Below are 124,009 nucleotides of genomic sequence, written 5' to 3' on the forward strand. Positions count from 1 at the left end.
ATAGCGGGAGCCGTCAGAGACGTGCCTGTAGCTGGAGCCGTTCGAAGACGTGCTTGTAGTCTCTGGTGATGGAAAGAAGCAGGATACCAGACGGGATACTAGGAGGAATGCTTGACGCGTTTCTCAGCCTCAATCCTGGGGCTGTTTCATCAGAAGTACCGCCTCCAGATCCTTGGGCATTTTTATACTCATAGCCTCACTAATCATTGATACAGCTGTCTATAAACAATTAAGCAATTAAAAACTGATATAATGAGTGTTCGCAAGCTTCTATTCATATAGCAAGACAATCTAGAAAAATATAAATAATAAAAGGTTTTTATACCTCGCCATTTAAATCATTATACAATATTTAGAATAAATAAAACTAGACAGTGAGGCAGGAGAATTATAACAAAACAATTCTTAAAATTTAATTAACATATAAATACACAAATATACCTATAGATGTCTCATAGCCAAATAATTACCATATATTTGTTCTATTAGAATGGTAGTGTCAATAGTCATTATAATAATAAAGAATATATATATGTATATTCCTGATAATATAAATTCTAAAACTTAGACACACTCTCAAAGGCCAATAGGCTCCTCTAACAATTCTTTAAGGATTTTTTAAAACTTCAGGAAAAACAGCAAAGTAGAAAAACATGATTGCATTGATTTTTCAAGAACCCTTAGATATAAATATCCAATTAAATCATATCACGCCTATATGTAAACATATGTATATAGTATCATAAATTTTTTATTTTATATTTTTTATTTTTTCTTGAAAAAACATATAAAGACTACACCCAATTAGAACTACTGATTAAATTGCTGCGGAGCTACCTAACCCAGTATAATGTTGGGGGGTCTAGGTGATATTTGTAGACTTCCAAACATAGTTTCGGTTCCATCTCTCCTTTTATTTTCAGGTTATAATATTTAGTAAGTTTAGAATATTGAGGAAGTTCTGAAAAGGACTGGCGAAGACCCAAATATCACCTAGACCCCCCAACATTATACTGGGTTAGGTAGCTCCGCAGTAATTTAATCAGTAGTTCTAATTGGGTGTAGTCTTTATATGTTTTTTCAAGAAAAAAGAAAAAATATAAAATAAAAAATTTATGATACTATATACATATGTTTACATATAGGCGTGATATGATTTAATTGGATATTTATATCTAAGGGTTCTTGAAAAATCAATGCAATAATGTTTTTCTACTTTGCTGTTTTTCCTGAAGTTTTAAAAAATCCTTAAAGAATTGTTAGAGGAGCCTATTGGCCTTTGAGAGTGTGTCTAAGTTTTAGAATTTATATTATCAGGAATATACATATATATATTTTTTATTATTATAATGACTATTGACACTACCATTCCAATAGAACAAATATATGGTAATTATTTGGCTATGAGACATCTATAGGTATATTTGTGTATTTATATGTTAATTAAATTTTAAGAATTGTTTTGTTATAATTCTCCTGCCTCACTGTCTAGTTTTATTTATTCTAAATATTGTATAATGATTTAAATGGCGAGGTATAAAAACCTTTTATTATTTATATTTTTCTAGATTGTCTTGCTATATGAATAGAAGCTTGCGAACACTCATTATATCAGTTTTTAATTGCTTAATTGTTTATAGACAGCTGTATCAATGATTAGTGAGGCTATGAGTATAAAAATGCCCAAGGATCTGGAGGCGGTACTTCTGATGAAACAGCCCCAGGATTGAGGCTGAGAAACGCGTCAAGCATTCCTCCTAGTATCCCGTCTGGTATCCTGCTTCTTTCCATCACCAGAGACTACAAGCACGTCTTCGAACGGCTCCAGCTACAGGCACGTCTCTGACGGCTCCCGCTATATCACTGCAAGTGAGCGGTCCTGAGCGTTCAGTTCACCAATACATTCTGCTTTATTTTCACCCCTTCGGTGCCGCAGTAAGCGGTGTGGGCAGCCGGCGCCCACCATTTCAAAGGAATTACCGAATAATTGCAATCAGCAGAGGTTGGGGTAAGCACAATACGAGACTGTCAAAATAGCGTTCCATGCTTAAATGTCATTGTGCTGTGCACGGAATTGTGCTAATTAAAACCACCTGCTAAAAGCCTTTTCCAAAATACGGAATAAGTATTGGGAGCAGATATTATAAAGTGGACAAAACAAATGTGAACTGTTTATATTCACACCACGGACGGACTTTTAAATCCATAAAATCATCTTATGAGCCTATACGTCTAATTAACCCACATGTGGAGCTCCCAGCAAGGAGCCTTTTATAATTACAAGTGCTATATTACCATCTGAAGCACAGGTGGTTATATCGTTTTAGGGGAATTTGTTAATATGTCCATCATTTGCTGCTACTGATAATTATTGATGCTTGCTATATTATATATGCTGTGTTATCAAATTAAAGGATACCAGGTTTTATTCACCAACTTGTGATTATTATATATATATATATATTTTTAATAAACTGTATAATACTTTCAATGACAGCGCTTATTTGTGTTTTTCACCATTGTCTATGATTTTTTGAGGTTCAGCACCTCAAATTGAGAAGCTGCAGTCAATGTAAAGTATATTTGTCTCATAGCCAATTTTACTAGCGCTCACTTGTTTTATTTATTTTTTCTTGTGTATTTTGGAACTTTTTGCTGATTAGTGAGCAGCTCAGTAGTTACCATGTCAGGATTGAAATGTATTTCTGAACGTCTAGAGAGACGAAGTAAATACACTGTTAATTTTGTGGATAATGTTGATAGATCTGATTTTGAAGGGAATAACGATATGTTCAAATTATTTAACAAAATGGAGTCATTGTGTTTAGCTGAAACCCGTCACTGGTGGGATCAGATCACCCTCCAAAAATATTTGGATAGGGATCTGATTCCAAGAGGTTTGAGAATATTTAAAAACTCCTCATTTAAAGATGATGAACTATTTATGGAGAAATGGAATAATGCTTTAGATGATTGCTCTAAAAACCTTATGAAATTATTAATTAAACACAGGGCGGAAAGGGTCTTAGAAATACAGAAAGAAATTGAACAAGTCCATGGAGATCTAAAGAAATTTTCACAACACCCAAGTTTTGAGATGAGAGATAATAGGATCAACTGCAGAGTGGAAGAATTTGAAAAAGAACTAATTAATAGAAAGGATGAGAAAATGTACCGAGATAAAGAAGACTATGATAGGGATCAGATTCGCACATATAATAGAAAAACAATAGAACCGAACCATGAGATGCCCCATAGGGATTTTTCTGGAACTAGAAATAACAAGAGAGGCCGTTTTAATTCCATAAATAGGGGTTACCGGAAATACAATACTAGTCCATATAGACAACAACAATATAGACAAAGAGACTCATCACAAAGAGGTCATAGACAATATAATAATAGAAGAGACCTCCCACCCAGAGAGATCTCTACACATAACAGATTTGAACCACTTAGTGATAAGATATCTCAAGCTTCTGGATCCTCTTCCTCCTTTAGAAGTGATAATAGGAAGTTTTCACCCACTCGACAACAATCACGTTTTTTAGAGAAGGGTCACTACACCAATCACCAAAGATCTCCACAATTGCGAGGAAGGGAGGACTACGAACTAAATTGGAATGGAAAAAGGGGAAGGGAGGAGGTAGAAGAAGAAAGAGAGGATGTAGAGGAGGGAGGTTCAACAAGAATTCCAAACAAGAACGCCAGGAGGAGATGAGCCCCACTGGGGTATTCAATCTTTCTGATAAACCTATATCTGTGGATGAGATGACATTACTCAAAAAGGGCCTTAAATTTGCCCCATCCGCTAAACCGGATTTGTTTGGTTTGTTTGTTGACCTCAATAGGTTTGTGAGGTCCTTGAGCCGTAAGAGGTATTTTGCCATTAAGGAATTAAATAAAAAAGAACTCACAGGGAACCCCATTGTACTAGATTCCAATGATCAAATCCCTTTGGAAATGTTAGAATCTTTGCTCTCTGAAAATGTGGAAGGTTCTGAAGTACCTCCAACATCAATAAAGATATATGATGTTAATAATAAAGGAATATCTTTTAAAAAACCATCAGAGTTCTATCCTCTCCAATATCAGGGACCATTCGTGGAAAGCTTTTACTCTTCCACCATGGAGGACTTTAGGAAATTATGCCAGAAAGTAGAGTCCAGAGGAACTAAGAGCAAATTTCGTGGGGATAATCTTACCAGGAAGGAGAGATTAGCCCTTAAAAAACTAACAGCAGATACTGATTTGGTGTTTAGACAAGCCGATAAAGGCGGAGGTCTAGTGATACAAAGTAGAAAGGATTATCTTTTTGAAGCTAATAGACAACTGAATAATATATCCTTTTATAAGAAACTATCATCTGACCCTACCTTGGGTTACCAGAAAGAGTTAAAAACCCTTTTAGATACAGCTCTTGTTGATGGCACTATATCAAAAGATACATGGCACTTTTTATTTTCTCTGCACCCGGTTATCCCCATATATTATCATTTACCCAAGATTCACAAACACATCACAACCCCACCCGGTCGACCTATAATTTCTGGTGTAGGTTCCCTAACCACTAATTTATCTTCTTTTGTTGATGCACATCTCCAAGGTTACGTAACGTCTCTTCAATCCTATCTAAGAGATTCTTCTGACTTTTTGAATAAAATAAATCAAATTGTCTGGAAAGATACTTATAAAATTATAACATGCGATGTGGAAGCACTTTACACCAATATCCCACATGAGAAGGGGATATTGGCTGTGCAACATTATTTACAAAAAGATCCGAATGTTTCTGAGTCATTATGTAATTTTTTATTATCATCTATACAATTCATATTATCACATAATTATTTTTTGTTTGAATCACAATTTTTCCAGCAGTCACTGGGGACAGCCATGGGGACCAAGTTCGCCCCGAGCTTTGCCAACCTCTACATGGGGCGTTTTGAGGAGCGCCACATTTGGGGTGGCGGACACGGGGCGAACTTGGTCTTCTTTGGGTGCTATATAGATGATTTATTTATTATTTGGGATGGGGATTTTACCACAGTCACGGATTTGGTTTAGAATCTTAATAATAATGAATTTAATTTAAAATTCACACACAATGTGAGCGATATCACTCTTAATTTTTTGGACATCACGGTGAAGGTGATTGATAATCAGCTTCATACTGTCACTTTTATTAAGGATGTGGATTGTAATAAGTATCTTCATTTTGATAGTTGCCATCACAGGAGCTGGAAGGCTAACATACCCAAGGGCCAATTTATGCGAGTTCGCAGGAATTGTTCCAATAATGCGGATTATGCTGTTCAAGCAGAGGCTATGTTTACATTCTTTTTGAAACAAGGGTACCCAAAAGAACTGCTAGAAAAAACATTTACAGAAGTCAGTTTAATGGATAGAAAAGGGCTTCTTGTGTCTAAGAAAGATAAGTCCTCCAATTCTACAACACATAGGAAAACTAATGCTAAACATCCCCTGACCTTTGTGACAAAATACAATTCATCAGCTATGGAGATTAAACGTATCATTAATAGAAATTATAGTCTTTTGAAGCTTGATAAATATTTGAAGAATGATATACAAGAATCTCGGAAAATTGTTTTTAGGAAAGCAGATAGCCTAAAACTTAAATTAGCACCAAGTATGCTGAGACCAGATTCCACTAAAGAGGCGATTACGGGGAATTGGTTGGGGTCAAACCCGAAACCAAAAGGGTTTTTCAGATGTGGCAAGCCCAGGTGCCATACATGTGATCATGCAGCACATCGATGTAATACCGTCACATCATTTAGCAATAATGAATCATATAAGTTAGAATCTTTTCTCAACTGTCAATCATGTTATGTTATTTATGTCATCTCATGTGGGTGTGGGGTTCAATATGTGGGCCGTACCACGAGAACACTTAATGTTCGGTTTCTGGAACATAGGAGGCTTCTTATTAAAGATAATAGAACACATAGTTTACCTTGTCATTTTGGATTGTGTCCTAAGGGGATTCTCAAGGACATTAAAGAACAAGCTATTGAACAGATCCCCCCATCGACCAGAGGGGGAGATAGATATAAGAAGTTGTGCCGCAAGGAGGCCTTTTGGATCTATAAACTTGGAACTATGGTTCCTGTGGGCCTGAACGATACTATCGAGCTCAACAATATTTAATTGTGTAAATAGAGGCTATAGGTAGGCATCCCTGGTGCACTGCTCTTCTCCTTCCTTTTCCACTATTTCCAGAAAAAATTCCTTATCTCTCCCCCATATTAGACTTCCAAACATAGTTTCGGTTCCATCTCTCCTTTTATTTTCAGGTTATAATATTTAGTAAGTTTAGAACATTGAGGAAGTTCTGAAAAGGACTGGCGAAGCCCCAAATATCACCTAGACCCCCCAACATTATACTGGGTTAGGTAGCTCCGCAGTAATTTAATCAGTAGTTCTAATTGGGTGTAGTCTTTATATGTTTTTTCAAGAAAAAATAAAAAATATAAAATAAAAAATTTATGATACTATATACATATGTTTACATATAGGCGTGATATGATTTAATTGGATATTTATATCTAAGGGTTCTTGAAAAATCAATGCAATAATGTTTTTCTACTTTGCTGTTTTTCCTGAAGTTTTAAAAAATCCTTAAAGAATTGTTAGAGGAGCCTATTGGCCTTTGAGAGTGTGTCTAAGTTTTAGAATTTATATTATCAGGAATATACATATATATATATTTTTTATTATTATAATGACTATTGACACTACCATTCTAATAGAACAAATATATGGTAATTATTTGGCTATGAGACATCTATAGGTATATTTGTGTATTTATATGTTAATTAAATTTTAAGAATTGTTTTGTTATAATTCTCCTGCCTCACTGTCTAGTTTTATTTATTCTAAATATTGTATAATGATTTAAATGGCGAGGTATAAAAACCTTTTATTATTTATATTTTTCTAGATTGTCTTGCTATATGAATAGAAGCTTGCGAACACTCATTATATCAGTTTTTAATTGCTTAATTGTTTATAGACAGCTGTATCAATGATTAGTGAGGCTATGAGTATAAAAATGCCCAAGGATCTGGAGGCGGTACTTCTGATGAAACAGCCCCAGGATTGAGGCTGAGAAACGCGTCAAGCATTCCTCCTAGTATCCCGTCTGGTATCCTGCTTCTTTCCATCACCAGAGACTACAAGCACGTCTTCGAACGGCTCCAGCTACAGGCACGTCTCTGACGGCTCCCGCTATATCACTGCAAGTGAGCGGTCCTGAGCGTTTAGTTCACCAATACATTCTGCTTTATTTTCACCCCTTCGGTGCCGCAGTAAGCGGTGTGGGCAGCCGGCGCCCACCATTTCAAAGGTATTACCGAATAATTGCAATCAGCAGAGGTTGGGGTAAGCACAATACGAGACTGTCAAAATAGCGTTCCGTGCTTAAATGTCATTGTGCTGTGCACGGAATTGTGCTAATTAAAACCACCTGCTAAAAGCCTTTTCCAAAATACGGAATAAGTATTGGGAGCAGATATTATAAAGTGGACAAAACAAATGTGAACTGTTTATATTCACACCACGGATGGACTTTTAAATCCATAAAATCATCTTATGAGCCTATACGTCTAATTAACCCACATGTGGAGCTCCCAGCAAGGAGCCTTTTATAATTACAAGTGCTATATTACCATCTGAAGCACAGGTGGTTATATCGTTTTAGGGGAATTTGTTAATATGTCCATCATTTGCTGCTACTGATAATTATTGATGCTTGCTATATTATATATGCTGTGTTATCAAATTACAGGATACCAGGTTTTATTCACCAACTTGTGATTATTATATATATATATATATTTTTAATAAACTGTATAATACTTTCAATGACAGCGCTTATTTGTGTTTTTCACCATTGTCTATGATTTTTTGAGGTTCAGCACCTCAAATTGAGAAGCTGCAGTCAATGTAAAGTATATTTGTCTCATAGCCAATTTTACTAGCGCTCACGTGTTTTATTTATTTATTTTTTCTTGTGTATTTTCTCAGACATGTCGACACACACGTACCGACACACCACACACACACACACACACACACACACACACACACACACACACACACACACACACACACACACACACACACACACACACGATGCTCTATTTGAAGACAGTTCCCCCACAAGGCCCTTTGGAGAGACAGAGAGAGAGTATGCCAGCACACACCCCAGCGCTATATGACCCAGGAATCACACAGTAACTTAGTGTTAACCCAGTAGCTGCTGTATATATTGTTTTTATGCCAAATTTATGTGCCCCCCCTCTCTTTTTCACCCTCTCTATCGTGCTTCTGCAGGGGAGAGCCTGGGGAGCTTCCTCTCAGCGGAGCTGTGGAGAGAAAATGGCGCTGGTGAGTGCTGAGGAAGAAGGCCCCGCCCCCTCAGCGGCGGGCTTCTGTCCCGCGATTTTGTGTCAAATTAATGGCGGGGGCTCATGCATATTACAGTGCCCAGCTGTATATATGCTGCTTTTTGCCAGGAGGTAATCAATTGCTGCCCAGGGCGCCCCCCCCCCCCTGCGCTCTGCACCCTACAGTGACCGGAGTCTTCTGCCGCCGATTTTGACGTCTTCTTGCTTCAACCCGCCAGCTTCTGTCTTCTGGCTCTGCGAGGGGGATGGCGGCGCGGCTCCGGGAACGGACGATCAAGGTTAGGTTCCTGTGTTCGATCCCTCTGGAGCTAATGGTGTCCAGTAGCCTAAGAAGCGCAACCTAGCCGCAGTTAGTAGGTTTGCTTCTCTCCCCTCAGTCCCACGTAGCAGAGAGTCTATTGCCAGCAGAAGCTCTCTGAAAATAAAAAACTTAACTAAAATACTTTCTTATTAGCAAGCTCAGGAGAGCTCACTAAAATGCACCCAGCTCTGTCCGGGCACAGATTCTAACTGAGGGCTGGAGGAGGGGCATAGAGGGAGGAGCCAGTGCACACCAGTAGTACTAAATCTTTCTTAGAGTGCCCAGTCTCCTGCAGGGCCCGTCTATTCCCCATGGTCCTTACAGAGTCCCCAGCATCCACTAGGACGTTAGAGAAATATATATATATATATAATTCGCCCCCTACGCACAGAATATAATGTGTCTTCCCCATCCCTGTAGCCTAGAATATAATGCCCCTCCCCTCTCCCTATAGTATAGAATATAATGCCCCTCCCCTCTCCCTATAGTAAAGAATATAATGCCCCTCAGTAGGTACTGTAACTTACCTGGACTCTGCTTGTCCTGCTCCTTGGGCAGCATACTTGGATCCTCCTCAACCACACCAGCAGCTTTGTGCAGTAGGGTGTCTCCAGTCCAGGCATGCTGGGTGCTGATACTCCTGACCGCCAACATTGCATCATCATGTGTGCATCATTGCTAGGGTCATCAGATGCCACCAGTCAGTTAAAAAAGGATGCCATGGCTGGGGTTTTCTCTTCAGGGGCCGCCGGGGATGGTGTTAGAAGAGTAATGGCCAGCGGCTGTGGTAGACCCCACATGGGTTGCTGGTTGCTGTGCCTCCCCAGAAAGTGGTGCCTTACGTGCCTAGTGGGAAATCTGCCACTGCGTATAGCTCCATCTGAAAGACGAAGTAAAACAATAACCCTTTATTTGTCTGTTAGGAAATTTATCAAGTAGAATTTGATCTAATTGATTACACCAGACTCCTTCATGTACAGATATTTGTATTATTATGATGGCAAACATACTTACATGCAGAGGCGTAACTAGCACGGGGCGAGTAGGGCACGTGCCCTGGGCGCCGTGGCAGGCCCAGCAGAGGGGGGCGCCACCAGCACCTGCACGGCCCGCTCGCCCCATGCGACAAGGTTTCCGCCAGCGCTACCCGCTCCACTCTCCCTGTCTTCCCGGCAGCTGTGCTTGTCACACTGTAAAGGCAGTGGCAGCTAGGAGCCTCCCCCTACTCCCCCCCTGCAGTGTCTCCATATGGTGTGCACGACCTCGGAGGTGCACGTGCGCGCGGCCTCGGAGGTGCAGGTGAGCAGGCCGCAGCAGTTTACTGTCCGGAGAGGAGGGGGGGGGGGCGGGACAGTGTGAGTGCGTGTGTGTTAATTGTGTGTGTGTGTGTGTGTGACAGTGTGAGTGTGTGTACATTTTTGCAGTCCAGTGTGTGTGGGGGAGGGGAAAGTATGAGAATGTGTGTGTAGTCTGAGTGAGTGTGTGTGGGGTTTGGGGGTGGCCAGTCTCTGTGTGTGTAATCTACAGTCTGACTGTGTGTGTGTGTGTGTGTGTGTGTGTGTGTGTGTCTGTGTGTGTGTCTGTGTGTGTGTGTGTGTGTGTGTAAGTAAGGGGGTGGGGCAGTCTGTGTGTGTGTGTTTGATATTGGCTTTACACCTATGGGGCGGGATGTATTAATGCTTACCGCCACGGTAAGCATTAGTACCATTTACCACAGAGGCCATTTACCGAAGAGGGATATGTATTAAACCACGGGCACTGAGATGCCCTTCTCACTCACCATCCAGCTGGGTGCCGAGCCAGGCGGGTGGAAAGCCAGCAGCAGGGGCAGCATGCTGGATATCAGCAGCCGAGGGTGCGGGCTGTAAGGCACATACAGAGCGGTGCGGAGCCCAAAGCCAGAGATCGGCAGCATGTTGACCGGCAACAAGTGGCTTCTGCTTCCGCATTCAACATGCTGCCGATCTCCGGCTTTGGGCTACGCAGGGTTCGGGGGATGGGTGTCCTCTTCCGGTGTACTGCAGCTCCGGGGGGTGCGGGCTCCGGAGGCTCTCAGCACTGTTGAATATCCAGCTGCCTCAAGTATGTACAGCCCGCACCCTTGGCTGCTGATATCCGGCATACTGCTGCTGCTGTTGGCTGTCCCCTCGCCCAGTTCGGCCACACAGCTGTACGGTGAGAAGGGCATCTCAGTTCCCGAAGTTTAATACATATGCCTCAGTAAATGGCCTCTGCAGTAAACGATACTAATGCTTACCGTGGCAGTAACAGTGGGGAGGACGGCGCACACCCGGAACCAACAACCTGCCCATAGCAGCGTGTGTGAATTGTGCACCTGAAAGCGGTGCCACTCTTAACCATGGTTTTCATGATGCAGCACATGTGCATCATTACATTTATGAAATGATAAAAAAAATACAATATATAGCGACAAATGTGGTGAATTCTGATACTATGGCGTTGAGTGGCACCGCAGCCAGGGGCACCTTGCACACATGCAACTTGGGGTAGGAAGATGGGTCCCCGGTTCCATCAACCTGCACCAAGTTGCATGTGTGCATTGTGCCCCTGGCTGCAGTGCCACTCAACGCCGTAGTATCAGAATGCACCACATCTGTTGCAATATATAATATATACACTTGTGAACCCCCCAAAAAATTGTGTAGATATATATCCAAACATAAGTATTTTTATAAAGATACTTTAAATATGCGGCCAACATGGCAGAACTTTTTCAAACACTATATCTGTATATTAATGTTTCTTCTAATTTTAAATATAAATATGGTGCAGTATGATATACGGTGTTTTTTGAGTGCCAGTGCTTTCAGGGGCACAATACACACATGCAGGTAGGCCCGGCTTCAGGCTCCCCGGCACCATCAACCGGACCCAAGCTGCATGTGTGCATTGTCCACCTGATAGCAGCGCCATTCAAAAAACACTGTATATCATAGTGCAGCAGATCTATCGCAGTATATACCAGGGCAGCAGGAATGTTATATATACCAACAGAAGTGGTGCATTCTGATACTGTGGTGTTGAGTGTCACCAGTGCCAGGGGTGCAATGCACACATACAGCTAGGGGCAGGAAGATGGGTCCCCGGTACTATCAACCTGTCCCTAGCAGCATGTGTGCATTGTCCGCCTGAAAGCGTTGACACTCACCGTAGTATCAGAATGCACCACATCTGTTGGTATGTATAACAAGGGCAGCAGTAAATGAGAATCACCCTACATTTGAAAGAGACTTGTGTCCTTCTCCTCTTGTCCACCCTGTGACATCAAGGAGGTCAAAATTGCGGAGAGTACAGTGGATGTGTGGCTGGCTTGGAAAGGGTAGCTGGTTTGTGGAGGAGATTGGATAGTGGGGGAAGGGTGGGTGGATGGGGGTTGACAAAAACGGGAAGGGTGGCTGGTTTGAGGAGGAGATTGGATAGTAGGGGAAGGGTGGGTGGATGGGGGTTGACAAAAACAGGAAGGGTGGCTGGTTAAATGAGGAGGTGTTTGAGGAGGATGGAAAATGGAGGAAGGGTAGTTGGATGGGGTCTGCGGTTGCGGATAACTGGAATTGTTGCTATGATGCGGAGAAGGATGGGTACTGGAGGAAGGGTAGGTTGGTGGTGAACTGAAGGTGAAAGGGAGATGAGAATCAGGTGCTTGAGGTTCTGGCCCATGAACTTTCCACTCTGGTGTCAGTTGTCCTGAGAGTGTTTGGTACAAAACCTGTGACACCAGGCACTGGCACTCTACTTGCTGCTGCGCAGAAACCTTACGCATAGTTTTGCTCACATATGATGCAAAGTCATCAAATTCATCCGGTTTCCGGAGCAGCTGTGAACGGGCCTCCAATCGTAGAGGGTCTTCTACAAATTTTGTTTTCCGTGGCCTCCTCCTGGCAGCCTGTCGCTGTGGAGAGGTTGGTTCCTCTGGTAAGGTGTTGATGAGGGCAGGGGTACGGCTGAGGTCTTCTTCATGTGTCTGTAGGTCTTGTGACTGTAGGGTACAGAAAAACATATTTAGTGAATATTCAAACATTTTTTTTTTCTTTTACAGTTTCGTACAAGCGTGGCAGAATGGCAAGCTATTGCAGAGGACTTTGACAGGTGCTGGAATTACCCAAACTGTGGTGGTGTGATAGATGGGAAAAATGTGCGCATCACCATTCACCAAACCCACCAACAGTGGGTCGGACTACTGCAATTATAAAGGCTACTTTAGCATTGTTCTCATGGCGGTGGTCAATTTTAACTATGAATTTATTTTCCTGGATGTTGGGAAAAATGGTCGTTGCTTAGATGGTGGATTGTTGAAAAATATGCACTTCTATGATAGGCTCACCACCAACTCCATTCATCTGCCGCCTGTGGAGCAAACAAAGAATGGCCTGGGATTTGTGTTCGTGGCAGATGAGGCCTTCGCACTGCACGAACACATAATAAAGCGCTACCCGCAAAGAGTCCTGAACCACGATAGGCGCATTTTTAACTACCGCCTTTCTAGGGCCCGCAGGGTTGTTGAGAATGCATTTGGCATTCTCAGCAACCGGTTCAGGATCTACCACAAACCCATTAACATGAGGCTGGACAAAATTGACTGTGTAGTAACAGTATGTTGTATACTACACAACATGCCCCGTCGCAAGGCCAAGAGGCAAATGCCTTTGCTCCAAGCAGGACCAGAAGACACCAACCAGCCAGTGGGGACAGCGCTGATTTTCTCGGTGGGACCACCTGCAGCAACTTTACGTGGCACTGCAAGGGCAAGAGAGGTCAGGGAAAAATATAATGCCTTCTTCAATGGGGAAGGAGCTGTGGCATGGCAGGAGGAATGTCGGTAGCGGGTTGTCGGTAGCGGTGGCCGTTCTGCAGTACATAGAGAGAGCTGGGAGCATGGCAGTTTGTGGAGGAGACAGCAGCAGTGGGGCCTGGTGCAGAATGAAGCAGCCGGCAGGGAGAGCATATCGGCACCGGGAGGCCGACCGCCGGCATACCGACAGCGTGGGGAGCGCAAAGGAGCCCATTTCGGGCTCGCTGCGCTCGCCACGTTGTGGGCTCGGTGGCGCACTACGCGCGCCACACTATTTAATTCTCCCTCCAGCTGTCGGTATGCCAGGTGTTGGGATTCTGGCGCCGGTATACTGTGCGCCGGGATCCCGACATTCGGCATACTGAGGACCACCCAAGGAGAGGAGGGGTGCTTGTGCTCACCAGTGACAGCCTTTCCTTCAGCTGCCAGAGCAGGGACAGCCTCCAGGCTTCCTCCATGCAGTCCCTGGCCCCAGCACTTCAGCTTCACTCCAAGACACCAGAGGTACTTTTCGTCCTGGGGAGGGGGGTTCCCTGTACAGTGTATGTGTGTGTCAGTGTGCCCCTGGTCCCTGTACACTGTGTGTATGTGTCGTCCCTGTAACGTGTGTGTGTCAGTGTGCACCTGGGAGCTGGGGAGGGAAAGCACTGGGACAGAGCTTCCTGACACTATCTCCCTGCCACCCCAGCCACCCCAGTCACCCATTATCTCCCTGTCATACCAGCCTCCTCAGTCACCCACTATCCCCATCACCTCTGCCTCCCCAGTCACACACTAACTCCCTGTACCCTTGGGGGTACTATTGTGTGGCCACATCTCTTTCTTGTGAGACCACACACCTTTCTTTTGAGACCACACCCCTTTTAAAATTTGATCAATCAAGGGGCGCCAAAGTCTAAACTCGCTGACCAAAAAAATTAAGCTCGGGCCTGCCCTGACCATAGCAGCAAATGAGTTAGCAGATGGACAAAACCATGGGGGTCATTCCGAGTTGTTCGCTCGTTGACGATTTTCGCAACGGAGCGATTAAGGCAAAAATGCGCATGCGCATGGTACGCAGTGCGCATGCAGTTAGTATTTTAGCACAAAACTTAGTAGATTTACTCATGTCCGAACGAAGAATTTTCATCGTTGAAGTGTTCGGAGTGTGATTGACATGAAGTGGGTGTTTCTGGGCGGAAACTGGCCGTTTTCTGGGAGTGTGCGGAAAAACGCAGGCGTGCCAGGATAAAACGCGGGAGTGTCTGGAGAAACGGGGGAGTGGCTGGCCGAACGCAGGGCGTGTTTGTGACGTCAAACCAGGAACGAAACGGCCTGAGCTGATCGCAATCTGTGAGTAGGTCTGGAGCTACTCAGAAACTGATAAGAATTTTCTATTCGCAATTCTGCGAATCTTTTGTTCGCAATTCTGCTAAGCTAAGATACACTCCCAGAGGGCGGTGGCCTAGCGTGTGCAATGCTGCTAAAATCTGCTAGCGAGCGAACAACTCAGAATGACCCCCCATGTGCACTGCAGGGGGGGCAGATATAACATGTGCAGAGAGAGTTAGATTTGGGTGGGTTATTTTGTTTCTGTGCAGGGTGAATACTGGCTGCTTTATTTTTACACTGCAATTTAGATTTCCGTTTGAACACACCCCACCCAAATCTAAATCTCTCTGCACATGTTATATCCCCCCCCCTCCCCCTGCAGTGCACATGGTTTTGCCCATCTGCTAACAAATATGCTGCTACGATCAACTCTGAATTAGGCCCCATGGCCCTCATTCCGAGTTGTTCGCTCGCAAGCTGCTTTTAGCAGCTTTGCACACGCTAAGCCGCCGCCTACTGGGAGTGAATCTTAGCTTCTTAAAATTGCGAACGAAAGATTCGCAATATTGCGAAAAGAGTAGACATCTCTGTGCAGTTTCTGAGTAGCTCGAGACTTACTCTGCCAGTGCGATCAGTTCAGTGCTTGTCGTTCCTGGTTTGACGTCACAAACACACCCAGCGTTCGCCCAGACACTCCTCCGTTTCTCCAGCCACTCCCGCGTTTTTTCCAGAAACGGTAGCGTTTTTTCCCACACGCCCATAAAACGACCAGTTTCCGCCCAGAAACACCCACTTCCTGTCAATCACATTACGATCACCAGAACGAAGAAAAAACTGTGAGTAAAATACCTAACTGCATAGCAAATTTACTTGGCGCAGTCGCAGTACGGACATTGCGCATGCGCACTAAGCGGAAAATCGCTGCGATGCGAAGAAATTTACAGAGCGAACAACTCGGAATGACCACCCATGTTGGAGGGTCTGTATTGCTGGAGGTGTACCTAGACATTCTGTTGCCTGAGGCAGCAACTATATGGATCCCCTCTCATACCATAAACCTTGTATATATGCTGTGTGAACTTAAAAATGAAATGTTTTATCTTTGAGCATTATTAGAGAAAGCAATGTACAATACCATACCTCCCAACATGACCCTCTGCAGCAGGGACACAATGCTCTGCTCCTGGACTTCCCTCTTAATTTATGATTGCCATCAACAGAGGTGCAGACAATCATACATTAAGAGAAAAGTCCAGAAGCAGAGCATTCAGTCCCTCCTGGAGAGCGTCATGTTGGGAGGTGTTATGTATATGTTATGGTTTTATTTAAACCAAAATTATGATCCAGAATCAGTTACAGGTTAGAGATGAGCGCCGGAAATTTTTCGGGTTTTGTGTTTTGGTTTTGGGTTCGGTTCCGCGGCCGTGTTTTGGGTTCGACCGCGTTTTGGCAAGACCTAACCGAATTTTTTTTGTCGGATTCGGGTGTGTTTTGGATTCGGGTGTTTTTTTTCCAAAAAACCTAAAAAACAGCTTAAATCATAGAATTTGGGGGTCATTTTGATCCCAAAGTATTATTAACCTCAAAAACCATCATTTCCACTCATTTTCAGTCTATTCTGAATACCTCACACCTCACAATATTATTTTTAGTCCTAAAATTTGCACCGAGGTCGCTGGATGACTAAGCTAAGCGACCCTAGTGGCCGACACAAACACCTGGCCCATCTAGGAGTGGCACTGCAGTGTCACGCAGGATGTCCCTTCCAAAAAACCCTCCCCAAACAGCACATGACGCAAAGAAAAAAAGAGGCGCAATGAGATAGCTGTGTGAGTAAGATAAGCGACCCTAGTGGCCGACACAAACACCGGGCCCATCTAGGAGTGGCACTGCAGTGTCACGCAGGATGTCCCTTCCAAAAAACCCTCCCCAAACAGCACATGACGCAAAGAAAAAAAGAGGCGCAATGAGGTAGCTGTGTGAGTAAGATAAGCGACCCTAGTGGCCGACACAAACACCGGGCCCATCTAGGAGTGGCACTGCAGTGTCACGCAGGATGTCCCTTCCAAAAAACCCTCCCCAAACAGCACATGACGCAAAGAAAAAAAGAGGCGCAATGAGGTAGCTGTGTGAGTAAGATAAGCGACCCTAGTAGCCGACACAAACACCGGGCCCATCTAGGAGTGGCACTGCAGTGTCACGCAGGATGTCCCTTCCAAAAAACCCTCCCCAAACAGCACATGACGCAAAGAAAAAAAGAGGCGCAATGAGGTAGCTGTGTGAGTAAGATAAGCGACCCTAGTGGCCGACACAAACACCGGGCCCATCTAGGAGTGGCACTGCAGTGTCACGCAGGATGGCCCTTCCAAAAAACACTCCCCAAACAGCACATGACGCAAAGAAAAATTAAAGAAAAAAGAGGTGCAAGATGGAATTGTCCTTGGGCCCTCCCACCCACCCTTATGTTGTATAAACAGGACATGCACACTTTAACCAACCCATCATTTCAGTGACAGGGTCTGCCACACGACTGTGACTGATATGACGGGTTGGTTTGGACCCCCACCAAAAAAGAAGCAATTAATCTCTCCTTGCACAAACTGGCTCTACAGAGGCAAGATGTCCACCTCATCATCATCCTCCGATATATCACCGTGTACATCCCCCTCCTCACAGATTATCAATTCGTCCCCACTGGAATCCACCATCTCAGCTCCCTGTGTACTTTGTGGAGGCAATTGCTGCTGGTCAATGTCTCCGCAGAGGAATTGATTATAATTCATTTTAATGAACATCATCTTCTCCACATTTTCTGGATGTAACCTCGTACGCCGATTGCTGACAAGGTGAGCGGCGGCACTAAACACTCTTTCGGAGTACACACTTGTGGGAGGGCAACTTAGGTAGAATAAAGCCAGTTTGTGCAAGGGCCTCCAAATTGCCTCTTTTTCCTGCCAGTATAAGTACGGACTGTGTGACGTGCCTACTTGGATGCGGTCACTCATATAATCCTCCACCATTCTTTCAATGTTGAGAGAATCATATGCAGTGACAGTAGACGACATGTCCGTAATCGTTGTCAGGTCCTTCAGTCCGGACCAGATGTCAGCATCAGCAGTCGCTCCAGACTGCCCTGCATCACCGCCAGCGGGTGGGCTCGGAATTCTGAGCCTTTTCCTCGCACCCCCAGTTGCGGGAGAATGTGAAGGAGGAGATGTTGACAGGTCGCGTTCCGCTTGACTTGACAATTTTCTCACCAGCAGGTCTTTCAACCCCAGCAGACTTGTGTCTGCCGGAAAGAGAGATCCAAGGTAGGCTTTAAATCTAGGATCGAGCACGGTGGCCAAAATGTAGTGCTCTGATTTCAACAGATTGACCACCCGTGAATCCTTGTTAAGCGAATTAAGGGCTCCATCCACAAGTCCCACATGCCTAGCAGAATCGCTCTGTGTTAGCTCCTCCTTCAATGTCTCCAGCTTCTTCTGCAAAAGCCTGATGAGGGGAATGACCTGACTCAGGCTGGCAGTGTCTGAACTGACTTCACGTGTGGCAAGTTCAAAGGGCATCAGAACCTTGCACAACGTTGAAATCATTCTCCACTGCGCTTGAGACAGGTGCATTCCACCTCCTATATCGTGCTCAATTGTATAGGCTTGAATGGCCTTTTGCTGCTCCTCCAACCTCTGAAGCATATAGAGGGTTGAATTCCACCTCGTTACCACTTCTTGCTTCAGATGATGGCAGGGCAGGTTCAGTAGTTTTTGGTGGTGCTCCAGTCTTCTGTACGTGGTGCCTGTACGCCGAAAGTGTCCCGCAATTCTTCTGGCCACCGACAGCATCTCTTGCACGCCCCTGTCGTTTTTTAAAAAATTCTGCACCACCAAATTCAAGGTATGTGCAAAACATGGGACGTGCTGGAATTTGCCCATATTTAATGCACACACAATATTGCTGGCGTTGTCCGATGCCACAAATCCACAGGAGAGTCCAATTGGGGTAAGCCATTCCGCGATGATCTTCCTCAGTTGCCGTAAGAGGTTTCCAGCTGTGTGCGTATTCTGGAAACCGGTGATACAAAGCGTAGCCTGCCTAGGAAAGAGTTGGCGTTTGCGAGATGCTGCTACTGGTGCCGCCGCTGCTGTTCTTGCGGCGGGAGTCCATACATCTACCCAGTGGGCTGTCACAGTCATATAGTCCTGACCCTGCCCTGCTCCACTTGTCCACATGTCCGTGGTTAAGTGGACATTGGGTACAGCTGCATTTTTTAAGACACTGGTGACTCTTTTTCTGAGGTCTGTGTACATTTTCGGTATCGCCTGCCTAGAGAAATGGAACCTAGATGGTATTTGGTACCGGGGACACAGTACCTCCAACAAGTCTCTAGTTGGCTCTGCAGTAATGATGGATACCGGAACCACGTTTCTCACCACCCAGGATGCCAAGGCCTCAGTTATCCGCTTTGCAGTAGGATGACTGCTGTGATATTTCATCTTCCTCGCAAAGGACTGTTGAACAGTCAATTGCTTACTGGAAGTAGTACAAGTGGGCTTACGACTTCCCCTCTGGGATGACCATCGACTCCCAGCAGCAACAACAGCAGCGCCAGCAGCAGTAGGCGTTACACGCAAGGATGCATCGGAGGAATCCCAGGCAGGAGAGGACTCGTCAGAATTGCCAGTGACATGGCCTGCAGGACTATTGGCATTCCTGGGGAAGGAGGAAATTGACACTGAGGGAGTTGGTGGGGTGGTTTGCGTGAGCTTGGTTACAAGAGGAAGGGATTTACTGGTCAGTGGACTGCTTCCGCTGTCGCCCAAAGTTTTTGAACTTGTCACTGACTTATTATGAATGCGCTGCAGGTGACGTATAAGGGAGGATGTTCCGAGGTGGTTAACGTCCTTACCCCTACTTATTACAGCTTGACAAAGGCAACACACGGCTTGACACCTGTTGTCCGCATTTCTGTTGAAATACTTCCACACCGAAGAGCAGATTTTTTTGGTATTTTCACCAGGCATGTCAGTGGCCATATTCCTCCCACGGACAACAGGTGTCTCCCCGGGTGCCTGACTTAAACAAACCACCTCACCATCAGAATCCTCCTGGTCAATTTCCTCCCCAGCGCCAGCAACACCCATATCCTCCTCATCCTAGTGTACTTCAACACTGACATCTTCAATCTGACTATCAGGAACTGGACTGCGGGTGCTCCTTCCAGCACTTGCAGGGGGCGTGCAAATGGTGGAAGGCGCATGCTCTTCACGTCCAGTGTTGGGAAGGTCAGGCATCGCAACGGACACAATTGGACTCTCCTTGTGGATTTGGGATTTCGAAGAACGCACAGTTCTTTGCGGTGCTTTTGCCAACTTGAGTCTTTTCAGTTTTCTAGTGAGAGGCTGAGTGCTTCCATCCTCATGTGAAGCTGAACCACTAGCCATGAACATAGGCCAGGGCCTCAGCCGTTCCTTGTCACTCCGTGTGGTAAATGGCATATTGGCAAGTTTACGCTTCTACTCCGACAATTTTATTTTAGGTTTTGGAGTCCTTTTTTTACTGATATTTGGTGTTTTGGATTTGACATGCTCTGTACTATGACATTGGGCATCGGCCTTGGCAGACGACGTTGCTGGCATTTCATCGTCTCGGCCATGACTAGTGGCAGCAGCTTCAGCACGAGGTGGAAGTGGATCTTGATCTTTCCCTAATTTTGGAACCTCAACATTTTTGTTCTCCATATTTTAATAGGCACAACTAAAAGGCACCTCAGGTAAACAATGGAGATGGATGGATACTAGTATACAATTATGGATGGACTGCCGAGTGCCGACACAGAGGTAGCTACAGCCGTGGACTACCGTACTGTACTGTGTCTGTTGCTAATATAGACTGGATGATAATGAGATGTAGTATGTATAAAGAAGAAAGAAAAAAAAACCCACGGGTAGGTGGTATACAATTATGGATGGACTGCCGAGTGCCGACACAGAGATAGCTACAGCCGTGGACTACCGTACTGTACTGTGTCTGCTGCTAATATAGACTGGATGATAATGAGATGTAGTATGTATAAAGAAGAAAGAAAAAAAAAACCACGGGTAGGTGGTATACAATTATGGATGGACTGCCGAGTGCCGACACAGAGATAGCTACAGCCGTGGACTACCGTACTGTACTGTGTCTGCTGCTAATATAGACTGGTTGATAATGAGATGTAGTATGTATAAAGAAGAAAGAAAAAAAAAAACACGGGTAGGTGGTATACAATTATGGATGGACTGCCGAGTGCCGACACAGAGGTAGCTACAGCCGTGAACTACCATACTGTGTCTGCTGCTAATATAGACTAGTTGATAATGAGATGTAGTATGTATAAAGAAGAAAGAAAAAAAAAACCACGGGTAGGTGGTATACAATTATGGATGGACTGCCGAGTGCCGACACAGAGATAGCTACAGCCGTGGACTACCGTACTGTACTGTGTCTGCTGCTAATATAGACTGGATGATAATGAGATGTAGTATGTATAAAGAAGAAAGAAAAAAAAAAACACGGGTAGGTGGTATACAATTATGGATGGACTGCCGAGTGCCGACACAGAGGTAGCTACAGCCATGGACTACCGTACTGTACTGTGTCTGCTGCTAATATAGACTGGTTGATAATGAGATGTAGTATGTATAAAGAAGAAAGAAAAAAAAAAACCACGGGTAGGTGGTATACAATTATGGATGGACTGCCGAGTGCCGACACAGAGGTAGCTACAGCCGTGAACTACCGTACTGTGTCTGCTGCTAATATAGACTGGTTGATAATGAGATGTAGTATGTATAAAGAAGAAAAAAAAAAAACCACGGGTAGGTGGTATACAATTATGGATGGACTGCCGAGTGCCGACACAGAGGTAGCTACAGCCGTGGACTACCGTACTGTGTCTGCTGCTAATATAGACTGGTTGATAATGAGATGTAGTATGTATAAAGAAGAAAGAAAAAAAAAACCACGGGTAGGTGGTATACAATTATGGATGGACTGCCGAGTGCCGACACAGAGGTAGCTACAGCCGTGGACTACCGTACTGTACTGTGTCTGCTGCTAATATAGACTGGTTGATAATGAGATGTAGTATGTATAAAGAAGAAAGAAAAAAAAAACCACGGGTAGGTGGTATACAATTATGGATGGACTGCCGAGTGCCGACACAGAGATAGCTACAGCCGTGGACTACCGTACTGTACTGTGTCTGCTGCTAATATAGACTTGATGATAATGAGATGTAGTATGTATAAAGAAGAAAGAAAAAAAAAACCACGGGTAGGTGGTATACAATTATGGATGGACTGCCGAGTGCCGACACAGAGGTAGCTACAGCCGTGAACTACCGTACTGTGTCTGCTGCTAATATAGACTTTTTGATAATGAGATGTAGTATGTATAAAGAAGAAAGAAAAAAAAAACCACGGGTAGGTGGTATACAATTATGGATGGACTGCCGAGTGCCGACACAGAGGTAGCTACAGCCGTGGACTACCGTACTGTGTCTGCTGCTAATATAGACTGGTTGATAATGAGATGTAGTATGTATAAAGAAGAAAGAAAAAAAAAACCACGGGTAGGTGGTATACAATTATGGATGGACTGCCGAGTGCCGACACAGAGATAGCTACAGCCGTGGACTACCGTACTGTACTGTGTCTGCTGCTAATATAGACTGGATGATAATGAGATGTAGTATGTATAAAGAAGAAAGAAAAAAAAAACCACGGGTAGGTGGTATACAATTATGGATGGACTGCCGAGTGCCGACACAGAGGTAGCTACAGCCGTGAACTACCGTACTGTGTCTGCTGCTAGTATAGACTGGATGATAAATAATGATATAAAAAATATATATATATCACTACTGCAGCCGGACAGGTATATATTATATAATGACGGACCTGCTGGACACTGTCTGTCAGCAGAATGAGTTTTTTATAGAATAAAAAAACACCACACAAGTCACACGACGAGTGTTTAACTTTTTCAGGCAGACAATCACAATATACTGGTGGTCAGTGTGGTCAGGTCACTGGTCAGTCACACTGGCAGTGGCACTCTGGCAGCAAAAGTGTGCACTGTTTAATATGTACTCCTGGCTCCTGCTATAACCTATAACTGCTCCCCAGTCTCCCCCACAATTAAGCTGTGTGAGCACAGTCAGATATTATACATAGATGATGCAGCACACTGGGCTGAGCACAGATATGGTATGTGACTGAGTCACTGTGTATCGTTTTTTTCAGGCAGAGAACGGATTATATTAAATAATAATAAAACTGCACTGGTGGTCTCACTGGTCAGTCACTAGTATAACTAACTAACTACTATCAGCAAAATTCTGCACTCTCTGAGTACTCCTCCTAAGCTCCAGTAAATGAAGTGTCTCACTCTCACTCTCCTATCTATTTCTAAACGGAGAGGACGCCAGCCACGTCCTCTCCCTATCAATCTCAATGCACGTGTGAAAATGGCGGCGACGCGCGGCTCCTTATATAGAATCCGAGTCTCGCGATAGAATCCGAGCCTCGCGAGAATCCGACAGCGTGATGATGACGTTCGGGCGCGCTCGGGTTAACCGAGCAAGGCGGGAAGATCCGAGTCGCTCGGACCCGTGTAAAAAAACATGAAGTTCGGGCGGGTTCGGATTCAGAGGAACCGAACCCGCTCATCTCTATTACAGGTACACAACCTGCAATTTATTTAACCCAAGCATATGTGAATGCAGGTTTAAGCGAAGCCCTTGTACATACCTCCCAACTTTGGGGTCTCCCAAAGAGGGACATCGTCGCGGCGTAGTCGCGCCCCGTCATAAAAAGTGGGTGTGACCTAAAGAAAGGGGGTGTGGCTACACAGGAGTGCCGCGATCGTGAGCTACGCCCCCAGTTTTCGTCACTGAGGGGGGGCCCCCTCTCCCTCTGTCTCTAGTGAATAGATGCTGTGCGCATCTATTCACCGCTGCTCCCAGCGAGTGACAGAGCCTCCCAACTTCCCCCCCCCCCCTCACTGCGAGACACTGCGGCCCGCCGGTGGGACAGTCCCAAAAAAGTGGACTGTCCAGTGAAAAACGGGACAGTTAGGAGGTATGCTTGTAGGCTGCAGAGTACACAAATGCAAAACCCAGTCAATACGAAAGTGCAGGACTACAGGAAGACTTGAAATAGAGACAGAAACACTTGGTAATAATTAACACTTGGTAATTATTTAACCCAAGCACATTTGAATGCAAGTTTAAGCGAAGCCCTTGTAGGCTGCAGAGTACACAATTGCAAAACCCAGCCATTAGGAAAGTGCAGGACTACAGGAAGTCTCCAGTGCGCTGGAATATCAAGGGTGCGCATTTATTACAGCGACCAGGTGACTTCATAACATAGGTCCCTAACATCTCTAATACTATCACATTATATAAATTCATCAAGGTCTTACCTTCCAATAGAGCCCTTATCAATGTATGATCTGAAATGCAGGAACCTTTTATGTATTAAAACACCTTAGGGTAAATGGGAGGGGTGCCAATGCCAGATGAAGCGACCGCGACCAGGTGACTTCATAATATGGGTCCCCACTATGAAGTCAACTGGTCATGGTACATGGGCACACATATTTGCGCAAATGTGTGCTAAGAACTTCACTTATACGCCATGTAAATTGTGAGGGTTTATCTAAATTATTTTTATTAACAGTGGGGGTGATTCAGATCTGATCGTAGATGTGTTAAAGTTAGCACATCTACGATCATTTACTCTGACATGCGGAGGAATGCCCAGCATAGGGCTAGTCCGCCCCGAATGTCAGGCCCTGCCCACCCCACACGGCGACGATGCTTTTGTACCTGGCGAGTAGCTCCCTGCCAGCGCAGCTCCTGGCAGGCCGCTACTCGCCACATTCTGGGTCGCGGCAACAGAACCTACTGTATATATGCGTCTGTACATGTGGTAGGGAATATAGATCACTGGGGCAGGGACTGATGTGACTGGCCCAATATACTCTGTAAAACACTACAGAAAATGTGTGCACTATATAAATAACTGATAATAAATACAATAAATAGATATATTGGTACTGTAAGTGCAGGCCATATATAATCATAATTATGGTAAGAAACAACTTCCTAACTAACCAGGACATGTAGAGTTGGATGTAATTGCAATTTGCATTTTTTTTCAACCTTTTTTTAATGTGAATATGCACAAAAAACCAATGCCGACTATGGGGGTCATTCTGAGTTGATCGCTCGCTATCAGTTTTTAGCAGCCATTAAAACGCATAGTCGCCGCCCACGGGGGAGTGTATTTTCGCTTTGCAGGAGTGAGAACGCCTGTGCAGCAGAGCGCCTGCAAACACATCTTGTGCAAAAGAAGACCAGCCCTGTAGTTACTTATACTGTGCGATGATTGCTGCGATGAGTGACATGGTAATGACGTCAGATACCCGCCCAGCAAACACCCGGCCACGCCTGCGTTTTTCAAACCACTCCCAGAAAATGGTCAGTTGACACCCATAAACACCCTGTTCCTGTCAATCTCCTTGCGTTCAGTTGTGCGATTGGAATCGTCGCTAGAACCAGTGCTAAACCACAAAGGACTTCGTACCCGTCCGACGCGCGTGCACATTGCGGTGCATACGCATGCGCAGATTAGCCGCTTTTTTCAATGATCGCTACGCAGCGAACAACGGCAGCTAGCGATCAACTCGGAATGACCCCCTATGTATCCATATCACTTCTAGCCGCTTGTGCAAAAGGAAACGGGAAAAGGTTAGCAGTGAGCATCTGAGTGCAGCCAGAGTGCTGTTTAGGTATGTTCAAGCAAAACGCATCTCATACTGACCACAGGTTCCACCCGTTTGAAAATGAATCACTTGTGAATGCTTGATCGCTTTTACAAAAAGGTTCTATTGCAAAACCAACAATTACTGACAAATATAGACGGCCAGTGGCAGAACTGGTGACTGGTCGTCCAGGTGCGACAATATAATTTGTGCCCCCAGCCCTAATCAGTGCCTCTTTGTGTGCCTAAACCATGTACCCAAAAAGGGGTATTGCCTCACCATCATATATTAGACAGCACTAGTGACCCCCATATACTACTAATGCTCCTAATAAAATGATCAGTCTTATGAAAGAAAGTGTGCATGTGTGTCATGTTATAAATTGTCATACTACTCCTAACACTCCTCACTCCAGCAGCTCCAGTGCATTTATCCACACACAGCCATTCCTCCTCCAGCATTCCATGCTCGGCCACCATCTGCAACAGTGCCGACTTTAAGGGTGTTGATTGACCTTATCACTTTTCACTTTTGCGACGCTGGTGCGACTCCACAGCTGGTACCCCTCTTGTTACTGGTCCCTTGTCCCTCTCCTGTGGCATCACTCTGACTCATTATAATGACGCTGCAAATGGGCCCCTTAATTGCAACAGGCCCTGATGCAATGCACCAGCTGTATTGCCGCTAGTTCCGCCTCTGTACAGTACTACAATTAGGGATGGTCAGTGGTGCAAGTAATATGGTAGAGGATGGTACAGGGTACCATTAAGAAATTAGTAGCTGGTACTTTGTACCCGCTACCATCTCATCGCCAGTGGGACACAGACACCACAGTGCACTGGCAGAAAGAGAAAGAGCCTAGAGTTGGAGCACTGCTAGCAGCCTGTGGGCGGCACAGTAAAGTTTGTTTGGTGCAGTCCAGATGCAATCCATATGATGTTGCACCGCCGGGCACTGCAGAGGTGCCTAGCTATCCATGGAGATGAAGCAGCAGACTCATCATGTAGCTAAGGGTAAGTGTGGGCTGGGATGGGGAGACATGGGTTTGACTGGTGATAAAGTGACACAGGGTGGGGATGGAGCTGAAGAGATTGGCTGGGGAGACAGTGGATGATGAGGCTGAGAGATACACAGGGGAGGCTGAGAGACACAGAGGGGGAGGCTGAGAGACACAGAGGGGGAAGCTGAGAGACACAGCGGAGGGGGTGTGACTGAGAGACATGGGGAGGCTGAAAAACAAAGAAGAGTAGACTGAGAGACACAGACTGTGAGGATAACAGACACAGAGGGTGAGGCTGAGATACAAAAAGGGGAGGCTGAGAGAAAGAGGGGAGGCTAAGAAACACAGAGTGGGAGGCTGAATGAAACAATAGAGGTATATAGATATATGTACTGAGGATACATTGCACACAATTGTCAGAAGGTCAAGTCTGAAGACAAACCAAAAAAGACCTTGAGAAGCCTACTTTAAGTAAGCATTATACCTAAGAGGGATCCCCATGACCATACTTGGCATGATGGTGAACGAATGACCTCCCTTACCCTTGTCCCCAATTTATAGCTTTATTACACTTTTGTGATCCCAGAATAATATGTGAAGAGCTCCCATTTTGTCTTCCTACTTGTAGCCTAAACTCACAGCAGCATATAAATATCTGTTGTTGTTTCACTTCATTGTATACTGCATATTGCTGTGGCCGTCAAGAGAGGGAGGGAGCAAGTAATGGATACACAGTGCCCAGGTCTCTGTAGGGGTACGGGATTACAGGGATGCATAGCCACTCCCCCACCTTTGGCCACGTCCCCCAGAACTCGGGCATGCCAATGGTCCTGCATATTGCTGGAACTTTCTACCTTAGCGAAACAAGCTTTTCTGCCACAAACCATTATTAGTGTGCTCTCATTTGACAATATCTTATCCTTCTTGCCAATTTTAATTTATGCAATTTAGTAGGAGGAGGTATTTGGCATTCCAGTTGTTTAAGGATAAGCCATCATAACTGAAGACCAAGGAGATTTATATAGTGTCAAATGCACTGTGTAAATCCTCACTGCGAGTGACATCGCTAAGGTACTGTACCTCGTGTGACCAGTGTGACCATGGCGCATGTGCAACTGATCGATAATCACTCAACTACAGAAATACAGGCATTGCATACAACTCTAAATTGGGCCCACTGTTTCCGCATCTAAATGTCATAGTAAAACTGTTTATAGTTTTCAGGGCCACAGAGAGTTGCTATGGGCCCAGGTACTGAGGAGACATGGCCGAATCTGGGGAGGCATGGCCACACCCCCTAAAGTGGTACTGGCAGCATAGCAGGGGACACTAACAGCCACACAGGGGGTGCCAGTGTCCGCCCGGGGGTGGTGGTGGTGGTGGGGGTGAATTTGTTGCCACAGCATCTGCTGGGCTTGGCTAATTAGTATCCATCCCATACCTCCCGCCTCCTCTTGGTGGCTCTGAAAACTACAGTATATAATGTACAGTATATAATGTGAAAAGACATTAATTCGGCTTTATGCTTTTCTGCATTTTACTGCAAGTTCTATAAAATGCCACACTTCATTTGCTTATGTTCTACAAAAGGATAATGAAACCTTTTTAGGATTAGTCTATAATTCCCTACAATAGTTTACTTTTTTTTTTCTTCCAGTAATGGTATAATGGGCAGCTCACCAAGGAACAAAAGTACAGTCTAAGGGGGTTATTCATACACAGCAAGATCTGCGTCCATCTCTTCACATGCTGGGGGTGGCCCACCACAGGGCAAGGCCGCCCAGCATGTGTGGCGCGTCGAATTAAGATGATCCTTGCTAGTGCAGCCAGATGTTTCCCCGACATTTTTTTAATCGGAGCCCCTATGTGTGACGTCATGCAGCCACCCCTAAAACGCTCTCGGTACCTGCCCATTCGGCCCGCTACACCTGCGAAACGCCGCATCGCCACCCACCCAACACCCACTGCTGTCAGTCATGTTGCGGATGCATCCTTCAGTGATGCATCTGCAACGTGAATGACCGCTCAGGCGAGATGCGATGTACGGCAAACTGCGATGCGGCCGCATTAGCGTACAGGCATGAAGTAGGCCCTAAGTAAATGTTAGCTGGTAATCAAATATACACACTGAAAGAAAAAAAACAAGAAAATGAAAAACCTGTGATGTCGTCCATTCTGTGTGTTTTCAACAAACATATGGTAATTTTTAAGAACCATTACTATTTTTGTTTAAAACAGATGTAATAAATCCCTAAAATAGACCAAAAGCCATCATGCCCTGAAGAAATATGTTGTCAGCTTTTTCTTTTTCCTCAGCTTAGTAAAAAACAAATCTGTCAGCGATTTCTCTGGGTTAAACTACATGTACACATGTGATTCTTTTAGGAAAGCTTTTAAGGACTTGTTTAATTGAGTATGCTTAAAGATTTAAGTGTCAACAAATTGCCATCTGTTGTTGTAGAAATGCTATTTATCAAATTAGATGAACTGTGCATTCTGCTTAATGTTTTACAGCAATTATGTCGCTCCTTACCTATGAATTGCCACTTACAAACTGAATGTGATAGTTGAATGTTACATTGTACCCTGATGGCACTCGCACAAAGTTTTGAAGATAACATTTTATACGGTCCTCTTAAGGTCACATTACAAACACAATATACAGTACTCCATATCCGTGGGCCCATATTTCTGGAAGTGCAGAGCTACTGTATTAGAGGAGACTAAAGTTTTCTTTTAATATTTTAGGCATAATAAATATACTGCATTATTGTCACTGACCAGGAGTAATAAGAGTAATAAGATTTACATAATTACTCCCCTTATGCCCGCTGTTCTGTGCCACTTTATACGCTGCCAGCTGCCACCCTAGTGATAGTTACTAGTGCCATGCCATGCCTTTTAGAACATAGATTAGTTTAAAAAAGAATATTTAAATCTAATAGACAATTACATTGTAAAAAATGCATACTATTTTAACTAAGCAAATACATACTTTTAAAAGAATCTAATAAAAATAAAACACAATTGCTGATCACAGCGCAATGGCACTTCTCACTTTTATAAAAAAATGTTAATAAGGGCAGACTATGCCGAAAAATGTGGTATAAATATGTCACAATGGGGATGGGTAACTGTACATACCCTGACGGGGTGCCTGTTACACCAATGTCCCAGTCCTTCCCTAAACACACTCAAGCATTGTACACCCATTTCTACCTGCCCCTCTGTGCTGAGCCATGGTGAGGATCAGAACATTCCTCCTAATAGTCTGTTATTTGTGCAAAAATCATGATTAATGTGATGGCAGGACACTCACATCAAAATGGAGACAGTTGTGAGGTATACAATGAAGAGCAGGAACCTGCACATACTCATAACAGTGTTGGACTAGGGCATGAAGGGCCTACCATGGAAAGGCAATTACAGAGGCCCACTGAGGGACATCGCCATATGCTGCTAGGCGTGTGGCCCAGCCATTATAGGTACCACCTAGCATAGGCCCTCATTCCGAGTTGATCGCTCGCTTGCTGCTTTTAGCATCAGTGCAAACGCTAAGCCGCCGCCCTCTGGGAGTGTATCTTAGCTTAGCAGAAGTGTGAACGAAAGGTTAGCAGAACTGTGCTGAAATTTTTTCAAGCAGTTTCAGAGTAGCTGCAGACCTACTCCTTCCTTGCGATCACTTCAGACTATTTAGTTCCTGTTCTGACGTCACAAACACGCCCTGCGTCCGGCCAGCCACTCCCCCGTTTCCCCAGGCACGCCTGCATTTTTATCTGACATGCCTGCGTTTTTTAGCACACTCCCGGAAAACGGTCAGTTAGCTCCCAGAAACGCCCCATTCCTGTCAATCACTCACCGATCAATAGAGCAACTGAAAAGAGTCGCTTGGCCTTGTGTGAAACTGCATACTTTTTTATGAAAGTACGTCGTGCGTGCGCACTGCGCCCCATAAGCATGCGCAGAAATGCTGATTTTTAGTCTGATCGCTGCGCTGCGAACAACGGGGAATGACCCCCATAGCACATAGAGAAAAAATATGTGCCTTTCAAATAAGCCAGTTTCACTCATACAACTATGTTAAAATAATTGCAGAGATGAAATGTGTATCAATCAATTTAAGGCGCTCATAACTTTATTGTGATTACATAAACCTTTTCTTTAAGCTAGCTTATCACTAAATTAAACCACACCACACACTGAAATAAAGACACGGACACAGTAGCTGGAGTTAAAGGTCAGACGATGTTTATTAACCGCTGACCAACTCTTTAAACTATAATTGTGATCGAATTAGAATTGATTTTGATATAGACTTAAATTTAGTTTGGAGGATGGCAAACAGAAAGTCGCTGCCACACACCAGCACCAGTCACCTAGATGAAAACCACCAAACCAAGGAGGGGAGTACACATACCCCGCCTCCTTCCCGCATAACCCGCATTGTGCTGGCCTTACCCCTCTTTCTCTGGCAAACGTTCGGTTCCCGCAGGGGAACGTCTAAATGTCCAACCGCAAGAAAAGGACACACCTGCCGTCCTTCTAAAGAGGGAGCCCCACAATGACCACTTATGCCTGTGTGACAGCTGGTTGGTAGCGACTTCCCGCCACCAAGGTTTACCAAACCGCCACCGCCATCCGCAACCGTAACCCAACTAAGAACAACTAAATAGCTCTACCGAAACAGACAAAAAATATCCTCCAGGAAAAATTGCACCCTTTCCGGAGAAAGATGAACCCCATCCTCCATGTAAAACCGCTTGTTCCTTAGCACCAGTAGAGGATGCCTGATCGCCACTTGACCTATGGCCCTAACAAAAAGAGACCCTGCCGAACTAACCTTCTTGCGTGCTTTCTCCAGCGCCGAGAAATGCACCGCAACACGCCAATGGAAACGAGGTACCATTTCCGACCAAACAATGCAGATTCCTGGCCAGTGGCAACGGACCGCCACCAAATCCGCCTTAACGGACAAACCAAATCTATGCCCTTAACTCGACCTATATCATTACCACCCCAAGGAATGACAATACAACTGGGGTGACCCCAGCGGCACTCCCGGGCAAAAAGGACCCGCAACAAATCACCCCATAACATGCCCAGAACACCTAACCATCTCACTTGCTTGGATCCCAAAAACCTCATCCGCCCTAAGTGCCATGTGACGCTTTGTTGCCCAAAAAAAAAATATAGGAATGCCCAAAATTGATGATATCTGCAAAAGAAAATATCCTAACATCCGATTATGAACATAGGCCCTCATTCCGAGTTGTTCGCTCGGTATTTTTCATCGCATCGCAGTGAAAATCCGCTTAGTACGCATGCGCAATGTTCGCACTGCGACTGCGCCAAGTAACTTTACTATGAAGAAAGTATTTTTACTCACGGCTTTTTCTTCGCTCCGGCGATCGTAATGTGATTGACAGGAAATGGGTGTTACTGGGCGGAAACACGGCGTTTCAGGGGCGTGTGGCTGAAAACGCTACCGTTTCCGGAAAAAACGCAGGAGTGGCCGGAGAAACGGTGGGAGTGCCTGGGCGAACGCTGGGTGTGTTTGTGACGTCAACCAGGAACGACAAGCACTGAAATGATCGCACAGGCAGAGTAAGTCTGGAGCTACTCTGAAACTGCTAAGTAGTTAGTAATCGCATTATTGCGAATACATCGGTCGCAATTTTAAGAAGCTAAGATTCACTCCCAGTAGGCGGCGGCTTAGCGTGTGTAACTCTGCTAAATTCGCCTTGCGACCGATCAACTCGGAATGAGGGCCATAATACATACAACAAACACAACGGAACAAAAAGAAACCCAAGTGAAGGAGAAAAATCAAAAAACCTCCCGTGGACCTTAAGAGAACAGCCAATTGAAATTAGGCCCCCTCGGAGGAAAAATTTTAAAAATTCACTTCACACCCTCGATTCCTGAACGGTAAGCGTTCAAAAACCGATGAGTAAACACGTTTTTGGGTTAGCGCAACAGGCGCACTTATAACTTATACAAACGGACATATGACCTATAGGAGGCGGACTTCCAACGGCCCAGCTCCCGAACAGCCACAGGGGATGAACTTGTAGCCGCTGCATGAGTAGCCGCCCCAATCCGCAAGGAATGGGTACCGAAGTCCGCCCCCTGCAAGCCCACTGCCGCCAAACATTTTTTGAACACAGCAGCAAACTGACATTTTGTCAGAGGGTCAACCTGCGCGTGCACCAGCAACTGGTCGCCCCCAGGAGGCCTCAACCGTACATACTCCTGCGTCAACCGCAGCGGGCAAACACCCGGTTCTTCCTGAGCCTCCAAGGACAACCAGCGACCCCGACCTGCTTGATCTGTCTTGGACCGCACAATCCTACAGAGTAACAGGCCCTCCTGCAAGCGCACATTTTCGCAAAGCCAACCCGACACCCGAGACGTTTGCTGCATGCCACCAACTCGCTCACCCGAAAAGCCCCGAAAAAGGCCAGGGCATACGCACAACCAAACAACGCGACCTCGAATTCCGAGGACGCAATTTGAGGCACTACCCGCAGTAGATCCGTTAGAGCTGCAACGTTACGGGACTACGTGAATCCGCAGGCGCCGGGCGCAACCTGGCCCAACCTTTCAGCGCTCTGGAAAGGACAAACGACCCCGTGGGGTCCGTCATCCCGTGGAGCTGCGAGTGAAAGGAAATGCCCGCAAGGGCAGATGCCATGGTCGCTTTTGACCCCACCGTTTTGGCAATGTTCCCAAACAAAGGTCATCAGGACGACGGCCGAGGACTCACCTGCCACCCCGTACCTACTCTGAAAGACCGACCAATCCCGCCAGGCTGCATCATACACTCGGAGAGTGGAAGGAGCCAGAGCACACCTGGCTAAGGCATTTTAAACCGACTCGACCATCTGCCAGACAGAAGGTGGGCACTGTAACCCCTCCGCCGTCGCTCCCGGAACCAACGTCCTGAATTTGTCAAACTGGAACCGAGACAATGCATCCGCAATTCCATTGTCAACTCCAGGCACGTGGCGGGCCCTGAAATTAATATTGCGCTGCAAGCAAACTACACTAGATGCCGTAGCAGCCTCAGAGCCTGCGGCGAGGAGGAACGCTGATTATTAATCGCATGTACCACCCCCAAGCTGCCGCAACGAAACCACATGTCCCTATTTGCGAACTGGCCGGCCCATAATTCAAGCGCCACTATGATCGGGAACAATTCCAGCAAAAGGAGGTTTCTTGGTAAACTCACGCGTTACCCACGAGGCCGGCCAAGCCGCAGCGCACCATGCGCCAGCAAAAAACGCGCCCTAAAACTCGACTGCCTGAGGCATACGTGAACAATGCAGCTGCTTACTGGAACAACAAGGCGCGGGCCACAAAACTTCCCTGTTGAAGGACATCCGGAAAGAGACCCAAATCCGCAAATCATCTCTGATCTCGCGGGAAAGGTACACGGTGTGATTCTGCCGGACCGTCCCCGCCGTGGCCCGCTCTAGTTTGCGACAGAAAATCCTACCCATGGGGATAATCCTGCACGCCAAATTGAGAGAACCCAGCAAGGACTGCACCTGCCTAAGCCGGACTCTGCGCTTGCCTAAACAGTCAGTAATTAAACCCAAAAGCTTACGCACTTTATCCTCGAGCAGGCGACAGCAACCCCCCACCGTGTCAATTTCGATACCTAAATAGCTAAGACAAGTGCAAGGGCCCTCGCCTTTGTCTTGCGCGACAGGCACCCCTAGCCTTTGAACAAGGATCTAGCTACCAACAGAATATCCCCACCGATCGAACTGCCCCCCAGGCCCACAAAGAGAAAGTCGTCCAGGTAGTGAGCCACCCCGCGTTGACCGGAGGCGGACTGGACGCACCAATGCAAAAATGTACTAACACTCTCAAAGTGGGCACAGGAGGCCGAACAACCCATGAGGAGCCACCGACCCACGTAAAACTCGCCCCCTATTTTGAAACCCAGAAACCACAGGGAATCCGGATGCAGTGGAAAAAAGCCGGAAAGCCGACTCCACGTCCAAATTTGCCAACAAGCCCCCCGGACCACAACCCGCACCAAGCGCAGAGCGTCATCAAAAGACTGATAACGTACCCTGCACATAGCCTGCGGAATAGCGTCGTTAACCGAAAAGCCCGGAGGGTGCAACAAGTGCTGTATCAGGCGGGACTTGCCCGTAGCCTTCTTGGGCACCACCCTACCTGGGGAAATGCACGAGGAGGGCAGTGGGGGAAAGGCGTGGGGCCCCAACATGCGCCCCAAGCCGATCTCCCCGTCCACCTTCCGCCTAACCTCCTGCGGGAATTTGCGCGCCGATCTCAAATTCTGGCGCGCCACCACGTGCACCGAATCCGAAATGGGCAAACCAAAACCGTGCAGAAAAAACCCGCCAAGAGGAATGACGGGGTATAAGCTGAGCCAGCGCCGCAACTCGGGAACCCGAATTGGGGAAAAAGGCCTTACTTGCCAATTCCCCTGGTCTCGGCAGGGGCGGAGGACTTCCCGCTTGCCGCCGAGGTCTAATCATTGGCCGGGTGACTGGCCCCGCACTACCTGCACGAGTGGCGAAAACGACAATTCACCCCCTTGACGCAATTTCCCTCGTTGTAGGCAAAACACTTCCCTTTCCCTATCAAGCGGGAACCCGGAGCCCCGGGCTTCTTGACCGTGACGTCCGGGGCGGGCTTAACCTGCTGCATGACCTCCAACCACACCTTGACATTCCTAAACCCCGCGGGCAGGGTGGGGTTGCCATCCTGATTGCGACGGAATTTCTCATCGTAATCCCGCCAAGCATTACCCTTGGATTTCAAGTACATGTCATGTACTAAAAACAACTATTTCACTAAATTGTGATACTCCGCGGGTCGCGATTCCGTGTAGCAAGCAGTAAACCAAAAACCCTCGCAACCACTGGTTAAAATTGCGGCAAGCATTTTCCCCCAATGCCGCCCGGTTTCTTAGCTGCGTCGAAACCCTGCCGCATCTCATCCTTAAGGGTGAAGATGTCAACGTGCTTCCCCCCCTTTTCCGTGATTCCTTTGCCATGCGCCGCGCGATGAGTCTAGCTAATTTACGCGGGCGCCGCGGGGAGCCTGAAGAAACACTGCTAGATGATGAGGAAGAACAACTAGCTGAACTGTGTAAAGGAAGGGCATGCTCACCCGTGTTAGACGAACCCGGAACAGCGTCGTCCGTTGCACCCGACTCCGTTGGTGGCCGAACTTCCCCCGTTGCTGCCGCGTCCCTCTGCGACCTTCGTCCCCGACGCGACGTAGCCCCGGAACCGGCCTGCACCTGTGAGGGAGAAACAGAAGGGACAACAGGCGCGGGGGAAACCAGCGCATAAATGGTATTGGGGTGAGCATGCAGGGGAGGAGGCCAAGTACAGCCGCCCCGCGGCGGAGGGCCGGCGGGGAGCGGCGGGGGAGGACCCCCAACTGAGGGGTACCCGCCGGCGTGGGGGAAGGCAGCCCTGACCCCCGCAGCGCCCCCCATGAAGTAAGCAGGCCGCCAAGAAGGATGCGGCATGCAACCGCCCGTCCCTGAAAATCCGGACGAAACCGGGGGGGGACTGTGGAGGGGCAGGAAGGGGCGGCAAAATATGCGCCAATTGATTGGCTACAGCTAGGGGCGGACCGTGCTGCGAGCCCGAAAAGGCAGGGAGGGGAAACATAACCCGGGGGGCCGCCGACCGACCACGTGGCCGGACGCCGGAGCCCGAGCCGTAAGTAAGGGTAAAATTGTGGTATGGACCCCACCGTCAGGCCCATGGAGGGAGCTCCGGCAGCTGCAGGGAACGCCGGCGCAATAGGCCAAGGAAGGCCACCGGGGAAAAATTGGTCCCCAGCGAAACCTTGAGGCGCGTCCATCGAGTGGGCAGGGCCGGGCAGGTGGTAAGCCGCCATGATGGACGACGGAGTCGCCACCAACTGCAGCGCCCCCGGCGGGCCGTGAGGGGGCGCCTGGAGCCCGACGACCGGGGATGATGACAAGGGGCAGCCGCGCAACGGGCGACCGGGGGCCCAGCCAAAAAGGCCCCCGATGAGTGACTCCCACCCGGGAACCCCAGACATGCAACCGCAGGAGGGGCGGGCGCTGTGGTAGCACCAGCCACGCCCCCCACTCCTGAAACCCCCGATAGCAGCCCCGGCACCCCATTCCCTAACTGGGTACTACAGGCCCCTACGCAGACAGGGGTACCTGTACCCCACAAACCGTACTGGGGACAGAGGGCACCTCACCCTGCTGCCCCAGACTCATATTCCCCGCTGTAGGCCCAGCCCTCCCACCCCCCTTCACCCTCCGCAGCCCTGCCGCGGCCGCTCGACACCACGTGGGCGCGCGAGCCGCCGCTCAGAGCCGCTGTCGGGGAAGGCGGAGGAGACCCGGCGCTGCCCAGCGCGCCGGGTGAAGGAACTGGAGACGCAGCTGCAGCAGCCGGGGACGCCGGTGACTGCGGCCCGGCCGAGCCGCTCGCCCCAGCAACACGTGCAGAGCGGCCATTGGCCGTCTGCCTCGCGCTGACAGGGCAGCGGGTAGTCGTGGCCCGACCCTGCCGCGTGCCAGCCGACGCCGAAAGGAGTCTCCTAGGGGCCGCACTGCGGGAATGGGAGCGGGGGGCGCCCACGACCTCCACGAGGCGGGTGGGGGGAGCGGAGCGGCGCGGGCTCGGCAAACCAGGAGGAGAGGGGTAACCCATGAATACAATATACTAAAATGTCACAGGAAGAATCACTGAAAAGAAAAGGGGGGGAAGGGGGGGGGGGGAGGGGAGCAGAACAGAAAAGCTAATATACAAAGGAAAAAACAGCAATGAAATTACAGTGCCAATGTACTTTACCTTCCTGGGCCATAAAATGCATGGCAAGAGGAAGTCTAGGAAAATGGCCCCCACCTATATACTATCCTAAGACCCTCCTATTAAGCTTGATGCACAACCTTCCAATCCAATAGGAAAAAACCAACAGGGAAAACTGATCTGCCTAGCAACTGCTTAGTCATTTAACAACCAATCACAAAAAGTGGATCTCTTATATGGCCTCAGGCTTATGCAGCCTTCAGCTTATCAAAACAAAACTTTATACTGGATAAACACAGGAGAGAGCAGTAGTATGTGTGCCTGGGTTATACCAGGAGAGAACAATAGCATATGTGCATGGGTTACACCAGGAGAGAACAGTAGCATATGCACCTGGATTACACCGGGAGAGAACAGTAGTACATGCGGGTTTAGTTTGGTATGCCGGCGGCCGGGCTCCTGGCGGCCAGCATACAGGCACCGGAATCCCATCCGCCGGCATACCGACAGCTGGGCAAGCGCAAATTAGCCCCTTGCGGGCCCGCAGCACTCATTACGCTGAGGGCACGGAGGCGCGCTACGCACACCACGCTATCTATTCTCCCTCCAAGGGGGGTCGTGGACCCCCAAGAGGGAGAAAAGGTGTTGGTATGCCGGATGTCGGGATTCCGGTGCCAGTATACTTAAACTGAAGACCACCCGTATATGCACCTTGGTTACACTGGGAGAGAACAGTAGCATATGCGCCTGGGTTACACTAGGAGAGAACAGTAGTATATGTGTCTGGGTTACACCAGGAGAGAACAGTAGCATATGCGTCTGGGCATATCTGCCTAGGTTAGACCGGGAGAGAACAGTATTTATTTATTTATTAACAGTTTCTTTAGCGCAGCATTCCGTTGCGCTTTACAATTAGAACAACAGTAATAGAACAAAACTGGGTAAAAACAGACAGAAATGGAGGTAGGAAGGCCCTGCTCACATGCTTACGATCTATAGTAGTATAACAGTAGTATATATGCCTTGGTTACACTAGGAGAGAACAGTAGTATATGCTCCTGAGTTACACTGGGAAAGAACAGTAGTATATGCGCCTGGGTTACGCCAGGAGAGAACAGTAGTATATGCGCCTGGGTTACACCAGAATAGAACAGTACAGGTTGAGTATCCCATATCCAAATATTCCGAAATACGGAATATTCCGAAATACAGACTTTTTTGAGCGAGAGTGAGATAGTGAAACCTTTGTTTTCTGATGGCTCAATGTACACAAACTTTGTTTAACACACAAAGTTATTAAAAATATTGTATTAAATGACCTTCAGGCTGTGTGTATAAGGTGTATATGAAACATAAATGAATTGTGTGAATGTACACACACCTTTGTTTAATGTACAAAGTTATGAAAAATATTAGCTAAAATTACCTTCAGACAGTGTGTATAAGGTGTATATGAAACATAAATGCATTCTGTGCTTAGATTTAGGTCCCATCACCATGATATCTCATTATGGTATGCAATTATTCCAAAATACGGAAAAATCCGATATCCAAAATACCTCTGGTCCCAAGCATTTTGGATAAGGGATACTCAACCTGTAGTATATGCGCCTCGGTTACACCAGGAGAGAACAGTAGTATATGTGTCTGGGTTACATCAGGAGTGAACAGAAGTATATGCGCCTTGGTTACACCATGAGAGAACAGTAGCATATGCGCCTGGGCATATCCACCTGGGTTACACTGGGATAGTACAGCAGTATATGCGCCTGGGTTACACTGGGAAAGAACAGTAGTATATGCGCCTGGGTTACACTGGGAAAGAACAGTAGCATATGCGCCTGGGTTACGCAAGGAGAGAACAGTAGTATATGCGCCTGGGTTACACCAGGATAGAACAGTAGCATATGCGCCTCGGTTACACCAGGAGAGAACAATAGTATATGTGTCTGGGTTACACCAGGAGTGAACAGAAGTATATCCGCCTTAGTTACACCAGGAGAGAACAGTAGCATATGCGCCTGGGCATATCCACCTGGGTTACACCAGGATATAACAATAGCATATGTGCATGGTATACATCGGGAGAGAACAGTAGCATATGCACCTGGGTTACACCAAGAGAGAACAGTAGTATATGCGCCTGGGTTACACTAGGAGAGAAAAGTAGTTTATGTGTCTGGGTTACACCAGGAGTGAACAGAAGTATATGCCCCTTGTTTATACCATGAGAGAACAGTAGCATATGCGCCTGGGCATATCCACCTCGGGGTTAAACCGGGAGAGAACAGTAGTATATGTGCCTTGGTTACACCAGGAGAGAACACTAGCATATCCGCCTGGGTTACACTAGGAGAGAACAGTAGTATATGTGCCTTGGTTACACTGGGAGGCGGGAGAGAACAGTAGTATATGCGCCTGGGTTATGCCAGGAGAGTACAGTAGTATATGTGCCTGGGTTACACCAGGATAGAACAGTAGTATATGTGCCTCGGTTACACCGTGAGATTACAATAGTATATACCCCTGGGTTACACCGGGAGAGAACAGTGGTGCATGCACCTGGAGAGAACAGTAGCATATGGGCCTGGGTTACACTGGGAGAGAACAGTAGTATATGCGCCTGGGTTACGCCAGGAGAGAACAGTAGCATATGCGCCTCGGTTACACTAGGAGAGAACAGTAGTATATGTGTATGGATTACACCAGGAGTGAACAGAAGTATATGCGCCTTGGTTACACCAGGAGAGAACAGTAGCATATGCGCCTGGGCATATTTGCCTGGGTTAGACCGGGAGAGAACAGTACTATATGTGCCTGGGTTACACCAGGATAGAACAGTAGTATATGTGCCTCGGTTACACCGTGAGATCACAATAGTATATACCTCTGGGTTACACCGGGAGAGAACAGTGGTGCATGCACCTGGAGTGAACAGTAGCATATGTGCCTGGGTTCCACCAGGGGCAGACCTGTGCTACTGAGCTCCTAGGCCTCTGGAAGTTTTTGGAGCCTGCAGTGTTTCCTGGAAGGCCTCCCTGGGGAGGATGGATCCCAGTGGGGAGGATGATGAAGGCGATCCCCAGGCTTCAGGGTCTGGTGGAGGCCCTAGTGATCTGGGCATGGCAAAGGCTGTGATGGCAACGGTATCCGTTCACATGGTCGACCATGTTATGGTCGACAGTCATTAGGTCGACCACTATTGGTCGACATTGACATGGTCGACATGGACACATGGTCGACACATGAAAATGGTCGACACATGAAAGGTCGACACATGAAAAGGTCGACATGAGTTTTTTAACTTTTTTTTCTTTTGGGGAACTTTTCGATACTTTACGATCCACGTGGACTACGATTGGAACGGTAATCTGTGCCGGGTGAAGCGGTAGCGGAGCGAAGGCACCATGCCCGAAGCATGGCGAGCGAAGCGAGCCATGCAAGGGGACGCGGTGCACTAATTGGGGTTCCCAGTCACTTTACGCAAAAAACGACACCAAAAAAAGTAAAAAAACTCATGTCGACCTTTTCATGTGTCGACCTTTCATGTGTCGACCTTTCAGGTGTCGACCATGTGTCCATGTCGACCACGTCAATGTCGACCAATAGTGGTCGACCTAATGACTGTCGACCATAACATGGTCGACCATTCATACCGGAACCGATGGCAACAGCCCAGTCTGATGTTGATGGGGACAGTGCATCTGTGCAAGGTGGTCTGATGACTTCGGGTCCTGTGAAGGAACAGGATCCCCAATTGGATCCCCCCAAACTGCAGGTTGCTGACTCTCTAAGTGAAGTAACTCAGGTAAGAGAAATTAGAAATTACATCTACATTTGCCTGTAGTGAAGCGGGGAATTGTGTTGAAAATATGCAGGATGTTTGTAGCAGCCCAGATGAATCTGAGCCCTCTGAAGAAATGTTTTGTCATTTAAATTTGGATCAGCTAAAGAAAGAAATAAGGAAAATACAAACTAAAATCAGTACTAAAAGGAGAAAAAGAAACTCTTGCCGCAACTGGGAGTGGCCCATTTTGAGAGAGGAGCTGGAGCAGTTAAATTAAATGTTGTTTCAAGCTAAAAGCAGGTGCACTACTCTGCAAGCAGAAGCATTTCTGCAGAAACTATGAGGGGCCGTTCAAGTCAAAATTAGAAGAAAGCTGAATTGCCTGTGCAGGACGGTGATACCATGTTCCTGGGGAGCCAATGATGGAAGTCAGTATGCCAATGAAGACAGGCTTCCTGGAAGAGGCAGCAAAAAGCAGTGAAAACCGGGATGCTGTGGAACCCAAAATGGCGGCAGATGCGGTTTGCGGTGCGTTCCACGGTGGAGGGGAGGCGTCTCTCCTGGGGGCAGTGCTGAGCGGTAGCGGGGTGGGGGGTGCAGCAGTTGATATGGTAACGGCTAGCACTGGATCCATTTCAGTTGTAGCAGCTTCCCAGGGTCTGCCTCCGCCGGTGCTTAACCCGTAGGCTGCGAGTGAGGGTCCAGCGCGGGCTGGTAGTCTGCCTGGAAAGGTAGGCAGTGCTGAGGCTGGTCTCCTCCATATGCCTGTAGCGGCCAACTCCGGCTTGGTCGTTGCGGAGGCGGTAAGGGGCGTGGCCAAAGACGCACAAGTGGAGATGTCATTGGGTAGCAGAGAGACTGTTAAGCAGCCGGGGTGTATGGAAGCTAAGGCACAAGGACTGCCTGCACTGGACAAACGTGTATTGACCCCTGAGAAGTCTGCTGTTACAGAGACTATTAATGGTGATATGATTGCCCCAGCCAGGGTAATGGCAGCTGTCAACCTTACCTGTGCCAATCAGGCTAGGTTATCAGAAGCCACTGCTAGTGCAGTAAATAAAGAAAGGGAGGGGGTGAATGTACAGACTTCTTTATCACTTCCTCAATTTTCTTCTAGTCCAGTAAAACCCAACTCTGCATCTTATGCTCGAGCGGTGTCTGAGGCTATAGGTGTTGCGCCTCAGGTGAGAGCAAGTGGGGGTCAGTCAATTAAAAGGAGGAATGTAATACAGTATAGATGGGTTGGTGATGGGGTTACCCCTCCTAAATCTGATTTTCTGGACTTAATTTTTTCTTTAGGGTTTGAAGCAGCTGATCTTTATGCCTGCATACACCCGGTGAAGTCCCCGGAATATGACAAGTTTTGTGTCATTAAATGGTCTCCAAGCTTTCTGTACAAAATGGGAGCAGAACAGGCTGGAAGAGCCTTACATATTTTTCAAACCAAACACAGTCACTAGGCAGGATAAGGTTAAAATCACCATATTAGTGAGGAATGACTCATTACCTACTGCTGATATTGTCTTCTGGCTGTCTAGATATTGTTCTGTGTTGTCTCCACTGATCAAGTTTGACCATACCAAGGGTGTTTGGGGGGGTGCCTACTCTACATTTGTGCGTCTTCATTCTAGTGGTGCAGAGACCCAGCATTTGCCCTCGGCTGCCTATATCGGTAGAGACAGGCTTCAATGTTTCTACCCGGGGCAGCCGAAGACTTGCCACAGGTGCGGGGACTTTGGGCATCTTGGTGGAGATTGCACAGTTGTTAAGTGTGCTTTATGCAATCAGACAGGCCATGTTTCAAAGGAATGTGTAAAGGTCAAGTGCAACCTTTGTGGCACTGAAGGGCACCCCTACAGCAGATGCCCAAATGCATCACACAATGTAAATGTGACGGTAGATAAGACTGTAAATGATATTGGTGATAATAGCATGTTGGAGGCAATTTTGCACCAGGAAATGTTACAGCAATTGGAGGAGATGGCTAGTAAGTCACAGAAACAGGTGGGAGGTGGAAGCAAGATGCAGCCAGAGTCTAGTGAAGTGCCCTTTCAGACTGTGAAGAATGGAGGAAAGAAGAAGGCAAAGACAAAGAACATAGATGTTATTTGTGCAAATAAATTCAATGTCTTGGCTTCTTCTGAGGATGAGGGGGAGAGTGAAGGTGAGATTGTGATGGTAGGTGGGAAGGAGCTTATCTTTGTCCCCAGTAAACCCAGACCTAGAAATGCGAAGAAGAGCTCCAGCTTACTAGTGAGTGATGTGGCTGTGCGGATGGAGTCTAAGGATAAGAGGGGGAGGAATAGTAGAAATATTAAGAAGGCTAAGCGAGAGTCCACTCAAAATGATCTAGAGTGGGATCCAGCTGGGACGGAGCTTAGCCAGGCATTGGAATCCTTGTTGGATGAGCAGGCTAAAGGTAGACAGGGTGAAGAAGGGAAGGAGAGCTAGATGGTGGTGGAGGAAACTCCTAGTCAAGAACTTGGATGCCAGGGATTTTCTTCACTGGACCCCCTTAAGGGGATTGATGGTGGGGGTGACCCAGGTGTAGTCCCAAAGCCTCCTGATCCGGATCCTCCCCCAGAAAAGGTTGGGTGTGGGGTTGAAACTGATACCAGGGAGGTTCCTGGAACAGTGGGACCTAAGAGCCCACATGATGGGGTTGTTGCTTCTGATTCTGGGGGTGGGTGTGGGGTGGAAGAAAGTGCTGGAGAAGAGGTTGTTGTGGAGGATGATGATGTAATTCCCTTTGGTTTGTCTTGTAAGAGGGTAGGGTCCTCCGATGAGGACTGTGAGAAAGAAGTAAAGAGAAAGTAAATGGGTCCTACTTCTATAATCCAAGTACCATGGATCCCCAACCTATACGATGTGCCACCATTAATGTGGCTTCCGTGCTTTCCGAACAAGCTCGATTTATGGCCTTTGATTTTTTTGATGCGGTTGATGTTGATTTTTTATTTTTGCAAGAGACCAGGGTGGGCGATTTAGCCACACTCCATAGGGCCAAATCTCAGTGGAGGAGGGGGCCTTCTTTCTGGTCTCTTGCGGCTGAGCTGTACGGTGGATTGGCAGTTATTTTTACTGGTATGGTAACTGTGTACAGGATTATAGAGTTGCAGGTAGGTAGGTGCATGGTTCTGGATGTCAACTTGAGAGGACATGACCTGAGGCTGATTAATAACTATGGGCCCCTGTCAAAGTGGGACAGGAAATGTCTTTTCAGGGAGATAAAGCCGTTTCTTTTTACAGCCCAGCAGATTGTTTTTGGAGGTGATTTTAACACCATCATTAGGCCTAAAGACAGAGGAGACACCAGAGCAACCCTGGGCTATGATTCCAACTTTTTAGTTAGTATGATTAGAGAGGCAGGTCTGGTGGATGTGCATGTTCGCCATTTCCCAGACCTCACAGGTTACACCTTTCATAGCGGTAGTCGTACATCTAGGATAGACAGGATTTTTGTTAAGGAGTCCTCGAAAACTTTGCCTCCAGAGACAAAGCCAGTAGAGTTCTCCGATCACGTTTTTCTGAGTGTTACTTTAAATCCCTCAGAAACCCCTCAGAAAGTACGGGGCCTTTGGTGTTTGAACTCCGAGCTCCTAAAGGAGGACAGGGTCAGACAGTCCTTTAGACACTTTCTTCAAATACAAGAGACACTTCTGGAGGCTGGCTGGAGTAGGTCTGAGTGGTGGGAGGAGTGTAAAAAGAGGACCCGGAAATTTTTCCAAAGGCTGGTAGCCAGGAAAAGCTTGTCAAAAAGGTGCATCTAGCAGAGCTTGAGTAGGAAACTTGATCTCTTGATTTCTGAGCGTGGAGATAGTGGGGAAATCTCTCGAGTGAAGGCTCAGATGAAGGAATACCAGTACAATCGTCTGTCTTCATTGATTCTGGAGAGGGATTACGGTAAATACCACTCGCCGGATCCCTACCAGAGTTGCAGAAGATCAGTCGATCTGAGGGAGGTCCGGGGCCTGTATGATGAACAAGGTACTCTTCGTGAGGATAAGGAAGGTATCTTGGGAGTCATTAGGTCCTACTACTCCAACCTCTTATCTGAGCAGCCAATTATCAGAGAGAGGATGGAGTGTTTTCTGAGGGAAACACCTGGGCTTGAGGGGCTTGATCCCTCTTTTGACTCTTTGGGTAGTGATGTAACAGTAGAGGAAGTCAAGAATGCCATAGACAGTTTGTCTATGAAGAAGTCTCCAGGCCCAGATGGATTACCATCTGAATTTTAAAAAGTGTTTTCTGACATCTTGGCTCCTCATCTTGTAGAGGTATTTAATGAAAGCCTGGGTGAGGGGTTGCTCCCTCCCTCTATGAGATCTTCTGCTCTTATACTGCTGTCCAAAGGTAAGGACCCAGCCCGTATTGAGAATTGGAGCCCCATCGCTCTTCTCAATACGGACAGAAAGATTCTGGCAAAGGTTCTCTTCAATCGGTTGATGGAAGTTTTCGGGCTGTTGCTTTCCCCATCTCAGCATTGCACCGTGAAGGGCCGTAGCACCTTTAGTGCTGTCCTTGGCATCCGGGAGGCCGTGGAACGATGTCGTGCTGAAAAGTGGGGGAAGTATTTGCTGGCATTGGATCAGTCCAAAGCTTTTGACCGTGTGAATCATCAGTATTTGTGAACTGTATTGGAAAGGTATGGTCTTCCTGTGCGAGTGGTAGATTGGCTGTGTGTTACTTATAATCAGGCCGAGAGCTTCCCACTGGTTAATGGCTGGGTAGGCCCTGCTTTCACTGTTGATTCGGGTGTCCGTCAGGGATGTCCTCTGAGCCCCCTTTTATATGTGTTTGCAATTGATCCTTTTGTGAGGAGGATTAAGAGGTGCACTGTAAAGGGGGTGCAGCTGGGCCCTGAGTCTCCATTGGGGGTGGTGGCCTATGCAGATGATGTCACTCTTGTCTTGTCATCTGTGGCAGAGGCACGTGACGTGGAACATCTTATCTGTGAGTACTCTGAAGCTTCGTGTTCCAGAGTCAACCAGGACAAGTGTGAAGCTTTCTGGATGGGAGAGGAAGGTGATGAGTTTGCCTTCCGGACAGCCTCCCCCGGGCCAGCCCAGAGATCAAAATTTTAGGTATACAATTTGGCCATGGTGATTATGCCACTCAAAATTGGGAGAAAAGGCTTGAAGATGCTACCAAGAAGGTACAGTCTTGGAGAAAGTGGCATTTTTCTTACATGCAGAGGATTGACTTGTGCAAAACTTACCTGATCCCTTTGTTTCTCTATGTCAGCTACGTGTGCTTTTTGCCAGAATCCTTGTGGACCAGGATGAATTCTTTATTCTTTCTATTATTATGGGGGAATAGAATGAATCCAGTCAAGAGGAGGATTACTTACTTGTCGAGGGAACAGGGTGGCCTAAGTATGGTCAACCCCGTGGTATTTTTTGCTTCTACCTTTATAAAACATAACCTTGGGAGTTTATTTTTAGATTCCCCCCCTCGATGGGTAGAGGGCTTTTGGGCCTGGGTGTTTCCCTTCCTTGAGCTCTGGTTTGATGGTGGTCAAGTGAAAAATTTTCGGGTCCGGCATGGCTACCTCCCGATCTACGTCATCTTGTGCTTGAAGATGACAAGGCGTTGGGGGCTGGAAGAGGGTGAAGTTAAAAACTTCTCCAGAAGGGAGTTGGAGAGAAGAATTTTGCAAACTCACTTCTTTGTTCCGCTGTCGCTAAGGGACTGCCCGGGTAATGTTTGCTCAGATGAGTTGTCTCTGATCAATTCTCAGAGGATCCCACTGAAGTTCAGGGACATTGCTTGGCTCTCCTTTCATGGGAAGCTTTACGTGAAGGGTAATCTCAAAATTAAAAGTGCCGGTGATCGTGGCTGCCCGCGTGAGGAATGTCTAGGGGAGGAAGAGACATTAGACCATTGTTTTCTTGAGCGTCCTTTCAATGTAAAAGTTTACAAGGGAGTTTCAAGAGCCTTACCCATCCCATGCCTCTCGGGGCTTAGTTACCCTGAGTGGGCTTATGGGGCATTTAAAGGGTATAGGAGATTTGATTTGACCACTATTTTTATAGTTAGCTTAGCTGTTAGACATCACACATGGAGAGCACAGTGTCAGGTATCCCTTAGACAGAAAGTTCTCCCCTGTGAAGTGGTGGTGGAAAGCATTCTACATGAGGTGAAGAGGTTGATGGATATGAATAAGGAGAGGATGGTTGCTGTTGGGTGGACCAGGCTTTGGCGCCACCTGAAGCCTCCTTGAGTGGGTGGCAGACATCTTCTCCTCCATCTTTTGGCTATCTATTTTTCTCACTCCCTGTAGATTTTGGACTTGGTTTTTTTGTTTAAAATGGTTTACATGTGGCTAAAAGCCATTTACTTTCTCTCTACTTGTATTTAATGTAAGTGGTTTGTAGTGCTGTGGTTACATTTGTATGTTGTGTATAGTTGTGTGTTGTCTAGTATAGGCTGTTAGGCTTAACAAATTGTTAAGCCATGGAAATTATATATGTAAAATTCTGTTGATTTATATTTATGATATGTTATTTTCAGCCATAATTGTGTTTTGGCTTGGTTTTATGCTTTATTTATTTATTTATTTATTATATGTTGCAAGTTTTCTAATAAAAGAATCAACCAGGAGTTAACAGAAATATATGCCCCTTGGTTTACACCAGGAGAGAACAGTAGCATATGCGCCTGGGCATATCCGCCTCTGGGTTAAACCGGGAGAGAACAGTAGTATATGCACCTTGGTTACACCAGGAGAGAACACTAGCATATCCGCCTGGGTTACACTAGGAGAGAACAGTAGTATATGTGCCTTGGTTACACTGGGAGGCGGGAGAGAACAGTAGTATATGCGCCTGGGTTATGCCAGGAGAGTACAGTAGTATATGCGCCTGGGTTACTCCAGGATAGAACAGTAGTATATGTGCCTCGGTTACACCGTGAGATTACAATAGTATATACCCCTGGGTTACACCGGGAGAGAACAGTGGTGCATGCACCTGGAGAGAACAGTAGCATATGCGCCTGGGTTACGCCAGGAGAGAACAGTAGCATGTATTCCTGGGTTACACTGGGTAGAGACCATTAGTATATGCACCTTGGTTACACCAGGAGAGAACAGTAGCATATCCGCCTGGGTTACACTAGGAGAGAACAGTAGTGTATGCACCTGTGCTATACTGGGAGAGAACAGTAGTACATGTGCCTAGGAGAGAGTATGACATATGCATAGAGTGTGCCATTGTAGACCAATCTGCTGATCACAGTAACCCATTCTTGTTAGTGATAGGCACAGGAATTGTAGTTTGTAGCCAGTAAGTCCATTCCAAAATGTGTCCGTAATATTATTCTATTCTGTTCTTGATATCAGTAAGCCATATTGCTGTGACTAACGCAGTGGGTTACTGTGATCGCATCACATATATTATTAGGTTACCTAACATAGATTGGCACTTCCAACATATATTTAAGTTGTTCAGATCACAATATCCAAGACCTGGGCCACAACCATAAATAGAACCGACCCCCCACCCCACCCCCGGCCCAGAGCTATTTCCAGCCGCGTTCCTCCACCTCTTTGCTGCACGCTGCCCAAACTCACCAGCTCCAGGGCATGCATGCAGCGTGCTTCAGTATGACCAGTATGACTGCCTCTTCCAGCTCCTCCGCAGTGTCATGGGCTCATGGCACGCCTGGGCGCAGTGCTCCTCTGGGAATGGGGATGGCCCAGAAACAAGGTAGGCTGCAGTATGACTAATCCTCTTGCAGAAGGGGGCATGGTTACAAACCATCTGACCCCACTGGGGAATCCCCCGGGACCCCGGCAGGTCAGTACAAGCCTGCAATCTAATTTGCTGCAGTGATCTGAGGCCCTTATTCAGCATCAGTTACAAATACAAATAATCGCACAGTAAGCGATTATCGGCACACTACACATGTGTACAACAACAGAAGACAGTCTGGTTTCCATAACTCGGTATCTGCAAACACAGCAGCGTTCAGATTTAGCAATGAAAAAAAGGAGTGGTGGAGGCGTGTCAGTGGGATGGGTATGCAATTCTGTGAAGCAGGGCATGCAGTGGGTGTTTTGTGGGCATTGCAAACACAATATATGAGAAATAGGTTGCAAAAATTGCAAACATTTCAATTGCACAGGATGAGTAGCTAGAGAGCTATGCAGACTGTGGAAGTACCGATGCCAGCAGTAAAAGTTCTGATGATCAAGCTAATAATTGCAGGCAGCTGATGGTGTTTACAGTGATGCAGGGAATGCTGTTTACTGTGCTGCATGCCTAATTAAACAATTTAGATTTCATAAATCCACAAAATAACACTTTTCTTTAAGTATGTATGTTGTCATGTGTATGTTAATTTTAGCACAGTGTTGTGCATGACTTATTACTATTGTACGCAACACATGTCACTTTAACAGTTCACATGTATGTACATGTATGTATTGTGTTTACACCATAACCCTTAATGCCTGTTTAACATTATTCTGACAGATTAGAACAAGAAACAAACCATACCAGTTTTGTGCTGACATTGATGTATAAGAGCTGCATTTATACTCGTGAATATGCACATATTTGCATTTGCAGCTATGCATGCAATGGGAGTGGACTAGATTTTCGATGGGGTTGTATAATTGCAGATGAGATTGTGGGTTTGGCTAGAGGTCTTCGCAGATTTGCAGTTGCGATCGCAATTAGTATGCGTGCAGTCGCAGTTGCAGTCTGTGCTGAATGAGGGCCTGAGTTTATTATCTTAAACAGAGGAGTCCATTTTGTGAAAGAATTAATAGTGGACTTAAATGCGCTTCGGACTGAGCTATTTATACTATTGAGTGCTAAAGACAACTGTTCTACTTAAAGTAGGACAGTGTTTATTTTTCTTTCTTACTTGAAAGTCAAAGCTATTACTCTCTGGAATCAAGAAAGAGGTGGATGCTTATTCTGTTACCTTTTCTTATTGTGGATTACAAGTGCATGCATGTTATAGTGATGTCCTAGCAAGACAGTTCTCCAATAAAAGTGTGTTCATATTAAAGTAAAAGACTGATCAGTCTGGGGTGGTAGCAACAATTGAAACACAATTTGCAGAAATAACTCCCTAAACTTCAAAACCTCAAACCAGTTCCTTAATCTCAAATAATCCATGCACAGGATAACAACCACAGTCACACACAATATTGCAACATAGAAATATATAGCTTGGTCTTGTGGTGAGTACCTTGGGCATTGGTACTCATACAACATAAGTATATAGATTGAAAAATCTAACATTTCATTGAATACAGTTTCCATGAAATGCAATTTAATGCAACAGTTTGTCAGTTTGTCTTAGTCAGATTCAAAGTTACAGTTAGGCTCTGAACGCAGTTTCAAACATTTGAAATGTTCTGACAAGTTCTGAACCAGCCTGATTGAGTTCACACATACTGTACTAACCAGCTCAGAAGTAGAGATGTGCGGCGGGCACTTTTTTGTGTTTTGAGTTTTGGGTTTTGTTCTAATTCCCTGCTCGTGTTTTGGTTTTAGGATTGGTTTTGCCAAAACTACCCTTTCGTGTTTTGGTTTTGGTTTTGGATCTGGATGATTTTTGAGAAGAAACCCCCCCCAGCTAAAATCACAGAATTTGGGGTAATTTTGATCCTACGGTATTATTAACCTCAATAGCATTCATTTCCATTCATTTGCAGTCTATTCTGAACACCTCACAATAATAAGAATTTACTCACCGGTAATTCTATTTCTCGTAGTCCGTAGTGGATGCTGGGTACTCCGTAAGGACCATGGGGTATAGACGGGCTCCGCAGGAGACTGGGCACTCTTAAAAGAAAGATTAGGTACTATATCTGGTGTGCACTGGCTCCTCCCTCTATGCCCCTCCTCCAGACCTCAGTTAGGGAAACTGTGCCCGGAAGAGCTGACATTACTAGGAAAGGATTTGGAATCCAGGGTAAGACTCATACCAGCCACACCAATCACACCGTACAACTCGTGATAACTATACCCAGTTAACAGTATGAACAATAACTGAGCCTCATTCAACAGATGGCTCATACAATAACCCTTTAGTTAAGCAATAACTATATACATGTATTGCAGAGAGTCCGCACTTGGGACGGGCTCCCAGCATCCACTACAGACTACGAGAAATAGAATTACCGGTGAGTAAATTCTTATTTTCTCTGACGTCCTAGTGGATGCTGGGTACTCCGTAAGGACCATGGGGATTATACCAAAGCTCCCAAACGGGCGGGAGAGTGCGGATGACTCTGCAGCACCGAATGAGCAAACTCAAGGTCCTCCTCAGCCAGGGTATCAAACTTGTAGAATTTTGCAAAAGTGTTTGAACCCGACCAAGTAGCAGCTCGGCAAAGTTGTAAAGCCGAGACCCCTCTGGCAGCCGCCCAAGAAGAGCCCACTTTCCTCGTGGAATGGGCTTTTACTAATTTAGGATGCGGCAGTCCAGACGCAGAATGTGCAAGATGAATCGTGCTACAGATCCAGCGAGCAATAGTCTGCTTTGAAGCAGGAGCACCCAGCTTGTTGGGTGCATGCAGGATAAATAGCGAGTCAGTTTTTCTGACTCTAGCCGTCCTGGAAACAAAAAGTTTCAGGGCCCGGACTACGTCCAGCAACTTGGAATCCTCCAAGTCCCTAGTAGCCGCAGGCACCACAATAGGTTGGTTCAAATGAAACGATGATACCACCTTAGGGAGAAATTGGGGATGAGTCCTCCATTCTGCCCTTTCCATATGGAAGATCAGATATGGGCTTTTACATGACAAAGCCGCCAATTCTTACACACGCCTAGTCCAAGCTAAGGCCAAAAGCATGACCACTTTCCACGTGAGATATTTTAGCTCCACGGTCTTAAGTGGCTCAAACCAGTGGGATTTTAGGAATCCAACACACGTTAAGATCCCAAGGTGCCACTGGAGACACAAAAGGGGCTGAATGTGCAGCACCCCTGTAACAACGTCCGAACTTCAGGCAGTGAAGCCAGTTCTTTTTGAGAGAGAAAAAGGGATAGGGCCGAAATCTTGGCCTTTATGGATCCTAATTTTAGGCCCATAGTCACTCCTGACTGTAGGAAGTGCAGGAATCGACCCCCCTGGAATTCCTCTGTAGGGCCTTCCCGGCCACACACCAAGCAACCTATTTTCGCCATATACAGTGAAAAAGTCTTGCTGTCACGTCTTTCCTAGCCTTTATCAGCGTAAGAATAACTGCATCCGGAATGCCCTTTTCCGCTAGGATCCGGCGTTCAACCGCCATGCCGTCCAACGCAGCCGCGGTAAGTCTTGGATCAGACAGGGTCCCTGTTGCAACATGTTCTGACTGAGAGGCAGAGGCCATGGGTCCTCTGAGAGCATTTCTTGCAGTTCCGGGTACCGAGTCCTTCTTGGCCAATCCGGAGCAAAGAATATTGTTCACACTCCTCCGTTTATTACAATTCTCAGCCCTTGGGTCTGAGAGGAAGAGGAGGGAATATATAGACCGACTGAAACACCAACGGTGTTACTAGTGCGACCACAGCTATCGCCTGAGAGTCCCTTGACCCAGCGTAAAACCTTTTTTATCTTTTTATTGAGGTGGGACGCCATGTAGTCCACCTGAGGCAGTTTCCATCAATTTGCAAAACTGCGTTAAGACTTCCTGATGAAGTCACCACTTTCCCGGGTGGAGGTCGTGTCCACTCCCGGAATGAACACTGCTGACAGTGCGCTTACTTGATTCTCCGCCCAGCGAAGAATTCTGGTGGCTTCTACCCTCGCCACCCTGCTCCTTGTGCCGCCCTGGCGGTTTACATGAGCCCCTGCGGTCTGACTGGATCAGAACTGGTTGGTCGCGAAGCAGGAACTCCGCTTGACTTAGGGCGTTGTATATGGCCCTTAGTTCCAGGATATTGATGTGAAGGCAAGTCTGTTGGCTTGACCACAAACCTTGGAATTTTCTTCCCTGTGTAACTGCCCCCCACCCTCGGAGGCTTGCATCCGTGGTCACCAGGACCCAGTCCTGAATGCCGAATCTGCGGCCCTCGAGAAGGTGAGCACTCCGCAGCCACCACAGGAGAGACACCCTGGCCCTGGGGGATAGGGTGATTAACCGATGCATCTGAAGATGTGATCCGGACCACTTGTCCAGTAAGTTCCATTGTCCTTGCATGGAACCAGCCGAAGGGGATGGCCTCGTATGATGCCATCATCCTTCCCAGGACTCGAGTGCAGTGATGCACTGACACCTGTTTTGGTTTTCAATGGATTCCTGACCAGTGTCATGAGCTCCTGAGCTCTCTCTATCGGGAGATAAACCCTCTTCTGGTCTGTGTCTAGGATCATGCCTAGGCGAGGCAGATGAGCTGTAGGAACCAACTGCGACTTCGGAATATATAGAATCCAGTCGTGTTGCCGTTTCACTTCCAGAGAAGGTGATACGCTGTCCAGCAACTGCTCTCTTGATCTCGCTTTTATGAGGAGATCATCCAAGTATGTGATAATAGTGACACCTTGCTTCCGCAGGAGCACCATCATATCGCCATTACCTTGGTGAAATTGGTAATGACAATCCCATACCGCAATTCTGAGGTACGCCTGATGAGGTGGATAAATGGGGACACGAAGGTATGCATCTCTTATGTCCCGATTCATTTCAGGCTTGCAATGACCGCTCTTAGCGATTCCATCTTGAACCTGAACCTTTTCAGGTATATGTTCAGGGATTTTAATACAATATGGATCTAACCGAACCGTCTGGTTTCGGGATTATAACATGGTCGAATAATAATACCCTCTTGTTGAAGGAGGGGACCCTTGACCACCACCTGTTGAAGATACAATTTACGAATTGCAGTTAACACTGGCTCCCTCTCTTGGGGGGAAGCCCGCCGGGTCCTCGGTGAGGGGGCATCTTCTCACAGTCCAGCCTGTATCCCTGCGATACATTTTCAATTGCCCAGGGATCTAACAGGGAGTGAACCCAGTTGTGGCTGAACTTACGAAGGCGTGTCCCCACCGGGCCTAGCTCCGCCTGTGGAGCCCCAGCGACATGCGGTGGATTTTTGTAGAGGCCGGGGAGGACTTCTGTTCCTGGGGACTAGCTGTGTTGTACAGCTTCTTTCCTCTGCCCCCGGCTCTGACAAGAAAGGACGCACCTCAGATTTTCTTGTTTCTTTATTCGAAAAGCTGCATTTAATCATGTCGTGCTTTCCTAGGCTGTGCAGGAATATAAGGCAAAATATCAGAATTACCAGCTATAGCTGTGGAGACCAGGCCCGAGAACCTTTCTTCACACAATCCTCAGCCTTCCATATGCCTCTTAAGTCGTCATCATCTGTCCAATGTATATTCTACAGGACACGTCAAGCAGAAATCGACATAGCTTTTGTCTCTAGGACCCAGTATACTCATGTCCCTTTGGGCATGCTTTATAATTATATATCTATCACTTAAGACAGCATCTTAAAATATTTATATGCATACTAGGGTCTCAATCTCTGCTGATAAGGTACCTGTCCACGCTGCCACAGCGCTATAACCCCATGCCGACACAATCGCCGGTCAGGGTAGTATGCTAGAATGTGCACACTATCTGCAGGATCCCTGAGAATAGCTAGTGCAAACAGGACACCCAAGGGGAAGATTCTCAACACATCCTGGCCCTAGTGGGGAAAGGATACAGCCTGAGAATTCTCTTGTGGGAAGCTGCCGTCTCTTGTCTGGAGATTCCCGCTCTTTTTCCTCATGAGAGGAGGGAAATTTACCTCAGCATTCTTCCCCTTAACATGTGTACTCTCGTGTCAGGGACAGATGGGTCATCAGTGATATGCAAATCATCTTTTATTCCAATAATCATATATTGAATATCTTTTAGCCCTCTTGGCTGTAACTTTGCATTATCGTAGTCGACAGTGGAGTTAAACTCCGTGTCGATACTTTGTTATTTTGGATAGTGAACATAGAGAGACTCTGAAGGACTCTGTGACATAGGGACAGACCAGGGTAGATTTCCTTTCTGTTCCCTAACCTTTTGTGCAATAATTTTACCTCAGCACTTACACATATCCAAACAGGTGTCGGCGTTGTCGACGGAGACATCCTCCCACACACATATCCGCTCTATCACCTCCTTAGAGGAGCCTTTTACCTCAGACATGTCGACACACGCGTACCGACACACCACACACACAGGGGATGCTCTATTTGAAGACAGTTCCCCCACCAGGCCCTTTGGAGAGACAGAGAGAGAGTATGCCAGCACACACCACAGCGCTATATAATACAGGGATGTACACTAAACTGAGTGATTTTTCCCCTATAGCAGCTTATATACACAGTTTTGCGCCTAAATTTATGTGCCCCCCCCTCTCTTTTTTACCCTTTGTGTACCAGGATACTGCAGGGGAGAGCCTGGGGAGCTTCCTTCCTGCTGAGCTGTGAAGAGAAAATGGCGCCGGTGTGCTGAGGAAGAAGGCCTGGCCCCCTCAGCGGCGGGCTTCTGTCCTTTTATGTACTTTAATGGCGGGGGTTAATGCACATATACAGTTTATCAGACTGTATTATGTGCTTTTCGCCAAGTAAGGTAATCTAATTGCTGCCCAGGGCGCCCCCCCCAGCGCCCTGCACCCATCAGTGACCGGAGTGTGTGGTGTGCTAAGGGAGCAATGGCGCACAGCTGCAGTGCTGTGCGCTACCTTAATGAAGACCGGAGTCTTCAGCCGCCGATTTTCAACTTCTCTTCGTTCTTCTGGCTCTGCAAGGGGGACGGCGGCGCGGCTCCGGGACCGGACGACCGAGGACTGGGCCTGTGTTCGATCCCTCTGGAGCTAATGGTGTCCAGTAGCCTTAGAAGCCCAAGCTGGCTGCAAGCAGGTAGGTTCGCTTCTTTCCCCTCAGTCCCACGTAGCAGTGAGTCTGTTGCCAGCAGATCTCACTGAAAATAAAAAACCTAACAAATACTTTCTTTTCTAGGAAGCTCAGGAGAGCCCCTAGGGTGCATCCAGCACTGGCCGGGCACAGATACTAACTGAGGTCTGGAGGAGGGGCATAGAGGGAGGAGCCAGTGCACACCAGATATAGTACCTAATCTTTCTTTTAAGAGTGCCCAGTCTCCTGCGGAGCCCGTCTATACCCCATGGTCCTTACGGAGTACCCAGCATCCACTAGGACATCAGAGAAATTGTTTTTAGGCCAAAAGGTTGCACCGAGGTGGCTGTATGACTAAGCTAAGCGACACAAGTATGCGGCACAAACACCTGGCCCATCTAGGAGTGGCACTGCAGTGTCAATCATGAGGGCAGATATAAAAAAAAGGCCCCAAACAGCACATCATGCAAAGATGAAAAAGAGGGGCAATGAGGTAGCTGTATGACTAAGCTAAGCAACACAAACAATTGGCCCATTTAGGAGTGGCACTGCAGTGTCAGACAGGATGGCACTTAAAAAAAAATAGTACCCAAACAGTACATCATGCCAAGAAGTAAAAGAGGACAATGAGGTAGCTGTATGACTGAGCTAAGCAACACAAGTGTGCGACACAAACACCTGGACCATCTAGGGTTGGCACCGCAGTCCCACTGCACTAATGGCGGATACCGGATGCACGTCTAACACCAGCATAGTTGTTATGGCCTTAGTACTCCGCATTGCAACAGGGTATATATATATATATATATATATATATATATATATTTATTTATACGGCAGTATCACTGGAGATATACGGCAGTACCGCATGGACATATACGGCAGTATCACTGTACTGTACCTATACACCTGTACCACAGTAATTATACGGCATCATCACTGGATTTATACGCCAGTACCACTGTAATTATATGGCAGGCTCACTGGAATTATACGGCAGGATCACTGGATTTATACGGCCGTACCGCTGGACATATACGGCAGTACCGCTGGACATATACAGCAGTATCACTGGACATATACGGCAGTATCACTGGACATATACGGCAGTATCACTGGACTGGACTTATACGCCAGTACTACTGTAATTATACGGCAGGATCACTGGATTTATACGGCAGGATCACTGGAATTATACGGCAGGATCACTGGAATAATACGGCAGGATCACTGGAATAATACGGCAGTACCGCTGAACATATACGGCAGTATCACTGTACTGTACCTATACGCCAGTACCACTGTAATTATACGGCAGAATCACTGGACTTATACGGCAGGATCACTGGACATATATGGCAGTACCACTGGACATATACGGCAGTATCAATGGACATATATGGCAGTATCACTGGACATATACGGCAGTATCACTGGACTGGACTTACACGCCAGTACCACTGTAATTATACGGCAGGATCACTGGATTTACACGGCAGGATCACTGGAATTATACGGCAGGATCACTGGAATTATACGGCAGGATCACTGGAATAATACGGCAGGATCACTGGAATTATACGGCAGTATCACTGGACATATACGGCAGTATCACTGGACATATACAGCAGTATCACTGGACTAGACTTATACGCCAGTACCACTGTAATTATACGGCAGAATCACTGGACTTATACAGCAGGATCACTGGACATATACGGCAGTATCACTGGACATATATGGCAGTACCGCTGGTGTTGGATTTTAGGAAGGCTGATTTTGTAGGGATGGGAAAATGTGTAAGCGATTCTTTGGCAGAGTGGAGGAACTTGGAAACAGTGCAGGAGAGGTGGGAAACATTCTTGAAGGCAACAGACCTTTGTATCAAAACTGTTAGGAAAAACACAAGGAAAAGGAAGCCAGTGTGGTTTGCAAAAGAAGTAGCAAATATTGTGAGAGCAAAAAAGATGGCTTTTAGGAAATATAAGCAGACACAAAATAATGAAGACAAAAAGATATATCTTGTTAGACAGAAGGAGACAAAGAAGGTAATCAGATGTGCAAAGGCACAAGCTGAGGAGAAAATGGCCCAGTCAGTGGGTAAAGGAGGCAAAACTTTTTTTAGGTATATAAGCGAAAAGAGAAAAACAAAAGGCGGAATTATAAAACTAAAGACGGACACTGGGAGTCTTGTTGAAGGAGACAATTTAATAGCAGATCATCTTAATGATTATTTTTGCTCAGTATTTACTACTGAAAGAGAGGGGAAGGGGCCACAGTTAAGTTGCAGGGATATTCAGGAAAATGAAACAAGTACATTTGCAGAGGAGAAGGTCCTAACAGAACTCTCAAAGCTGAAAGTGGACAAATCTATGGGGCCAGATGGGATACATCCAAGGATACTAAAAGAACTTAAATAGGTGCTGGTAACACCATTGACAGAATTATTCAACCAGTCATTAGCTACAGGAGTAATTCCAGGGGACTGGAAAAGAGCAAACGTAGTCCCACTGCACAAAAATGGAAGCAAGGAAGAGGCAAACAACTACAGACCAGTGAGTCTTACATCAGTAGTAGGGAAATTGATGGAAACACTCTTAAAAGAAAGAGTTGTAGATTATCTCAAATCCGACAATTTACTGGATCCCAAACAGCATGGATTCACTTTGGGGAGATTATGTCAAACAAATCTTATTGACTTTTTTGATTGTGTGACTAAAGTGATGGATAAAGGTGGAGCCATGGATATAGCTTATCTAGACTTTAGTAAGGCTTTTGACACAGTTCCACATCGCAGATTGCTAAATAAACTTGAAAGTTTGGGATTGGATATTAGGATTATTGAATGGATAAGATCTTGGTTGAAGGATAGAAAACAGATAGTTGTGGTAAATGGAGTGCATTCACAGGAGGGAAATGTTACCAGTGGAGTACCCCAGGGATCTGTACTTGGACCAGTGCTTTTTAATATCTTTATTGGTGACATTGCAAATGGCATTAAAGGGAAAGTATGCCTTTTTGCAGATGACACAAAGGTATGCAACAGGGTAGACACACCAGGTGGGGTAAAACAAATGATTGAGGATCTAGGTAGACTAGAGGAATGGTCAAGAGTCTGGCAATTACAGTTTAATGCCAAAAAATGCAAAATCATGCACTTGGGTCTCAAAAATCCTAAAGCTAAATACAGTATTAATGGCACTATACTGGAAACTACTGAGGAGGAAAGGGATCTAGGAGTCACTATTTCAGATGACTTAAAGGCAGGTAAGCAATGTAACAAGGCAATGAGGAAGGCTAGTCAGATGCTTGGCTGCATTGGGAGAGGAATCAGCAGCAGAAAGAAAGAAGTAATAATGCCACTGTATAGGTCATTGGTACGGCCTCATCTAGAATACTGTATTCAGTTCTGGAGGCCATATCTTCAAAAGGATATTAATACATTAGAAACTGTACAAAGGAGGGCAACTAAAATGGTGCATGGCCTACATCACAAAACATACCCAGAAAGACTAAGAAATCTCAATATGTATAGTTTGGAGCAGAGAAGGGAAAGGGGGGACATGATAGAAACTTTCAAATATATCAAGGGTTTTAACAAAGTCCAGGAGGGAAACATTCTCCAAATGAAGAGAAGCAAAAGGACACGAGGACATGCACTGAGACCGGAGGGGGGGAGGTTCAGGGGAAATTTGCGAAAAATTATTTCACAGAAAGGGTAGTGGACAAGTGGAATAGCCTCCCATCAGAGGTGGTAGAGGCTAAGACAGTAGAGCAATTTAAACATGCATGGGATAGACATAAGGATATCCTTACAAAGAAATAAGGATCAAATAAGGTTAGAGATAAAAAATAATATAAAAAAAAAAAAAAAGGGCAGACTAGATGGGCCAAGTGGTTCTTATCTGCCGACAAATTCTATGGGGTACATTTACTAACATTCGTAATTTCCGAAAATAGGTCAAAGTTCAATCACGAATGACATCGACAGTGTAAAACTGCAACTTTTTGAATTGATTACGATGGATTTACTAAGCTGTCGTATTCGGGTTTTTCTTTTCTTCCGATGTCGATGTCATTCGTGTTTTTTTACCTATTTTTACGGCAGTGATTAGCAAAACACTGCCGTTTTTTTTTTACAATCAATCTCGGCCGGATCTGTGTGATCCGTGCTGGGGTTCTTATTTTTATTTTTTTTAATTAAACACCGTAAAATAATTTAAAAAAATGCGTGGGGTCCCCCCTCCTAAGCATAACCAGCCTCGGGCTCTTTGATCCGATCCTGGTTGCAGAAATATGGGAAAAAAAATGACAGGGGTTCCCCCATATTTAAGCAACCAGCATCGGGCTCTGCGCCTGGTCCTGGTCCCAAAAATACGGGGGACAAAAAGAGTAGGGGTCCCCCGTATTTTTAAAACCAGCACCGGGCTCCACTAGCTGGACAGATAATGCCACAGCCGGGGGTCACTTTTATACAGCGCCCTGCGGCCGTGGCATCAAAAATCCAACTAGTCACCCCTGGCCGGGGTACCCTGGGGGAGTGGGGACCCCTTCAATCAAGGGGTCCCCCCCCCCAGCCACCCAAGGGCCAGGGGTGAAGCCCGAGGCTGTCCCCCCCCATCCAATGGGCTGCGGATGGGGAGGCTGATAGCCTTTGTTGTAAAAGAAAAGATATTGTTTTTAGTAGCAGTACTACAAGGCCCAGCAAGCCTCCCCCGCATGCTGGTACTTGGAGAACCACAAGTACCAGCATGCGACGGAAAAACGGGCCCGCTGGTACCTGTAGTACTACTACTAAAAAAATACCCAAAAAAAGACAAGACACACACACCGTGAAAGTAAAGATTTATTACATACATCCACACAAACATACATACATACTTACCTTATGTTCACACGCAGGTTGGTCCTCTTCTCCAGTAGAATCCAAGGGGTACCTGTTGAAGAAATTATACTCACGAGATCCAGGGGTCCAGGCTCCTCGGGAAATCCAGGGGAAATCCACGTACTTGCATAAAATAAGAAAACGGAAAGCCGAGCCACGAACTGAAAGGGGCCCCATGTTTTCACATGGGACTCCTTTCCACGAATGCCAGAAACCCACTCTGACTTCTGTCTAAGTGGGTTTCTTCAGCCAATCAGGGAGCGCCACGTTGTAGCACTCTCCTGATCAGCTGTGTGGTCCTGTCCTCACTGACAGGCAGCACACGGCAGTGTTACAATGTAGCGCCTATGCGCTACATTGTAACCAATGATGGGAACTTTCTGCCCTGCGGTTGACCTAAAGTGACGTCACCGCTGAGCAGAAAGTTCCCAGCATTGGTTACAATGTAGCGCATAGGCGCTACATTGTAACACTGCCGTGTGCTGCCTGTCAGTGAGGACAGGAGCACACAGCTGATCAGGAGAGTGCTACAACGTGGCACTCCCTGATTGGCTGAAGAAACCCACTTAGCCAGAAGGCAAAGTGGGTTTCTTGCATTCGGGGAAAGGTGACCCATGTGCAAACATGGGTCCCCTTTCAGTTCGTGGTCGGGACACCGTTTTTTTATTTTTGGCAAGTACGTGGATTAACCCTGGATTTGCCGAGGAGCCTGGACCCCTGGATCTCGTGAGTATAATTTATTCAACAGGTACCCTTGGATTCTACTGGACAAGAGGACCGACCTGCGTGGGGCCATAGGTAAGTATGTATGTATGTGTGTATGTAAGTAATAAAATTATACTTTCACGGTGTGTGTGTCTTGTCTTTTTTTGGGTATTTTTTTAGTGGTAGTACTACAGGTACCAGCGGGCCCGTTTTTCCGCCGCATGCTGGTACTTGTGGTTCTTCAAGTACCAGCATGCGGGGGAGGCTTGCTGGGACTTGTAGTACTGCTACTAAAAACAATATCTTTTATTTTACAACAAAGGCTATCAGCCCTCCCATCCGCAGCCCATTGGATGGGGGGGGGACAGCCTCGGGCTTCACCCCTGGCCCTTGGGTGGCTGGGGGGGGGGGACCCCTTGATTGAAGGGGTTCCCACTCCCCCAGGGTACCCCGGCCAGGGGTGACTAGTTGGATTTTTGATGCCACGGCCGCAGGGCGCTGTATAAAAGTGACCCCCGGCTGTGGCATTATCTGTCCAGCTAGTGGAGCCCGGTGCTGGTTTTATAAATACGGGGGACCCCTACTCTTTTTGTCCCCCGTATTTTTGGGACCAGGACCAGGCGCAGAGCCCGATGCTGGTTGCTTAAATATGGGGGAACCCCTGTCATTTTTTCCCCCATATTTCTGCAACCAGGATCGGCTCAAAGAGCCCGAGGCTGGTTATGCTTAGGAGGGGGGACCCCACGCAATTTATTTTGAAAAAATAAGCACTTTCCCACCCCTTCCCACTGATATACATGCACGGATCTCATGGATCCGTGCATGCCTATCCAATCACGAATAAAAAAAAAAGGTCTGTTTTTTTTAAGCACTTTTTTACGAGTTGTAATTTTTCACGGCAGTGTTTGTTCTTTTTTGGCTTTGCACTTCTTAGTAAATGACCGAGATTCATACTTAAACAGCCGCGTTTTGACCGATGGTGTATTCATTCGTAATTTTTTACCTGAACTTGCAAAAAATTACGAATGCCCTCATCACTGCCGTGATTAGTGTTTAGTAAATGACCGAGATTAACCGAGATGACACTTTGAAGAAAAAACGGCATCTCGGTCAAAATCGGGAGCTTAGTAAATATACCCCTATGTTTCTATGTTTCTTATACGGCAGGATCACTGGAATTATATGGCAGGATCACTGGAATTATATGGCAGGATCACTGGAATAATACGGCAGGATCACTGGAATTATACGGCAGTACCGCTGGACATATACGGCAGTATCACTGGACATATACGGCAGTATCACTGGACATATATGGCAGTATCACTGGACTGTACTTACACACCAGTACCACTGTCATTATATGACAGAATCACTGGACTTATATGCAGGATCACTGTATTTATACGGCAGGATCACTGTAATTATACGTCAGGATCACTGGATTTATACGGCAGTACCGCTGGACATATACGGCAGTATCACTGTACTGTACCTATACACCAGTACCACTGTAATTATACGGCAGCATCACTGGACTTATACGGCAGGATCACTGGACATATACGGCAGTACCGCTGGACATATATGGCAGTATCAATGGACATATATGGCAGTATCACATTCACTGGACATATACAGCAGTATCACTGGACTGGACTTACATGCCAGTACCACTGTAATTATACGGCAGGATCACTGGACTTATACGGCAGGATCACTGGAATTATATGGCAGGATCACTGGAATTATACGGCAGTACCGCTGGACACAGTGGCGGATCCAGGGGGGGGGCGCACCAAGGCACCAAGGCAGGGGGGGGGCCCTGTCGTTTAGAAGAAGATTTTTTTTTCATTGATAGTGCAGCACAGTGAAGGGGAAAATGGGACGCTCCAATCTCCGCGGTGGCGGCCCCTGCAGTACGGGGGGAGATGGTGCAGTCCTTTTGCTAGACTGCGCTGAATTCCCCCCCTGTCCGGTCCGCGTCCTGCTGCTGTGAGTGCTGCCGGCTTCCTGCTCTCTGCCTGCACGCGGATCTCCAGCTCCTCCGCCCGTCCTGAATGTGACTGCGGCCGGCATCCTGCTGCTGTGACTGTGGCCGACGTCTTGATCCATGCCTGCACCCAGGTCTCCAGCTCCTACCGCCATCCGGCTGCAGAGTGTGACTGCGGCCAGCATCCTGCTGCTCCCTGCCTGCAGCCAGATCTCCATATCTGACATCAGGTAAAGGTCCGCTCCCCATCCTACCCCTGGTACCTTCCGTCCACTCTTCTCAATGCCAGTACCAGGGAACAGTTTCCATAGCAGGGGGCCATCAACAGTGTTAGTGTGGGCGTACAGGGGTGGTATATCAGTGGGTAGGGGTAATTCTTTGTGTGCCCCCCACCAGCCCACTGCGCCCATCGATGTCATTGCCCCCCACCTAGAACCTACCTGCCAGTTCAGTCACAGGGATCCTCCTGCCCCCTTCCCATCCTGCCTAGCGTCCCCCACCATCTCACTGGCCACCTCCCATCCCAATGTCTCCCACCCTACCAGCCCTGGGTATTCCCTCCCTTATTAAGCCCAGTGTACCTCCTTCTCCAACATAGTGCCACCCCTTCCCACCATGCCAGTGCCTATTTCCCATTCAGCCCAGTGCCCCCCTATATATCATCCACTGCCTCTCCCCGTCAACCTCTATCTGGTGTCATCCATTGTCTCTCCCTGTCACCCTTTTAATGTCACCCACTACCTCTCCCTGTCTCCTACTGCCTCTGCCGTCACCTTCTCCCTCTCATCATCCACTTCCTCTCCCTGCCACCCTCTCCTTTCACACACTGCCTTTCCCCTGCATCACTATCTCGACATCCGCCTCTCTCTCCTGTTACCCTCTTCAAAGCATCACCCTCTCCCTCTCCATGTCAACTTTTCCCTGTCACCCACTGTGTCTCCGTGTCTACCATTCCTGTCACCCACTAGCTCATGGATACAGCATTCCCTTTGAAGCCACGCTTATTATTGTGGGCCACACCCACTTTCCCAGGAGCGTGCTTGCCTTTGGCGCACAAAGTACCCCCCAAGTCATGGTGCCCCCCCTGTCATTTTTTTCTGGATCCGCCCATGGCTGGACATATACGGCAGTATCACTGCACATATACGGCAGTATCACTGCACATATACGGCAGTATCACTGGACTGTACTTATACACCAGTACCACTGTCATTATATGGCAGAATCACTGGACTTATACGGCAGGATCACTGTAATTATACAGCAGGATCACTGGAATTATACGTCAAGATCACTGTATTTATACGGCAGTACCGCTGGACATATACGGCAGTATCAATGGACATATATACGGCAGGATCACTGGACATATACAGCAGTACCACTGGACATATACAGAAGGCCAGCAGGACACCACCACTGGACTGATGCAGGACAACACGGCACCACTGCAATGGACTGGACTTATACAGCAGGACTGGACATATGGCAGCAGAGAGCACCACCACTGTGACTGGACTGATGCAGCACAACACACCACCACTGGACTGATGCAGCACAACAGAGCACACTATACAGCAGCACTGGACATATGGCAGCAGAGGACAACACCACTGTGACTGGACTGATGCAGCACAACACAGCACCACTGGACTGGACTTATAGAGCAGCACTGGACATATGGCAGCAGAGGACAACACCACTGTGACTGGACTGATGCAGCACAACACACCACCACTGGACTGATGCAGCACAACACAGCACCACTGGACTGTACTTATACAGCAGCATTGGACATATGGCAGCAGAGGACACAACCACTGTGACTGGACAGATGCAGCACAAGACACGGACACTGAGGATGGAGACATGTCCTCTCTCTACACTCTCCAATGCCGGAGTGAAAATGGCGGGGACGCGCAGCTCCTTATATGGAATCCAAACCCCGCGAGAATCTGACAGCGGTATGATGACGTTTTGACTCGTTCTGGTTTTCGAGTCAGTTGGGAAAACCCGAGTCTGACTTGGATCCGGGCTCGTGACGTTAAGTCCGGTAGGGTTTGGTTCTCTGAGAACCGAACCCGCTCATCTCTACTCAGAAGGCAATCAGAAAATACAACAAGCACATTTCTGTTGTAGCATCTGTAGTAACACTGGCCCTCATTCCGAGTTGATCGCTCGCAAGGCGAATTTAGCAGAGTTGCTCACGCTAAGCCTACGCCTACTGGGAGTGTATCTTAGCTTCTTAAAATTGCGACCGATGTATTCGCAATATTGCGATTACAAACTACTTAGCAGTTTCAGAGTAGCTTCAGACTTACTCGGCATCTGCGTTCAGTTCAGTGCTTGTCGTTCCTGGTTTGACGTCATAAACACACCCAGCGTTCGCCCAGACACTCCCCCGTTTCTCCGGCCACTCCTGCGTTTTTTCCGGAAACGGTAGCGTTTTTATCCACACGCCCCGAAAACGCTGTGTTTCCGCCCAGTAACACCCATTTCCTGTCAATCACACTACGTTCGCCAGAGCGAAGTAAAAGCCGTGAGTAAAAATACTATCTTCATTGTAAAATTACTTGGCGCAGTCGCAGTGCGAATATTGCGCATGCGTACTAAGCGGAATTTCACTGCGATGCGAAGAAAATTACCGAGCAAACGACTCGGAATGAGGGCCACTGTACACTACTTCTCAGTAGTAGTAGTTAGGTAAATGTCTCTTCAACAATTTAAAGTCTCTCACTTTCAGTACACTAATGCATTAAAGTCTATCTCAATCATAATGCGTGGATCAACTGTTATAGTAATTATTAACTTGCTTGAAATGTTGTTCACCCAGTTGGATGAACCTTGTGCTGTCTCTCTCTCTCTCAGGTACTACACTCTCCTCTGCAGTCACTACAAGGTTGTATCTTCCTGGAGATCTGCTCCTCAGCGGTATGTCTAATATAACCACTCTCCCAGGCAAGACTGTTGGTGCTACTGCAGTCAGCTTCTTGGCTTCTCCAACTGTCTCTTGCTCTGGGGACTTTTTTTAGTTGCAAAGATAGGGTCTTTTATCGTTTTTTCCCACCAGCGACAGCTCTGCACAGGCCCCTCCTCTATTTACGTCAGTGCTCCCTGGTCCAATCCCAGAGAGAGCAGGGCTGGCTCTAGTGTCTCTTTGGTGGCTATCTTGCAGAATTCCATGCTGGGCACCACCATTTTAGGTGAGCCCATTCAGTCAGCACCTGTGATTTCCTGGTTTTAAAGTACCAGGTGGAACAGTAAATCACAGTTATCATTGCAAGTTGCATTGACCATATCTACCACTGAATTGGCTATGGAGTATTAACTTACTTTTGTGCTGGCAGCTTTCATAAGGCAACTTTCAGATTTTGTTATAGGTCCCCTTCAATTTGCAGAAATACACTGCAGAGTAGATGGATAAAGGTGTAATTTTGTTAGTTTTTGGGCAGATTCAGCAGGGCTTATTTGTCCATATTTTACTTCTCTAAATGTTGGGAGGTGTGCATGCACATTACTGCCCTAAAGCGTCTTCAAGCCAATGGGGGGCACCAAATTTTTATTTGTTGTTGCTTGGGGTTGATTTACAAAGCATCAGTTTGTAAAAACGGGCGCTTCTGATTGTGTTTGTGCCTGATTACTGTATTTAAAAGGGTATTGTCTTATTAGCAAGACCTAACCATGTAAAAGCATTGCCTTTTAAATTTCATAATCCTCCGCTTTATAAATAAACCCCCTTGAGTCTTCTTAATTTAGGATATTTAACTCTAATATAGTCCAGAGGGTAAGAAAAAATAAGGAAAAATATCCCTTCAGCACACCGCATTAGCAAAGCAATTTGAATACTACATGATAATAGAAATACAGAGATCTCAGTTTACATATATTTGCAAAAATATATTTAAGTCACCAGTCTTAAAATTTTATTTTTATTCTTGCAAATACAGTTTATGCAAACTGAGATGTCTGTATTTCTGTTATTATGTAGCATTCAAATCTCATTGCAGGCCTTTGCAGTGTGCTGGGGGAATATTTCTCCTTTTTCTCTGACGTCCTAGTGGATGCTGGGTACTCCGTAAGGACCATGGGGTATAGACGGGCTCCTCAGGAGACTGGGCACTCTTAAAAGAAAGATTAGGTACTATATCTGGTGTGCACTGGCTCCTCCCTCTATGCCCCTCCTCCAGACCTCAGTTAGTATCTGTGCCCGGCCAGAGCTGGATGCACCCTAGGGGCTCTCCTGAGCTTCCTAGAAAAGAAAGTATTTGTTAGGTTTTTTATTTTCAGTGAGATCTGCTGGCAACAGACTCACTGCTACGTGGGACTGAGGGGAGAGAAGCGAACCTACCTGCTTGCAGCTAGCTTGGGCTTCTAAGGCTACTGGACACCATTAGCTCCAGAGGGATCGAACACAGGCCCAGTCCTCGGTCGTCCGGTCCCGGAGCCGCGCCGCCGTCCCCCTTGCAGAGCCAGAAGAACGAAGAGAAGTTGAAAATCGGCGGCTGAAGACTCCGGTCTTCATTAAGGTAGCGCACAGCACTGCAGCTGTGCGCCATTGCTCCCTTAGCACACCACACACTCCGGTCACTGATGGGTGCAGGGCGCTGGGGGGGGGGGGCGCCCTGGGCAGCAATTAGATTACCTTACTTGGCGAAAAGCACATAATACAGTCTGATAAACTGTATATGTGCATTAACCCCCGCCATTAAAGTACATAAAAGGACAGAAGCCCGCCGCTGAGGGGGCCGGGCCTTCTTCCTCAGCACACCGGCGCCTTTTTCTCTTCACAGCTCAGCTGGAAGGAAGCTCCCAAGGCTCTCCCCTGCAGTATCCTGGTACACAAAGGGTAAAAAAGAGAGGGGGGCACATAAATTTAGGCGCAAAACTGTGTATATAAGCTGCTATAGGGGAAAAATCACTCAGTATAGTGTACATCCCTGTATTATATAGCGCTGTGGTGTGTGCTGGCATACTCTCTCTCTGTCTCTCCAAAGGGCCTGGTGGGGGAACGGTCTTCAAATAGAGCATCCCCTGTGTGTGTGGTGTGTCGGTACGCGCGTGTCGACATGTCTGAGGTAAAAGGCTCCTCTAAGGAGGTGATAGAGCGGATATGTGTGTGGGAGGGTGTCTCCGTCAACAACGCCGACACCTGTTTGGATATGTGTAAGTGCTGAGGTAAAATTATTGCACAAAAGGTTAGGGAACAGAAAGGAAATCTACCCTGGTCTGTCCCTACGTCACAAAGTCCTTCAGAGTCTCTCTATGTTCACTATCCAAAATAACAAAGTATCGACACGGAGTTTAACTCCACTGTCGACTACGATAATGCAAAGTTACAGCCAAGAGGGCTAAAAGATATTCAATATTTGATTATTGGAATAAAAGATGATTTGCATATCACTGATGACTCATCTGTCCCTGACACAAGAGTACACATGTTAAGGGGAAGAATGCTGAGGTAAATTTCCCTCCTCTCATGAGGAAAAAGAGCGGGAATCTCCAGACAAGAGACGGCAGCTTCCCACAAGAGAATTCTCAGGCTGTATCCTTTCCCCACTAGGGCCAGGATGTGTTTAGAATCTTCCCCTTGGGTGTCCTGTTTGCACTAGCTATTCTCAGGGATCCTGCAGATAGTGTGCACATTCTAGTATACTACCCAGACCGGCTATTGTGTCGGCATGGGTTTATAGCGCTGTGGCAGCGTGGACAGGTACCTTATCAGCAGAGATTGAGACCCTAGTATGCATATAAATATTTTAAGATGCTGTCTTAAGTGATAGACATATAATTATAAAGCATGCCCAAAGGGACATGAGTATACTGGGTCCTAGAGACAAAAGCTAGGTCGATTTCTGCTTGACGTGTCCTGTAGAATATACATTGGACAGATGATGCCGACTTAAGAGGCATATGGAAGGCTGAGGATTGTGTGGAGAAAGGTTCTCTGGCCTGGTCTCCACAGCTATAGCTGGTAATTCTGATATTTTGCCTTATATTCCTGCACAGCCTAGGAAAGCACGACATTATTAAATGCAGCTTTTCGAATAAAGAAACAAGAAAGTCTGAGGTGCGTCCTTTCTTGTCAGAGCCGGGGGCAGAGGAAAGAAGCTGTACAACACAGCTAGTCCCCAGGAACAGAAGTCCTCCCCGGCCTCTACAAAAATCCACTGCATGTCGCTGGGGCTCCACAGGCGGAGCTAGGCCCGGTGGGGACATGCCTTCGTAAGTTCAGCCACAAGTGGGTTCACTCCCTGTTAGATCCCTGGGCAATAGAAATTGTATCGCAGGGATACAGGCTGGACTGTGAGAAGATGCCCCCTCACCGAGGACCCGGCGGGCTTCCCCCCAAGAGAGGGAGCCAGTGTTAACTGCAATTCGTAAATTGTATCTTCAACAGGTGGTGGTCAAGGGTCCCCTCCTTCAACAAGAGGGTGTTATTATTCGACCATGTTATAATCCCGAAACCAGACGGTTCGGTTAGACCCATATTGAATTAAAATCCCTGAACATATACCTGAAAAGGTTCAGGTTCAAGATGGAATCGCTAAGAGCGGTCATTGCAAGCCTGAAATGAATCGGGACATAAGGGATGCATACCTTCGTGTCCCCATTTATCCACCTCATCAGGCGTACCTCAGAATTGCGGTACGGGAATGTCATTACCAATTTCACCAAGGTAATGGCGGATATGATGGTGCTCCTGCGGAAGCAAGGTGTCACTATTATCACATACTTGGATGATCTCCTCATAAAAGCGAGATCAAGAGAGCAGTTGCTGGACAGCGTATCACCTTCTCTAGAAGTGAAACAGCAACACGACTGGATTCTCTATATTCCGAAGTCGCAGTTGGTTCCTACAGCTCATCTGCCTCGCCTAGGCATGATCCTAGACACAGACCAGAAGAGGGTTTATCTCCCGATAGAGAGAGCTCAGGAGCTCATTACACTGGTCAGGAATCTATTGAAAACCAAAACAGGTGTCAGTGCTTCACTGCACTCGAGTCCTGGGAAGGATGATGGCATCATACGAGGCCATCCCCTTCGGCTGGTTCCATGCAAGGACAATGGAACTTACTGGACAAGTGGTCCGGATCACATCTTCAGATGCATCGGCTAATCACCCTATCCCCCAGGGCCAGGGTGTCTCTCCTGTGGTGGCTGCGGAGTGCTCACCTTCTGGAGGGCCGCAGATTCGGCATTCAGGACTGGGTCCTGGTGACCACGGATGCAAGCCTCCGAGGGTGGGGGGCAGTTACACAGGGAAGAAAATTCCAAGGTTTGTGGTCAAGCCAACAGACTTGCCTTCACATCAATATCCTGGAACTAAGGGCCATATACAACGCCCTAAGTCAAGCGGAGTTCCTGCTTCGCGACCAACCGGTTCTGATCCAGTCAGACCGCAGGGGCTCATGTAAACCGCCAGGGTGGCACAAGGAGCAGGGTGGCGAGGGTAGAAGCCACCAGAATTCTTCGCTGGGCGGAGAATCAAGTAAGCGCACTGTCAGCAGTGTTCATTCCGGGAGTGGACACGACCTCCACCCGGGAAAGTGGTGACTTCATCAGGAAGTCTTCACGCAGTTTTGCAAATTGATGGAAACTGCCTCAGGTGGACTACATGGCGTCCCACCTCAATAAAAAGATAAAAAAGCTTTTACGCTGGGTCAAGGGACTCTCAGGCGATAGCTGTGGTCGCACTAGTAACACCGTGGGTGTTCCAGTCGGTCTATATATTCCCTCCTCTTCCTCTCAGACCCAAGGGCTGAGAATTGTAATAAACGGAGGAGTGTGAACAATATTCTTTGCTCCGGATTGGCCAAGAAGGACTCGGTACCCGGAACTGCAAGAAATGCTCTCAGAGGACCCATGGCCTCTGCCTCTCAGTCAGGACATGTTGCAACAGAGACCCTGTCTGATCCAAGACTTACCGCGGCTGCGTTGGACGGCATGGCGGTTGAACGCCGGATCCTAGCGGAAAAGGGCATTCCGGATGCAGTTATTCCTACGCTGATAAAGGCTAGGAAAGACGTGACAGCAAGACTTTTTCACTGTATATGGCGAAAATAGGTTGCTTGGTGTGTGGCCGGGAAGGCCCTACAGAGGAATTCCAGGGGGGTCGATTCCTGCACTTCCTACAGTCAGGAGTGACTATGGGCCTAAAATTAGGATCCATAAAGGCCAAGATTTCGGCCATATCCCTTTTTCTCTCTCAAAAAGAACTGGCTTCACTGCCTGAAGTTCGGACGTTGTTACAGGGGTGCTGCACATTCAGCCCCTTTTGTGTCTCCAGTGGCACCTTGGGATCTTAACGTGTGTTGGATTCCTAAAATCCCACTGGTTTGAGCCACTTAAGACCGTGGAGCTAAAATATCTCACGTGGAAAGTGGTCATGCTTTTGGCCTTAGCTTGGACTATACGTGTGTCAGAATTGGCGGCTTTGTCATGTAAAAGCCCATATCTGATCTTCCATACGGAAAGGGCAGAATGGAGGACTCGTCCCCAATTTCTCCCTAAGGTGGTATCATCGTTTCATTTGAACCAACCTATTGTGGTGCCTGCGGCTACTAGGGACTTGGAGGATTCCAAGTTGCTGGACGTAGTCCGGGCCCTGAAACTTTATGTTTCCAGGACGGCTAGTCAGAAAAACTGACTCGCTATTTATCCTGCATGCACCCAACAAGCTGGGTGCTCCTGCTTCAAAGCAGACTATTGCTCGCTGGATCTGTAGCACGATTCAGCTTGCACATTCTGCGGCTGGACTGCCGCATCCTAAATCAGTAAAAGCCCATTCCATGAGGAAGGTGGGCTCTTCTTGGGCGGCTGCTCGAGGGGTCTCGGCTTTACAACTTTGCCGAGCTGCTACTTGGTCGGGTTCAAACACTTTTGCAAAATTCTACAAGTTTGATACCCTGGCTGAGGAGGACCTTGAGTTTGCTCATTCGGTGCTGCAGAGTCATCCGCACACTCCCGCCCGTTTGGGAGCTTTGGTATCATCCCCATGGTCCTTACGGAGTACCCAGCATCCACTAGGACGTCAGAGAAAATAAGAATTTACTCACCGGTAAATCTATTTCTCGTAGTCCGTAGTGGATGCTGGGCGCCCATCCCAAGTGCGGATTGTCTGCAATACTTGTTTATAGTTATTGCCTAACTAAAGGGTTATTGTTGAGCCATCTGTTGAGAGGCTCAGTTATATATTTCATACTGTTAACTGGGTATAGTATCACGAGTTATACGGTGTGATTGGTGTGGCTGGTATGAGTCTTACCCGGGATTCAAAATCCTTCCTTATTGTGTCAGCTCTTCCGGGCTCCTGATTTTCTACAGGGGGTTATATCCCTGTAGTGAGTGTGTTTTTCTTTGTCCTATATAAGGATTGCAATTATCCTTATAATTAGGAGCAGCAGTCCGCACTATTATTTAATCTCCATCATTCTGGTAGATACCAGCGTCTAAGGGTATATACACCTGTCCAAACACGGTGGTGTGGGGCGGTTGTTTATACGTACAAAACGGTATTTTGGAAAATAAGAATTTACTCACCGGTAATTCTATTTCTCGTAGTCCGTAGTGGATGCTGGGAGCCCGTCCCAAGTGCGGACTCTCTGCAATACATGTATATAGTTATTGCTTAACTAAAGGGTTATTGTATGAGCCATCTGTTGAGAGAGGCTCAGTTATTGTTCATACTGTTAACTGGGTATAGTTATCACGAGTTGTACGGTGTGATTGGTGTGGCAGGTATGAGTCTTACCCTGGATTCCAAATCCTTTCCTAGTAATGTCAGCTCTTCCGGGCACAGTTTCCCTAACTGAGGTCTGGAGGAGGGGCATAGAGGGAGGAGCCAGTGCACACCAGATATAGTACCTAATCTTTCTTTTAAGAGTGCTCAGTCTCCTGCGGAGCCCGTCTATACCCCATGGTCCTTACGGAGTACCCAGCATCCACTACGGACTACGAGAAATAGAATTACCGGTGAGTAAATTCTTATTTTTTCTTGTCTAGATTAAGCCCTCCCTTTCAAGCACATGTGGAGGACCATTACATTGATTTGAGCAACCACCATTTTATATTAGTATTTTAGCTGCATATACCTGAATGAAGAGTAAAATCCAAGCACACTGCTATTTATTATCTATACAACTATGATAGCTTTCAGTATTAATGTGCTGGTCAGAGGGAATATCATTTTGCTTTTAACAAACCAGTTTGATTGTGATTATCACCAGTGGCGTGCGGTGAGGTCAGTGTCTGGTGAGGCACTGCAGCCATAATGTTCGCTGAGTCCTGCCGATGATGCGGAGCATGGAGGGCAGGATGGGTGCTGTGGTGCTGAGAACAGGGGTCATGATGGGAGCTGTGGTGCGGAGCACAGGGGTCTTGATGGGAGCAGTCGTGCGGAGCAGGGGGGCAGGTTGGTAGTGAAAGGTACTCGCTCGCTAAGTTAAACAACAATCTCACCTGCTCCCTGTAGCTCTCGGGTCCCGGTTGCTGTCGTTCCCTCCATGGACACTGCTCCCAGGGCCGGATTATAGGAGGTGCGACAGGAGCCCCCACACATTAAGGGCCCCCACACTCTGCTATTTAAACTGGAGTACTCCAAAGCCGCATAGCAAAGAGGGTAGTGGTGCCCTGCGATACCCTACAATGGAGGGCGGGACTCCTGCTCCTGGCGCTGAGCACAGTTACACAGCCTTATAGTGACAATTGGGGTGTGACCGTCACTAGAAGAACGGCATATCCTGGCGGACACACTACTCCCGCCGCCATCGTGGCTCACCTCTGAAGACATGACTCCCTCCGTCCAGGAGGATGTGCCCCGCTGCCCGCGGATTATCACTGTCTGTCCACATGCTGGAAGCACCTGGCTGACCCAACCCTCTATGCTCCTGCCCGTTGATGTAAGTGAGTCACTGCCCCCCCCTCTCAATCCGCAATGGCCGCCCTGTCTCCCTTCTCACTGTGAGGTGACGGACCCCATGCTCGCAGTGTTGGAGCTGTGTGCCCCTGCTGTGTGTATGTACACAGGTGTGTTTGGGGGGGGAGGGGAGTGCTGTGTGTCCCTGCTGTGTGTGTGGGGGGGTTGCTGTTTGTCCCTGCAGTGTGTGTGGGGGGGTTGCTGTGTGTCCCTGCTGTGTGTGTGGGGGGGTTGCTGTGTGTCCCTGCTGTGGGTGTGGATGGGGGTGCTGTGTGCCCCTGCTGCGGATGTGGATGTGTGTGTATGGTGGGGGGGCTGTGTGTGATTAGTGAGGGCCTCCACAACTTTGTTACCTCTGGGCCCCCACATGCCCTAATAGAGCCCCGACTGCTCCCCAAAGCGCCCAGCCGTCTTGGCTCCCTCCGTGGACTGCTGCTGCCGGTCACTGTCGTGTGGTGTCCCCCCCGCCCCCCCATGTCAGGATGAGGATGACAGCTGCTGTGTTGATGGGACTGAGGAGCGGGACACGGCGGGAGCTCTATTCACACTTGCTCCGGCTATCTGTATTTGCGCTGCCAGAGCAAGTGTGGATAGCGCTCCCGCCGTGTCCCGCTCCTCAGTCCCATCAACACAGCAGCTGTCATCCTCATCCTGACCTGGTGCCTGCGGGGGGGGGGGGGAGAACGTCTTGATCGGCGGCAAGCGTGAGCGGGGGGAGTGCAGTGACCTGATCTCACTGCCTGCACTACAAACAGCGGGAGACACACAGGGGAAGGGGGGAAGGAAACTACATTTCCGAGGCCCTGCCCACTGCCCAATAACATTGACAGGGGTGTGCATTCATATGAGCTGAAAGCACGCCCCTGTCAAAGCGGCACTGCTATTAGGTGCCGCTTCTGCTGCTTTTCTTAATGGGCTTTCACTGCCCAATGCTTGGCCCCGCCTCCCCACCCTCCCATTCTTCCGGCCCTTTCACATGGACTGCGGGAGGCACCGGCAGCGGTGCCTCCGAAGCACATTTAAGACTGTTTATTGGAGGGTAACATTGATTAAAATAATATAAAGAGTAAACCAGATACTTATGACACAGAACATGTGTCATAAGTATCTTCTTTGTATTATTTTACTCATTAATGACAGGGGAGGCATTGCCTCCCCTGCCTCCCCTGACTGCACGTCCCTGATTATCACCATCCGCTCCACAAGTACAATACAAATTATTAGGATTCTATTCAACAATAATCTTTATAAACTGATCTTTTTCTGGTTAATTATTGGCAGCATTGTTATAATTTGTTTTCAGTTTATCAATTTCGATAGTATACTTGACTATATTGTAAATAAGTGTCATTTTCATTTCAACAGGTATATTTATTTAATGTAACAATAGTATTATCATAATCTGGTCATTTTATTTGGGCTACTACATATGGTTTTGTTCTGGACTTGCATTTAGGGAAGTCCCAAACTGCTGGCCTAGTTTGTGCAGTTTTGCTTAAATAGCAGATTAACCAGGTAGCACAGATGAGAACTGCTCTGACATGTTTTTCCTAAGTATGCCTGCCAGCACAAAAGAAACCCCACTTGATCATTTTTTCTTCTTATAAATAATAAGAACAGGGTTGGCTACAGGCCTTCTGGCACTCTGTGCAATCATTTTTTGGAGCTCCCCTCCCCAATATGTGTCTGTGGTGGGGTTTGTACACTCTTGAAAAAGTGGTAATGTTCTCACAGCAAGGGTGTGGTTTTGCTGTAAGTAGCATGGCCTCAAACAGAATGCCATATCCGTATGAAGGGGGAAGGGGGGGGGGGGGGGGGGTTTGGGGAGTACATTGTCTTATACCCCTTTTCCACTAGCTTTTTAAAACATGGGTAAATGCGCGGGGGCGCGCATTTACCCATGTTTTTTCCTAGTGGAAAAGGGTCCCCCGGCAAATTCCCGGATCAAGTGATCCGGGAATCCTACCCGGGTAGCTTGCCGGGTTGAACACGTGTTCAACCCGGTAAGCTGTGTAGTGTGAACGGGAGCTGTGTCGAGGCGACACGGCTCCCGTTCACAGTGTATGGGAGGGTGGCGCTGGGAGATGATGTAATCTCTCAGCGCCGCCCCTGCCGCGTCACTAGCCGCATCACCACCCCGGCAATATCCGGGTTGGTGAGCGCTGACTGAAGTGGGCTGTAGCACGGGACCCGTGCTACAGTGGTAGAAAAGGGGTATAAGAGAGGCAGAGGGTGACAGTGTTACAGGAGAGAGATCATGGGGAAATATTGATACAAAGGAGAGGCAGAGAGTGAGGCAGTTGGTTGTCCTTGTACGTTATGTCCACACAGTAGTAGTGCCAATACATATTACATCCACATAAAAGTGCTCATTGCACATTATGCCTGCACAGTAGTATTCCTTATCTATATTATGCCACACAGTAGTGCCACTTAATCATTATGCCAACACAGTAGTAGTGCCTTTTACACATCACGCCCAGACAGTAGTAGTGCCCCTTACACATTATACACACTATGCCCATACAGTTCAGTGCCCCTTACACATTATGTACACAGTAGTAGTGGCCCTTACATAGTATGCCCACACAGTAGTAGTGCCCTGTACACATTATGCCCACACAGTAGTAGTGCCCCTTACACAGTATTAGTTGTGGCAGCACAGATGGTGTACTGGTTAGCATTACTGCCTCACAGCACTAAGGTCATGGGTTTGATTCCCACCATGGCCCTAACTGTATATTTCTGTGCTTGTGTGGGTTTCCTTGGGATGCTCCGGTTTCCTCCCACAATCATAAAATATTATGGTAGGTTAATTGGCTCCCAACACAAATGAACCCTAGCGTAAATGTGTGTGCATGTCAATGTGGTAGGGAATATCGGTTGAAAAGCTCCACTAGAGCAGGGACTAATGATGTGAATGGCAAAATATTTCATGTAAAGCACTGTGGAATATGTGTGCGCTATATAAATAACTGGTAATAAATAATAATTAGTGCCCCTTACACATTATGCCCATACAGTAGTAGTTCCCCTTACACATAATGCCCACAATGGCATAATGGAAAATTCATACATGATTAGCTTGCCATAACGGTGGCAATAATAAAGTACTTGTGGCTGTGAATCTGTTTCCTGACTTTCACTCACTCTGCCGATAGTGTCTGTCCCACAATACCAGCCTCCTTTCCCGTATGCTGGGTAATGCTGATGCTGGCAGCTGCTGTGCTGGGTCTGGCTGGGGATGTGCGGCACCGGCAGGCCCGCCCCGCTTCAATGTGCAGTGTGCAGACTCTGGAAGTGTGGGTGGGTCTGCACTGCATCAGCGCGCCCACTAAAGGTGGCCACACTGGTCGAACATGTCTCAAGCTTGCCCAGATTAAGAACTATTGATACTGTTGACTGGTAAAGAGCGGGGTTGCAAAGTGGCCTTGGAAATAAACCCAGACATGAAAATATCAACCCTTAGAGGCTGAGTGGAAATGGCTGTATACTGATAAGAATATATATTATAAGGTAACGTATAGCATATTTTAGCTTGAGTCTACTGTATGTAACTGTAACACCCAGGAGCGCACCATGTTCACCAAACTTAGCTGCTATTATTCACATTTAAAAATCTGGCCACAAACCGTAAATGTATCTTTATAGAGATGTAGAAAAATTAAACCATGTTTTTTCTACTGCCTCTTCTTTCTTTGGATATGCCTATCAAGAGCTTTATTGGAAGCATCACTGTATATTGCGTTGTAGAATCTATGCACTGCTCACAGTTTTCTTTGGACACTTTCTCATCATTAAATAAGTAATAACAAAATATACACAAAAAACGAGTCTGGTTATCTGGGACTAGAAGAGGCACTGAATTCTGCTCACACTGTTGATGCACCTCTAGAGCCACTTCCTATTCCATGTCCTGTGTGTTTGCTTTTCGAGCCATGAAATGGTACTTTAGGACATTAATGTGCAGTTGCTGTGTAATTACTGTGTAGAGGGGCAAGACAACAATTTGCTGACTTTGGTGACAGCTACATTGGCAAACATGTAAGGCTTCAGTGCAAATATTGGTCATACCTCACATATAAAACTTGTCATTGGCTATAATTAGGGAAGCTAATAGCATTTACTAATTTCTCCCTCTGATTTCACTGATTTGCTACACATCAAATTTCCACAAAAAGCAAGAACTAAATGAAAATGGGCAATGTTTCCTAAGATTCACACGTTACAAATATTTTATTGCATAAGCTGCAGTTCCTTGAAAACAAATAGCAACACAGAACCAAAATAAATGTTGTGTAAGATACAGTTCTGAGAATTGTTCAGCAATCCAAGCTATCCAAGTTACACAACTTGATTACACACTGCAATCAATGGTTTCTTGCAAAATTGTGTAGGCCAGAATGATAAGGGATCAAAATAAATGTAACATATGGATCTTGTTAAATTAAATGTATTATCTGGAAACAAATTGTCCCACATAATACATGGATGGCTGTAATCAGCAGAATAGTTGTCTGTATCTGTAATAATGTGTTTTCAGAAAATGATTTGCCTGCAGAAGGGCAGATGTCAGGGATGCGAGTGGTGTGATGACCATCTTTTCTGGGCTGCTTTCCCTGTTTTCAAATAAGAGATTAAGGTGACTGTGAGAGGAACGTTTGTGTAGGAAAACATTCTCCCCATGTAGAGGAAATTATATACTTCTTTCTTTCAGCTTTTAAACCTGTATTTCTTTTAAATGACTGATGGTAGAAGCCGGCCTTCCCAAAAGCAGAACAATTACTCAATAACCTATAGGTCATCGATTTTATACATAAACTGGATAACTGTGTTTAGATGAGGGAAAAAGGGGAGAGACAGATCAATGTGCTAATTAGATAAAATTACAGACCCTGTAATTGCAGAAGACTTAAAACATCAAAGGGGTGTAATCGACCATCCCCAAAAGTGGTGCACAGATAGGTGATAGTAGCTAACCTACACACTAGAGGCTAACAGCAATATGAAAGTGAGGCCATTTTACTACTGTATGTATTTAGATAATAAATAAGATAGAAAAAAACAGTGCTTGGGAGCAGATTATTTAATACCATGTAAATACACCGTCAGGCTAACAGTTTAAAATACAAAAATTAAAAAACTAAAAGAAAAAATTAAATAGATAAATCAACAATCATAAAATATAGTATACTAATTCTATTGTAATCACGTTTGCTTAAATACTATCAGACAATCTGCAAGTTCATGGTATTGAAACTCTTATAATTACTGGCTCTTGTAAACAATTTTAAGTAGTGATGAGCGGGTTCGGTTTCCGAGAAACCGAACCCCCCCGAACTTTACCCTTTTTACACGGGTCCGAGCCATACTCGGATTCTCCCGTATGGCTCGGCTAACCCGAGCGCGCCTGAACGTCATCATCCCGCTGTCGGATTCTCGCGAGATTCGGATTCTATATAAGCAGCCGCGCGTCGCCGCCATTTTCACTCGTGCATTGGAGATGATAGGGAGAGGACGTGGCTGGCGTCCTCTCCGTTTATTGTAGAAGACAGTTGATTCTTGTTTGTTTTTTATTGCTTAATTGTGGGGAGGATTGGGGAGCAGCTGTTAGGAGTACAGTGCAGAGTTTTGCTGATAAGTGACCACCAGTTTTTTTATCCGTTCTCTGCCTGAAAAAAACGCTCCATACCATATCTGTGCTTAGTGTGCTGCATGATATATCTGTGCTGAGTGCTCACACTGCTTAATTGTGGGGACTGGGGAGCAGCTATAGCAGGAGTACAGTGCAGAGTTTTGCTGACAGTGACCACCAGTATACGTTGTCTGCCTGAAAAACACTCCATATCTGTGCTCACAATGTGCTGCTTTATTGTGGGGACTGGGGACCACCAGTATAATTAATATTATATAGGAGTAGTACAGTGCAGAGTGCACTGCTGTACCTACCTCTGTGTCGTCACTCGTCATCCATTAAGTATACTATCCATCTACATTGTATACCTGTGGTGCATTTTAGACTAGTTTAGCAGTTTCCTGACAGTGTCCACCAGTATACTATATATAGCAGTACGGTAGGCCACTGCTGTACCTACCTCTGTGTCGTCACTTGTCATCCATTAAGTATACTATCCATCTACATTGTATACCTGTGGTGCATTTTTTTAGACTAGTTTAGCAGTTTGCTGACAGTGTCCACCAGTATACTATATATAGCAGTACGGTAGGCCACTGCTGTACCTATCTCTGTGTCGTCACTCGTCATCCATTAAGTATACTATCCATCTACATTGTATACCTGTGGTGCATTTTTTTAGACTAGTTTAGCAGTTTGCTGACAGTGTCCACCAGTATACTATATATAGCAGTACGGTAGGCCACTGCTGTGTACCTACCTCTGTGTCGTCACTTGTCATCCATTAAGTATACTATCCATCTACATTCTATACCTGTGGTGCATTTTAGACAGTTTTGCAGTTTGCTGACAGTGTCCACCAGTATACTATATATATACTTATAGCAGTACGGAAGGCCACTGCTGTACCTACCTCTGTGTCGTCACTCGTCATCCATTAAGTATACTATCCATCTACATTCTATACCTGTGGTGCATTTTAGACAGTTTTGCAGTTTGCTGACAGTGTCCACCAGTATACTATATATAGCAGTACGGTAGGCCACTGCTGTGTACCTACCTCTGTGTCGTCACTCGTCATCCATTAAGTATACTGTCCATCTACATTCTATACCTGTGGTGCATTTTAGTTTTGCAGTTTGCTGACAGTGTCCACCAGTATACTATATATAGCAGTACGGTAGGCCACTGCTGTGTACCTACCTCTGTGTCGTCACTCGTCATCCATTAAGTATACTATCCATCTACATTGTATACCTATGGTGCATTTTTTTAGACTAGTTTAGCAGTTTGCTGACAGTGTCCACCAGTATACTATATATAGCAGTACGGTAGGCCACTGCTGTGTACCTACCTCTGTGTCGTTACTCGTCATCCATTAAGTATACTATCCATCTACATTCTATACCTGTGGTGCATTTTAGACAGTTTTGCAGTTTGCTGACAGTGTCCACCAGTATACTATATATATACTTATAGCAGTACGGTAGGCCACTGCTGTACCTACCTCTGTGTCGTCACTCATCATCCATTAAGTATACTATCCATCTACATTCTATACCTGTGGTGCATTTTAGACAGTTTTGCAGTTTGCTGACAGTGTCCACCAGTATACTATATATAGCAGTACGGTAGGCCACTGCTGTGTACCTACCTCTGTGTAGTCACTCGTCATCCATTAAGTATACTATCCATCTACATTCTATACCTGTGGTGCATTTTAGTTTTGCAGTTTGCTGACAGTGTCCACCAGTATACTATATATAGCAGTACGGTAGGCCACTGCTGTGTACCTACCTCTGTGTCGTCACTCGTCATCCATTAAGTATACTATCCATCTACATTCTATACCTGTGGTGCATTTTAGACAGTTTTGCAGTTGCTGACAGTGTCCACCAGTATACTATATATATACTTATAGCAGTACGGTAGGCCACTCCTGTACCTACGTCTGTGTCGTCACTTGTCATCCATTAAGTATACTATCCATCTACATTCTATACCTGTGGTGCATTTTAGACAGTTTTGCAGTTTGCTGACAGTGTCCACCAGTATACTATATATAGCAGTACGGTAGGCCACTGCTGTGTACCTACCTCTGTGTCGTCACTCGTCATCCATTAAGTATACTATCCATCTACATTCTATACCGGTGGTGCATTTTAGTTTTGCGCAGTAAATATAGTAGTAGGCCATTGCTATTGATACTGGCATATAATTCCACACATTAAAAAATGGAGAACAAAAATGTGGAGGTTAAAGGGAAAGATCAAGATCCACTTCCACCTCGTGCTGAAGCTGCTGCCACTAGTCATGGCCGAGACGATGAAATGCCATCAACGTCGTCTGCCAAGGCCGATGCCCAATGTCATAGTAGAGAGCATGTAAAATCCAAAACACAAAAGTTCAGTAAAATGACCCAAAAATCTAAATTAAAAGCGTCTGAGGAGAAGCGTAAACTTGCCAATATGCCATTTACGACACGGAGTGGCAAGGAACGGCTGAGGCCTTGGCCTATGTTCATGGCTAGTGGTTCAGCTTCAAATGAGGATGGAAGCACTCATCCTCTCACTAGAAAAAAGAAAAGACTTAAGCTAGCAAAAGCACAGCAAAGAATTGTGTGTTCTTCTAAATCACAAATCCCCAAGGAGAGTCCAATTGTGTCGGTTGCGATGCCTGACCTTCCCAACACTGGACGGGAAGAGCTTGCGCCTTCCACCATTTGCACGCCCCCTGCAAGTGCTGGATGGAGCACCCGCAGTCCAGTTCCTGATAGTCAAATTGAAGATGTCACTGTTGAAGTACACCAGGATGAGGATATGGGTGTTGCTGGCGCTGGGGAGGAAATTGACAAGGAGGATTCTGATGGTGAGGTGGTTTGTTTAAGTCAGGCACCCGGGGAGACACCTGTTGTCCGTGGGAGGAATATGGCCATTGACATGCCTGGTCAAAATACAAAAAAAATCAGCTCTTCGGTGTGGAATTATTTCAACACAAATGTGGACAACAGGTGTCAAGCCGTGTTGCCTTTGTCAAGCTGTAATAAGTAGGGGTAAGGACGTTAACCACCTCGGAACATCCTCCCTTATACGTCACCTGCAGCGCATTCATCATAAGTCAGTGACAAGTTCAAAAACTTTGGGTGACAGTGGAAGCAGTCCACTGACCACTAAATCCCTTCCTCTTGTAACCAAGCTCCTGCAAACCACACCACCAACTCCCTCAGTGTCAATTTCCTCCTTACCCAGGAAAGCCAATAGTCCTGCAGGCCATGTCACTGTCAAGTCTGACGAGTCCTCTCCTGCCTGGGATTCCTCCGATGCATCCTTGAGTGTAACGCCTACTGCTGCTGGCGCTGCTGTTGTTGCTGCTGGGAGTCGATCGTCATCCCAGAGGGGAAGTCGGAAGACCACTTGTACTACTTCCAGTAAGCAATTGACTGTCCAACAGTCCTTTGCGAGGAAGATGAAATATCACAGCAGTCATCCTGCTGCAAAGCGGATAACTGAGGCCTTGGCAGCCTGGGCGGTGAGAAACGTGGTTCCGGTATCCATCGTTAATTCAGAGCCAACTAGAGACTTGATTGAGGTACTGTGTCCCCGGTACCAAATACCATCTAGGTTCCATTTCTCTAGGCAGGTGATACCAAAAATGTACACAGACCTCAGAAAAAGAGTCACCAGTGTCCTAAAAAATGCAGTTGTACCCAATGTCCACTTAACCACGGACATGTGGACAAGTGGAGCAGGGCAGACTCAGGACTATATGACTGTGACAGCCCACTGGGTAGATGTATTGCCTCCCGCAGCAAGAACAGCAGCGGCGGCACCAGTAGCAGCATCTCGCAAACGCCAACTCGTTCCTAGGCAGGCTACGCTTTGTATCACCGCTTTCCAGAATTGGCACACAGCTGAAAACCTCTTAAGGCAACTGAGGAAGATCATCGCAGAATGGCTTACCCCAATTGGACTCTCCTGGGGATTTGTGACATCGGACAACGCCAGCAATATTGTGCGTGCATTACATCTGGGTAAATTCCATCACGTCCCATGTTTTGCACATACCTTGAATTTGGTGGTGCAGAATTATTTAAAAAACGACAGGGGCGTGCAAGAGATGCTGTCGGTGGCCCGAAGAATTGCGGGCCACTTTCGGCATTCATGCACCGCGTACAGAAGACTGGAGCACCACCAAACATTCCTGAACCTGCCCTGCCATCATCTGAAGCAAGAGGTGGTAACGAGGTGGAATTCAACCCTCTATATGCTTCAGAGGATGGAGGAGCAGCAAAAGGCCATTCAAGCCTATACATCTGGCCACGATATAGGCAAAGGAGGGGGAATGCACCTGATTCAAGCGCAGTGGAGAATGATTTCAACGTTGTGCAAGGTTCTGCAACCCTTTGAACTTGCCACACGTGAAGTCAGTTCAGACACTGCCAGCCTGAGTCAGGTCATTCCCCTCATCAGGCTTTTGCAGAAGAAGCTGGAGACATTGAAGGAGGAGCTAAAACAGAGCGATTCCGCTAGGCATGTGGGACTTGTGGATGGAGCCCTTTATTCGCTTAACCAGGATTCACGGGTGGTCAATCTGTTGAAATCAGAGCACTACATTTTGGCCACCGTGCTCGATCCTAGATTTAAAACCTACGTTGTATCTCTCTTTCCGGCAGACACAAGTCTGCAGAGGTTCAAAGACCTGCTGGTGAGACAATTGTCAAGTCAAGCGGAACGTGACCCGTCACCATCTCCTCCTTCACATTCTCCCGCAACTGGGGGTGCGAGGAAAAGGCTAAGAATTCCGAGCCCACCCGCTGGCGGTGATGCAGGGCAGTCTGGAGTGAGTGCTGACATCTGGTCCGGACTGAAGGACCTGGCAACGATTACTGACATGTCGTCTACTGTCACTGCATATGATTCTCTCACCATTGAAAGAATGGTGGAGGATTATATGAGTGACCGCATCCAAGCAGGCACGTCAGACAGTCCGTACGTATACTGGCAGGAAAAAGAGGCAATTTGGAGGCCCTTGCAGAAACTGGCTTTATTCTACCTAAGTTGCCCTCCCTCCAGTGTGTACTCCGAAAGAGTGTTTAGTGCAGCCGCTCACCTTGTCAGCAATCGGCGTACGAGGTTACTTCCAGAAAATGTGGAGAAGATGATGTTTATTAAAATGAATTATAATCAATTCCTCCGTGGAGACATTCACCAGCAGCAATTGCCTCCAGAAAGTACACGGGGACCTGAGATGGTGGATTCCAGTGGGGACGAATTAATAATCTGTGAGGAGGGGGATGTACACAGTGAAAGGGGTGAGGAATCGGAGGATGATGATGAGGTGGACATCTTGCCTCTGTAGAGCCAGTTTGTGCAAGGAGAGATTGATTGCTTCTTTTTTGGTGGGGGCCCAAACCAACCAGTCATTTCAGTCACAGTCGTGTGGCAGACCCTGTCGCTGAAATGATGGGTTCGTTAAAGTGTGCATGTCCTGTTTATACAACATAAGGGTGGGTGGGAGGGCCCAAGGACAATTCCATCTTGCACCTCTTTTTTCTTTCATTTTACTTTGCATCATGTGCTGTTTGGGGACAATTTTTTGGAAGGGCCATCCTGTCTTGATTGACACTGCAGTGCCACTCCTAGATGGGCCAGGTGTTTGTGTCGGCCACTTGTGTCGCTTAGCTTAGTCACACAGCGACCTTGGTGCGCCTCTTTTTTTCTTTGCATCATGTGCTGTTTGGGGAGAATTCTTTGGAAGGGCCATCCTGTCTTGATTGACACTGCAGTGCCACTCCTAGATGGGCCAGGTGTTTGTGTCGGCCACTTGTGTCGCTTAGCTTAGTCACACAGCCACCTTGGTGCGCCTCCTTTTTTCTTTGCATCATGTGCTGTTTGGGGACTATTTTTTTGAAGTGCCATCCTGCCTGACACTGCAGTGCCACTCCTAGATGGGCCAGGTGTTTGTGTCGGCCACTTGTTTCGCTTAGCTTAGTCACACAGCCACCTTGGTGCGCCTCTTTTTTTCTTTGCATCATGTGCTGTTTGGGGAGTATTTTTTTGAAGGGCCATCCTATCTGACACTGCAGTGCCACTCCTAGACGGGCCAGGTGTTTGTGTCGGCCACTTGTGTCGCTTAGCTTAGTCACACAGCCACCTTGGTGCGCCTCTTTTTTTCTTTGCATCATGTGCTGTTTGGGGGGTATTTTTTTGAAGGGCCATCCTGTCTGACACTGCAGTGCCACTCCTAGATGGGCCAGGTGTTTGTGTCGGCCACTTGTGTCGCTTAGCTTAGTCACACAGCCACCTTGGTGCGCCTCTTTTTTTCTTTGCATCATGTGCTGTTTGGGGACTATTTTTTTGAAGTGCCATCCTGCCTGACACTGCAGTGCCACTCCTAGATGGGCCAGGTGTTTGTGTCGGCCACTTGTGCCGCTTAGCTTAGCCATCCAGCGACCTCGGTGAAAATTGTAGGACTAAAAATAATATTGTGAGGTGTGAGGTGTTCAGAATAGACTGGAAATGAGTGGAAATTATTGTTATTGAGGTTAATAATACTATGGGATCAAAATGACCCCCAAATTCTATGATTTATGCTGTTTTTTAGGGTTTTTTGAAAAAAACACCCGAATCCAAAACACACCCGAATCCGACAAAAATTTTTCGGTGAGGTTTTGCCAAAACGCATCCGAATCCAAAACACGGCTGCGGAACCGAACCCAAAACCAAAACACAAAATGCGAAAAATTTCCGGTGCACATCACTAATTTTAAGTAGAAAAGGAAAATCCTTAGAAGTTCTATTAGTAAAAGAAGGTAATCTCCAGAAAGGTTGTGTCAGTAGCGATGATTATTTGCAGTTAATAGAACAGCAAGGTTGTTAGAGAACAGATAGTTCCTTTTAGCAAATAAATATTTGAAGTGTTAGCAAAGCAACTTCACATGTAAAGGGCCCCATACACTACAACAATATATTTGACTTGCAAATCGGATGCAATTTCCCTTGAACTCCCCCAGGAGCTTTCCGGGAGTGGTTCCATACGATTCCATATGATTTGGTACATATGAGGCTACTTTTGCATGCGATCTATCGCATACGATATATCATGCTGCGACATATCGCATGTGATTTATCGCACTGCATTCACATGTACCATAAGATATATCTGATGGACTGGATTAGGGTGCTAGGGGGGCTGGCCCAAATAGGCATATAAATAGCAGCAGCCATTTTAGCCCTGTGCACACTGCTGCTCTGTGATTAGTGAGGCTGGTTTATACCTTCCAAGCGTTCCACAAGGCTACTGTACTACCTGCTTTGTTTGGCTTGTTTCAACAAAATGCTATAAGCTATTCTGTAATGGATTCCTACAGGTATCAACTTCTGTTAGCCTATGGCTACATGAAGGGGAAACATGATAGGGATCAGAAACGGAGGAAGATGAGATCTGTTTGGGCCAAGGACTGGCTGCTGAAGAGGGGGGCTCTCTCTCACATGTCGCTTCTGACCGAGATTAAGGATAATAACCTTGAAGATAATCGTAACTACCTGTGAATGGATAACGATACCTTCCAGGAGTTGCTGGTCCTTGTGCCTCCCTACATCGAAAGGGCAGGACACCAAGATGCAGAGGGCCATCCCTGCTGAGGAGAGGCTGACTGCTACGCTGAGGTACCTGGCTACAGGGCAGTCACTAGAGGACATGAAGTTCAGGACCCTCATCTCCCCCAGGCTTTGGGTCGGATCATCCTTGGCACCTGCAAGGCCATCGTCAAGGTGCTGCAGGACCAGTATTTAATGGTAAATAAAATACACACCACACCTGTTTAGTTACTTAAACTGTTTATAGAAATAAATTATTTTGGTGGCAGGTCGCGCATCACAGAGGCTATGAAGTCCCCAAATTTGGTGTAGTGGTTGGGGGGCTGGGCAAGTCTTGCCTTAATCTCCTCAAAGATGAGGTCTTACCCTTCCTGCCCAGTGTGTTTTTGTTTCTGGGTTCGCCTCCGGGAAGCTTGGGGTTGGCGCCGCGAAGGAGCTGGTGCTGCAGTGGTATCTGGTGCTACAGGGGTAGCTGGTGCTTCAGGGGTATGCTCAGGCATATCAGGAACAGGGGTCTGGGATTACTTCGTATCCTGGAAAAGACTGATGTCTGGGGTGGTTGGAATCTCCAGATTTTAAAACAGAATACACTGTTTAAATACATGTTTTCATTTTTTGTTTCTATTTTTTTTTATAGCTCCCTACAAGTACATCAGAATGGCAAGCTGTGGCAGAGGAGTTTGCCACCACCTGGCATTTCCCTAACTGCAGGGGGAGCGATAGATGGCAAGCACATCCGCATCAACCCTCCTGTAAACAGCTGATCCCTTTATTTTAATTATAAAAGGTATTTCAGCATCGTGCTGATGGCAGTGGTGACTGCCAACTATTAATTCATCTTCATTGAGGTTGGCAAAAACGGACGTGTATCAGACGGTGGCTCACTGAAGAATACCACCTTCTACGAGTGGCTCACCACAAAGACCCTGAACTTGCCATCTAGGGAGCAAACGAAGCCCGGCCTCAATTTTGTTTTCATGGCTGATGAGGCATTGGCACTCTACAAGAACATTATCAAGCCGTACCACCAAAGGCACTAGACAATGGAGAAGCGGATCTACAGTTATAGGCAATCCAGGGCACGCTGAATTGTAGAAAACACTTTTGGCATCCTGTATAGCCACTTCCGGATATTCCTATTAGTGATGAGCGGGTTCGGTTTCTCGGAAACCGAACCCCCCCGAACTTCACCCTTTTTACACGGGTCCAAGCCATACTCGGATTCTCCCGTATGGCTCAGGTTACCCGAGCGCGCCCGAACGTCATCATCCCGCTGTCGGATTCTCGCGAGATTCGGATTCTATATAAGCAGCCGCGCGTCGCCGCCATTTTCACTCGTGCATTGGAAATGTTAGGGATAGGACGTGGCTAGCGTCCTCTCCGTTATTGTTGAACTTGATTGTGCTGTGCACTATTGCTTAATTGTGGGGAGGGCTGGGGAGCAGCTGTATATAGGAGGAGTACAGTGCAGAGTTTTGCAGATCAGTGACCACCAGTTATCCGTTCTCTGCCTGAAAAAAATGCTCCATATCTGTGCTCACAGTGTGCTGCATATATCTGTGCTCACACTGCTTATTTGTGGGGACTGGGGAGCAGCTGTATTATATAGCAGGAGTACAGTGCAGAGTTTTGCTGACAGTGACCACCAGTATACGTTGTCTGCCTGAAAAACACTCCATATCTGTGCTCAGTGTGCTGCTTTATTGTGGGGACTGGGGACCACCAGTATAATATTATATAGGAGGAGTACAGTGCAGAGTTTTGCTGACCAGTGACCACCAGTATATAATATACAGCATTACGGTACAGTAGGCCACTGCTGTACCTACCTCTGTGTCGTCATTAAGTATACTATCCATCTACATTCTATACCTGTGGTGCATTTTAGTTTTGCAGTTTGCTGACACAGTGACCACCAGTATACTATATATAGCAGTACGGAAGGCCACTGCTGTACCTACCTCTGTGTCGTCATTCATTAAGTATACTATCCATCTACATCCTATACCTGTGGTGCATTTTAGTTTTGCAGTTTGCTGACACAGTGACCACCAGTATACTATATATAGCAGTACGGAAGGCCACTGCTGTACCTACCTCTGTGTCGTCATTCATTAAGTATACTATCCATCTACATTCTATACCTGTGGTGCATTTTAGTTTTGCAGTTTGCTGACACAGTGACCACCAGTATACTATATATAGCAGTACGGAAGGCCACTGCTGTACCTACCTCTGTGTCGTCATTCATTAAGTATACTATCCATCTACATTCTATACCTGTGGTGCATTTTAGTTTTGCAGTTTGCTGACACAGTGACCACCAGTATACTATATATAGCAGTACGGAAGGCCACTGCTGTACCTACCTCTGTGTCGTCATTCATTAAGTATACTATCCATCTACATTCTATACCTGTGGTGCATTTTAGTTTTGCAGTTTGCTGGCACAGTGACCACCAGTATACTATATATAGCAGTACGGAAGGCCACTGCTGTACCTACCTCTGTGTCGTCATTCATTAAGTATACTATCCATCTACATTCTATACCTGTGGTGCATTTTAGTTTTGCAGTTTGCTGACACAGTGACCACCAGTATACTATATATAGCAGTACGGAAGGCCACTGCTGTACTTACCTCTGTGTCGTCATTAAGTATACTATCCATCTACATTCTATACCTGTGATGCGCCTCTTTTTTTCTTTGCATCATGTGCTGTTTGGGGACAATTTTTTTGAAGTGCCATCCTGCCTGACACTGCAGTGCCACTCCTAGATGGGCCAGGTGTTTGTGTCGGCCACTTGTATCGCTTAGCTTAGTCACACAGCGACCTTGGTGCGCCTCTTTTTTTCTTTGCATCATGTGCTGTTTGGGGACTATTTTTTTGAAGTGCCATCCTGCCTGACACTGCAGTGCCACTCCTAGATGGGCCAGGTGTTTGTGTCGGCCACTTGTGTCGCTTAGCTTAGTCACACAGCGACCTTGGTGCGCCTCTTTTTTTCTTTGCATCATGTGCTGTTTGGGGACTATTTTTTTGAAGTGCCATCCTGCCTGACACTGCAGTGCCACTCCTAGATGGGCCAGGTGTTTGTGTCGGCCACTTGTGTCACTTAGCTTAGTCACACAGCGACCTCTGTGCGCCTCTTTTTTTCTTTGCATCATGTGCTGTTTGGGGACTATTTTTTTGAAGTGCCATCCTGCCTGACACTGCAGTGCCACTATTAGATGGGCCAGGTGTTTGTGTCGGCCACTTGTGTCGCTTAGCTTAGTCACACAGCGACCTTGGTGCGCCTCTTTTTTTCTTTGCATCATGTGCTGTTTGGGGACTATTTTTTTGAAGTGCCATCCTGCCTGACACTGCAGTGCCACTCCTAGATGGGCCAGGTGTTTGTGTCGGCCACTTGTGTCGCTTAGCTTAGTCACACAGCGACCTTGGTGCACCTCCTTTTTTTCTTTGCATCATGTGCTGTTTGGGGACTATTTTTTTGAAGTGCCACCCTGCCTGACACTGCAGTGCCACTCCTAGATGGGCCAGGTGTTTGTGTCGGCCACTTGGGTCGCTTAGCTTAGTCACACAGCGACCTTGGTGCGCCTCTTTTTTTCTTTGCATCATGTGCTGTTTGGGGACTATTTTTTTGAAGTGCCATCCTGCCTGACACTGCAGTGCCACTCCTAGATGGGCCAGGTGTTTGTGTCGGCCACTTGTGTCGCTTAGCTTAGTCACACAGCGACCTTGGTGCACCTCTTTTTTTCTTTGCATCAGGTGCTGTTTGGGGACTATTTTTTTGAAGTGCCACCCTGCCTGACACTGCAGTGCCACTCCTAGATGGGCCAGGTGTTTGTGTCGGCCACTTGGGTCGCTTAGCTTAGTCACACAGCGACCTTGGTGCGCCTCTTTTTTTCTTTGCATCATGTGCTGTTTGGGGACTATTTTTTTGAAGTGCCATCCTGCCTGACACTGCAGTGCCACTCCTAGATGGGCCAGGTGTTTGTGTCGGCCACTTGTGTCGCTTAGCTTAGCCATCCAGCGACCTCGGTGCAAATTTTAGGACTAAAAATAATATTGTGAGGTGTGAGGTGTTCAGAATAGACTGGAAATGAGTGGAAATTATGGTTATTGAGGTTAATAAAACTATGGGATCAAAATGACCCCCAAATTCTATGATTTAAGCTGTTTTTTAGGGTTTTTTGTAAAAAACACCCGAATCCAAAACACACCCGAATCCGTCAAAAAAATTTCGGTGAGGTTTTGCCAAAACGCGTCCGAATCCAAAACACGGCCGCAGAACCGAATCCAAAACCAAAACACAAAACCCGAAAAATGTCCGGTGCACCTCACTAATTCCTATGGGCTATCAACTTGCAGGTGGATAAGATAGATTGGATGGTGACTGCATGCTGTGTCCTGCATAACTAGTTTTGCAGAAAAAACACCCAGCATAGGATACTGGGCAGAGCAGCGCAAGGAGACCCAGACCCAGAACATCCAGAGGTGACTTCACCGTTTCCCTCTGTGGAACCACCTCCACTCCATTCTAGGGTGAGCATACGGGTAAAACAGGTCAGGGACGAGTACCTGGCCTATTTTAACAGGGTAAGTGTAGTCCATTGGCAGGAGGACCACATTCAGTGAAGTGGACTGTGTTGGACTGGTGCTTCATTCAAAAACTTTAGTGAACGTTTAAAAAACTTTTTTTTTTAAATATACTTACAGATGCCGGCAGAGATGGTTCACCCTCTTAAGGCTCTGGTGTGGCAGTCCGAGGGAGGAGAAACCTGTCCGTGTAGGCTCCAGGTCCAGGAAAAACTCCAGTAAGGGGTAATACCAGAGTGTGGGCTTGTAAACCTGGGTGGATCCAGTTCCAGACCTTTTTGACAGTTTCATTTTTTTGTGTTCTTTGAGGAACACAGTATGCAGGTTTTGGATTTTTTTCTTAACCCAGTCCTTGTCTGCACTGGAGAAAAAGGGCCTGCTGTAATCCACTAGCTCCTCCAAGGCCGCATTCCACCGCACTGTGTCTAAATACCCCTTTGCTTTCACCTTCCATAGACATTCATGGCTATGGTACATGTCAAGTAGGCCGATGATAAAGTCTATGTCTTGATCCAGAGACATATCTATAAGAAAAAAAGCTGAGCATTAGGATAAAAATATACTTTCAAAATGTTTTCATATATGGTTAAATTTGGATAATATATGGTTTTAAAATAAAGTTGTTTTTTGAAAAAGTTTCACAAGGTGCAGCATTGGGGTACAGTAGTGGTGAAAACACATGGCCATTAAGGGGTTAAAATGACTTTGGGGCCACAAAAACACAAGGTGCAGCATTGGGATACAGTAGTGGTGAAAACACATGGCCATTAGGGGGTTAAAATGACTGGGGCCACAGAAACACAAGGTGCAGCATTGAGGTATAGTGATGGTGAAAACACATGACTTTAGGGAAGGGGTGGGGCCTTTGGATATTTATAAAATCCTTCGGGGGCCATACAAAAATTATCAACTTAAAAATGACCCTGTCCCCCAGTAGTTATTCCCCTTAGTGGTACTCAGGGGGTAATTCCAAGTTGATCGCAGCAGGACATTTTTTAGCAGTTGGGCAAAACCATGTGCACTGCAGGAGAGGCAGATATAACATGTGCAGAGAGAGTTAGATTTGGGTGTGGTGTGTTCAATCTGCAATCTAATTTGCAGTGTAAAAATAAAGCAGCCAGTATTTACCCTGCACAGAAACAAAATAACCCACCCCAATCTAACTCTTTCTGCACATGTTATATCTACCTCCCCTGCAGTGCACATGGTTTTGCCCAACTGCTAAAAAATTTCCTGCTGCGATCAACTTGGAATTAGCCCCTCAGTGCGCATGCCAAAAGATGGGTGTGGCCAATTAAAATGGAACGTGATACACATATGCCCCCAATAGGGCAGTGCCAGATACACATATGCCAGTGCAGTGCAGATACACATATACCCCCACATTGCCAGATACACAAATGCCCCACAGTGCCTCATACACATTACCCCACAGTGCCAGATACACAAATGCCCCACAATGCCAGATACATATTGCCCTTCCCAATCCCCCCCCCCACCCCACTGTGCTACTCATCGCAGCTGCTGTGTGTCAGGGGAGGAGAGCGCAGCGGTGTGTCTCAGCTGTCAGGGACCAGGCAGGAAGGAGAGCGCGCTATGTTGGGTTGCGGTGTGCAGGACCTCAAACCAGCCGCCGGTTCGTGAGCCAATCAGAGCTCACGGAACGGCAGTGAAGGCTCCTGATTGGCTGCTGGTCCGCGAGCTCTGATTGTCTCACGAACCGGCGGCTGGTTTGAGATCCTACCTGCCGCTGCCACCGGACATAGCTGTGTTCTCCTCCATGCCCTGACAGCTGAGACACACCGCCGCTGAACTGAGGGGCAGCGTGTCTTGCTGACACACAGCAGCGGGTGGGCCGGAACAAACGGCTTTGCGGGCTTATTACGGCCCGCGGGCCGGAGGTTCCCCACCCCTGCTTTAGGGGGTAAAAATCACTTTGGTGACACAGAAAGAAATAAAATGTGATCAATAATTTGTGATTAAGAATACATTGGTGGACAGTGTTTTTACATTGGTGGACAGTGTGATTACATTGGTGGAGAGTGTGATTACATTGGTGGAGAGTGTGATTACATTGGTGGGCCAGTGTAAAATACATTGGTGGACAGTGTGATATACATTGGTGGACAGTGTGTTTACATTGGTGGACAGTGTGATTACATTGGTGGACAGTGTGTTTACATTGGTGGACAGTATGATTACATTGGTAGACAGTGTGCTTATTATTTACATTGGTGGACAGTGTGATTACATTGGTGGACAGTGATATATTGGTGGTCAGTGTTGATTAAATACATACTTGGGGCAATGAAATTCAATCAGATCTAATATATCCGAAGCGTTCTCCTTCTGCTGCTGCATCGTAGCTACTGCTGCCGCTGATGGTAGTGTCATGAGAGTGCCAGTCAAACTTCCTACGATATGTCGCATGCGATATATCACAAGCACAAAAAACACACTTTTTCCATACGATTCCATGCGATTATGATATATCATGAGTGCAGGACTAGCGATCTAGGAGATCCAATACGACACCCACGGAACCGTGCATCGGATCGGATTGGATGGAAAACACATACAATTTGAAACTTTTATTCAGATATATCGGCCCGAAAGGTCGGAATTGGATGAAATCGTGCAAAATCGTTGTAGTGTATGGGGCCCTTAAGTTCTAAGGCAGCAGAAGGTATTGTAAATAAAAGCAGCTTTCAGAGAATCAGTTGATTTTAGGAGAACCTATTTTATCAGGCTATTTCATCCTCAAGATGCTCCTTTTTAGTTATCCATATTACTCAATAAGTAGAGATTATAATTTCCTGAACAGGCAGATTCCATACCAGGATATAAAATGTCCGATAATAAATCTCACCACCTCTGGTCTCCAACCCTGATCATGCTCCCAGCTGCTGGTGCTTATCCTTTGCTGCAGCCCTTTCTAGTTTTGTGATATAGGGGAGATTCCATTTTCCAGACACATGGTGGACAATCCAGCTAGTGCAATAAAAGTAAAGATGTCCTTAACGCGTTTCCCCGCCTCCTATCACTCTCAGCAGCTTCCTCAGAAGTGATTCAAACTATGAACAGTTCAGTTACTTAACCAGTGGTGTTGGTTTATTGAAAGATAGCAGGTACAACTGTACTAATTGTGGTTCTCATGGAGTAGAGCTTCAGCAGAATGGAGTGTCATGACACTCACCAGCGCTTGAGTGTATGTAGGTACTGGGTAGTGGTTCAGGAACACTGGAATCATTCCTGGAAACGCAAGTCTCTCTGGAGCTAAATGGAAGTGTTGTCCACTGTGATGCTCTAATACAGTCTCACACAGACTAAAGATGGCTCCTGCACATGATCAGTAGTGATTTCAGTGGCCATATTTTGATTGGAACACTGGAATTTGAGTAGTAGTGCACTGCTCTTTCGACAATAAAACATATAGGGCGGTATTCAATTCTTCACACCTCCTCCTGCCACCGTTCACGCCCGCTGACAGCTATTCAATTGTTTCTGCTGATGGGCGCAATATCATCATTTCAGCTCGCTACCCCTAGGGGTGGTAGGCTGAAATGCGCAAAATGTGACTTTTTCACCATCGCGCCTATTACTTTAGTCGGGTTTAACAACTTCATGTAGCTAAACCCAAACACTATGGGTATGATATCTGTCATAACGGGAGACAATTGAACATTGCTTTGTGATCTCCCATCACCTTAGATGGAAAATTGAGCATGATATATCAATTCAATACTGCCCATATAATGCTTTCAAACATGGGACAGTTCCAAGCAATTACAAATATATGCTTTCACTATAGATAAATATATAACTAAGAACTTCATCCAAATTTTAAAGAGCAATGGGTAGAATTCACAATGTTATCGATAAGAGGCCTATTTATTGACCTCTGCAATTTTCCTGCTAATTAACTGCTCAATTAACATCTACTTTCTCTGATATTTACAGCCATAACAGTTTATGATTAAAGTCAAGTCAAGCCAGTACATACCACAAGAGACTGTCCTGGCAAAGAGTTTTTCCCCATTAAAATCTCCTTCACTGTTTGCTTATTGCAGCGGTGAAGGAGGTATTTGTACTGGACTTGCAAGCTCTTTTATATCTCCTGCATTCAACCGTTGGAAAATTACATAAATGTTTAACTCATGGAGAACTGCTGTTTTCACATCAAGGGCACAGTAAGCTTGATAAATAAATAGTAGTTTAAATACTTAGATGTGATGCCTGTTTGTTAAGTTCTTTTGGTCCTAGAGCCCTCCAAAGGTCACCTCCTGCTCATCACTATACTATGCCTTCTAGCATGGTACAAACAGTGATTAAAATTACTTTTTTGCAATTACTGAAAACTAGAGAAGAGCGGGTTCGATTCCCTGAGAACCGATTTCCCCCCCGAACTTCATTTTCCAAGCCCTACCGATTGTGACTTGGGACTTCCCACCAGACTTGGAAACCAGAACAAGGCAAAATGTCATCATCCCGCTGTCGGAATCTTGCGGGTTTTGGATTCCATATAAACAGCCGCGTGTCGCTGCCATTTTCACTCCGGACTTGGAGAATGAGGGAGACAGACCTCTGTCTCTCTCTGTGGGTGGTGGCGTCGGGTGGGGTTTGTGTGTGCTCTGTAGGGGTGCTGCTGCAGTCACTGTGGTGTACCTATGCTGTGTTAGGGGTGCTGTCCTGACTGTCATTGGCTGCCACTGGCTGTCACTGATGTTTCATCTGCTGAAGCTGTTCATGGGTGTTGCTGTCCTGGCTGCCACTGTGTTGTACAGGGTGCAGGGGCACTGTCTTCCTGTATGCTGGAAAATATAGGGGTGCTGCTGGCCCTATATGTTGTTAAAATTCAGGGGTGCCGTTGTAAAAATTTAAAGCACAATGCTCCTGTATGCTTTAAAATATAGGGGTGCTGCTGGCCCTGTATGTTGTAAAAATTCAGAGGTGCAGTTGTTAAAAATTAAAAGCACACTGCTGCTGTATGCTGTAAAATATTGGGGTGCTGCAGGCCCTGTATGTTTTAAAAATTCAGGGGTGCAGGTAAAAATTAAAAGCACACTGCTATATGCTGTAAAATATAGGGGTGTTGCTGTTCAAATAACATTACACTGGCTCAGTATGCTATAAAAATTCAGGGGTGTAGTTGTTAAAAATTAAAAGCACACTGCTCCTGTATGCTTTAAAATATAGGGGTGCTGCTGGCCCTGTATGTTGTAAAAATTCAGAGGTGCAGTTGTTAAAAATTAAAAGCACACTGCTGCTGTATGCTGTAAAATATTGGGGTGCTGCTGGCCCTGTATGTTGTAAAAATTCAGGGGTGCAGGTAAAAATTAAAAGCACACTGCTATATGCTGTAAAATATAGGGGTGTTGCTGTTCAAATAACATTACACTGGCTCAGTAAGCTATAAAAATTCAGGGGTGTAGTTGTTAAAAATTAAAAGCACACTGCTCCTGTATGCTTTAAAATATAGGAGTGCTGCTGGCCCTGTATGTTGTAAAAATTCAAAGGTGCAGTTGTTAAAAATTAAAAGCACACTGCTCCTGTATGCTGTAAAATATTGGGGTGCTGCAGGCTCTGTACATTGTAAAATTCAGGGGTGCAGTTAAAAATTAAAAGCACACTGCTGTATGCTGTAAAAAAAATAGGGATGTTGCTGTCCAAATAACATTACACTGGCCGTGTATGCTATAAAAATTCAGGGGTGCAGTTGTTAAAAATTAAAAGCACACTGCTCCTGTATGCTGTAAAATATTGGGGTGCTACTGACCCTGTATGTTGTTATAATTCAGGGGTGCAGTTATAAATTAAAAGCATACTGCTATATGCTGTAAAATATAGGGGTGCTGCTGGCCCTGTATGTTGTTCAAATTCAGGGGTGCAGTTGTAAAAATTTAAAGCACACTGCTCCTGTATGCTTTAAAATATAGGGGTGCTGCTGGCCCTGTATGTTGTAAAAATTAAAAGCACACTGATGTATGCTATAAAATGTAGGGGTGCTGCTGGACCAGAATGTATAAATTCAGGGGTGCAGTTAAAAATTAAAAGCACATTGCTGTATGCTGTAAGATATAGGGGTGTTGCTGTTCAAATAACATTACACTGACCCTGTATGCTATAAAATTTCAGGGGTGCAGTTGTTAAAAATTAAAAGCACACCACTGTATGCTGTAAAATATAGGGGTGTTGCTTTTCAAATAACATTACACTGGCTCTGTATGTTGTAAAAATCCATGGGTGCAGTTGTTAAAAATTAAAAGACCACTGCTGTATGCTGTAAAATATGGGGGTGCTGCTGGCCCTGTATTTTGTAGAAAATCAGAGGTGCAGTTGTTGAAAATTAAAATAACATTGCTCTTGTATGCTGTAAAATATAGGGGTGTTGCTGTTCAAATAACATTACACTGGCCCTGTATGTTGTAAAAATGTAGGGGCGCAGTGAAAATCAATGTACACTGGACCTGTCTTGTATGCTTTAATTATTCAAGGTTGCAGTGAAAATCAATGTACACTGGCCTTGTCTTGTATGCTGTCATTATTCTATGGTGCAGCGAAAATCAATGTACACTGGCCCTGTCTTGTATGCTGTAATTATTCTAGTGTGCAGTGAAAATCAATGTACACTGGCCTGTCTTGTATGCTGTAATTATTCTAGGGTGCAGGTAAAATCAATGTACACTGGCCCTGTCTTGTAAGCTGTCATTATTCTAGGGTGCAGTGAAAATCAATGTGCACTGGCCATGTCTTGAATGCTGTAAAATTACAGGGATGTTGTGAAAATACAGGCGTGCTGGCACTGTCTGCCATTGCGATGTCTAGGGCTTACCTTCACAACACTATAAGGGAAGAGGAGGCTCCTACCACCATTTGCACGCCCCCTGCAAGTGCTGGTAGGAGCACCGCCATTCCAGTTGCTGATATTGAGATTGATGATGTCACTGTAGAAGTACACCAGGATGAGAAGGATATGGGTGTAGCTGGCGCTGCGGAGGAAGTTGACGATGAGGATTCTGATGGTGATGTGGTTTGTTTGAATAAGGCACCAGTGGAGACAGTTGTTGGCCATGAAAAAGCCCATTGTCATGCCTGGGCAAAATGCCAAAAAAAAACCACCTCTTCAGTGTGGAATTATTTCTCCACAAATCCAGTCAAGAGATGTCAAGCCATTTGTTGCCTTTGTCAATCCATAATAAGTAGGGGTAAGGACATTATCCACCTAGGAACATCCTCCCTTATACGCCACCTGAAGCGCATTCATCATAAGTCATTGTCAAGTTCAGAAACTTTGGGTAATAGCGAAAGCAGTCCACTGACACCTAAATGATGTGGTTTGGTTTGAATAGTATTTCTCTGTGAGCATGAGGATGTAAACACTGAAAAAGGTAGGGGGGGGGGGGGGATCTGAGGATGAGGACGACATCTTGCCACTGTAGAGCCAGTTTGTGCAAGGAGAGATTAATTGCTTCTTTTTTGGTGGGAGCCCAAACAAACCAATCAGTTCAACCACAGTCATGTCGCTGAAATGATTGGTTTTTTAAAGTGTGCATGTCCTGTCTATACAACATAAGGGTTGGTGGGAGGTCCCAAAGACAATTCCATCTTGCACCTCTTTTTTCCCCCTTTGCATTATGTGCTCTTTGGGGCCTAATTTATAAAACTGCCATCCTGTCTGCCACTGCAGTGCCACTCCTAGATGGGCCAGGTGTTTGTGCGCCCGCTTGTGTCGCTTAGCTTAGTCATCCAGCGACCTCGGTGCACCTCTTTTTTTTTTTTTTGCATCATCTGCTCTTTGGGGCCTAGTTTTTAAAACTGCCCTCCTGTCTGACACTGCAGTGCCACTCCTAGGTGGGCCAGGTGTTTGTGCTGCCCACTTGTGTTGCTTAGCTTAATCATCCAGCTACGTCTGTGAAACCTTTTGGCCTAAAAACAATATTGTGAGGTGTTTAGAATAGACTGGAAATGAGTGGAAATGAATGTTATTGAGGTTAATAATACCGTAGGATCAAAATTACACCCAAATTCTGTAATTTTATCTTTTTTTTTTTTTTTAAATCATCAAGATCCAAAACCAAAACCCGAAAGGGTGGTTTTGGCAAAACCAATCCAGATCCAAAGACCAAAACACAAAACCCGAAAAGACGAGCGGCAATCCAGATCCAAGACCAAAACACAAAACCCGAAAAGTGTCCGCAGCACATCTCTACTGAAAATACAGCTACTTTATTTTAGCAAAGACATTGTGATCATGGGATCTATTCATGAAGCAGTGAAAAGTGTGGAGAAGTGAGCCAGTGGAGAAGTTGCCCATGGCAACCAATCAGCTCCTACATATAATCTTATAGAATGCACTTTATAAATGTTACCTCAACACTGATTGGTTGCTATTAGCAACTTCTCCACTGGCTCATTTCTTCACTTCTTTATGAATAGACCCCCATGCCTATAACCTCTTCAGTGGCATGCCCGGAAGATTTCCGGGGCCAGCTGCGCTGTGCAGACTGGCAACCCCGGAAATTTTTTTTCGGGCATGCCACTGCTACCCCTCTCCCACTCCCTCCACCTCCTAAAACTCTGCTCGGCCGGCCTGGTGGATAACATGATCGCGTCGTTACATCACGACGCAAACGCGTCATTCCGCAAAACTCCGCCAGCCGAGCGGAGTACAAGGTAGGAGGGGGAGAGGATGTCAGTGCTGGTGGGCTAGTGCCAGCCAGCAAATGCTGCCTGGGGGATGGCCATCGGTGGGTTATCAATCGATGGTCACCATCGATGGATAACCTCGAAGGTGTAAAACCATCTGGAATGGATCCATCAATGGTTTTATCCATCGATGGACATACCTCATTTACAGTACACATGGGGGCATGGCTTTGTGGGTGTCAAGGGGTGGAGCTAAGCTCTGTGCCCTGACACTTTTAGAAAAAAATTCTAATCAGTAGCACTGAACCATCGATGGCGGGAAACAATTTGGTTCCCCCCATCGATGGTAAAAGTATTCGACATCGGTCATAGACCATCAATGATTTTGAATGCCATCCCTAGCTGCCCCTAGGCAACGAGCATTCCCTAAGGCAATGAGCATTCCCCGTGGCAACGAGCATGGATCCCAGAGCATAAAACCCCTGGTAAAAAGCATGACACAGCGCGTGAAACCCTTGTCATCGTGCATGAAACCCCTGGAAATTCGAATGAAACTCGCGCAGGTAAAAAAAAAAATTAAAAACCTGCTGGCGGGAGTTGTGACCAAATTTGAAAAACCCGCCACTGAAGGGATTAATAGGGATGCCGTCAATTTACCTACAATCAAAATCCTGACGATCAAAATCCTGACAACCATTGACCAACAGTCAAAATCCCAACATGGGCCTATATTTACTAATATTCATGTTTGAGTCGGTTTGTGTAGTGTTTAATCTCGTTTTGTATCGGGTGCATTTTCATGCAACTTTTTGAAACTATATACGCCAAGTTACTAAGCAGTCGACTTTATGGTTTTCGTGTTTTCCGATGTCGATGCCAGTCGTTGTTTTTTTGGCACATTTACGGCCGTCATTGTCGTTTGCATACGTGTTTTTGTAGTATTTTCAGGTTTTTTTTCTATGTTTAACGCGGCAGGGTTATTTTTCAACCACGGCCGCATTTTGACTTTTAGTTTCGTTTTTCATCCCCGTTCGTGATTGGTTGTGTTTCAGATGTAGGAGTGTCTGTGCGCAACCATATAAATACGCCCCAAACCGTCCGCACCTCGTGGGTTTAGTTAGTGGTGAGGAGGGAGGTTGTGCTGTGGAGGTTGGTGAGTTTTTGTTTTGGTGAGGAGTGTTGTTTGCGATTTTTGAGTGTAGTATTGTGTTTGAAAGTAGTCTTGTCATTCTTGTAGTCTTGTTTTTTTTGGTTTTGTCTAATTTATTGTCAAGTTTTTTTTCTTTATAGTCCCTTGTCAGTGTTTGTGTGTGTGTGTGTGAGTTGTGCAGTGGTAGTGGAGGAGTGTGTTGTTTTTTTTTTGTTTTTTTCTGTTTTAAGTGTTTAGACACACAATTATGTGTGACTCAGAGGTGGGTGAGGTGGCTGAGGTGAGTGAGGTGGAGGGTGTGAGTGAGGGGGAAGAGGTTGGTCAGGTGGAGGAGGTGAGTGACAGTAAGGTTAGTGAGGTGGAAGAGGTGGGTGAGGTTGCTGCAGCAGCCTCAAGTGACAGTGATAGTGACAGTCAGACAGCTCCGCAGCCACGCACCACTACTAAGACTGGGCGGAATGTCAAGTTTAGTTATGCAGAAAATGTGGCATTGGTGCAGGAGCTGATGAAGTATCAGCGGCAGCTATTTGGGCCTGAGTCCGCCAAGGTACCAACACGGAAGAAGACGGTGTTGTGGGTGAAAGTTGTTGCTGCTGTCAATAGTGAGGGGGTGGTCAAGCGGACGGAGGACACGTGCCGCAAACGGTACTATGACATAAAGCGACGTGTCAAGTCCAAAATGGCCAAGGAGGCGAAGTCGGCTCGAAAAACCGGTGGAGGCCAGCCCTTTATTGCAAGATATCTGGACTATGAGGAGCCCATGCGGAGTTTAATACCTCCAGAAGTAGTGTCTGCAACCCATGTCCGGGATTCCGATCGGCCCAGGAAGAATGGTGAGCATGTGTATTTGCCTTAACATTCTATGACATTACTTCTGGCTTTTAAAAAAAAAAAAAAATATGTGTGTCATGTGACGTTGCATATTACTCCCATCTTCAAGTGTGTGATTGCAAATACATTGTTTTGGGTAATGTTTTCTACAAAAGCCAATGTAACATATTACTTTATTGTTTGTCATGTGGGTTTTTTTTCAGTACATTTTCCATGTGTAGTTTGGACTTGGTGTGTCATTGAATTGTCCAGCAATAATGTTTTACTTTTGCACAATTAACAGTTTTAAAGTTTGACTATGTTTTTAGAGATGAGCGGGTTCGGTTTCTCTGAATCCGAACCCGCACGAACTTCATGTTTTTTTTCACGGGTCCGAGCGACTCGGATCTTCCCGCCTTGCTCGGTTAACCCGAGCGCGCCCGAACGTCATCATGACGCTGTCGGATTCTCGCGAGGCTCGGATTCTATCGCGAGACTCGGATTCTATATAAGGAGCCGCGCGTCGCCGCCATTTTCACACGTGCATTGAGATTGATAGGGAGAGGACGTGGCTGGCGTCCTCTCCGTTTAGAATAGATTAGAGAGACACTTGATTTACTAATTTTGGGGAGCATTAGGAGTACTCAGTACAGTGCAGAGTTTTGCTGATAGTGACCACCAGTTTTATTTATAATCCGTTCTCTGCCTGAAAAAAGCGATACACAGCACACAGTGACTCAGTCACATACCATATCTGTGTGCACTGCTCAGGCTCAGGCCAGTGTGCTGCATCATCTATTATCTATATATAATATTATATATATCTGATTATCTGTCTGACTGCTCAGCTCACACAGCTTATAATTGTGGGGGAGACTGGGGAGCACTACTGCAGTGCCAGTTATAGGTTATAGCAGGAGCCAGGAGTACATAATATATTATATAGTGAATGACCACCAGACACACAGTGCAGTTTATTTAATATATCCGTTCTCTGCCTGAAAAAAGCGATACACACAGTGACTCAGTCAGTCACATACCATATCTGTGTGCACTGCTCAGGCTCAGGCCAGTGTGCTGCATCATCTATATATATTATATATCTGTCTGACTGCTCAGCTCACACAGCTTATAATTGTGGGGGAGACTGGGGAGCACTACTGCAGTGCCAGTTATAGGTTATAGCAGGAGCCAGGAGTACATAATATTATATTAAAACAGTGCACACTTTTGCTGCAGGAGTGCCACTGCCAGTGTGACTAGTGACCAGTGACCTGACCACCAGTATATATAATATTAGTAGTATACTATCTCTTTATCAACCAGTCTATATTAGCAGCAGACACAGTACAGTGCGGTAGTTCACGGCTGTGGCTACCTCTGTGTCGGCACTCGGCAGCCCGTCCATAATTGTATATACCACCTAACCGTGGTTTTTTTTTCTTTCTTTATACATACATACTAGTTACGAGTATACTATCTCTTTATCAACCAGTCTATATTAGCAGCAGACACAGTACAGTGCGGTAGTTCACGGCTGTGGCTACCTCTGTGTCGGCACTCGGCAGCCCGTCCATAATTGTATATACCACCTAACCGTGGTTTTTTTTTCTTTCTTTATACATACATACTAGTTACGAGTATACTATCTCTTTATCAACCAGTCTATATATTAGCAGCAGACACAGTACAGTGCGGTAGTTCACGGCTGTGGCTACCTCTGTGTCGGCACTCGGCAGCCCGTCCATAATTGTATATACCACCTAACCGTGGTTTTTTTTTCTTTCTTTATACATACATACTAGTTACGAGTATACTATCTCTTTATCAACCAGTCTATATATTAGCAGCAGACACAGTACAGTGCGGTAGTTCACGGCTGTGGCTACCTCTGTGTCGGCACTCGGCAGCCCGTCCATAATTGTATATACCACCTAACCGTGGTTTTTTTTTCTTTCTTTATACATACATACTAGTTACGAGTATACTATCTCTTTATCAACCAGTCTATATATTAGCAGCAGACACAGTACAGTGCGGTAGTTCACGGCTGTGGCTACCTCTGTGTCGGCACTCGGCAGCCCGTCCATAATTGTATATACCACCTAACCGTGGTTTTTTTTTCTTTCTTTATACATACATACTAGTTACGAGTATACTATCTCTTTATCAACCAGTCTATATTAGCAGCAGACACAGTACAGTGCGGTAGTTCACGGCTGTGGCTACCTCTGTGTCGGCACTCGGCAGCCCGTCCATAATTGTATATACCACCTAACCGTGGTTTTTTTTTCTTTCTTTATACATACATACTAGTTACGAGTATACTATCTCTTTATCAACCAGTCTATATATTAGCAGCAGACACAGTACAGTGCGGTAGTTCACGGCTGTGGCTACCTCTGTGTCGGCACTCGGCAGCCCGTCCATAATTGTATATACCACCTAACCGTGGTTTTTTTTTCTTTCTTTATACATACATACTAGTTACGAGTATACTATCTCTTTATCAACCAGTCTATATATTAGCAGCAGACACAGTACAGTGCGGTAGTTCACGGCTGTGGCTACCTCTGTGTCGGCACTCGGCAGCCCGTCCATAATTGTATATACCACCTAACCGTGGTTTTTTTTTCTTTCTTTATACATACATACTAGTTACGAGTATACTATCTCTTTATCAACCAGTCTATATTAGCAGCAGACACAGTACAGTGCGGTAGTTCACGGCTGTGGCTACCTCTGTGTCGGCACTCGGCAGCCCGTCCATAATTGTATATACCACCTAACCGTGGTTTTTTTTTCTTTCTTTATACATACATACTAGTTACGAGTATACTATCTCTTTATCAACCAGTCTATATATTAGCAGCAGACACAGTACAGTGCGGTAGTTCACGGCTGTGGCTACCTCTGTGTCGGCACTCGGCAGCCCGTCCATAATTGTATACTAGTATCCAATCCATCCATCTCCATTGTTTACCTGAGGTGCCTTTTAGTTGTGCCTATTAAAATATGGAGAACAAAAATGTTGAGGTTCCGAAATTAGGGAAAGATCAAGATCCACTTCCACCTCGTGCTGAAGCTGCTGCCACTAGTCATGGCCGAGACGATGAAATGCCAGCAACGTCGTCTGCCAAGGCCGATGCCCAATGGCATAGTACAGAGCATGTCAAAACCAAAACACCAAATATCAGTAAAAAAAGGACTCCAAAACCTAAAATAAAATTGTCGGAGGAGAAGCGTAAACTTGCCAATATGCCATTTACCACACGGAGTGGCAAGGAACGGCTGAGGCCCTGGCCTATGTTCATGGCTAGTGGTTCAGCTTCACATGAGGATGGAAGCACTCAGCCTCTCGCTAGAAAACTGAAAAGACTCAAGCTGGCAAAAGCACCGCAAAGAACTGTGCGTTCTTTGAAATCCCAAATCCACAAGGAGAGTCCAATTGTGTCGGTTGCGATGCCTGACCTTCCCAACACTGGACATGAAGAGCATGCGCCTTCCACCATTTGCACGCCCCCTGCAAGTGCTGGAAGGAGCACCCGCAGTCCAGTTCCTGATAGTCAGATTGAAGATGTCAGTGTTGAAGTACACCAGGATGAGGAGGATATGGGTGTTGCTGGCGCTGGGGAGGAAATTGACCAGGAGGATTCTGATGGTGAGGTGGTTTGTTTAAGTCAGGCACCCGGGGAGACACCTGTTGTCCGTGGGAGGAATATGGCCGTTGACATGCCAGGTGAAAATACCAAAAAAATCAGCTCTTCGGTGTGGAGGTATTTCACCAGAAATGCGGACAACAGGTGTCAAGCCGTGTGTTCCCTTTGTCAAGCTGTAATAAGTAGGGGTAAGGACATTAACCACCTCGGAACATCCTCCCTTATACGTCACCTGCAGCGCATTCATAATAAGTCAGTGACAAGTTCAAAAACTTTGGGTGACAGCGGAAGCAGTCCACTGACCAGTAAATCCCTTCCTCTTGTAACCAAGCTCACGCAAACCACCCCACCAACTCCCTCAGTGTCAATTTCCTCCTTCCCCAGGAATGCCAATAGTCCTGCAGGCCATGTCACTGGCAATTCTGACGAGTCCTCTCCTGCCTGGGATTCCTCCGATGCATCCTTGCGTGTAACGCCTACTGCTGCTGGCGCTGCTGTTGTTGCCGCTGGGAGTCGATGGTCATCCCAGAGGGGAAGTCGTAAGCCCACTTGTACTACTTCCAGTAAGCAATTGACTGTTCAACAGTCCTTTGCGAGGAAGATGAAATATCACAGCAGTCATCCTACTGCAAAGCGGATAACTGAGTCCTTGACAACTATGTTGGTGTTAGACGTGCGTCCGGTATCCGCCGTTAGTTCACAGGGAACTAGACAATTTATTGAGGCAGTGTGCCCCCGTTACCAAATACCATCTAGGTTCCACTTCTCTAGGCAGGCGATACCGAGAATGTACACGGACGTCAGAAAAAGACTCACCAGTGTCCTAAAAAATGCAGTTGTACCCAATGTCCACTTAACCACGGACATGTGGACAAGTGGAGCAGGGCAGGGTCAGGACTATATGACTGTGACAGCCCACTGGGTAGATGTATGGACTCCCGCCGCAAGAACAGCAGCGGCGGCACCAGTAGCAGCATCTCGCAAACGCCAACTCTTTCCTAGGCAGGCTACGCTTTGTATCACCGCTTTCCAGAATACGCACACAGCTGAAAACCTCTTACGGCAACTGAGGAAGATCATCGCGGAATGGCTTACCCCAATTGGACTCTCCTGTGGATTTGTGGCATCGGACAACGCCAGCAATATTGTGTGTGCATTAAATATGGGCAAATTCCAGCACGTCCCATGTTTTGCACATACCTTGAATTTGGTGGTGCAGAATTTTTTAAAAAACGACAGGGGCGTGCAAGAGATGCTGTCGGTGGCCAGAAAAATTGCGGGACACTTTCGGCGTACAGGCACCACGTACAGAAGACTGGAGCACCACCAAAAACTACTGAACCTGCCCTGCCATCATCTGAAGCAAGAAGTGGTAACGAGGTGGAATTCAACCCTCTATATGCTTCAGAGGTTGGAGGAGCAGCAAAAGGCCATTCAAGCCTATACAATTGAGCACGATATAGTAGGTGGAATGCACCTGTCTCAAGTGCAGTGGAGAATGATTTCAACGTTGTGCAAGGTTCTGATGCCCTTTGAACTTGCCACACGTGAAGTCAGTTCAGACACTGCCAGCCTGAGTCAGGTCATTCCCCTCATCAGGCTTTTGCAGAAGAAGCTGGAGGCATTGAAGAAGGAGCTAAAAGGGAGCGATTCCGCTAGGCATGTGGGACTTGTGGATGCAGCCCTTAATTCGCTTAACAAGGATTCACGGGTGGTCAATCTGTTGAAATCAGAGCACTACATTTTGGCCACCGTGCTCGATCCTAGATTTAAAGCCTACCTTGGATCTCTCTTTCCGGCAGACACAGGTCTGCTGGGGTTGAAAGACCTGCTGGTGACAAAATTGTCAAGTCAAGCGGAACGCGACCTGTCAACATCTCCTCCTTCACATTCTCCCGCAACTGGGGGTGCGAGGAAAAGGCTCAGAATTCCGAGCCCACCCGCTGGCGGTGATGCAGGGCAGTCTGGAGCGACTGCTGATGCTGACATCTGGTCCGGACTGAAGGACCTGACAACGATTACGGACATGTCGTCTACTGTCACTGCATATGATTCTCTCAACATTGATAGAATGGTGGAGGATTATATGAGTGACCGCATCCAAGTAGGCACGTCACACAGTCCGTACTTATACTGGCAGGAAAAAGAGGCAATTTGGAGGCCCTTGCACAAACTGGCTTTATACTACCTAAGTTGCCCTCCCACAAGTGTGTACTCCGAAAGAGTGTTTAGTGCCGCCGCTCACCTTGTCAGCAATCGGCGTACGAGGTTACATCCAGAAAATGTGGAGAAGATGATGTTCATTAAAATGAATTATAATCAATTCCTCCGCGGAGACATTGACCAGCAGCAATTGCCTCCACAAAGTACACAGGGAGCTGAGATGGTGGATTCCAGTGGGGACGAATTGATAATCTGTGAGGAGGGGGATGTACACGGTGATATATCGGAGGGTGAAGATGAGGTGGACATCTTGCCTCTGTAGAGCCAGTTTGTGCAAGGAGAGATTAATTGCTTCTTTTTTGAGGGGGGTCCAAACCAACCCGTCATATCAGTCACAGTCGTGTGGCAGACCCTGTCACTGAAATGATGGGTTGGTTAAAGTGTGCATGTCCTGTTTTGTTTATACAACATAAGGGTGGGTGGGAGGGCCCAAGGACAATTCCATCTTGCACCTCTTTTTTCTTTTCTTTTTCTTTGCATCATGTGCTGATTGGGGAGGGTTTTTTGGAAGGGACATCCTGCGTGACACTGCAGTGCCAATCCTAGATGGGCCCGGTGTTTGTGTCGGCCACTAGGGTCGCTAATCTTACTCACACAGTCAGCTACCTCATTGCGCCTCTTTTTTTCTTTGCGTCATGTGCTGTTTGGGGAGGGTTTTTTGGAAGGGACATCCTGCGTGACACTGCAGTGCCACTCCTAGATGGGCCCGGTGTTTGTGTCGGCCACTAGGGTCGCTAATCTTACTCACACAGCTACCTCATTGCGCCTCTTTTTTTCTTTGCGTCATGTGCTGTTTGGGGAGGGTTTTTTGGAAGGGACATCCTGCGTGACACTGCAGTGCCACTCCTAGATGGGCCCGGTGTTTGTGTCGGCCACTAGGGTCGCTAATCTTACTCACACAGCTACCTCATTGCGCCTCTTTTTTTCTTTGCGTCATGTGGTTTGGGGAGGGTTTTTTGGAAGGGACATCCTGCGTGACACTGCAGTGCCACTCCTAGATGGGCCCGGTGTTTGTGTCGGCCACTAGGGTCGCTAATCTTACTCACACAGCTACCTCATTGCGCCTCTTTTTTTCTTTGCGTCATGTGCTGTTTGGGGAGGGTTTTTTGGAAGGGACATCCTGCGTGACACTGCAGTGCCACTCCTAGATGGGCCCGGTGTTTGTGTCGGCCACTAGGGTCGCTAATCTTACTCACACAGCTACCTCATTGCGCCTCTTTTTTTCTTTGCGTCATGTGCTGTTTGGGGAGGGTTTTTTGGAAGGGACATCCTGCGTGACACTGCAGTGCCACTCCTAGATGGGCCCGGTGTTTGTGTCGGCCACTAGGGTCGCTAATCTTACTCACACAGCTACCTCATTGCGCCTCTTTTTTTCTTTGCGTCATGTGCTGTTTGGGGAGGGTTTTTTGGAAGGGACATCCTGCGTGACACTGCAGTGCCACTCCTAGATGGGCCCGGTGTTTGTGTCGGCCACTAGGGTCGCTAATCTTACTCACACAGCTACCTCATTGCGCCTCTTTTTTTCTTTGCGTCATGTGCTGTTTGGGGAGGGTTTTTTGGAAGGGACATCCTGCGTGACACTGCAGTGCCACTCCTAGATGGGCCCGGTGTTTGTGTCGGCCACTAGGGTCGCTAATCTTACTCACACAGCTACCTCATTGCGCCTCTTTTTTTCTTTGCGTCATGTGCTGTTTGGGGAGGGTTTTTTGGAAGGGACATCCTGCGTGACACTGCAGTGCCACTCCTAGATGGGCCCGGTGTTTGTGTCGGCCACTAGGGTCGCTAATCTTACTCACACAGCTACCTCATTGCGCCTCTTTTTTTCTTTGCGTCATGTGCTGTTTGGGGAGGGTTTTTTGGAAGGGACATCCTGCGTGACACTGCAGTGCCACTCCTAGATGGGCCCGGTGTTTGTGTCGGCCACTAGGGTCGCTAATCTTACTCACACAGCTACCTCATTGCGCCTCTTTTTTTCTTTGCATCATGTGCTGTTTGGGGAGGGTTTTTTGGAAGGGACATCCTGCGTGACACTGCAGTGCCACTCCTAGATGGGCCCGGTGTTTGTGTCGGCCACTAGGGTCGCTTATCTTACTCACACAGCGACCTCGGTGCAAATTTTAGGACTAAAAATAATATTGTGAGGTGTGAGGTATTCAGAATAGACTGAAAATGAGTGTAAATTATGGTTTTTGAGGTTAATAATACTTTGGGATCAAAATGACCCCCAAATTCTATGATTTAAGCTGTTTTTTAGTGTTTTTTGAAAAAAACACCCGAATCCAAAACACACCCGAATCCGACAAAAAAAATTCTGTGAGGTTTTGCCAAAACGCGTTCGAACCCAAAACACGGCCGCGGAACCGAACCCAAAACCAAAACACAAAACCCGAAAAATTTCAGGCGCTCATCTCTAGTTTTTTATTTTGGTTAACCATGTGCAATGTTGCCAAAACAGTGGTTGTCATGTAAGAGGCTGGAGTAGTGCAAAGTGGCTTTGAAGCCATTTACATGTGTAATTTCATTAGTACTGTATGTAATATTGTTTAAGACAAACCCACTATTTGTTTGTTCAGTTTGAGTCTGTATTTGTACCCTGACACAACACTGCAGACTTAGTTACCTTACTATTATTATTTTTTGTGTGGGGGGGGGGGGGGGAAGGGTTTGGTTGGCTCATATTGTGGTAATGTGTGTTTGGTGTGCCACATCACAGAGCAATTTCTATATTGCATCTGTAATTTTTTTCCTTTCATTACAAAATGAAGATGTCTGTGTTTTGGCTTGTTAGTGTATGTATTTGTAATTGTGTCCTATGTCTGTGTCCTGTACATGATTCCCTGTGTTGCACTTCCCATAGTGCATATGGCTATTGGACAATATTTTTGGTTTTATGCTGTGGTTTTTTGGTTTAAGGTCCTTATGTTTTGAGTCATAAAAAAACAACCATTTTTTAAAGATTTAATGTTTATAAGCATAATGGGTGGATGTATCAACAATAGCATGAATGCATGAGTTATGTTATTTGTTTCTTGATTTACAGTGTTGGAAAAAAGCAGTACTGGTCGTCCTACGGTCACTCCCATGACATCTGATGATGATGACGCACCGGAAGCAGGTAAAGTGTCCATTGTAGTATAGGTTATGTTTGTAAAGGAATGACCATAACAAAATGTCACTTTCAATACTAGGTCCATCAAAAGAAGTCTTGAGCAGCAGAAGGCGGACTTCTGTAACACACCACAAAATAAAACATGTTGCAGCAAAAAACGCAAGGTCTGATGTCCAGGGCCAACCACAGCAGGCTACCCCGCCACGAAGATTATCGACAGTATGTTCGGTCCACCCACTCCATATTTTGGACACATCTCCAAGATGCCAACCACACTCCCCTCATCTTGATTGTGAGTAACAAACTGAAATAAATTAAATAAATGTCAGATCTTAATAATCCATTTGCTTAAATGCATTAAGTCAAAAAAATCTGATATACTTACCAAAGTCAGTAAAACATGAAATGGAATCCTAGCAAAATGGCCTTGTCCACATCCAGTAAAGATATGTATGTCCACTTCAGCCATACAGTAGCACATTGTGTGGAAGATGCTGCAACAGAAACTCATGTGTAAGCTTGGCAAATAGTAAGGTTGTTTTAATCATTTTCACATGTGTGTTTGACCTAACATTGCCAAAAACATACAAAAACATTACTATGTTTTTGTTTGAGACACTATAAGGCAACACATTATGGATTACAATGTGTTTTTATGGTGGAGTATGTCTGATCTACCATACAACTCATGTGTTTGCTTTCAGAATGAAGTAACCAGACATATTTGCCACAAACAGGCATATGTATGTATTTAAGTTATGAGTGATGATGTTGCTAGGCAGGATATCTGAAAGCACCAGTCAATGACATGTGTTCCATGTTTAGTGCTTTGTTATAATTTCTCAAACATATGGATAACTAACGGATAAATGTTTATAATTTCAGCTTCTAGTCCTGGTACCAGCATCCCTACGCAACACCAGCAACACAGTGACATGGATGAGACAATCATGTTAGAAATGCAGCCATTAAGCCAAGGAATCAGCCCTCCAGCACCTGTGAGTACACCACCACAGCAAAGCACACCACCACCACCACAACACAGCCCAACAACACCAGTAACACAAGGCCCTGATCAAGTGTTTTGGAACATTTGGGCTAGACAGCAGGCCACTAATGAAGATTGCCTGCGTAGGCAGACACAAATGTTTGCAAGCCTACCATCTCACCTCAGAAGAATCATCAGAAATATGAGTAGACAAAATGAACAAACCACGAGAATTGGCAATACCATGGAAATCATGCGTGCAGACATTACACATGTCATGGGCAACTTACAGTGCATAATGGAAGAACAGCACAGACAACAGCAAAGCTATATCAACATTTTAGAAAACAATCAAAAGATCAATGAATCTATCTCCAGAATTGTAGACAATCAAAATGCTGCAACACGTGAACTCAATGCCACCCTCACTAACCGCAATGAAACACTCAGATCCATGCACCAACAGCAACCAAGCAGCAGTTCTGGTACGACTACTCCAATTATAACGCCAGTGTCATCACCACCAAGGCGCTCCACCAGAGCATGCCAAAATGACAGTGGTAAAGGCAAAGGCCAGGACAAGCAGCCACCCAAAAAAAAGTTAAAATATAAACCACAACGATTTCTTTAAAGAGAAGTAAAATAAAAAAATTAGTAAGTGTATGTTTGTCAGAATAGATATAACACTTAGCTCCTTGACAATTTGTACAACATCATTAATTATAACTGGTACAAACAACAATAGGAAATTTGTACGCACATTTATTCTTTACCATCTTTATATTTTTTTGGAGGAGGAAAATGTTGTTTGAGCTGCATATAGATGTTAGCATGAAGAAACCAGACCACTTGATTTTTTTCTAATCATTACTCTTTCTAGATTCTAATCATTCTCATCTCATGCAGACACAATAATTGGCAGCCAGGCAGAATGTCTTTAGCAAGCAGTAACCAGACCACTTGATTTTTTTCTAATCATTACTCTTTCTAGATTCCAATCATTCTCATCTCATGCAGACACAATAATTGACAGCCAGCCAGATTCATCCATGACCAATGCAACTTAGAATATGAATTAAAACTGTTTTACATTTCTTCTGTAGACGACAAGATAAACACAATAGAGTTGGATAAACTCTAGAGTTGGGTGTCCTAATATGTTGGGGTAAAATTTTTAAATTTCAGGGCCAAAATGAATGACATTATTGTTGTGGCATGTTTGTGTGTGTTAAAAATGAGTAATCATATTAAAAAACATGAGGCAGAACCAACAAAATGTGAAATATTTGAAAGTTTAACACTAATGTGTATAATAATGGATATATGTTGAAAAATGTGTATTGACTTACAAATCTCCAAGTTTACTCCAGCAAACATAAGGCAATAAATTATTTTGGATGAGACAAGTTTGTGTCCCTTTTATAGACATCCTAATTCAGGTGTGAATCATTTGTAAGTGCCAACACATGTAAACACGCCTGAAAAAAGCAGGTCTATTTTTTTGCTGGTTTTTTTTACGATTCGCAAAATAATACGACCGCAATTGATCACTCAGAGACTAACACCCAAATACGAATGTATAGTGAATACCCGTGTTGTATGAAATAACAGCCGCGTTTGACCGATGGTCTATTCATTCGTATTTCTGAACTTTGTAATTCAAACCATTACGAATAGCCCAAACACTGCCGAGATTTGTGCTTAGTGAATTCCTGTGTTGGGACTTAGAGAAAAAAACATTAATCGGACAAACTCGGATTATTAGTAAATATAGGCCATGGTCTAAATACCGACATTTAAAATACAGACAATGTCAAAATACCATCATTTAAAATGTCGACAGGTCATAAAGTCGAGTTTTTCACAATTTTTTCATTGAAACTGACTTGTTCATACTTTACCATCCCAGTGGACCTGGAGGGGGAATATAATAGTATGCCAACATTTTAAATGTCGGTATTTCGACCTTGTCGGTATTTTATGTCGGGATTTTGACCTTGTCGGGATTTAACCGTCTGTCAATTGTTGTCGGGATTTTGATTGTTGGTATTTTATACTAAACACATTTAATATGCATCAGAAGCCCTTTGTACATCTCCCCACTGTAACAGTCATTGGCAACCACCTAATGTGATTGTAAATGCGTGTTTGCATTCTCCTGCGTGGTGAGCAGCTGTCTTACATTTCCATAAGTAGCCAAGGTGGCTTCAGGGCCTAGAACATTTTGTGGGAAACATAGTTATCTAAATGTACCTGGCTCAGATTAACAATTTTAAAATAAATCATCTATTTTACAGATAGCCATTGCAGGGAGTGAAGAGCTGGCGCAATATGACAATACCATGGTTGATTCACAATCTGTAAACTGCAATAACTGTAAAACTGTGAAAGGTCTTGGTAGAGGGCATAGAAAAAAATGAAGAAAAAAGTGTGAATTTATTTTGGCATGTCTTTAGGAAACCAGTCGTAACATTGTATTAATATTTCTGATGGTGTGCAGTAAAGAAGTACAGTAAGTGTGAGTTACCGGAGCAGGTAAATGTATCCCTGATGAAGTATCACATTGGCATGTCTGATTGCCACCTACAGGTGTCATCCTTCTAGTGAAAAACACTTTAAAAAAAACTATATAAAGTTAAACCCATGAAGGGATAATGGGAAAGAAACATAGATAATTAATGAATTGGTGACAGCTGCTGTAATTGGAATGTCCAGACTAATGCTTTAAACTTTGCATTTAGATTAGTAGTAAAGACAAAATAAAATCTTTATTGAGAAGAAATGTTAATTGGTTTTTAAAGATTACGTTTAAAGAAAATCACTTAATGCATTTTTTACATTAACCAAATGTGAAGCTCTTCAATTAAATATAAAAGAGAATAATTATCTTGCAGAGAAGACTTTTGTTAACAAAACATTATGACAATCCCACTTAAATGAAATGCATGCTCTTTAATGTTGCTGTTAGCTTTGCATTTTTCTATTTGTGATTAAAAGAATAAAGATTATGATGTTTGTATAAAATGAAAGGATTTAGCCTCCTCGCTATCTTCCAAGAGATCTTAATGCATGAATAACATTTCCATACTTATTAGGTGTTTCCCAGCTTATTAAAGTTTTTGTTTGAATCATGTTCATATTAATTGTGAAAGTTCTGTGTGTATTTTGGACCTTATTCAGTAAGGATTGCAGATTTTGCAAGGCCGCCCAGCATGTTACCCACCGCCCACCCACTGAGATCACACTCTAATTGCGATCGCAATTAGAGCGTCGACGCAGAAACTATGGAAGCCTCCTGCTAGCACAACGGCTCGATCTGAACGGTTGTGAGTGAAGACATGCAGCATTTTCTGGGAGGTTGCGTGTGATGACACGCTGCCGCCCTAAAAAGGCCACCGCCATGCCCCCATTTCCACCCCAAAAATGCTAGGACACCGCCCACCCTGCGAACACTTTTGCCTGTCAATCAGGCAGAGGGATTTGCAGTTAATGCGGGCTGAACACATTGACTGCACGCACACACGCAGGACGAAAGCTGCGCATGCGCACGCAGGTCTCGTAGCTGAAATTGTGGTCGCTTCGCTGAATTAGGACCTTTGTACATGCTTTAGAATCCCGGCAAAGAGCACCCTTGTCTGTCATAACGTTTAATGTCCAAACCAAGCGGTAAATTTAATAAAGCTTCTAAAAATTAAAAGTGGTGATGTTGCCCATAGCAACCAATCAGTTTCTGTCTATCATTTCTCTACTGCATCCTGGGAAATGATAGATAGAATCTGACTCCTAAATCTGACCCTGGTTTTTATACACAACACCGGGGTCACTCCAACCACATTCCACTCCTTTATATACACCTATCAACCACATACCGTACATCTTCTAACTGTCCTGGAATATGGACAAGAGTAATCATGATACACAAAGGATAGAGGTACAGTGAGCCATATAATGTTGCATCGCATTGCATTCCCCCATTCCCTGGGCCAGTGCACACGCGCAGGTCGCGTTCAGGTCCCGTTCGCTATGGCTTGCCCAGACAATACGATCGCATCGCATTCATGCAAACTCCTTTACCTGATTGACAGGCAGAGGCTTTCTCAGGGCAGCGATGCGGCATTGCGGGGTCAAAAATGGGGGTGGGGCCGGGCCATTTTTGGGGTGGCCCTGTGATGTCACACGCGGCTGCTGCAACAAGGAAAATTATGGTGACCCTAAATGAGCGTTGTGATCGCAATTGTATTGTGATCGCACTGATGGCCGCCATTAGACTATTGGCTTAATTTTGGTATCTATTTAGACAGTCAATTTACGGGTCCAGTGGAGTCATTTGTTTGCAGTGATATGCTGGCATGTTTTCAGGCCCTCACTCTGGAATTTGGGCCTAGCTGTCATGCTTAGGATGAATACACACCTGAGTTACCGTCTGGCCAATCCACCAAGCAAACAACGGATTTGGTAAGCTACTCTACACACTTACCAAATGGCCACTCGATATGGCTGGCAAGAAATAACAACTGTGCAGGCATTTAACCACTTGCCTGGCATGGTTGCGACCACACCAGGCTGGGCTTTTCCAGATATGGTCACATCTGATGCAACCTGTCACAGAGCCCACAGTGCAGCGGCAGTTGCCGCTCTCAGAGGGACCTCTGGTCCCTTTAATTCCTGGTTCCCTCCCCCAGTGCCTGCCATGCTGCTCCCCAATCCAGTGGCTGCAGACATTAGCAGTCACTAGGGAAATGTGAAAAAGCAGCCCCTTAACTTTCCTCTGGACCCCAGAGGCTACAGAGAGAAGCAGGAGCCGAAAAAGTGAAGTCGAGATGGTTGGGATGTTCTGCTCATCGATGCTTTAACCGATGTTCTGATTTTTTTTTTCCGTAGAAAATTGGATTTGACATATTTTAAATAAGTGTTCATAACCTAACTCAATCATTAAAAAAATTACAATTTCTGAGTGATTTTTGGAAAAAAAATATTAGCCAGTTAAGTGGTGCCTGCCCAGTTGTGATGTCATTGTCAGTGGTTCTTGCAGTTGCATAATGGTTTGATATATGGTCACCTGTATACACAGGTAGATGTACCAATATATCTGCATGGGCTGACCTGAGATATCTGCTAACGTCATAGTTCACAGACATATCTCCTGTATACACCTAGCGATGCGCTAGTGATATTTCATTTGTTGACTGTATAAATGATATATCACATGGTGAGTACGCAGCCTTAGGTACTGAAACTGAAACAGTGCTTCAGGTGTTTTCCTTGATTGAACATAAGCTGCAGTATTTAAAGGGTCTCATTCACTCCCAACTTATGAGATAAAAGACTACACTAAGACAATTACAGTTATTAGGGTATTTGATGACATTCGCTATGCAAATCAGAATGCAGGAAGTAGATATCTAAATCAGAGAATTAGAAATTAAATGTAGAGTTAGAAAAGACATTAAGGAGAGCTTGAAAATTTTATATACTAATGGATTATAGATATGAGTCTTCCATTCAGAGCTGCAGATGCCACAGGGAGCGACCGGATGGAGTTTGGTATGTTCCTTCCAGGACAATGGTGTGTGCAGAGGTGGCCTTCAGTACAAACAGGTATAATTCAGAATGTATCTATCACAAAACAGACTGCTCTCTCCAGCCTGTGGGTGATTTACTTGCTTCCACGTTTCAAGTCCTGCTTCTGCATTGGTCTCTCAGCATCTCCCAGGTGCCATCCTACCACCACTGTGCCCAAAATCAATCTCTACAGTCTAGTGCTGGTCCCCGGCATTCTCCAATGGCGATTTTGCCAGCGGCGGTGATTGGGCACTGCCATAACAGTCTCAGTCAGCTGACTGCTGCACCACCAATAGTAAGCCAGGATTTGTTCCAGGAACTGCTCCAGCCATTCGCCAGATATCCAGGGGTATAAAGGGACTTCCTGCAAAAGCAGCTGGTGCCAGTGCAATATTGTCTACATCCTAGCATTGTGCTTCCAGAAAGCTCCAGAGTTCCAGTACCCTGCGTTGTGACTCCTAGTGTGGTTTCCATCTCTTAGCGCTCCTGGGGGTATATTTACTAAAATTTCGTGTTTGTCCGATTTGTGTTTTTTTTTCTAAGTGGCAACACGGGAATTTACTAAGCACAAATCTCGGCAGTGTTTGGGCAATTCGTAATGGTTTTCATGACTAAGTTCAGAAATACGAATGAATAGACCATCCGTCAAACGTGGCTGTTTGTTCATACAACACGGGAATTTACTATGCATTCGTATTTGGGTGTTAGTTTCTGAATGCTCTATTGCGGCCGTTTTTTTTTGCGAATCGTTAAAAAAAGCAGCAAAAAAATAGACCTGCTTTTTCCAGGTGAGTTTGGATAATCATAAACGGATCAGTGAGATCTGTGCATGGTTATCTATGGGAAAGGGTCTGTTTAGTGTAAAAATTTAAAAAAGAAATTGTGTGGGGTCCCCCCCTCCTAAGCATAACCAGCCTCAGGCTCTTTGAGCCAGTCCGGGTTGTAAAAATACTGGGGGAAAATTGACAGGGGTTTCCCCATATTTTAACAACCAGCAGCGGACTCTGCGCCTGGTCCTCGTGCAAAAAATATGGGGGACAAAAGACGTAGGGGTCCCCCATATTTTTAACACCAGCACCGGGCTCCACTAGCCAGAGAGATAATGCCACAGCCGGGGGACACTTTTATATTGGTCCCTGCGGCCGTGGCATTACCCCCCCCCCCAACTAGTCACCCCTGGCCGGGGTACCCTGGAGGAGTGGGGACCCCTTAAATCAAGGGGTCCCCCCCTTCAGCCACCCAAGGGCCAGGGATGAAACCCGAGGCTGTCACCCCCATCCAAGGGCGGCGGATAGCCTTTTGTGTAAAAAATAGAATATTGCTTTTTGTAGCAGAACTACAAGTCCCAGCAAGCCTCCCCCACAAGCTGGTACTTGTAGAACCACAAGTACCAGCATGCGGGGGGAAACGGGCCCGCTGGTACCTGTAGTTCTACTACAAAAAAAATACCCAAATAAAAACAAAACACACCTTGAAAGTAAAATTTTATTAAACATACATGCACACATACATTCATACATACTTACCTATGTTGACACGAAGCAGTCGGTCCCCTTGTCCAGTAGAATCCCGGGGTACCTGTAAATAAAATTATACTTACAAAGAATCCTGGGTAGATCGGTCCTCTTCTTATAAATTATAATCCACGGATTTGTAAAAATAAAAAACGAATAATCTGAACCACGCACTGAAAGGGGATCCATCTTTACACATGGATCCCCTTTCCCAGTCTGGCGGGACCCCCCGTGACTCCTGTCAAAGAGGGTTCCTTCAACCAATCAGGGAGCGCCACGTCATGGCACTCTCCTGATTGGCTGTGCGCTCCTGAGCTGTCAGTCAGGCTGCGCACTGTAGATACAATGTAGCGCATAGGCGCTCCATCTTATCCAATGGTGGGAACTTTGCGGTCTGCGGTAGACCGCGAGGTTAAGTGGGGACAACCACAAGAGTGACCCCACTTAACCTCGCGGTCTACCGCTGACCGCAAAGTTCCCGCCATTGGATACAATGGAGTGCCTATGCGCTACATTGTATCTACAGTACGCAGCCTGACTGACAGCTCAGGAGCGCACAGCCAATCAGGAGCGTGCCATGACGTGGCGCTCCCTGATTGGCTGAAGGGACCCTCTTTGACTTGAGTCACGGGGGGTCCCGCCAGACGTGGAAAGGGGATCCATGTGTAAACATGGATCCCCTTTCAGTGCGTGGTATGGGTTTTTCGTAACTGTGCATGTATGTTTAATAAAATGTTACTTTATAGGTGTGTGTTTTGTTTTTATTTGGGTATTTTTTTGTAGTAGAACTACAGGTACCAACGGACCCGTCCCCCCCCGCATGCTGGTACTTGTGGTTCTCCTACAAAAAACAATATTCTATTTTTTACACAAAAGGCTATCAGCCTCCCATCCACCACCCTTGGATGGGGGGGACAGCCTCGGGCATCACCCCTGGCCCTTGGATGGCTTGAGGGGGGACCCCTTGATTTAAGGGGTACCCACTCCTCCAGGGTACCCCGGCCAGGATTAACTAGTTGGGGGGGGGGAGTAATGCCACGGCCGCAGGGACCAATATAAAAGTGTACCCCAGCTGTGGCATTATCTCTCTGGCTAGTGGAGCCCGGTGCTGGTGTTAAAAATACGGGGGACCCCTACGTCTTTTGTCCCCCTGTCAATTTTCCCAGTATTTTTACAACCAGGACCGGTTTAAAGAGCCCAAGGCTGGTTATGCTTAGGAGGGGGGTCCCACGCAATTGTTTTCAGAATTTTTAACACTTTAAACACTTTTTTTAAGGTACACAATGAAGCCCTGCATGGATCTCACAGATCCAGCCGGGATTCATTGTGTTTTGTCAGGCAGTGTTTTACTAATCACTCCCGTAAAACACTGCCTGACATTGCGAATCACATCGACATCGGAAAACACGAATGTGGCAAACTCGGCATCTTAGTAAATTACCGTATCAGGATTCAAAAAGTTGCAGTAAAATGCACCCGATAAAAAATGAGTTTGAACACAACACAAATCGACTCAAACACGAATATTAGTAAATATACCCCCTGGTTCCAGTATTTCAGCACAATTCCAGTGTCCGGTATTGTGCATTGTGCTTCAATCCTGGTGTCCAGTACTCAGTTTGCATCCATCACACAAATGATATTTGGACTGTCATTCTTGTTTCAACTAGTGATGAGCGGTTCAGTTCCTCGGAATCCGAACCCCCCCGAACTTCACCCATTTTACACGGTTCCGAGGCAGACTCGGATCTTCCCGCCTTGCTCGGTTAATCCGAGTGCGCCCGAACGTCATCATCCCGCTGTCGGATTCTCGCGAGATTCGTATTCTATATAAGGAGCCGCGCGTCGCCGCCATTTTCACTCATGCATTGGAGATGATAGGGAGAGGATGTGCAGCGTTCTCTTAGTTTCTGTGTTCAGTGTGCTGCAAATATCTGTGCTCAGTGTGCTGCAAATATCTGTGCTCAGTGTGCTTGCAAATATCTGTGCTCAGTGTGCTGAAAATATCTACGTTCTCTGCCTGCAAAATGCTCCATATCTGTGCTGCATTGTAGTATATAATAGGAGGACAGTGCAGAATTTTGCTGACCAGTGACCACCAGTATATATATAGCAGTAAGGTACAGGAGTCCACTGCTCTACCTACCTCTGTGTCATCAAGTATACTATCCATCCATACCTGTGGTGCATTTTAGTTGTGCGCAGTATATATAGTAGGAGGACAGTGCAGAATTTTGCTGACCACCAGTATATATATATAGCAGTATGGTACAGTAGGCCACTGCTCTACCTACCTCTGTGTCGTCAAGTATACTATCCATCCATACCTGTGCTGCATTTTAGTTGTGCGCAGTATATATAGTAGGAGGACAGTGCAGAATTTTGCTGACCACCAGTATATATATAGCAGTACGGTACAGTAGTCCACTGCTCTACCTACCTCTGTGTCGTCAAGTATACTATCCATCCATACCTGTGGTGCACTTTAGTTGTGCGCAGTATATATAGTAGGAGGACAGTGCAGAATTTTGCACACCACCAGTATATAATATATAGCAGTACGGTACAGTAGTCCACTGCTCTACCTACCTCTGTGTCGTCAAGTATACTATCTATCCATACCTGTGGTGCATTTTAGTTGTGCGCAGTATATATAGTAGGAGGACAGTGCATAATTTTGCTGACCACCAGTATATAATATATAGCAGTACGGTACAGTAGGCCACTGCTCTACCTACCTCTGTGTCGTCAAGTATACTATCCATCCATACCTGTGGTGCATTTTAGTTGTGCGCAGTATATATAGTAGGAGGACAGTGCAGCATTTTGCTGACCACCAGTATATAATATATAGCAGTATGGTACAGTAGTCCACTGCTCTATCTCTGTGTCGTCAAGTATACTACAAAAGTTCAGTAAAATGACCCAAAAATCAAAATTAAAAGCATCTGATGAGCAGCGTAAACTTGCCAATATGCCACGGAGTGGCAAGGAACGGCTGAAGCCCTGGACTATGTTCATGGCTAGTGGTTCAGATTCACATGAGAATGGAAGCACTCATTCTCTCGCTAGAAAACTGCAGTGCCACTCCTAGATGGGCCAGATGTTTGTGTCGGCCACTTGGGTCGCTTAGCTTAGCCATCCAGCGACCTTCGTGCACCTCTTTTTTTCTTTGCATCATGTGCTGTTTGGGGACTATTTTTTAAATCTGCCATCCTGTCTGACACTGCAGTGCCACTGCTAGATGGGCCAGGTGTTTGTGTCGGCCACTTGTGTCGCTTAGCTTAGACACACAGCTACCTCATTGCACCTCTTTTTTTCTTTGCATCATGTGCTGTTTAGGGACTATTTTTTAAATCTGCCATCCTGCCTGACACTGCAGTGCCACTCCTAGATGGGCCAGGTGTTTGTGTCGGCCACTTGGGTCACTTAGCTTAGTCATCCAGCTACCTCGGTGCAAATTTTAGGACTAAAAATAATATTGTGAGGTGTGAGGTGTTCAGAATAGACTGGAAATGAGTGGAAATTGTGGTTATTGAGGTTAATAATACTATGGGATCAAATTACCCCCAAATTCTATGATTTAAGCTGTTTTTGAGGGGGTTTTGTAAAAAAACACCCGAATCCAAAACACACCCGAGTCCGACAAAAAATTTTCAGGGAGGTTTTGCCAAAACGCGTCCGAATCCAAAACACGGCCGCAGAACCAAATCCAAAACCAAAACACAAAACCCGAAAAATTTCCGGCGCACATCACTAGTTTCAACACAGTAGTGTCCTCCTCTCATTCAGCCCAGTCTCTGCAGTGTATATAATTTCTATTGCAACTCTGTCCTAGTCCATGAGTAGGAACTATGGGGGTCATTCCGAGTTGATCGCTAGCTGAAAATGTTTGCTGCGCAGCAATGATGCAAAAACTCAGCACTTCTGCGCATGC

At 46.1% G+C, this 124,009-nt stretch overlaps 1 protein-coding gene across 1 annotated transcript; it reads left to right on the top strand.

Moving 5' to 3' along the window:
• Positions 1–48,843: 48,843 nt before the first annotated feature.
• On the top strand, positions 48,844–114,402 carry LOC134980975 (uncharacterized). Its single transcript, XM_063948070.1, has 5 exons — positions 48,844–48,946; positions 66,534–66,596; positions 111,940–112,014; positions 112,088–112,300; positions 112,894–114,402. Exons 1-5 carry the CDS (start codon positions 48,844–48,846, stop codon positions 113,625–113,627), a joined length of 1,188 nt encoding a protein of 395 aa, XP_063804140.1. The 3' UTR covers positions 113,628–114,402.
• The last annotated feature ends 9,607 nt before the right edge of the window (positions 114,403–124,009 follow it).

This window comes from Pseudophryne corroboree, chromosome 1 (genome assembly GCF_028390025.1).
Source record: "Pseudophryne corroboree isolate aPseCor3 chromosome 1, aPseCor3.hap2, whole genome shotgun sequence".
NCBI classification, from domain to species: Eukaryota; Metazoa; Chordata; class Amphibia; order Anura; family Myobatrachidae; genus Pseudophryne; species Pseudophryne corroboree.

What these genes read in the sequence shown, in the direction of transcription:
- LOC134980975 (XM_063948070.1), top strand. Translation starts at nt 48,844, where the DNA reads ATGACCAGTATGACTGCCTCTTCCAGCTCCTCCGCAGTGTCATGGGCT. An exon ending in GGGGATGGCCCAGAAACAAG is followed by an intron (nt 48,947 to 66,533) that starts GTAGGCTGCAGT and finishes TCTCTCTCTCAG; the next exon opens with GTACTACACTCTCCTCTGCA. An exon ending in TGGAGATCTGCTCCTCAGCG is followed by an intron (nt 66,597 to 111,939) that starts GTATGTCTAATA and finishes CTTGATTTACAG; the next exon opens with TGTTGGAAAAAAGCAGTACT.